The sequence below is a fragment of the Arvicola amphibius genome, chromosome 8 (assembly GCF_903992535.2).
Source record: "Arvicola amphibius chromosome 8, mArvAmp1.2, whole genome shotgun sequence".
In the NCBI taxonomy this organism is placed as follows: Eukaryota; Metazoa; Chordata; class Mammalia; order Rodentia; family Cricetidae; genus Arvicola; species Arvicola amphibius.
In genome coordinates, this window is record NC_052054.1 from 68,749,789 (window position 1) to 68,893,967 (window position 144,179).

A 144,179-nucleotide genomic window follows, 5' to 3' on the forward strand; every position below is an offset into this window, starting at 1 on the left:
GTCCTAGCTTTCCTGGAACTAGCTCTGTAGATCAGGCTTTCCTCGAACTTGCAGAGATCTGCCTGCCTCTGCCTCCCAAGTGTTGGGATTAAAGGTGTGCACCACCACTGCCTGGTGATTTCAAAAATGTTAATCACTGAGATACCAGGTTGCTTTAGGGGTCTGAATTTTATGCTGAGGGTCAGCACATTTTTGATATGAGATCATAGTCTTTGGGGGTTAAGACCTCAAGCTGTGAATCAGGGATCACAACTCAACCTAACAATTATCAGGCTTGGAAAAAGACATTCATAATGGCACACACCTTTAAACCCAACATTCAAAAGTCACAGACAAGTAGATGCAGTTTTGAAGCCAATCTTGCCTACATAGTTAGTTCCAGGACAGTAAGGACCACATAGGGAGCAAATCCTACATAATAGAGAAACAAACCAGAAGGATGCTTGAGTACCAAGGCAGATCTGGTACCCAGTTAGTAAGGAGCTATAACCCAGGTAATTATGAGCAAGGTCTTTTTTCACTACTTAGTGTTTTAGCAGACATCAAAAATTAGAAAAGAAGAGACAAAGAGACCTTTAATTCTCCTTATTTTTCTTATTTTTGACCACATATTTTAATTCCTCCCATACTACAGTCCTCATATCATATCTATCAAACATTATGTTTCCTCAAAATAAAATAAATGCCTCTCTCTCTGCTGACGGATATGAGCCTGGTTCAACCTCTGTCTTTTCAGTATTGTGCAACAGAGAGGTCCTGGCGCCTCTTGCTGACTGTCTCAATTCAATGCCAAGGTTTTCATCTTGTTCACTGCAGCATTTAAGCTCCCAAACTGTCTGGGTATCTAGATATTTTAATACATTTGGAAAAAGCACAATGTGAGGACACAGGATCAGAACACATAAATGCCAGACTTGGTACTATCTCTCAGGAATACTGTCCCTTCACTGCAATGACTGACTATCCTTGGTTAGGATGTGTTCTTCTAGGAAAGCATCAAGCATTGCATTAGAGACACAGAGCTGGGGCTGAGTTTGGATTCCATCTGTGATTCAATCAGTAGGAAAATTGTCTTTCCTTACTTATTTTTACTGCTCTAGTTAGGTAGGCATCATATATTCATATAGGCCAGGCTGACCTTGGTCTTCCTTGGCTACCTGGCTGTGCTGGGAATGGGGAACCTTCCTGCTTCTACTTAAGAGTAATGGGGAAAAAGTTGTGAATTACCACACCCACTCACAGGAGGTCTGATTCAATCTCATTCCCAAATTGATTAGCATCACAGATTGGCTTACTGAAGCCAGGCACTGTAAAAGGGAGACAATTTGGACAGAACCTCAGATGGAGCAGAGCACGCACCACTTCCTAATGCTTCCTGAAATGAAGCTTAAAATTCTGAGAAAGAGTTCAAGTTGGAGAACAGACCCATTTACTGCCTTTGTACTTGATTAGATAAGTGAGTGTGTGCTGTGTGTTGTGTGTGTGTGTGCGCGCATGTGTACATGCATTTGTGTGTACGTATAATTTCTGTGGGGTTCAGGAGAATCTGAATCACATTTTTGGGAAGATATCAATGGTGGAGTGTAGTCTTTTGGACAACCTCTCTGATCAAGGCTTTGACATTTTAAATTCTGAATACTACTCAAGAATGGGAACGAGCAATATTTATGTTCATGCATATTTCTTTGTTGCCCTGTGAATTTAATGTTTCTGATCATTGACTTTTAATGGTTTTTTTTTTCATGGTAGGATTGTTCTATGGCATTTTAGAATGGAAACCAAGGATGAAATTTAAAACTTGAGGATCAGCTACAGTATAACTTCCCATTTTGCAAGACAAACACAAAACCTTGAGCTACTGCACATCTTGCTGTAATATTGTTATGATTTAAAAGCAGCATGCATCCCGAGCAGGCCAGCAGCAGGTGGGAGACCACGGCTGGCCACTGCAGGGGAAGGCTGGTCCCACTAGTGGCAGCTGCCCGTGAGAGACAGATAGACATGCCATGCAGACAGAGTTAAGGTATAGTTTATTTAGTGGATTATGGAAGGGAGGGGAAAAGGGAAGAGAAAGGAAGAGGGATGGAGAGGGAGAGAGGTGGGGGATAAGAGAAAAGGGGAGAGAGAGACAGCAGCCCCCACTTGAGAAGAGGAACAGAGAGAGAGAGCCCATGCAGGTTGGAGGAAATGAAAGATCTGCTTGCCCTGGCTGGAAGTTGGGGAGTAAGTGGGGTTTGTCTCTTGAAGGGACAGGATACCCAGGTGACAGGACAGACCATAACATTCCCATCTCTTTCTTATAATAAAAAAGCAGGGAGTGGGGCACCACAGGTTAAAGGAATTGGGACTGCGGATTTTCAAGGCTGCTTTCTGCTTTCTTTGTGGGCATTATCTTGGGGGTGGGACCTGAGGAACTGGTCACATCCTGGGGTAGCTGGTCTCTTTACTCCTGTCCAGGGTTTGTGGTATGGAAATGTCCCGTGTATATGACTTGTTTAAGGTATCCTTCTATTCGGCTCCATACCACCTTGAGCATGCCCCATCTTGTCTGATCTTGGAAACTAAGCAGAGCTGGTCCTGGTCAGTACTTGGATGGAAGACCACCAGGGAATACCGGGCACTGGTCACACCCTGTCCTGTGCCTCTTAGATCTGACAAAGTTAAGTTTAGGAAGAAAAAAATTTTTAGAACCAAGGAATTGAGAGGGGTGTATCTGACCTGTTTAAGGTGGATCCCTCGATTCAGCTCCCTGAAACTCACAAGTATTTTGGGGGTTTGTGAAAAAGTAAGTTTTAAACAGAAGCATATTTATACCAGAATGACTGTGGCAGATACTTTTGCATAATGAAAAGTATCTTTAAGACTATGAAAAGCAGCAAAAGAGAGAATTTTATCTTCACATCTTTGTAACTTGCAGGTACACCTTAATAACTTTTATTTTGCATTTTGTATTTTACTGAAAATTTTTTTGGTGAGGTTGTCCTTTTAAACTGACAAAACCTCTCAGCTGTCAAACTGCCTCAGAGATCTTTGAGAAAGATAAATTTTTACTTGAGTTATTGATTTAAAAACGACAGAGAACTTACTTGGTTGGCTACTCAGACTTACTCCTCAGGGTCCTCCATGGTCGTTGAGGGTCGTATTTGCCTTTTTCTGTTTAGCACAGGGCCTGCCAGGCTTGAGAAGATCCTGTGGGTTAGAAATCTGTAGGAATACAATCCCTACCTTGACCTGAGTAGCTAGACTGTCAATTCCAGTGATTCTATCTAGAGATCTTCAGTTTAGCTGAAAGGCAGTTTTCCCCAGTGGTCAGTGCTTGGCAGTTGATGAAGCAAATTGCAGTGGGCGTTGTTCTGTGCCCATCTGTCTTCTGTCTTCTTTGAAGGAAATAGAATGCTGCTGCTAGGAGCCAACCTGTCTCTTTTTCTTACAAAAAGTCTTTTAATAGTTAAATATTTAAATGCCATATTTCCCAGATCTCTGAACAGTTGAGGGCTGTTTACCAGGTATAGACGAGTTATAACTACAGTATAGAATCTGCCTGGAGAGCTGGTGTAATGGTCTGCTATGTCCCATTTAAGAGACAAGCCACGCCCACTCCCTCCCCCCCCCCAATCCACTGAGGCAAGCTGATCTTCACCTTCCAGCCTGAGTCCTTTCCTTTCCATCTCCCTCTTGAAGCAGCTTCTGTCTCTCCCTTAACCCCACTTCTTCTCTCCCCCTCTGTTCTCTCTCTCTGCCTCTCTCTCTGCTCTTTCCCCCTTCTCGCCTTTTTCCTCCATAACCCACTAAATAAATATCCAAGCTCACTCTGCATGGCGTTCCTATCCATGTCTCTGTCTCTCACCCAATGTGTGGCTCCCTGCCCGGGACCAGCCACCTTCAGAGACCTGTGACGTGGTCTTGTGGTGTGCCCATCTGTCTGTCTCTCCTCATGGGACTGGCTGCCCCATTGAGGTCCTACTGCAGCCACTCAGGGAACTGTGCCGTCCCTGCCTTGGACTGGCTGCATTCGGCATCCACTGCCCGCTGCAGCCACTTGGGGATTCACAGCATTTTACTTTTGTTATAACAGTGGTGCCATGCTTCAGCCAGGCTCTCCACGTTCCCTCTGGCCCACAGGCAGACAGGCTGGACTCAGGAGCCAGGTTTCTTTACAACAGCTCTCCATGCATCCTGAGTGTGACTTCTGTGCACACCACCGGCTTCAGCTGGTGAGTCTCCCCATTCTGGTCAGTTTAACCATTTCTCCGGACCTGAGGAATTGACCATTGAGCTCCTGGCAATCTTCCGGTGCTCCTAGAAACGGGGGAACAGCCCCCAACCACACTCTTTATGGCTATGGTTGAGCCCTTCACTGACATTCATCTCTGGATTGCTTCCCTTAGCTAAAATCATGTTTGGACAATCCAGGGTCAGTCCACCCACAACTGGGGGCACACCCAGAAAATTCTGTCGTACCTACATCAGCTCTTTCATCCTAATAGCAAAGCTCTGTTTCATTTTGTCAAGCTCACCTCCAACCCATCCCTGAGGACTTAAGAGTTCTTAAAAGCTATCACTGCCTCTTGTAAAATCTGTTAAAAGTCCGATCCCAAGACCAATTATTGTAGCTTCCCTCTTCCCACTCACCAGGTCAGGGGATCCCTTCCAGGAACTGACTGGCAGCTTGATTTTACTCATATGCATGCCCACAGTCAGAAGAGTTAAATATCTCCTGGTTTGGGTGGATACCATGTCTGGGTGGACTGAAGACGGCCCAGACAGTTTCTGATGTTCTTCTCTGAGAAATTATCCCCCAGTTTGGAATCCCAACCTCTCTTCAGTCAGATAATGGCCCAGAGTTTACCTCCCAGATCTCTGAAACTTTATCTAAGGTTCTTAACATTCCTTGGGATTTTATATCCCATATCATCCTCAGTCATCAGGGAAGGTAGAACAAACTAAGAGTTCCTTTAAAATGTTATTGTTAAGAAGTCACAGGAGCTTCACCTTGACTGGGTAAAACTTTTGCCTTGGGCCCTTAATAGGCTTAGGGCTCTCCCCAAAAGCCCCCTTTCCATCTTGCCCTTTGAACTCATGTATGGAAAACTGGTTTTAACTACTGGCCTCTCACCTAAAACCTCTCCCCTTCCTGGTTACCTGCTTACTCCACTGTTATCCCATCTTTGTTCCCTATTATGGGATTTTACTGGCTTCTCATTACCTCAACCATGTGCCAATTCATGCCCACCATTGATTAAAATATGAGATCAGGTACTATTCTCTCCCCAGACCAACACCCCTCACCCCTTTCCACTAAATGACAGGGTCCCTTTAAAGTAATTCGTAATTCCCACAGCTGCCAAGCTCAAGAGACTCTCTCATTGGGTCCACCTGTCTCACCTTAAACCTTTTACTCTTCCAGCTCAAGATACCCCCTTGTACACAGTAACTCAAACAGGACCCTCTTACCTTAAGTTCCAGAGGACACCAAGATCAGCCACTTTTTCTCTAGTTCCAGAAAAATAAAAGTTTCATCACAATACTCAACTCTCCTGTGCCCAAACTCCATATATTCTCCTTCTTCCTCTTTTTCCTATCTGCCTTACCAACTTCTCTGTATCTCCAATGTCATACGTAAATTTCCAGTCAACCACTCAGCTATTAGTACAGGGACAATCATTAAACATAGAGCTGGAGGAACAAGGATGCCAAAAGCCCAGGTGGTAAGAAACAATAATGAGTTTGGGTACATTCATAGCCCCAGACTCCAAAAACTCACAGAACAGACTTTAACATAACAGGTTTATCACTGACTGTAGCAGTGTCTCCTGGATGTTAAGGTAATACCATTAATGCTAAAGAGAACAAGTGCCTTAAGATTTGCTTCAGGTAAAACATTGAGAGGGTCTAATAATTCCCCTTTCTAATAATTCCCCCTTCTTTAGGGGTCAAGTGACACTTTTATAAGTGTCGCATATCGGATATCCAGCATATCAGTTACTTATGTTGCTTTTCATAAAAATAGAACAATTACAATTCTGAAGAAGCAATAGAAATAATTTTATGGGAGGTCACCACAACATGAAGATCGATATATAAATGGTCGTAGCATTCTGAAGGTTGAGAATCACTATTCAAGAGGTTGAAGCAGATGGTTCCAAAGTACAATGCTAATAATGAGCCATGCCCTAACCCTGTCTAACCAAACCACCAGCTATGTGTGTAAAGAAATACAGTTGGCAACAAAGTGTCTCACTCAGAAAGGCCTTTTCAGGAATCATAAGCAAACTCATGTTAATCTGACCATAGTTTTCTTCCAGAAGTGCATGTGCTCATAAGAACATTTAAAGGGAATCCTGTAAATTTTTTTGAGGGTAAATCAAACAAGAACTTCTTTAAAACATGTACCATCTCAGGGAGACTGTTGAGTTTTCTGACAAAGTCAAACCTTCTAGGTATATGCTTTTATCATCCTCCAAACTCGACCCAATAACATTTGCATAATTTAAAATTATATCATAATGTTTACAAATGCATCCTTGAAACTCAGAATGCTAGTCAATATTGTACATATTGTGTACAATGAGAGAAAGAATGAGAAAAAGAAATTCAAAGGACAGAACATGACTGCTCCTATGTATGGTTGAGGAGAAAGTTTATTGTATGTAAAAGGGTGAGCCTAGGTAGAGACAGGGACATCTTGGAGAGTGACCATGATCAGACTGAGCTAGGTCATGTGGGGAGGGGGGAAGGGAGAGAGGGAACCAGGTGCTGCAACAAAGAGACCAAAGATACAAAAGGGCAGGTAACCAAAATGTCTAGATTATATAGGGAAGAACCCCAAGGAGAAGGGAGAGGGTGGGGTATACCAACCATACCCTGTAACAGCTAGGGACTGAGGGATGCTGGGAGAATCTGGAAGCCAGGTCTAATCCGATATGTTAAATATGCAACTCAGCCATTTGTCTAGGGTTTGAAATTTAACATCTTCAAGACAATTCCAAAAGTAGAGTTCCATGAGAAGGTAGCTTAAAGATCATTTTACTGGACCCAGGCATCAGTATTGTAAAAGAGTTACTTTTAGATCATTAACATTCTTAGATACTTGGCAATTTCTTTGGTTTTCACTTATCCCCTTCAATTGGAGTACTATGCGCTAGTATATCTATGGTCGTAGCACCCTGAACGTGCTTGATCAGATCTAAAGTACAAGGACTAAAGTTGGGCTTGTGTATGCAGTAAAACATGAACCTCAACTTCCGTTTGTCCAACTGTAAAATGAAAATGCTATTCTGTTATAGATACATGAGAACATCAGCATTTTAAAGGTGAAGGCAAAGGAGCATCTTAATGTCATGCAATATGACCCTTCGATAAAAGCCAGGATGACTGGGTCTGTTGGATGCATGATGTCACTGAATTGCCTAATATGTTGGGTTTACAATGAGGATTAGCTTCGAAGAAACATGTAAATGAATCACAGATTATGCATCACCAGAAACTGGGACAAATTCAGAGAAAATTATCTTTTCCCCCAGCAGGCAAAATATAACCAGGGGGCGGGATTGTTATTATTGATGATGACAAAGGGCCTTAATATAGGGAAACATGTTTGCAGAAATATAGATGTATTAGCCAGAGTTTAGGATTGTCAAAAAAACTCTTGGGGAATATTATTTTAAGGTGTGTTACTTTTGTTTATGTTGCATTTGTTTAACTCCGTAAAACTGTGTTACTGTGTCTGTCTACTGTGATGTCTATTAGATCATCACTCACCTGATGATCTAATAAGAGCTCAATGGTCAATAGTAAGACAGGAGAAAGGACAGGCAGGGTTGGCAGGCAGAGAGGATAAATATGAAAAGAAATCTGGGAGAAAAAAAAAAGATCAGGTAATGAGAGAGAAAAGGAGGATATCAGGGGCCAGCTGCCCAGTCACCCAGCTACATAGCCAGACATGGCATAAGAAGGAAAGAAATGGGATACAGGAATAGAGAAAGATAAAAGCCCCAAGGCAAAAAAAAAAAAAAAAAAAAAAAAAAAAAAAAAAAAAAAAAGCTAAGCTAAGCCTGGGCATTCGTGACTAAGAATAAGCCTCTATGTGAGATTTATTTGGGAGCTGTGTGGTGGCACCTTCCAAAAAGTGAAAAGACTCAAGAGCTAAAAGAGTAAAACAGCACACAATAAAGAATGCTGTATAGAGTATCAAAATGGAAGACATGGAGTAGAACAATGAAAATGTGCACACTAGGATAAGGATGGATTGGGTGGCTCTGGCCTCAGGGGAGACTCCAGATGCACATAGGGAACTGTGAAGATACTGCACCTGACTCTTGTGCCTGTAGAAGATGCTTACCATGGAACCACTAGCTCAAGCCTTGAGATCCAAACACAGACCTTCAGTGAAGCAGAGAACAAACATACACAGTGGAGTTACAATGGTGCCCGAAACAAAGCCAGCCCATTATCTAAACTGAATCTGTTAGTCCATTCCTGCCTTTAGAATCAGCCACTCTCATGGGAATCATGTTTAGAGACCAACAGAGGGAGCGGGAGAGGCCAACGTATTTGAGGGCTCTGTGTTTAAGCTTCGACCACCTGCAGTTTCTGGAGCTAATTGTGATAGATTGGAAGCAGCTGAGGAGGCAAGTGGTGTACAGGGAAATACCCCAGGTATGTGACTAACATAGACTACATATTCACAAACAGGGTTATTAATAGGTCATTAGGAAATGTTTTAACCCAAACTCTGCCATAGTGCGAGGAATTCCTCTTGAAATAATAGCTAGGCAATAGGCAAATGTTAAATTGCTTATGATCAAGTTTTTAGACATCAGATTTTTCCCAGTGGATTTAGAGATAAAATGATGAGTCCGGGTAACCAGTTGACAGGATTCTCGCGGCTGTGTGGGAGAAGAACAAGATCCCCACTGCCAAATTCTCAGGAATCGTTTTCTTTTTTCTTTTTCCCCCCTTTGGTTTTTCGAGACAGGGTTTCTTTGTAGTTTTGCAGCCTGTCCTGTACCTTGCTCTTGTAGACCAGACTGGCTTCGAACTCAGAGATCCACCTGCCTCTGCTTCTGCCTCCTGAGTGCTGGTATTAAAGGTATGCGCCACCACCGCCTGGCAGGAATCATTTTCTTTATGTCTAAAGGAAGATAAATTCACTGACATCAACAGTTTTAGGGTGTAAATGGTAAAGCGAGCATTGCTTTCATTAAATTAAATTAAACAGGGTTTGGAGTGATAGTTCAGTGGTTAAGAGCACATGTTGCTCTTTCAAAGAACCTGAGTTGGGTCTCCACACAAACATGAGGAAGCTCACTACTGCCTTTAACACCAGATCCAGGAGGTCTGATGCCCCCTCCTGGCCTTCATGGGCACTGCACTAAATTGCATATACCTCCCCCCACACACACATACCCATAATTCTAAAAACTTAATTAATTTAAATCAAATAGCCACATCTTCATTGGCTTTATAAACATTTTATAAAAATAAATATTGTCTAAAAATTTGCTGATTTTATTATTAAATATTTTGTATCAATCTTGGTGGTACCTGTTATATAAAATTAATGAAGTTTAATGTTTTCAAATTTTTAACGTTCTGATCATTAATCTTATTTGTCATACATATTTTGCACTGTTTATTGTTGTGGCTATTTTGTACAGAGATATTTAAATATCTCAGGTATACTATAAACTGCAGAATTTGTTTAATAAGGCTTTTACAAAAAAAATATTCTGATAGGATGCAAAGACTGTTCTAGGGGATTACTTTGACTCAAGATTCTCATCTTTGGGCCCCTGTCCGCGCCGTCCCCAGCGGCTGCAGGTAGTGGGCTAAGCTGACGCCTGTGGCAGTGTTGGTAGAAGCAGCAGCAGCGGCGGTGGCAGCGCTGGTGGCCAGGCCTCAGCGAGGACAAGGGCGACGGGTGCGCCACCATGGGCCTAGCTGGGCTGCAGGAGAAGTGTTTGCGGGGCAGTCAAAGATCTATGCCTACAGGAGTCCAAACAAGTGCTCTGGAATGCTCTCCCCTCTTCAGGAAGAGAACTCAGTTGCAGGTCAAATACCTGGGGAAAACATTAGCTTGGAATCTACAAGAAGAGAAAAGAAATGCTGGGAATACGATCCCAAGCTCTGTGAAGTCCGATGAACAGAGAAGATCAAAGACGCCAGGAGAGGTCCCCTGGCACCTTTTCCAAACCAAAAATCTGAAGCAGCAGAGCCTCCAAAAACTCCACCTCCGTCATGTGATTCTACCAATACAGTGGTTGCCAAGCAGACCCTGAGAAAAACCTCAAGGGCAAGCAGGCCCCTCGAAAAAGTCTCAAGGGAAAACACAGCAGAATGGAAAGCTTACAGATTTCTACCCGGTGCGAAGGAGCTCCAGGAAGAGCAAGGCTGAGCTGCAGTCTGAAGAAAAGAAAAAACTGATGAGCTGATTGAGAGCGGGAAGGAAGAAGGCATGAAGATTGATCTAACTGATGGAAAAGGCCGGGGTGTAATTGCCACCAAGCAGTTCTCCCGGGGAGACTTTGTGGCCGAATACTATGGGGACCTCACTGAGATCACAGATGCCAATAAGCGGGAGGCTCTATGCACAAGACCCCTCCACAGGCTGCTCCATGTACTCTTTGCAATATCTGAGCAAAACCTACTGCGTGGATGCCACTCGAGAAACTAATCATAGTAAGTGTGGGAATTGCCAGACCAAACTGCATGACATCCATGGTGTGCCTCACCTCATCCTCATGCCTCGCGCGACATTGCAGCTGGGGAAGAGCTCCTGTATGCCTACGGTGACCGCAGCAAGGCCTCCATTGAGGCCTATCCTTGGCTGAAGCACTAACCATGTGGCCTCCCTGCCTCTCTGCCTCCTTCTTCAAAGGACAAAGTGCCCTCAAAGGGAAATGATTTTTTTCTTACACACACTTACTCTTAGCTGATTACTTCAGATGTGTTTTAAAAGTCTATTGAAGATGCCTTTTCATGTAGTATTTAAATATCTGTCACAGGTTTCCAAGGTGGACTGCTGCAGCCAGCACAGCCTGGATAGCCGAGACTGGCCATGTGTGCTGGGATTGAGACACAGAGGCTTCTTTTGTTTGGAAGAACAGCAAGCTTTAGTTTGCCCAGCTAAAGCCTTTTATACCCCTACTGCTTCTGTGGAAAAACACCGGCCAGAAAGAACACAGACATCCTTGTCAGTTACAGACCACAAGGAAGTTCCCCTGTTGGTCACGGGAGTGAGGGCAGCTAGATCACAACAGTGGACTTGAACAGATGGATGGCCTTATATTACCAAAACTTTTATATTCTCCTTGTTTTTGTACCTTTTTGCATACAATTGAGCATTTGTGCTTCCCGCGCAGTTGAGGACTCAGCAGGCACAGGTGTAGAGAATGGAGTGGAATGTGAACTAGGAAGCCAGGCTCTGCCCAAGATGAAAGCCAGGACTCCCCCACACCCCACGTCCAATGACAGACAGGTGTGAGGGTGCTGCCACCCCCCAACCACAGCCTGGGCGGGATGTCTCCAAGCTCTTGTTCCCCTCAGCGTCTTGACAGGCATACACATTGACGTGTGTGAATATTTTTTAGCAAAAGTTTCTCAGTAAGCTCATCTTCCCCTCTGCTTTCTCCAAAGCTTACTGAGCCCAGGGCTCAGAACCCCAGCCGGGCACCTCAAAGCATCACGGTGGGCAGTCAGACTAGAGGCAGGCCAGGAAAAGCGCTGTTCTCCTAACCCCGCAGGGCAGGTCTCCTGAAACTGCATCAATTTTTTTTTTTTTTTTTTTTGGTTTTTCAAGACAGGGTTATCAATTCTTTATAGAAATGTGAACACTGAATTTATTTAAAAAAAATAATAAAACCACAAAACGTTTTTAAAAAATCAAAAAAAGGGAAAAAACACAGAAAACAACTTATATGTATATAGGTTTTGAAAGTAGTGAAATGACTGTTTTCTTCTGGGTCTTTCTTTTTTTAATCTTTTTGGCTTGGCTAGATGGTTTGTGTAGAGATTTGAGATGGTACTCTTCTAATCAAAAGTAAGATTTTGTAGTGGGGCCAGAAATTACATAAGTCCATACACACCTACCTACCCCTCCACCCTCGACCTGCAAGCCTGATTCTGCTGCATGGAACGTTCTCTACCTGCTGCCAAGGCAGAACCCCTGGTATCCTGTGAAGATGCCGCAACCCAGGACCCTGGGGACATCAGAGGTGTGGCACTAGGGTGTCTGGCAGCCAGAGAATCAGCGTGATCATTCTTAACCTGTGATAGCAGAAGTAGGTGGTCTCCTTCCATCTTGGGGCTGGGGCTCTGGAGCTAGGTATGAGAACTTACCCTTATCCTCAACATCTTCCCCCATCCCCCAGCCTCTTGATGGTGCTACCTAAGAAAGTCTTCCCCACAACCCTTGCTAGTCCAGTCAGTGGTCAGACTTGGAGGAGGAACTGACAGGAGGGTGTAACTGTGAGATAAAATGTCTTGGTTGTACCTGTTTGTGGCTTAGATTTGTATTTAAATAGCAAACAAAAAAGGAAATAAACTTGAAGATTATTTGTCATCATAAAAATAAAGCAAAAAGAATTAAAATATTTATTGCCAGCCCCCCAAAAGATTCTCATCTTTGTTAAAGTCAGAAACAAAACTATTACATTCATCAAGATCATAAATATTCAAAAATAATCATGGGCTCAATATGATGGGAAATTAAAACTAAGAAAAGTTTATTTTTTAAAGATTTGTTTTTAAATTATGTGCATGGGTGTATGTGCCTGTGTTTCTGTGCATGCATGCCATATGTATGCAAAGCCCAGAAGATGTTCAGATCCCTTGAAGCTGGAGTTACAGACAGTCATGAACCATCTGATATGGGTGCAGGGAACTAAATTCAGGTCTTCTGGAAAATCAGTAAGTATTCTTACCTGCTAAGCCACCTCTCCAGCCCCAATAAAAATACTTCTAAATGCTCAATTTAAAGTCTGGCTTAACAATTTTTCTATTATGATCAATTAAACAGTACACAATAAGAATTAATGTAAAAATAATTTTCTCATAGATATTAATGGAAATAAAACATTGAACAGTGACATCAGTACATCAGCTTAAATATATGTCAGGAAACTTGAGATGGCATAAATTAATGTTGCATAAATTCAAAAATGCAACAGGACAAGCTCATTTATATTTTGATACTAATTTTAAATGTCCATTATCATTGATTCCTAAAGTAATTCAACCTCTTTATAGATCTTTGTCTCCTTGACTTAAGGACAGAGATGGATTTTCACTGGAAAGATACAATGCTAAGTGTCTAAGTATGTCCAGATTACCCAGAAGAATGATGACCAAATTCCAAATAATGTCATAAGACTTGGGATAGTTGTATGAACTGCAAATCCCTGTCTCAGCAATGCTTTAAGACATTACAAAATGTTAAGACAGATCATCAGATAAGGAACATTGGTGATGGCTCAGTGGTTATAAGCACTTGCTGTTTTTCCAGAAGTCCTGAGTTCAGTGCCCAGCACCCATGTCAGGTGGCTTACAATATCCTATAACTCCAGTTTTGGAGGATCTGATACCTCATCTAGCCTCTGTATACCCATATGTATATGGGTAGTGGAGACAGACTTAAATAAAGGCAGATGAAGAATTAAAATGTTGTTATTAATTATATTTAAAAAATGGGTTTGAAAACACTATCAAAGCTCCAAAAGTTTTATCTTTGAGTAACCAACTACATACACAAAGAAAGAAGAGGGGGAAATGAAGATAAGTTAGTGGAAAACAAAGAGGGAGACCAGACAGAAGAAGATGGAAGGTCTGGAATGAAGGACCATTACATAAATGTATCATTGCTGTGATAAAGACACATGAGGTAGATCTGTGTCTAGGAAGTCACTCAAGAATGGTGTCTCATTCTTCAGCATTTCCAGTCATGAAAGTTTAGTGCACAGTGATATACACAGTTAATAAATGTTCCATGGCTGAGTGCGATCATGGATCACAAAAGCAGTGAACAAACACGTATTGCTAAGAAGGAATGATCAGCACGGCACAACACAAAGTGAGAAAAGGCACAGGAGCAAGAGAAAATATTAAAGATGTTATATCATAGATTAAAAATGTCAGGCTATGACCCAATTCTGGGTGTGGTTTTACACACAAGAGGCACAACTGACTAGTAGTTCATGACTTAAAAAATTACACCAATAATTTCCTTAATCTGAAGGGAGTAGAAAGCAACTCATCTGAAGGATGGGGATTAGACTGCACAAGGAAAGAAAGCAAAATATATTGTGATGAAAATCTGTATTCTTAGACAGACAGCACTGTATTCAAAGTCTTCTATAATATGGGAGAAAACTTGACTTAATTCTAAACCAGATCTGTTTCTTGAGGGAGAGGAGAAGGCACATTTCTAGAAGAAAAAAAATAGATTGCTATTACTGGGGCTAGCCATGGGAAGGGTCATTAACTGCTAGAAAGAATGGCACAGAGAACTGCCCTGGTTGTACAGGAGAGGCATGGGTGAATCAGTGAGACAAGAGAGCAGATATGCCCTTTAAAGCCAGATTTTAGTTGTTGGGTAGATGTCCATTTGAGCCTGGAGAGGTGGTACCAATGACCAAGTCCCAGGAGCTGGTGAGCTGGTGTTACCTGGAGAACCCTCTGGTCTTGGCCCAGACAGCAGGAGTGGCCTGTAGAATATGCTTGAAACTGTGTGGGGTTAAAACAGGCTCTGGAGACTTTTAGTTTTTACCAGACCAGATTTCTTGATAAAGCAGCAGAACTTTTTAGGAACCTGTAGATATCTATAAGACATCCAGAACAGGAACATTTTAGAAGACAATTAAGGGGAGTTGAGAACTCTGGATCTTTGAAGATATACCTGAAACCTGTTAATCCTGGACTATGAAGCCTGTGAAAAAAGGTAATTTTAGCAGGAAACTCAACAAATGAAGGTAAGTTACCAGTACCCTAAGTCATTAAATGCCATTAGACAGATCTGAGAGAGATAAATGAGCAGAAATGAGACAGCTTTTTGCTACACAGGCAATCCCAAGTCTATTTTTAGTCTTTGGCGAACATCAGTCTTAGAAGCAGTATTTGCTGTTAGCTGCTGAGTCCAGGAGGCCCGAAGAGTTTCCTGGGGGTGGGGGTATTTAGTCTATATGTTTTGGCAGGATGAGATGATCGATCTCCTGGTGTAATGTCCAGGAAGCTGATGAAGTGGAAGGCCACTTTTTGCTGTGTGCGTGGCTTTGCCATACCCAAAGGCAAGCCTCCAGGTGGAAGGTCTTCTGTAACCATGCATCTTTTTCGGGGGGAGCTATATATATATAGGATGCTGCAGGCACTTGCATATCCCTGTCATAAGAAGCTCTTTTTTTTGAAATGTCACCCCAGACCTCTGGTATCCCTATATCCAAGGAGTCTGGAATGTTTGGGTGGAACATTCCATCCCAGACCCCTCTCCTGGGAGTTGCCTCAGTCCAGACTTCACCTCGGAAAAAGTCTGCCTATGGTGACCCCTCCCCAGAAAGGGTCAAGACTACTCCCATGGGCTATTTAAACTGCCACCAGAGAACAAACGTGATCTTTCCAGTTCTCCTTTCCCCTCTCGGTGGTTTTTCAGGTCTTCCTTCCCATCTTCTCTCTGGGGACTGGAAGGCCACCCGGGAACACTGGCATCCATTAAACCCGGGCTTTTTCTAGTTCGGTTTGATTTGGTCTGATATGGATTATTGTGTCAGTGGAGAAGTTTATCGGGATGTAAAATAAATTCATTAATAATCAGTCAGTGATCAACTTTCTCCATTAGGCTCCAAGCAAAAATTACTTTTAGGATCATGATCAACTGTGAGTGTCTAACAATAATACTCCCTCCTTCCTCACCCTGAAATGGAAGGAAATTGATAACTCCTAAAGGCTTTTTTCACGTAACTAACTGAAGTCAGTCTTTATCACAAGCATACTTTTACATGAACTCTCATGCTGCGATCACAAGCAAAGAAAATTTGGTCAGAATGGTGCTAAATCTGTAATCCTAACACTCTGAAAGCTGAAGCAGGAAGAGGAAGAGTTTGAGGCTAGCATGTACTACACAGTGAGAGCCTGTATAGAAGAAGAAGAAGAGGAGGAGGAGGAGGAGGAGGAGGAGGAGGAGGAGCAGGAGGAGGAGGAGGAGGAGGAGGAGGAGGAGGAGGAGGAGGAGGAGGAGGACGACGATGACGACAACGACGACGATGACGAAAAGTCTAGAAAGACTGGTGTTGAGGCTAATCCATGTTTCTAAGTATGTACATTTTTCTATTTAATTTAAAGTTTTTTGTGTGTTTGAGGCTTTTCATTCATGTACACAGTGAAATATAATCATATCTGTCTTCCCATTTCCACATTCTAACACTGCCCCCCTCCCACCAGAATTTTTATATTGGATCACCTTAAAAAGGATCTTCAGAGAAGGGGACACAGAAAGACTGTAAAAGTCAAAAGTGGTAAATGACTACACAAAAACTACTTTCTGGACACAGCAGGGAAGTTGAATTTAATTAAGTATATGAATTTACAGAAGTTGAGACAGCATGCACAAGTCTACAGCAAACTCAATCCAGACAAAATCTCAGCACGGAGGAGAAAGGTGAGTATGATCTCTCCCACCCTGTGCTGAGAAGATATGAGCAACAACAGCTCTGGGAGAGAAAGAGTCAAGTTTTTTTTTAAAGCTATGACCACTGGTAGGTTGACCACATGCTAGGTGATGGCCTCACATACAGGAGTATTTTGACAGCACAAATTGGACTTGACTGGGAGGGAGTAGAAAAGATATATAGGTGACAATACATACATACATACATATATATATAAAGTTGATAAAGTAGGGAGAAGGTAGAGATGTATCTGGATGGAGTTGGAAAAGGATGTAAAAATAATCAAAATGCATTGCATGAAATTCTCCAATAATTAATAGAAGTATTTTAGAAAAAAGCTGAAAATGGAGCATTTTGACAGACTTTATGTAAAATGATTGAAAATTATGATAAATGTATATACAAATAAATAATTTGTGCATATAATTTCAAGACTTTTATTTTCATCAAAAGAAATGAGAAGAAGATAAGAAAATAAGAAACCAAAAGACAATTCAGCCTGATGAAGAGTAGTATCAATAATTATCTCTGACCACCTAGGGCAGAAACTGGGTTTGGTAGGGTTCAGTGCGCTAGAGCTAGTCCATCCCACACTAGAAATAGTTGCCATTTCACATGAAAGCTTTTTAAAGATATGGCATTCAAAACTAAGTACAGGGTCCCTGTCCCCAGGTCCATCTATAGCTCCAATTTCTGATTGCCTGAGTCTTCGTATAGAAGGAAAGCATTCACATGTTTGTGCTCTGTGACACCAGGTGGTAAGACATTCAATGAGAGGCTGAATCTGTACTGCGATTAGGATGATGTCTATACCTTGGTTTAGAGGTTTGTTATTCCCGGAGTCACATGGAGATCTAGATCTGTGATATAAAATCCAACCCAACTCTGGATCTATAACATCATCTACATGAGGGATTGAGGGTGACATTTAAACACTTTTCACCAGATTATGTATCAGTGAAAAGGAAACAATTACATAAGCAAATTCAAAAAATCAATTATGAAGGGTTGGGAGGAAAACCTTTCTTTGAGTCCTTGGAGTACACATGTTGTAGGGATAAGACAGAAAGCACAGAAGTGAATTTAAAAATCAGGGATCTATCATGTGGCTTGTCTAAAGGCTTGGTCAACCTGAAGTCCTTCCCAGCAAATACTAGCCTGTGAGAATTCATAAATTTGAAGAACACCAACATTTAGGGGCTTCCAAGAAGGACAAATTGATGATCTTTGGAGTTTCCCTCCTTACAAGTAAGATTTTTAAAAATCCATTCATATGTTTTACAAAGTTGAAGTTTGTTCATCTTTATAATGTAAAAAGATTACATCCATTGCATAATATAAGACTACTTATGTGGAAAATTGGTGGTGAACTTCCTGTGTACAGTTATCTTAAATTCTGGACACTCTTGTAAATGTTCTCAGGGGCAGACATGCCATCATTTTGAAGATATAAACTTAGAAAATAGAATTGCTGCCATAGATCTAACTCAAGTGATAATGTTTGGTTAGATTACACACAGGCCTAGATTCAGTCCCCAGCCACATAAACACACACACACACACACACACACACACACACACACTACAATCCCTGAGTACTGAAGGTGTCATTTTCAAGGTTATATGATCCCAATTATACTCCCAACAGCAGCATTTATAGATTTTCATAAATTTGTATTCTTGTTGACTCTTCACAGTCATATAATTTTAACTATTGTCAATTGTGTATGGAGTTGACTTATTCCTTTTTAATATGCATTTGCCTCAAAAATATGAAGTTGTGTCAGGCAAAATAGTGTGTGCTTTTAATCCTAGTACTTACAAGGCAGTGGCAGGTAGATCGTTTTGAGTTTCAATCCCAGCACTCAAGAGGCAGAGGCTGGCAGATCTCTGTGCGTTTGGGGCCAGCCTGGTCTACAGAGTCAATTCCAGGACAGTCATGGCTACACAGAGAAATGCTTTCCTGAAAGATAGATAGATAGATAGATAGATAGATAGATAGATAGATAGATAGATAGATAGATAGATAGATAGATAGATAGGTAGATAGATAGGTAGATAGATAGATACACACATACATAGATACATAGATAGATAGGTAGATAGATAGATAGATAGATAGATAGATAGATAGATAGATAGATAGATAGATGATAGATAGATAGATAGATAGATAGATAGATAGATAGATAGATAGCTATTATTTCTCTTCACAAAAGGATGTTCTAACAAAGCTAAAAGGTAGATTAATGTGAGGAAACTGTTGATTCTTTATTCTCTTCACAAAACTTTTGATTCTGAGTCTTCAAAGGTTTTCGGTGGTGGTAGTAGTGGTGCTAGTGGTTTATTTTTTGATGTTTTGGTTTAGTTTGAATTGCTTGGGTCTCATAAGGTAGGTCGAGCTAGCCTCAAACTTTCTATCTTGTCTGGGCTCATCTCAGATTCACAGCAATCCTCCTGTCTCAGTCTGTAGAGTGGTGGAGCTATTGTACTGCAACACTGTGACAGACAGCCACAAGTTTTCAATAAATTATCTTTAAATGATATGCACCCTATGGAGAGTTCTAGTATCTGCAAAATCACGGCACTGAATAATCTCTATAATCTATTCCATTTTCATAAAGTCCAACTATTGAGACAAAAACACAGGCTTCAATTTCCCACCAGAAACATATAAATTAGTGAAAAGGAGTAGTGGATTAAGAAAAAAGTACTCTAAAAGAAAGATATGATTAGATTAGAACTACATTAAATCTTAAAAAAATGGTAGGAAAATTTTCAGTTTTATAATAGATAAAATTATTTATTACCACTAATTTAAATGAACTTAGTCCTTATTTAAATTCTTATTTCTTTTGCTTCATAGAAAGAAAAAAAAGAAATAGTTGTTGTCTTTTCTAGGTTATGCACTTTTTTCTCATATATATACAAAGCTAAAATTCTAAGTATGTCTTAATCACGTAAGTTAGAAAAATATTAACCCCATTCTACATAATGTTGTAAGCCCTGGGAGCTCAACTTGAGTTGACAGCCTCCCAAAAATTTTAGTTCTTGCCATCATCTGCCAGCAGGCATTGCAATGTTCATGTCACAACAAGGTGAAAAGCAAGAAAAAATGCCTCAGAATTTAACTTCATTTAAATATGTTATGGCCACTATAATGACTCATATGATTTTACCAATATAATTTAGGATGCTACTGAATTAGTTGTCTTAGTTAATTTCTCGATGTTTTGACAAAAAAACTTATTGTGGGAGGGGTTTATTTTAGCTTTCAGTCTGAGCACACAGTTCATCACATCAAGGAATCATGGAATCAGGAAGTTGAGGCAACTAAATACATAGCATCTGTAGTCAAAGAGAGATGCATGCCGGTTCTCAACCTGCTTCCCCATTTTATTCAGTCCAGGAATCTAATCAGAGAATTCATGGCTATGCAGAATTATATTGGGTCCTCTACCTCCATTAACCCAATTAAGAAAATGCCTCAAAGACATGTTCAGACGTTTGTTTCTTAGGTGATTCTAGATCCTGTCAAGTGAATTATCACCATTGACCATCATTCTACCTAATATTGTCTGGTCAACAATGAGACTTAGACTTGCACAAATAATAAAGGAACATAAGGATGTATTCATGAACAGAAATCAACATATTGAGAAATAAAAAGTATTATCTTTTCCATAGCAGGGGAAAGAGAGTGTGGAGACAAAGCTGGCAGCACTGATGAATACAGTGGTACAACATGTGTAGATATGTTTGCAGAAATGTAGAGTTTACCCTCCAAAGCCTTGGATGGTCATAGAATGCCAGGGTGCAAGCAACTGATTGGGAGGTGATGATGGTTCACAGTAGGATTGGGATGGCTGGGGATGTCTCTGGAAGTCTGAGAAGACAATAGGTAAATAGTCATCACTTGACTCATCTTCCCATTGAGAGACCTAAAAGTGGAGCAACAAGCCCAGACCATAAGACCATGTGCAGAACATCAGTGAAGTCAAAGTCTACATTCTCTTTGCCCTCCTGCTCTCTCATCCAGTTGCAGCAATGGGACCAGAGTCCAGGCTGTGCCTTCAGAGAAATTCATACCTCAAGAGCTGATTGGATATCTGTAAGCATAAGTTACTCATCAGTACATGATGATCCCTAATTTCATAGCTTTTAGAACAAAAACAAAAAGATATCATAATATCATAGAACTGTTTAGACAGCTTTATGACAGCAGTAACAACTGACAATCTTAGTTTTTATAGCCATTGACTTGCTAAATAACAACTGGTCATGTGTGAGTCTAATGTTCAATAACAGATGAAAGAATGTTCGAATCTATCACAACACACAAGTCACCGTGCTAAATTACCTTCTCCTACAGCAGCGAAAATGATTCTTCTGAGCAGACTTGTTATTAGAGACAAGGATGAAGGGGCACAATGTGGGGAAGCACGTGTCTAGTAATGTAAATATGCTGATTATCCACAGCCTTGGATTGTCAAATACCACAGTATAGATGACTAATATGAAGGACATTGAGTAGGAGAGGACAAAGGTGCACACAAGGATCAGGATGGTTTTTGTGGCTCTGTCTTCAGGGGAGACTCTGAGGGAATGCTGGGCACTGTGGATGTGCTGTAGCTGACTCTTGTGCCTATGGAGGGTACTCACCATGAAGACACTTGCCCGGACCATGGGACCCAAACACAGACCATCAGTGAAACACAGCAAGGACGGAGATAGTCCAGTTACAGTATTGCCAGAAACAAATGCTGAACAGTACCCCAACTTGATTTTCTTGGTGAAGTTTTTGTTAGTACCAGATCCAATCACATCTATAGCTGTTTTGGTGTTTAGAAGCAGATGAACAAGCCAGCTGAGTGAGCAGGACTGAACCATGTACTTGGAGACTGAGTGTTTCAGCTTCAGCCACCTGGAGTTGCTGGGACTGATTGTGATTGCTTGGAAACAACTCAAGAGGCAGGTGCAGTGCAGGGAAATACCCCGGGACACCCGGTTACTGTAGAGAGTGAGTTTGCATAACAGGTCATACAGGAGAAATTGCAAGCCCAGCTGTACCATTATGTGAGGAATAACTCGTGAGATGGTAACCAAGGAATTGGCTAAAGTCAGATGCCTCAAAATCTGGTCTTTGGGCATCAGACTTTTTTCAGTGAATTCAGATGCACCATAAGGAAGAAGAATCGACCAATTGCCTAAGATCCCCACAGCTGTCTGAAAAAAGAACAAAATTCCCATTGACAAATTCTCAGGAGCCATATTCTTTTCACCTGAGAGAAACAAATTTAACCACACCAGTACAACCAGGAAGAAGACATTTCAATGTGTATTAATTTTTAGTAGCTTGAATTGTATCATTGACTCATTAGGCCAAATGGCTGTCTTATCTCAATCAATAAGATATAATGCTGTGGTCATACACATTGTAGGTTATCAAATGTGGGAATAAAGAAAAGGATGGAACTATAGACTTGGAGTTGTCATAGTTCCTCAAATGATTTATAGCCTTCACAGTTCCTCAAATGTTTTTTCTAAACTAATAATATCCAATAGATATTTCCAATTCTGAATTTAGTATACTAATATCAACAACAAACTCAATTGCTTTCTGCAGTCCAGCTATTAAAACACAAAATAGAAATTAAACACTATACCCAGAGATACAAAAACCTGTAAGCAAGAAGAATTGAAAGAATGAGTACATGTCAAAAGACAGGCTGATATTTGAACAGCTGATGTGTGGATTTCAGTTTTGAGCTAGTATAAGTGAGAATTTTCTGAACTTCCTAGCAATGGATTCTACTTGTGGTGTGCATATATTTTGATGGTGTAGATTTCAGAAAGAATCATTAGATTTTGGGGGGGGTCTGTTTCTTTTGAAATATTTTTATTTATTATTATAAAACTTCCTACATATATCAAAGTAGCCTGATCATATCTACTGCCCACCCCTTCTCCAATATCTCCTCTCCAGAACATCTCCTTCTAATTTCTTTTTTATCAAAATAGTCAGTGCATTAATTTTTATTAAAACAAAGAATTAGGATTATATTTGAACATCCATCACAGTTAAAAGTAAAAAATCAATATTGTCTCTTAGGCGGCCTTACTTTTGTCATCAGTATGAGCAGTTTGACAGCTCAGTGATTCCCTTAATCACTGGCACGGCGGTGCTTTGTATCTCTCCTTAGCAGCAACACTGAGAGCTACTCTGTCTTCCTCATTCCAGGATCATTGTGCACAAATGCCTCATTTTAAAGTTGGTTACCACATCAATGTATGAAATATATGCTCTGAGCATACAAATAATTATGATGTTTCAGGTTTCTTTTTGGTGTCTTTTCTTTCTCTTTTTTTTTTCTAATTAAGGTAAATCTTTATGAATGAACTGCAGCGAATAGATAACAAAGCAAAAAAGTTTACCAAATAGTACAAAATAATACAAATTTTAGTAGAAAAAACTAGGTAGGAAAACAATTACAATGATTTGGAAAGAGCTCATTAGAAACTTGACAGAGCTTGCTGATCATGCTGCATACACACTAAAAAACTCTGAAACTGATTATTCTAGAAAGTCAAATGCAGCCAATTTTTAAAGTTCCATAGAGACAAAAGCTGATCACCACTTTCTCGAGGCCCAGATCATGGAACTGACCAGTGTGTGTTAGGCTGATCACTGGACAGTAAAGAATAAACCCAGGGTGAAGCTGAGCACCTCTCTCAGTGGTCTTTCTTTATTTTTTTAATTTTTTTACTTCTTTATTAATTAATTTAATTTTTAAAAAATAAAACAAACTATTTTTTCATTATATATACCAATCACAGTTCCCACTCCCTCCCCTCCTCCTCTTTCCTCCACCCAATCTCCCTACCCCAACCTGAATCCACTCCTCAGAGAGGATAAGGCACATTGCTTTTGGGAAAGTTCAAGGCCCTCCCTACTATATCTAGGCTGAGCAAGGTACCCATTCAAAGAGAATGGGTTTCAAAAAAGCCAGTACAAGCAATAGGATAAATCTTGATGCCACTGCCAGTGGCCCCGCAATTTGCTCCATCCATACAACTGTCATCCACATTCTGAGTGACTTGTTTGGACCTATGCTGTTTCCCTCCTTGTCTGGCTGGAGTTGGTGAGTTCCCATCAGCTCAGGTAAACTGTTTCAGTAGGTGTACCTATCATAGTCCCTTTGCTTATATTCTCACTCCTCCCACTCTTCAACTGGACTTTGGAAACTCAGTCCAGTGCTCTGATGCAGTTCTGTGTCTCTGTTTCCATCAGTTGCTGGATGAAGGTTCTATGGTGATATTTAAGATAGTCTAACTGACCATATAGGACTGTGGAGGCCCGGAAATGTGAGCCTATTTTCACGATGACCAAAGGTCAGAGGTTTGGAACTTACATCTAGTTCCTTTAAGGTTATTGTGTTTCTACTTAAACAAAAGTCCTGTCTAGGTGTGGACCAGAAAGTTCTCCTCTCTCAGGGTTATTGTCAATAGGTGTGGCTAAATAGCCAGACCTTGTACTTTAGGAATAGAGAAGTAGTCTAAGGTTCCAACTAACTTCCAGGTCCCTTTATGGAGATAACTTGGGATTCCACCCAGGGAGTGGTTGGCCTACAGAATGTTTTGGTCTAATGTGTGAGCATGGCTTATTTTGTCCTAGAAAAAGAATGTTTAACTATGGATGTAGTCCACAACCTTCAAATGAAAGGTATTTTTGTCCAGGCTGGTCACCAACACAGGGCAAGGCCAGTTCAAGTACCCTCTTCTCTATTGCTTAGGGTCTTAGCTGGAAATTTCTCTAGTGCCAGGTTTCTTGCTAGCCCCATAAGGCTCCCTTAATCAAAATATCTCTTTTCTCGCTTTGATCTCTGTCCTTCCTCCATCTTGACTGTCCCATACCCTCAAATTCTACTGTCATCTTCCCCTTCTGCCCTCCCTACTCACCCCACCCCCATGCTCCCAATTTTGTCAGGTGATCTTGTCTGTTTCCCCTTTCCAGGTGAATCTATGTATGCTTTTCTTAGGGGTTACCTTGTTACTTAGCTTATTTATGATCATGAACTATAGACTTAATATTCTTTGCTTTATAGCTAGTATCTACTTATGAGTAAATACATACCATGTTCATCTTTCTGGGTTTGGATTACCTTAGTCAGGATGGTTTTTTCTAGTTCCATCCATTTACATGCAAATTTCAAAATGTCACTTACTTCTTGGTTCTCTCTGTATAATAAAAGGCTGTGTTTCAGAGTTCCACTGAGGTTGCAGGGGAATAGGTGGGTTTGGAAGCAGGACAGGATTTGTAGCTTGCAGGGTCCAATGGTAGGAATGGAGGTAATGAAGTAGCCTACCTGCAGGAAACTCTCATACTGATTGGCTAGTGAAGCCAAAGCTGGTGGGGAAGGGGCCCAGGGTTTTGCCCCAGTATGGTAGTCTTAGAGAGTGGGGTGTCCTGCCAGGTGACAGGTCACTCACCTCTTGATTTTCTCTGTGTAGTTGCAGGCTTTGTTTCCAAAATGATTATATTTTATATTACTATGTAATATATTGCTATTCTTATGTTATTATATACACTAAATTACTATGTTTTATATCCCATCCTACCAAAAGCAATCTACAGATTCAATGCAATACCTATCAAAATACTAACACATTGCTTTACAGATCTTGGAAAAACAATTTTGAGTTTTCTATGGAAACACACGAAAAACATCCAGGCTAGCTAAAACTAATTTTAATTTGTACTACAGAGCTATAGTAACAGAAAATAACACTAAGATCAACAATAAATGAGCAAAGGTGTTCTATGGACATCCCCCAAAAAACCCAGACTATAAATTCTTTGCAAATTTATAGTCTTCTCCCCACAAACTGACTGCAAGGCCTTATTGCTGAAGACAATACCTACCCAACTCACTGAAGGTGAATAAGTCACCTTGTACCTACATAGGACCTTCACCTTTATGATCTTATGTCTTTGATACAGGAAGGTACTCTGCATCCTACCAAAATAGAAACATAACTACCAATCTAGCTACAAATGGTTGTATCTACAAAGATGTTTTTTCATACAGGATATACAAGGGCAACAGTGGCCCAAAGCTTGTGGGAGTAACCAACCAATATCTGACTTAACCTGTAAGCCCCCTCCATGTAATGGAGCCCATTACTGATACTGCTAAACCAAGAATATGAGACTAGATAGTCCAGGGACCTAGGGTACCCAAATACTAAAAAAAAAGGGAAAATGTAGCAATAAAATAACTTCTAATGACATTCTGCTATACTCATATATCAGTGATGATGGCTCAACCATCATCAGAGAAGCTTCATTATATAGCAGACAGAAATAAATACAGAGGACATTATACAGAGTGAGAGATCTTGGGACACTCTAACCTAAACAGGTTGTCTTTATCAAATCCCTCACCTCAGGGCTCAGAGAGTACCACAAAAGAGGGTGTGGAGAGAGTATAAGAGCCAGAGGGGTGGGAAGACACCAAAAAATATCAAAGCTCAAATGAAATGAGTCAGCATGCTTGGGAAGTACATGGATCAGCATCAGATGCTCTATGTATATATTTTAGCTTCCAGTTTGGTGTTTTATGAGATTTCAGTGTATGCAAATGAGTAGGTAGGCTTCTGATTCTTATACCTACTCAAGGGATCTTTTCTTTCTGTTTGTTTGTGTTATTCAGCTTTAAAGTGTTACTTTTTGTTTTATCTTATTATATTATATGTTATAGGAAGGGAATGGATCCAAATGAAAGGGGACATGATGAAAACTGAGAAGAGTAAAGAAAAGGGAAGGAAAAAAACAGTTTTCAATAAAAATGAAAAAAGAAAATAGAGTATCAAAGAAACGCCACTATATATACATTTCTGTGCTGGTATCTTTCAAAACAGCCAGTAGGTAAAAGTCATTTATGTGTTCACTAAAGAAAAGTGAATGAACATAATATGGTGTAGTAACATAATGGAATAGTATCCAGCCACAAAATACACATTCTGACACATGTTCCTATGTAAATAAGCCTTCAAGTACATGAAAGAAGCTGTAAATACTGTATCATTCCACCTTGGTGGTCAGACCCTAAACAGAAACTACACTAATGAAGCTAAAGGATTTTCTGTTTTTTTGTTTTGTTTTGGATTTTTGGTGGTGGTTACTTCTTCAAATAACTAGAGTTTTGCAGTTTGCAATGGAAAGATTCAGGTGGTTTGCCATAGAGCAATTAGATTATTCTTCATATCATTGGCCTGTACAACTAAAATTACTGCCATGATAAATGTTTGCTTGTTTGTGTGTGTGTGTGTTTGTGTGTGTGTTACAATAATTCAAAAACTACACCAGAAAAATAGAACAAAATAGTGGAGACTTAGGTGGGAGATCCAAGGAGAGTGGGAGGGGGAAATTAGTTTGGATATGAATAAGAGTCATTGAAAATATGCAGGAAATCGACAAAGAATTAAATAAAAGTATTATTTTAAATAAAATAAAAAGGGTATTTGTACAAGAAACAATGGGTATCTGCTTTATTGTGTTGATGATCGCTACCTAGAAATGGCCTTTGCTTGGGTACACAAATCAGTGGCAAAAGAGTAGAGTCCTAATGATGAACTTGCTTATTTATCTGCAGGATAAAAAAAAAAGACATATAAGTATTAGATGAGAGGAAAATGTGGAATGTTTTTATTTTAAGATTCATTTAGTGACGGCAGTGCCTGCTATTGGACTGTCATAACTATCCAGTCAGTGACTCTCAACCTGTGGGTCATAACCCCTTTGGGGGTTGAGAGACCCTTCTACAGGAGCCATCTAACGCTATTGGAAAACATAGATATTTACATTACTATTCATAACAGTAGCAAAATTATAGTCATGAAGTAGTGACAAAGATAATTTTATGGTTAGGTGTCACCATAAGAGGAACTGTAATAAAGGGTCACAGCATTAGGAGGTCTGAGAATCATTACTCTAAATTAAGACAGTTACATTAGAAGTAGAGAAAAACACAAGAAATTTATTTGTTTGGATTTCGGTTGGTTTCCTTTGTTTCAGAAATTTCAAGAAGAAAAAATATGTACAACCCTGTTGGTAACTATCTGTCTTTCGTTTTACAATTAAATTAGACTGTGTACAATAATAGTCTAAGAGTTAAGGGTTTTACTTAAAACAGGAATCATAACAGAGTGAGATAGAAGGCCTGTCTACCTAATACTACACAATGCAGTACATGCTTTGACTCAAGGTCATCAAGTTTCCTTCCAATGCTTTAATTGCTAAATTGATGCATGCAATTTGATTGATGGCAATAGTCAATGTAAAAGCTTCCTGCGATCAAACCACTCAAACAAACATAAAATGAGAAAGTAAAAGAACCCCCCAAAGAGCTCATAATTTTGTGAACTGAAAGCCCAGCATCAACTTTAACCCTAGCACTCTGGAGGCAGAAATGAGCTAGTCTCTATGCTAGGTTCCAGGCTAGTCTGATCTACATACATGTTCCAGGCCAGCTATGGTTACATAGTGAGAAACAGTAAAAGTATGTTAAGAAACTTTAGATGAGATAAATTAAATCTACATCATGTAGAAAAATCAGGATAGGAAATCTCAATATTTTAAATGGATAATAAAAATCTCTTTTACTCTCTCACTCTGCATGTGGAGAGGTGGTGGAAGAGTGTCCTAAAATTCTTTTTCCTTAAAAGGAAAAAAGTATTTGTTGTCCCTGTACTAAATGTCATTGTTTTTTTTTTTTTTTTTGGTCTTAACTAAGTTACAGACCCATGAACCACATTCCACATACTGTCTTGAAAATTACTGAGACCATCTATAAGGAACATCCCCCACACAAGGAATTACATCCATCATGTACTGGATCACCCTATGCCTGTAATGTCAATAGAAAACATGAAACAGTAAGAAAGTGCATGGACCTGGGAAGAAATACAGAAGAGTCAGTAATGGCATCATGAAAATTCAGATGTAAAACTATATTAAAGCTTGGGAAACTCTGTTACTGAGATGCCAGTGTGAGGGAGGGAAAGGAAAAGAAGGAAAGGTAGAGAGAGGGGGAACAATACAAGAGGTGGGTGAAAGAATACTTGAATACAGATATCCTACTAAATTCAATAAAGGAACATTTTAATCATCTTATGCTGTGGTCAATGTTCTTGTACACTGTAAAGATTTATCACAGTATTGTTTTAATAAAATGCTGATTGTCCAGTAGCCAGGCAGGAGGAAGTATAGGTAGGGTAACAGAACAAGAGAATTATGGGAAGAGGAAAGGCTCAGTCTGCAGTCATCACCCAGACCAAGAGGAAGCAAAATAAAAATGCATTTTTGATAAAAGGTACCAAGTTAACACAGACAAGAATCATGGGATAATTTAAGATGTAAGTGTTCGTTAATAAAAGCCTGAGATAATAGGCCAACCAGTTTATATTAATGAAGGTTTCTGTGTGTGTGTGTGTGTGTGTGTGTGTGTGTGTGTGTGTGTGTGTGTGTGTGTTTTATTTTTGGAGTGGGGACTGAATGTCTGCGGGACTGGGTGGGACAGAAACCTCTGTCAACAATCTTACCTTGATAAATCCATGTGAAAATGAATATGAGACTAGGGAAAATGCCTAGATACCGTCACAGCCTCCTTTGTTTCTCTGCCTAAAAAATTTACTACAGGGTAAGCTGTAGTTGTCCCTTTAATAACTGTTTATGATTGGGTGTAACTGTTGGGGAGAAAGACAGTGGGAAAATACATAATATAAAAGCAAAAGAGAGTAGAAATGGTGTGAGAAGGAAAAGGAAGTAAAAGACATGATGATCATGTGACTCTTGGATTAAAGATGTCAGTCAAGGCAAAGCACAGTTTGGGAAGGTGAGAGAGGGGTTTTAGTCAGGCACGGCAAGTGTGAGTGATAGTTAGAGTTGTGTTATAGCTGTGAAGAATGCTAAAAAAGTCACTCTTATGAGGAGTTGAGTAGCACAAGATGAGGAAGTCCCTTCTGATCTCATGAAGAGCCCTAGACTCGCAAGACAGATGGCCCTATACTGAGAGCCTTCAAATAATATGACTGAGAAACAGACACATCTCCAGACCAGATGTCTGCTTCCTCTCCCCTAACTGAAATAAGATGGACTTAAAGACAGTCACAGCTGAAGGCTACTAAAAGGTCGTTTTGCTTTTCCAAAAGCTGTGTCTGAGCCCTACTGTCCAGAGACCTAATGGAGGCAGTGTTGGAAAACGGTGGATTCTCAGGGAGAAGAAAGTCACTTAGAAGGAGAAACTCCAGGGCAGTCCTGGAGTCATGCTCCTTGTACAGTTCTCCGCACGTAGCCCCCAGCCTTCTCAAACTGTATGTCTGTAATTTCCTTCCCAGGCTACTTGGTATCTGCAAGGTTCTGTGGTAAGAGGGAACAATGGGTAGAGCTATACATAGACTGGAACCTTCTAGAAGCCTGCCCTCACCTTCATCCTAAAATTCTAAACTCATGTTTGAAAATTCTCCCTAGGGTCGGTGCACAACTAGAATTATTGCTGATTAATAATCAGCTTTCTTTGTTTGATTTTAACTCAACTATAACTTCTGCTTCCTCCTGCCAACTCAGTGGGAGAGGTAATTGTGCCCAAGAACATTTCTCAGTCCACAACTGTCATACATATTCACAACATGCTAGCTTTTCACATCAACTCGGATACAGAGCACAATGGTGAAGAGGGTTTGCCACACTCACACATTCTCAATGCCCCTGGACATGATCATACATGCCCCATTTATTATAGAAAGTTGTTTGATTCAAGGTAAGAAATTTTCTCTTTGATAGAACAATTTGTTTCATTTGTTTGGGAGTAGAGTAGTAGCTCACACCTGTAATCTCAGCACTTGGGGAGTTTAGCAGGAGGATTTTCACAAGTTCAAGGCCAGCTTGGGATGCAGAGAGAGAGAGGATAGAGAGAGATAGTAAGTGTGTAAGAAAGAGAGATATGAGAAAGAGAGAAACAATGAGAAAATAACAGCTCCAAGTCAGAGTGTCATAGTATCATTCTCACTTTGTCCAACCAGAATACATTTTTCCTATAGTCTTAAAGATTATACATAATTCATGATCAAATTGTACTTCCACAAGCTGTAAGACAGTGGAGCTATCTACCACGATCATCCAGTACTTCTCTAATCCAGCTGTGTCTCAAAAGAAAATCACAAAAATGTTAAGGAATGAGAATGCAAAGAATGAAGTCTCTTCAATAAATTAAAATAAGACAAGATTAAAGCAGAAAAAATTTAGGAGAAGCAAGATAAAGAAATGTATGGATTTTAGAATTCATAAAATTTATATTACCTTTAATAAATGAGATGATTTAGTCATTTTAAATTTTATTGCTTCTATTCTGGATCAAAGAAAGGATTTTCTTTTTTATAACATTTGTTTTGTTTTTTGTTTTTTTTTAAACAAGAAAACAGACTATCTTTTTTCATTATACATACCAATCACAGTTCCCACTCCCTCCCCTCCTCCCATTCGCTCCACTCACCCCATCCCCACCCCCATCCACTCATCAGAGAGGGTAAGGCACATTGTTTTGAGGAAGATCCAAGGCCCTCCCTACTATATCTAGGCTGAGCAAGGTATACATCCAAAGAGAATGAGTTCCCAAAAGGGCAGTACAAGCAATGGGGACAAATCCTGGTGCCACTGCCAGTGACCCCTCAGTCTACCCAGCCATGCAACTGTCAACCACATTAAGAGGGACTAGTTTGGTCCTATGCTTGTTTCTTCCCTGTCTGGCTGGTTGGTGAGCTCCTATTGTTGTGATCCAGCTGCTCTCACTCCCCCTGGCTGACAGCGGAACGTCCTTGTGGTCTGTAATTGACAAGGATGTTCATGTTCTTTCTGGCAGGTGGATCTCCACAGAAGGAGTAGAGGTATAAAAGGTTGCTGGGCAAAATAAAGGTTGCTGTGCTTCCACCTGAAAAGAAGCTTCCGTGTGTCAATCCCTGGACCACCACCACCACCCCTCCCCCTGCCCCGCCAGTCTTGGCTATCCAGGCTGTGCTGGCTGCAACACCTATTAGCTCAAGTAAACTGTTTCAGTGGGTGTACCCATCCTGGTCTTGAGCTCTTTGTTCATATTCTCATTCCTCCCACTATTCAACTGGACTTTGGGAGTTCCATCCATTGCTCTGATGTAGGTCTCTGTCTCTGTTTCCATCAGTTGCTGGATGAAGGTTCTATGGTGATATTTAAGATATTCATCAGTCTGACCACAGGGCAAGGCCATTTCAGACCCCTCTACTCTATTGCTTAGGGTCTTAGCTGGGGTCATCCTTCTAGATTCCTGGAATGTCTCTAGAGCCAGGTTTCTTGCTAACCCCATAATGACTCCCTCAATCAGGATATCTCTTTCCTTGCTTTCATCTCTTTCCTTCCTCTGTCTCAACTCTCTCATCCCCTCAAGTTCTCCTCACCCCTCCCCTTCTCCCCCCACCACGTTCTCCTCAGCCCTCCCCTTTTCCTCCCCTACTTCCCATGATCCTAGAGAAGCTAAGTAACAAGTTGAACCCTATGAAAAACATACATAGATCCACCTGGAGTGTTGAAATAGACAAGATTACCTGACAAAATTGGGAACATAGGGGTAGGGGGAGAAGGGAGGGTGGAAGGGGTATATCTTTTTTATTATCTCTGATTATTTTTCCTTAGGGGACAAGATCCCTCATTTCTAAGCACATTTTCCAACCAAATTAGAAAAATACAATCTGACGGTGTCATGAGATTCAGAATATCTACTTGAACTAAGATTTCCCCCCACCAACTGAGTTATTTACCATGACCTATAAACATACATTGTATTGCCAATGGTTTTCCCATGAAAACAACATGAAACTTTCAAAAGCTAAAAGACAGATATCCCATGTTCTTTAATATGTATGTTTGACTTAGTAGCATGAAAATTTTTATTTGTAGTCAGGGGCTGTTAACAAAGTACACAGAAAAGTGCTCACACCATGGTCTCTTGATGCTCTAGGATTCTTGCAGAAGAGAAGGCAGAAAAAGTCTAACAGCCAGAAGTGTTGGATGACTACAAGGAAATAAAGACTTTAGAAGGCAGCAGGGCAATTGCTCAGGTGCACTCACAGGGTTTGAGATCGCACACATAAGACTTGTGTAACCTCAAGTCAGAAAACTCCCCACATGGAGGCAGCAGTGGGCATGGGGTCCCACTTCCGTTAAGGAGCTATTGGCTATTTTATTGGCTAAGAGAGGCATTTTCTCTAAGGTGTGAATCCTTGTACACTGACCTACTCCCATAGAAGATCATGCATTCAAGAGCATTCATGAAGCACCTATTGGACTTAATGAATTAAAAGAAAATTGGTTGCATGGGTAGAAAAGAAGGGATGAACTTTGTAAGAGTTGGTGGGTGGGGTAAATATGTATTAGCATGCATTGTATGAAATTTTCAAAGAACTAATAAAAATGAGGAAAAAAGAATGAAAATTTTCTGATAGAGACTGGGAAAATTTTAAGACAAAAATTATCACATTGAATTAATAAAGTTCTAAATAGGTAGTTATGTATCATTTCTCAGTCTTTAGGCTAAGATCAAGTGAAAAAGTCATTATATAATATTCATTTACATCCTCTTTTGATTTTAAGATTAGTAACTTTTACTCAAGAGAATCAATGGGAGTAAAGAAGAAAAGGTGAGGAAAAGAGAGTTCAGCCTTAAACATAAGTGACAAGAAGGACCCCAGGACCTGTGGAAGGAGTAGGGTTGCTAAGAGTAGGGAAGGATGGGGACACTCGATCCTATGCCTAGCAGTATACAGGTCCCATTTCATATGAAAGCCTTTCCAGGCCTTCATATCATGACCAGCGCCAGACTCACCTTCCCCTTACTCCATCTGTTTCTCAAACATCTGGTTACCTAGGTCCTGGCCTAAAAGGAAGTTTTCTCACCTGTGTGCTCTGTGGAACTCCAGAAGGAAAAGAATGCTATAGTGAGGGATTGAACATGTCCTGTAATTGAGATGAATTTTGCTCACTGACTTTTATAAAGGTTTATTATTCCCTGGTCCCATTCCCCACCTGACTGTTAAGTTGGGAGCATAGCCCCCAGCCCCTGGCATCCATCCCAGCCTCCCAAGCCTGGAAGTTGCATTGCTCTGGATTCCAAATCCCAGCATGCCAGTCCCTGACCCACTCCCACAGCGTATTTAAGTGTACTCCTAGAGGAGAAACACGTGATTTTCGTATCTGCATGGGGTCCCTGCTGTCCTGTCTTATCCTGTTCCTACCACCACCACCATGACGCTCAGCCCCCTGAGAGCATCATTCTTAATAAAAATAATGGGCATTTTGATTTGGTTTGATTTGACCTAACTGGATTTCTTACGCAGGTGGAGCTGCCCTTTTCTTCTTTTTTCTTAACACTGACTACTGATTGTCAACTCAATTATAGACTCATGGCAGCATCTATGTGGGAAATGAAGAATAAGTTTTAAGCACTTTTCCTTAATTACCTGCCAGTAAAACCAAATACCAGTTAAACAAACTAATCCAGAGAAACAGTAAATAGGAATGGGTAGGAGAAGGTTTTGTGGTCCTTCAGGGTACATAAGATATCACAGAGAGGGGATTAGATGGCACAGGTGTCCAGGGCTAAGGAAGCAAAAGTCAATTGCAGAATTCAGGTCAAATCAAGAGCTTCTGCTTAAAGACTTCAAGTGGAAGGAGAGGGAAACCAATTCAGGCACATAACCTTCAACCTACAGTCTGTCCTGCCTATGGGATATACTGGGGTAAGAGTGGCCTAGATGTAGAGGGAGTGGCCAACCTATGGCTGGTCTAACTTAAAACCCATGCTGGGTGAGTAATCCCACCCTTCACATTGCCTGGAGCACCAGGACCTACAAGGTGGACAACCCAGAGAACTATGATAGAACCCAACATGACTGGAGGAAGAAAAGATGTCACTGTAACAATGTCCAATAATATTCTGCTATAGACATAGTTTGCTGCCTAGTCCAGTTGTCATCAGAGAGGTGTCATCTAGCATCTGATGGAAACAGATGCACACCCAGAACTAAATATTAGGCAGAGCATGGGGAATCCTGAAGATGATGGGGAGAAATGGTTGTAGGAGGCATGGGGTCAAGGACAGCATGAAAAACCTCACAGAATCAACTCACCTGGGCTTATAAGGGCTCATAGAAACTGAACTGACAACCAGGAAGCCTGCATGGGACTGACCTAGGCTCTCTGCATATATGTTACAGTTGTGTAGCTTGGTCCTGTGGGACTCCAAAGAGTGGGAACAGGGTCTGTCTCTGACTCTTTTGCTGACTTTTGGGACCCTACTCCTCAGACTGGGTTACCCTGACTAGTCTTAACATGGAGAGGTGCTCAGTCTTACTGAAACTTGATATGACATGTTTTGTTGATACTCACGGGAAACCTGCCCTTTCCTAAACAAAAACAGAGCAGGAAGGGATTGAGGGTGGGAACAGACAGGATTGGGGAGGGACTTGGAGGAGAGGATGGAGGCATAACTATTGCCAGATGTAAAATAAATAAATAATTTTTAAAGAGTTTTTGCCTACCATCTAATGTCCTGTGAGATTTTTTACTTCTGAGGAAAATTGGACTTAGAAGAAACAAAGATAACCTGGGTCTTGGTGCTGCTCTGCTTTTGAAAAACACTTTCATATTTACTCATGCTTTGTGTCTCACATAAGTTCATTCATGCTCATGTGCATGAGTCCTCCGTTGAATTCATACAAGCAAATGATGTGAACAACTGATGGTCTGCCACTTATTTGGAGCTACTCTGAAAGCCCTGCTATGAACTTGTTTGCAAATGAATCCTGGTGCACACAGGATGCATGTCATTTGAGAACAGAACTCTTGGATGGCAAGTTATTTTTATTCTAGGAAGGGCAATCATTTTTCTGTGTGTTTGTTTTTCTAATTATTGCAACTTACATTCACAGTATTGAGAACTTAGAATCAGGTAACATTCTACTTCTTCAAAGAGTCTCCAAACATTTTAAGTTTTACCATCATTTATACCCACTTATACATGTATACATTACAAGTACATTAAGAGTTCATATATCATAAAGAACATGAGGTCTTTGATTTTCTGAGTTTGGGTCACTTCTCTTAAGCAAAATGGAAGGTGATGGGATTGCAAGTGAGTGGCAGAAGTTGAGCATGGGGTAGAGGTGAAGAAGGGAGATCTACTAAACACATTTTGTTTAAAAAAGCTATAATGATACATAATACATTGCATGCTAATTTTAAAAATGAAAATAAATAGAGTGAAATCTTTTTCTTGGGTAAAATTACTGATAAACTTACAAGATGAATGTCCCCAAAATTGCCAATTTAAATCAGCTTGGCTCCAGGAATTTGACAGAGTCATAAGTTGTGACAGATAAGAGAAGGCTTTAAATATATATAGTGTACCTTGTATGAAATTATAGACGCCCCCAAAGCCTCTTTCTTTCTCTTTTATGAAGAGAAAGAAATACAGTGAATGACATAGAAAAACAGTCAAAATAAATGTTTCCTTGCAGAAATGCACAGGAAAAGAATTTAATCTGGGCTTTCACAGACTTCCTTAATTATGTCTACATTCTAGCACCCTCACCAAGCAAAGAAAAGTCTGACTTATGATACTAATATTCTCCGCAGGGTAAAATATCACTACCTAACCATCCATATCTCCTTACTTCTCTAGTATAGTGGTCCCGACCCACTTAAAAATCAAAGCTGGTTTTGGAATTGGACTGTGGAGCTCTCCTTCTCTAAATCCAAGCGTGTTGTTAAAAGAAAAATTCAGACTTTCTGTCTCATATCAGAAGAGTCACCTAGTGTGGGACAGAAGGAATATAAATATCTAGGAACTAAGGTTATCAAAACTCTGTTATTTCTCCCCATACCTACTTTTGTCTCCATGGTACATTTCCTTGGATCTATGTCTATCAAAATTCATACTTTCAATTTTGATATTAATAATATTTAAGTGTTCCAAAATGAAAAATAAACTTTCCTACAGTATTCTCTGAAGTCTCAAGAAAGAAGATTGGACCCCACAACAGTGATTACACCTGGCTCATTTGATGTCATTGAGCCAATAAATACCACTCAAAGATCAGTTTTGGGCTACAAATTGTTCAAGATGTTTCCAACTTGGAAACCCTCTTCCAACAGTCTGGCCACTACTTCTAATAAAAAAAATTCAGGAAAACCCTACCCACTACTCAGAGACTGTCTACAATTGTACCAGACAGTAAGTATTCTTGAGACTTAACCACCATTTTAGTTTTCACAAGATCCCGCAGACATACTTTCGCCCCTACAACAGCTGCAAGTAATCTAGAAAACAATGTCCCTTCTCCCAACAGATGTTGTCCTCAGTGTTAGAAATAATTGTCAACTGTTAAAGGTTGTTTATAAGTTGTATAAGGTAGCGGGTGGGAAATTAAGTAGACTAGAGTATCTCTTTTGGAAAAGAAAAAATGGGGAAATGATGGGAAGGGATAATGAATAGATTAGCATATCTACTTGTGAACTATTAGTTAAAGACAATTTGCATTGATATAGATTCTTACAGATTGACACATATGTAAAATTATCTTTGTATTCCTAAGATAATTTATATATTGGTACAAGTTCAAATTATATTATTATATTTTATATGTTCCTATTTTTGTTTATAATATTTGTACACATATGCAAAGTTATTTTGTCATATTGTAAGTATGTGTGTTTCTACCTCTGCTTAAGATATTTTGTATATTGATTCAACTTTAGGATATATTTATTATATTGTACTATATATTTCTACCTCTGATCAAAGTGAGCATATATATATATAGAGAGAGAGAGAGAGGGAATTTACATTTGAGGTCATTGTCTTCATTGCTGCACATCTGTTTAAAGAACTGGGTCATTGTTAAGGGCCCAGTTGTATACTGACTTCTGAAATTTCTACTCCTATAAATTCATGGATGGACCTAGAAACTCCCTTTTTATCACTTTTGCCATTCTCTCATTCTCCTCATTGTCTGACTCTTTCCATGGGTTCCAAAATTTAATATTTTTTAAATATTTAAAAATTAAATATTTAAAAATTTAGCAGAAATCCAACTTATCTTCTTTTTTTTGGCATCCCACCAACTGTAAGAAATGGCAGGTCATTGCATAACTCATGCTACCCTTTGTCCTTTGCCAGACAAGTCAATGGCTAATGCAGAGAAATAGAGTCAGCTTGTCTCTTTCCTACTGTAATTAAAATCTTTATTGTATTATAATTTCCTGTTGCAATCCCTGCCTTACAAGGCAAATTCCTTTTTGGTAGACAACTTAACCTCAATTGTCTAAAACAAAGACCATGCAATTGCTGCCAGGGCCTGCTTATGATCCTATCCCACTCCTATACTTGAATGACCATGATAAAACCTCAAGGCTTAGTTTGAAGGACATCCTCCTACTCATAACATGGGTCCATTCATCAAGAAGACTTACTTCCCCATTCAAAGTAAAGTAAAGGGACATCCCAGGGTCTCACAAAGAGTGTTTCACTCTCAGTTGAATTGGGCTTGGTTATGTGTCTTATCTGCTATCAAAGGGAACATGAAACCAGTAATACAGCAAGTAGGCACACCATCCCATACCACATAAGTAGGAGTAGCCATGCTGGGATTTCCCCCTTTTCTACTCCACTCTCACACGGATTAGCCTCAATTGCACATTTCAGGACATGTTGCAGAGGCCATACAACCATTTCTTCCCAACTCACCTTAGATTCTGCCAAACCTCTGTTCAGACACGAAATGCCTTCTGTGAGTTATCCTAGGAAGTCTTGAACAATTGTATTCATCCCCAATAAAGACATCAAAACAAATAAACAGTTGCACCTAACTTTAGTTCACTGACCCAGCAAAGCTACTGAGGCTGCCTTCAAGAGTATGGATGAGGGATTGCTTACATGCACATGGAGAACTGAAAGTTATCACCAAAATGTATACCACAGCCAAGGTCATGAAAGTCGCATCGCTAGAACTTCCTCTGTGACTTCTGGGCAGCTATGCTGGTCTCTTCTCTCCAGCAACTCCTATGATTCATGTGAGTTTCATATTTCTGAGAATTTTCTAAAACTTCTGTGTCTTATAAGCTTTGCTACTCTCTCCTAGATGGAATGTTTCCATCTGGTGGAGATCTTTACACATTTACTTTGCATCAGTAGGTAGTTCTGCCAAAAATAGTACGAGCTAAGCTGTCTTCCAAGACTGACTTATTTACCTACAAATTAATTTAGGAAACCAATCCTCATATTGTTTGTCAATTAAGTGACTGAAAAGAATTTTTATTACTAATCGATTTTAACCACAGCTCTAACACAGAGGCAAAAGGGAAAGCTGAGATAGAGCTCTCATATTCACAACATGAATTTATGAACCAATATTCATAAATACATGCACTTTACTTATGTAAATTTTCTCATACAAAGTAAAAAATCCCTTTATTTAAAATAAAACTTTATCTAATTTTATTAAGATATTTTCCAAAGTACAATTATAATGCCAATTTTTATCAATGTCTTTTTAATAATAATACTTATTCAAAAGAAGTGAGAAAAGAATGTGAGGAAGAAAGATGTGGTAGTTTGAAAGAAAATGACCTCCTTAGGAAGTGGCACTATTAGGAGGTGTGGCTTTGGTGGAGTAGGTGTGGCCTTTTTGGAAGAAATATGTCATCATCCGGATGGTCTTTGAGGTCTCCGATGTGCAAGCTATGCACACTGTGACAAGCAGTTCACCTCCTGTTGTTGTCTGTAGCTCAAAATGTAGAAATCTCATCTCTTTCTTCAGCACCATACCTGCCTGTATGCCACCAGCGATGATGATAACATACTAAACCTCTGAAACTGTTAATCCATCCCAATTAAATGCTTTCCTTTTTAAGAGTTACTGTGGACTTGGTGTCTCTTCACAGCAATAGAATTCCTAACAAAGACAGAAGACAAAGGGGGAGAATATTGCCTTAAGAATGTTTTCCAGAAGAATTCTGGCATCCTGTGGAAAAGATTGGGCATACAAAGGTATTGTGATTTGGAAACAGTTCATCCTGCATTTGAAAAGAAATAGCTGCCAAGTCAAGGAAAACAATCATCAGAAAAACATTTTTTATTTATTATTTATTTACTGTGTACAGTGTTTTGTCTGCGTGTATGCCTACATGACAGAAGAGGGCGCCAGATCTCATTATAGATGGCTGTGAACCACCATGTGGTTGCTGGGAATTGAACTCAGGTCCTCTGGAAGAGAAGCCAGTGCTCTTAACCTCTGAGCCACCTCTCCAGCCCCAGAAAAGCATTTTAAATTTAGAAATGGAAGACCTTCCTCTTTCCCCATCTACATTTTTTATTTATTTAAAAGTTGTTTTTCATTTTACATACCAACCAAACTTGCCCCTCCCTCCTTTTATCCCTCTCTCCTCCCACCGTTCCCCCAACCCCAATCCACTCCTCAGAAAGCTATCCTTATAGAATGAATTACATGCTATCCTTGTAGAATGAATTACATGCTATCCTTGTAGAATGAATTATATGCTATCCTTATAGAATGAATTACATGCTATCCTTATAGAATGAATTACATGCTATCCTTATAGAATGAATTACATGCTATCCTTGTAGAATGAATTACATGCTATCCTTGTAGAATGAATTACATGCTATCCTTGTAGAATGAATTACATGCTATCCTTGTAGAATGAATTACATGCTATCCTTATAGAATGAATTACATGCTATCCTTGTAGAATGAATTACATGCATGTGACTGGTTCTCTTGTGTGGGAAAATGAATGGACTGCAGCTACACAGAAAACATGACAGCATTTTAGAAAACATAACTTAGAATAAGTGATACACATAAGACTTTCAGCATCTCTCTTTCATATCACTAGTCACTGGTGCACCTCAGATGTGTGAGACCTCCATAGACACTAGGTGTTAGAACATAACCATCAAGTTGACTCTCATCCAGACAAAGTCATACAGTTGTGTTCCTTTCCTCAGCACTGGTTGTCCGTGACTTTTACCCCACTCCCTTAGGTGATAATGTGTATATCCCAATAGAAACTTCCATAGGAAAGTTTCTTGTCAGTTTCTCCTAATTGCTTCTCTGTTGTTTGCTCAACTAATTTGTACCTGTTTTAGTGACAGTGAAATAGTACAAATGTGTTTTAAAGTTATTCTTAATTCCTTAGGTAAATGCTCTCATGGATTTAGAGTTGACTTTAAGAAAACAGTATAGTGGGAACTGGAAAATACTATACCTATAAGTTAAGGTGTAACCTGCCCAGCAGGTCAGATATTCAGGGTCTGAAGAGGCGCTATCTGAAAAGACATGGGCGCGAGAGAGAAACGAGACCAAGCAAGATTCAATTGTCAAGGTCTCCGTTTATTGAAGCAAGCTTTTTGTCTTAAATAGTTCTCCAGCGAGGAACTCGGGCAGAAGGGAAGGGGGAAGGAAAGGAGGGACTCGGTAGCTCAGTAGCTATGGTAGACAGTTGCAAGATCAGTAGTTAGAACACCTGCGGTTAGTGATAAGTAGCCAACAAAAGGGGCACTCTGTGGTGCCCTCAGGAGCTTAAGTCTCTAAGATTAGCACTCAGTGTTTTAATTAGCTTTAAGTTTTGTCTCAAGGTTTTTACTTCAAGGCCCTGTGAGAAAGGAGAGGCCGAAATGGCCCCTGACATTAAGGCTCTGTAGGACTTCTTCCACATTACACTTCATATCCACCATTGTGGTATCATGGAGCATATGTGAGAAACTTTTGTTTTGTTTTCTCAGTCTCTCTCTTTCCATCTTTCTGTCTTCCCCACCTTCTTTTTCTTCCTCCTCCTTTCCTTATTTGTTTTTTCCTTCCTCTGTCCCTATCGTACTCCTTCTTTCTCTCTTTCCTTCATTTCCTGCTTCTTTACCACTCTTCCTTACCCATCTCTTCCTCTCTTCCCTCTACCTCCATTCTTTCCTTAGTATTTTTTCCTTTCTTCTTTTTTCTCTGGTATATTTCTTTATTCCTTTCTCCTCTCCCCCACCTGTCTTCTTTTTCCCATCTCTTCCTTTTCTTTCTCAATTGTTGTATCTTTCTATTCTTTTGCTTCATCTTCCCTTCCTCTCCCTTCCTTCTTACCCATCTTCCTTTCTCTTTCCTTTTTCCTCCTCCTCTTCCATTTCTTACTCTATCCTCCCAAATTTGTCCATGCTTCCTTCTCTCTTTTACTTTCTCTCTCCTTACATTCCCGCCTTTCTTACTACTTTCTTTAAATTCTTTCTTTTATTTCTTTGTTCCTTCATTCCTTTATTCCTTTGTTCATTTGGTCCTTCATTCCTCCCACTGAGAATTTTTTCTTTTCATACCAAGTCACATATAATTGTTCTTAAAATGTAAATGAGTTAGGTAAAGGATCTTCATTTCTTACTTTAAAGCGATGTCCTTAGAAATTTTTTTCCTTGAACTGGAATTTTGCAAATGTAGGATGAACTGTTTCCAAATCATCATACCTTTGTAAGTCTAATCTTTTCTATGGGTTGCCAGGATTCTTCTGGGATAAAACATTTTTAAGGCAAGATTCTCCCCCTTGTCTTCTTTCTTAGTTAGGATTTCTATTTCTGTGAAGAGACACCATGACCACAACAACTCTTATAAAAGAAAACATTTAATTAGAATGGCTTACAGCTTCAGAGGTTTAGTCCATTATTATCATGGCAGGTGGCAAGCAGGCAGACATGGTGCTTGAGTAGGAGCTGAGAGTTCTACATCTTTATCTACAGACAATAGAAAGTGAACTGAATGCCACACTGTAAGTAGCATGAACATAGGAGACCTCAAAGTTCACCCTCACCGTGACACACTTCCTTCAACAAGGCCACACCTACTCTAGCAAAGCCATACCTCCTAATAGTGCCATTCCACATGGGGTCCATTTTCTTTCAAACTACTGCACCATCCTTACATTCTTTCCCCACTCTTTTGAAGAAGTATTATTGTTTAAAAGGCATTTACAAAAATTAGCATTACAAATCTAGTTTGGTAAATATCTTTTAAAATTAAATAAAGCTTTCTATTAAATGAAGGGATTTTTCTTAGTTTATATGAACAAATTTATATAATTTATTGGACCCTAGCGTCCAATCACCAAGGAGGAGGAGTCGCCCCAAGAGACCATTTCTCATATCACAACTAATATAAAAGCATGAGGATTTTATTAATTCTGTTATGACAGGGTCTTCCAGCAGTTGGGAGGCTAGAAGACCCTGAATGTCTGATACAGGCTATTTTAAAGGTGAAAACCACAGAAGGAAGGGGTATCTGGGGGTTGTCCTTTAACTATTGTGGTTGGCTAATTCAAAAAGGCTATTACCAATAATTGGCTGGAAAGTGGTTGCCATATCAGATGAGATAAAGGGAAACTTCTGAGGGTCACTTTGCCCCTTCCCAGGGACTAAGTCAAAACATAAGTAACTGAGTCAACACCTGAGGGTTATCTTGCCCCTATTCAGGGAGATGGAAATTTCCCAACATCTCAGTACATGCATGCATAGCTGTTATGTCCTTGGTTCCCAGGGGAGGAGGGGAAGTACTGAGAGGGTTCAGGAATGGCTTCAGAATTGTCTTAAAGTTCTACAAATTAAATAAAGTGCATATGTTTATGGACATGGGCCATGGATTGTGAATGAGAGTTCTAGTTCATTTTCCCCTTGTCCTCTGTGCTAGAGCTGGGGTGAAAAATCAGTAAGGAAAACTCTTTTCAATCACTTAACTGATAAACAGTTTGAGGATAAGTTTCCTAAGTCATTTTGTAGGCAAATAAGTCACCCTTGGAAGATAGGTTCACTAGTCATATTTTGGGGAGAACTGCCAGTTAATGTAAGGGAAATACTCCAGGATGGAAACCATTGTGTAATGGTTTCTCTACTAAATTGAAATATTCCATCCTGGAGAGAATAAGGAAGCTTATAAGACCCAGAAATTTAAAAGAAGTGCTACAAGGCTCAGAAATCTGAAACTTACGGACTCAGGAAATTGTTGGAGAGAAGAGACTAGCATAGCTGCTCAGAAGTCACAGAGGAAATTCTAGAGATGCAACTTTCATGACCTTTGCTGTGATACAGTTATCTTTCAGTTATCCACGTGCAGGTAAGCAATTCCTCACCCATACTCTTGAAAGCAGCCTCAGTAGTTTTACTAGGTCAATGAACTAAAGTTAGGTGCAATTGTTTATTTGTTTTGATGTCTTTAGCAGGGATGGGTGTGACCGCTTAAATCTTGCTAGGATATCTTACATAAGTCATTTGGTGTCTGAACAGAGGTTTAACATAGCCTACGGTGAGTTGGGGAGAAATAGTTGTATGATCCCTACAGCATGTCCTGAAATGTACAACTGAGACTGACCTATGTGAGGGTGGAGTATAAAGATGGGAAATCCCAGCACGGCTACCCTCCTCATGTGATGTGGGATTGTGTGACTACTTGCAGTATTGGTGGTTTTATGTTCCTTTTCATAGCAGAAAGATATACCTTATCTCACACTTATGAAACACTCTTGTGAGACCCTGGGATGTCCCTTTACTTTTCTTTACTTTGAATGGAGAAGTAAGCCTTCTTTAAGAATGGATCCACCATGTGAGTATGAGGCTGTCCGCAAACTACGGATGGCCTTGAGATTATATCATGGTCATTCAAATGTATGTATTGGATAGGACCTGTAAGCAGGCTGTGACAGCAATTGCATGGTCTTGTTTTGGGCAATTAGACAAACAGTTGAGGATAAGTTGTCTACCAAGAAGGAATTCATCTTCATGGGACAAGAATTACAATAGGAAATTCCAATACAATAGAAATTTACAATTACAATAGGAAATAGACAAGCTGATTCAATTACTCTGCATTAGCCTCTGTAAAAGCCTCTATAAAAGGTAGCATGAGTTAGAAGCATCAGCCTGCCATCTCTTATGATTGGTGGCATACCAAAAAGAAATAAGATAAGTCAGATTTGTGCTAAAGAGTTGTTCTCAAATTATTAAATCTTGGAACCCATGGGAAGAATCAGACAGTGGTTGGAATGAGTACATGGTAAAAGTAATAAAAGGTAGCTCTTAGGTCCAACCATCAGTTTTGAGGAGGAGAAATTTCATTAGACAACATACAACTGGGGCCTTAGCAATGACCCAATTCAGTTATTGAATTCATTAAGCTATGAAAATCAGGGGATAGTCTGTACCTTAACTGTTTGGATTGGGAATGACCTTTAAACAAGAATCAAAGAGTCTTTCATAGAATGGTTTCTGGGTCTGTGGGACATAGGGTAGGAAGGACTAGTTTGAATGATATGGGGACAAACAAATGGTGCTGGTCAAACTGGATACCTGAATGTAAAAGAATACAAATAGATGTGCTTCTGACAACCTGCACAAAACTCAACTCCAAATGGATCAAAGACATTATCACAGGACCAGATGCCCTGAACCTAATAATTGTTGAAGTATAGATTATGCATTAACTCATTGGCATAATAAAGGTTTTCCTGAGCTGAACCCTGAAAGCATGGGTATTGAAACCTACTATTAATAAATGGGACATTTGAAGCTATAAAGCTTTTGTACAGAAAGATACCATCATTTGAGCAAAGCAACAACTCTTATCACTGCCTTCCTTGTGCTGGAATTACTAGTGAATTCTGTAGTAAGAGGAGTGGGCTGCATCCTACCTCCCAGCTAGCTTAACCCCCGAAATAACCATATGGAAATTGTAGAGCTACAGATTGGAGCGCCAATCTGTAGAAGGAAGCAGTGGGGCTGCGTCCCGCCACCCGGCCACCGGCTAGCTTTACCCAAAATAATTACACGGAAACTGTATTCTTTTAAAACACTGCCTGGCCCATAGTTTCAGCCTCTTATTGGTTAATTCTCACATCTTCCTTTAACCCATATTTAGTAATCTGTGTAGCACCACGAGGTGTGGCTTACCAGGAGAGATCTTAACCTGCGTCCATCTCGGAGAGGAGAAGCATGGAGACTCACTATGGCGACTGCCTGAAGCATCTCCCCCACTCTACTTCCTTGTTCCCACAATTCTGTTCTGTCTACTCCACCTACCTAATTTTCTGTCTCTTAAAGGGCCAAGGCAGTTTTCTTTATTAACCAATGAAAGAAACATAGACAGATAACTCTCCTCCATCAGATTTGTTCACATATACAAGAGTGGAGTCTTTAATCTTTAGAAACTTATTTTTAATTTTTTTATTGATTATATTGAGCTATACATTTTTCTCTACTTACTGCCCTTCCTCTCCTGTCCCCTTCTAACCTCTCCCATGGTGTGGGAGAATGGTCTGTATTCTGTCAATTATATTTTAAATAAACATTGATTGGCCAGTATCCAGGCAGGATGAATAGGCAGGACAACCAGACAGGAAGTAGAGGCGAGTCAAGGAGAACAAGAGAATTCTAGGAAGGAGGAAGCCTATTCCTCTGCAGTCCTGACCCGATCACAGAAGAAGCAAGATGTAACTGCCCTGTTGAATAAGGTACTGAGCCACATGGATAACACAGATAAGAATAATGGGCTAATGTGCTATATAAATTATAAGAGTTAATAAGAAGCCTGAGCTAATGGGTCAATCAGTTTATAACTAATGTAGACCTCTGTGTGATTTCTTTGGGACTTAACAACTGCAGGAACTGGGCAAGACAGAAACCCCAACAACACTCCCATGGTTTCCATGCTCCCAATTTACTCAGAAGATCTTGTCTTTTTCTACTTCCATGTAGATTAGCTCCATGTATGTCTCTTTTAGGGTCCTCATTGTTGTCTAGGTTCTCTGCGATTATAAATTGTAGGCTGGTTTTCTTTGTTTTATGTTTAAAAGATACTTATGAGTGAGTACATATGATATTTGTATTTCTGGGTCTGGGTTGATCCATTCATTTGCCTGCAAATTTCAAGTCGTCATTATTTTTTCTTCTGTGTAGTACTTTATTGTGTAAACGTACCACATTTTCCTTATCCATTCTTCGATCAAGGGACATTTAAGTTGTTTCCAGGTTCTGGCTATGACAAACAATGCTGCTATGAACATAGTCGAGCACATGTCCTTGTGGCACAATTGAACATCCTTTGGATATATGCCCAAAAGTGGTATTGCTGGATCTTGATGAAGGTTGTTTCCTAATTTTCTGAGAAATCTCCATACTGATATCCAAAGGGCTGTATCAGTTTGCACTCCCACCAGAAATGCAGGAGTGTTCCCTTTACCCCACATCCTCTCCAACATAAGTTGTCATCAGTGTTTTTGATGCTGGCCATTCTTAGAGGTGTAAGATGGAATCTTAGAGTTGTTTTGATTTGCATTTCTTTGTTGACTAAGGATGTTGAGCATTTCCTTAAGTGTCTTTCGGCCATTTTAGATTCCTTTGTTGAGAGTTCTGTTTAGATCTGTACTCCATTTTTATTGGATTATTTGACTTTTAATGACTAATTTCTTGAGTTCTTTGTATATTTTGGAGATCAGATCTCTGTCTGGTGTGGGGTTGGTGAAGATCTTTTCCCATTCTGTAGGCTGTCATTTTGTCTTGTTAATCATGTCCTTTGCTTTACAGAAGCTTTTCAGTTTTAGGAGGTCCCATTTATGAATTGTTTCTCTCAATGTCTGTGCTACTGGGGTTATATTTAGGAAGTGGTTTCCTGTGCCAAAGTGTTCAAGTGTACTTCCCACTTTCTCTTCTATGAGGTTCGGTGGGGTTGTTTTGTTTTGAGGGCTTTAATACATTTAGACTTGAGTTATATGTATGGTGATAGATATGAATCTATTTTCATTCTTCTACATGTTGATATTCAGTTATGCCAACACCATGTATTGAATATGCTTCTTTTTCCATTTTATATTTTTTGCTTCTCTGTCAAAACCCAGGTGTTCATAGGTGTGTGGATTAATATCTAGTCTTTGATTGGGTTCCATTGGTCCTCCTGTCTGCTCTTATGCTAATATCAGGCTATTTTCAGTACTATATCTCTGTAGTAGAGTTTGAAGTCAGGGATTGTGATGCCTCCAGAAGTTCCTTTATTGTACAGGACTGTTTTGACTATCCTGGGATTTTGCTTTTCCATATGAAGTTGAGTACTGTTCTTTTGAGGTCTGTGAGGAATTTTGCCAGAATTTTGATGGGCATTGCATTGAATCTGTAGATTGCTTTTGGTAAGATTGCCATTTTTACTATGTTAATTCTGCATACCCAAGAGCATGAGAGATCTTTCCACTTTCTGGTGTCTTCTTCAATTTCTTTCTTCTAAGATTTAAAGTTCTTGTCATAGAAGTCTTCCACTTGTTTGGTTAGAGTTACTCTGATATATTTTATGCCATTTGTGCTATTGTAAAGGTGTTGCTTCTCTGATTTCTTCCCCAGCACTTTTATCATCTTTGTATAGGAGGGCTACTGATTTTTTTGAGTTAATCTTGTATCCTGCCACATTACTGAAAGTGTTTATGAGTTGTAGAAAAGTTCCTTGGTAGAATTTTTAGGATCACTTATGTAAACTATCATATCATCAGCAAATAGTGAGAGTTTGACTTCTTTTTTCTGATTTGTATCCCCTGAACTCCTTTCATTAATGCTCTAGCTAGAACCTTAAGAACTATATTGAATCGATATGGAGAAAGTAGACAACTTTGTCTTGTTCCTGATTTCAGTGGGATCACTTTGAGTTTCTCTCCATTTAGTTTGATGTTGACTGTTGGCTTGCTGTATATGGTCTTTATTATTTTTAGGTATGTTTCTTATATCCCTGCTCTCTCCAAGACCTTTATCATGAAGGGATGTTGTATTTTATGGAAGGCTTTGACAGCATCTAATAAGATAATGATGTGGTTTTTTTTTATGTATTAGGTTGTTTAATTGTTTCATAGATAATGGTAACAAAAGGTGTCAATTACCCCATTCCAATTTTGAATTCTTTTTTTTTGTTTTGTTTTGTTTTCTCATTTTTTTATTCAAGATTTCCATCTCCTCCCCCTTCCCTCCCCTCCCTTCCACCCATACCCCCACTCCACCCCTCTCCAAAGACAAAGAGCCATCAGGGTTCCCTTCACTATGTTAAGTCCAAGGTCCTCCCAGCTCCCCCTAAGTCCAGGAAGGTGAGCAAGCAAACTGACAAGGCTCACAGTGAGCCTGTCCATGCTGTAGAGTTCATGTGGTTTTTATTTTTCAGTTTGTTTATATGGTGAATTATATTGACAGATTTTTCACATGTTGAAACATCTCTGCATCTCTGGGATGGACTCAACTTGATCATGGTGGATGATTTTTTCTGATGTGTTCTTGGATTCGATTTGCCAGTAGTTTATTTAGTATTTTTGCATCAACGTTCATGAGTGAGATAGGTCTGTATTCTCTTTTGTAGTAATGTCTTTATGTGGTTTGGGTATCAGGGTAATTGTAGCCTCATAAAAAGAGTTTGGCAATGTTCCTTCTGTTTCTATTGCGTGGAACAATCTGACAATTTGAAGAATATTGATAAATTCTTCTTTGAAATCTTATAGAATTTTGAGCTGAAACCATCTTGTCCGGGGCCTTTTTTTTTTTTTTTTTTGGTTGTGAGACTTTTAATGACTGTTTCTATTTCTTAGCAGTTATAGGTCTATTTAATTTGCTTATCTGGTCTTGATTTAATTTTCGTAAGTGATATTTATCCAGAAAGTTGTCCATTTCTTATAAGTTTTCTTATTTTGTGGAAGCAGGTTTTTGAAATAGGACCTAATGATTCTCTGGGTTTTGTCTGTGTCTGTTGTTATGTCTCCCTCTTCATTTCTGATTTTGTTAATTTGGTTTCTCTCTCTCTCTCTCTCTTTCTCTCTCTCTCTTTGCCTTTTGGTTAGTTTGGAATAAGGTTTGCCTATTTTATTTTTTCAAAGAACCAACTCTTTGTCTCATTGATTCTTTGTATTATTTTCTTTGTTTCTATTTTGTTGATTTCAGCTCTCAATTTGATTATTTCATGCTATCTAGTTGTCCGGGGCCACTTTGTTTCTTTTCGTTCTAGAGTTTTCAAATGTTCTATTAATTCTCTAGGGTGGGATTTTTCCAACTTCTTTATATATGCATTTAGTGCTATGAATTTTCCTCTTAACACTGTTTTCAGGGGCTGGAGAGATGGCTCATTGGTTAAGAGCACTGGCTGCTCTTCCAAAGGTCCTGAGTTCAATTCCCAGCAACCACATGGTGGCTCACAACCATCTGTAATGAGATCTGTTGCCCTATTCTGGCATGTGGGCATACATGGAGGCAGAATGTTGTATACATAATAAATAAATAAAATCTTAAAAAAAACTTTTTTCATTGTGTCTCATAAATTTAGGTATATTGTGTGTTCATTTTTGTTGAATTTTAGGAAGTCTTTAATTTCTTCCTTGACCCATTGATGCTTCAGGTGAGCATTGTTTAATTTCAATGTGTCTGTGGGATTTCTGGAATTAGTTTTGGAATTTTAATTTTCAGCTATGGTGGTCTGATAAGATACGTGGGGTTATCCCAATTTTTTTTTGTATCTGGTGACGTTTGTTTTGTTACCTAGTATGTAAATCAAAGGCTCAGATAGTTGCTCCTTGTGGTGCAGTCAGGGCCATGGTTCCAGTCACCCTGTTGGTCACTCCATGTTCCTGGAGGTTGCTCTGTGCTCCCGGGGTTCACTCTGCAGTACCAGGGGTCGTTCCGGCCTGCTCCTATGGAGATTGATTGCTTGGGACTCTTTCTGCTGAGGTTACTGCCTTGGGCCTGCTCTGGCAGAGGTCACTGGCTCAGGCCTACTCCATCAGAGATTGTTGTATTGGGCCTGCTCCAGTGGATATTGCTGGCTTAGGCCTGCTACCTCAGAGAGGCACTGATTCGTGCCACCAAGTCTGGCAGAGATCTCTAGTTCAGACCTGCTCCCTCAGCGGTGGCTCCCTTGGACCTGCTCCTGTGGAGTTCAGTGACTCAAGGTTACTCTGGCAGAGGTTGGTGGCTCAGCCTTGTTTCTGTAGATGTCCCTAACCTGGGCGCACTCCTGTGGAGGTCCCTGGTTTGGGCCTGGTCTCACAGAGGTCTCTGGCTCTGGCCTACTCCCTCCCTTGGAGGTTCCAGCAAACTCAAAAAGTTTAACCTATAAATAAATAAATAAAATTTGAATGTTTGATAATCTGTTATGTCTTTCACAAGACTGTGGCAAACGTTTTCCATAATTGTTGCAACAAACTACATTTTCAAATGCAATTTTTGAGTTTCTATGGATCTATGTCCTACTTTAACTCTCAATGATTTAATTAAGTTTCAGTTTGCCAATGTCATGGTATGTTAATATCATGTTAATATCAAGTCACATAATAGTGTATACATAATGATTGTTAAAGTATGTGTAACACACAAAATGTGTATTCCTGTATATGCAATTCTGAAAGAAAATTACTTTTATTAAATGACCAAGATCTCTTATGTGATACAGGACTCATTCACACAGGTTCTTTTTATTTTTGATTGATTACATTTCTAGACATTTTCTGGAACTTTTCCTGCTTTCAGTTTCATTACCCAATACAGTATTCAAATGATAGCCATCTCATATGAAGGCCAATTTATGTCCTAATTGTGTCATACATTTATCTAACTATCAAGTACCCTTGGGACATGGCAGCTTCACTTAAATGTGTTGAAGTCTGTATGACAGTTGGAATGACTATGTCTTTCTAATGTATGATGTTATCAAAGGACATAATGGTGTCTGGTCCACTATGAGCAGCATATACCAGCTTATACCAGCAGCAAGAAAGAAAAAACAAATTCATCAGAGAATAGGAGCCACAAGAATCTGTGATATACTCAGGAGACCATCATTCCCATGGCAAAATGTATCCAAAGAGGAAAAATATGGTCATTCTACTTCTGTAAATGTGAAGGCATTTATCATGTAAAGCCTTGAGTCATCAAAACTTTCCGGAAGCGTGCAATGATGGAAGAGACCTAATGGAAGGGGATGGACAATCACAGCAGTTCAAGATGGCTTGGAGGGCTCTGAGATACAAATTGCTTTACTTGCCTCTGGAGGTAGAAACTCACAATAGAGCCACTAACATAGCTCATCAGATTCCAAAGCAGAAGTTCAGTGAAGCAGGGCACAGGATGACTTGAGTCAGTCATAAAAACATGCTCTTGTCAAACACCTGAAATTATTCATGTATCAAATTTTTGCCTTCCTTCATTTCTCTCACTCATTGTCAGCATTAAAAATGGAGTCCAGCCTGCTCCTGTAGAGAAATTCAATCCACAATAGTTGCTTGGCCATCTGTAAGCATAGGTTGTTCTCCACTTCATGATGATGTCTAATTTCAGAGATTTTGCAATGCAAACAAAAAGATGTTTTAACTTGTGGAACTCTGTAGGCACTATTATAAAGACTAGGAAAAATGCTGGCGTCTGTCTTACAGTGCAATAGAATGGCCTAAATCATCCAGTTATTAGTGAGCCTCATTGTCCCAAATGAGTAAAAGAATACATGAATATGTCAAAATACAAAGGTGACCAGAACTTATAAAACTATCATCAGGGAAAACAGATCTTATAAAAAGAAGGTTTTTTTGGTGATGAGTAGGAATGGACAAAAGGTGGGGAAACATGATTCAAGAAAGGCAAAAATGTTTACTAACCACAGCTTTGGTCTATCAAAGAACACTGTATAAAAAATCAGGATGAAAGTCATTGAGTAGAAGGTGACATAGGTGCACACTGAGATCAGGATGACTTGGGTGGCTCTGGCTTCAGGTGATACCCTGAGGCAATGGTGGGAACTGCGGAGGTACAGTACCTGCTTCTTGTGCCTATTGAGGATACTCACCATGGAGACACTGGCCCAGGCCATGAGACTCAGATAGAAAATATCAATGAAACAGATCAAAAATAAAGATAGTGGGATGCTACTAATATTAAATGATGAGCAGTAGGCCACATTGAATTTCCTAGTGAAATTTAAGTTGGTATGGCCAACCATCATAGCAACTTTGCTGTTCAGAAGCAGGTATACAAGCCAGCTGAGTGAACAGGAGGGAACAATATACTTGATGGCTCTTTGTTTAAGTTTCCCCCACCTGGAGTTGTTGGGGCTGATTGTGATAGCTTGGAAACAACTCAAGAAGCACATGGTATGCAGGGAAACCTCTCGGGATACTCGATTACTGTAGACAATAGCTTTACATGTGATGTCATCCAGGAATGATTGAAAGCCAAACAATGCCATTGTCTGTGGAATCCCTCTTGAGATAATAGACAATGAGTTGGCTAGAGTAAGATGTTTTAAAATCTCATCTTTGGGCATCAGGTACTTTCCAGAGAATAAAGATATAAAATAATGGAACAAAACTGACGAGTTTCCCAGGATTCCCACAACTGTCTGGGACAAGGAAAACATCCCCATTGACAAGTTCTCAGGAGCCATCTTCTTGTCATCTAAAACAGACAAATGTATTTATATCAACAGAAGCAAGGAGAAAAACTAACATTTGCAATAATTTCTTACTAGCTTAAATTAAATCAGTATCTCATCATATTCTTCATAAACCTTTCCCTCTAATAAATGTTTCCAAAATATTTGTTACATTGACTTTTATGGTAACATCATTAGAATTTTCTATGGCCAGTTAGTAAACTTTCAGGATCAAGAAAAATAGTCTCATCTTAAAGTGTCTGCCCATTAATTGCGTGTTTCTTATATATGGAAAATATCATTAATTTATTCTCATTATAACAATGAAAACATTTCTTAAGAATAAACACACAACTCTTTCTTGCATATATGAATAAGTTATTTGGAACATTTGTTTAATGGTATCTCTATAAAAAGTATTTTGTAAGGGTTGGGTAGAAATCTGTCACTAAAGCATTTTCAGCACAAGTGTGAAGAGGTGAGTTCAGATCCTCATCATCCATGGAACATCTGGTCACGATGGAACTCATTAGTAATCCCACCACAAGGAAGGCACAGATGAGAGCTTTCACTTCGCTCAAATGATGGTGTCTTTTTCTGCACAAGAGCTACATACCTTCAGAGGTACCACTTATTAATGGTTGGTTTCAATACCTGTGCTATTAGGGTCCTGCTCAAAAGAGCTTTATTATGCCAGTGAGTACAAGCATATTTTATACTTTAACAATTATTAGGGACAAGTTCTCAGGAACCATCTTCTTATGGTGAGATCTTAGATCAACTTGGAGTTGAGTTTTGTGCATGGTGACAGATGCAGATCTATTTGCATTCCTCCGCATTCAGTCATCCATCACTATTTGTTAAAGATGCCGGCTCTTTTTCTCATATGTATTTTATGCTTCTTTATGAAAAATCAAATGTCCTTGGATGTGTGGCGTTACATCCAGGACTTCTATGTGTCCGTTTTTATACCAGTGTCATGCTATCTTTACTAGTGTCATTCTCTAGTACAATTTGAGATCTGGTATTGTGAAACACCCAGCCAGTCTTTTATTTAAGAGTCTTTAGTTGTTCTGGGTCTTTTGTATTTGCATGTGAAGCTTAAGATTCTTTTTTTCAATTTCTGTGAATAAATATGTTGACATTATAATGAAGATTGAACTTAATATGTAAGTTGCCTATGGTAAGATGGCCATTTTTCCTGCATGCTAGTATGCGATATTAATCCTGCTGACCCATGAACATAGCCGAACTTTGGCTTCGGGTGTTTTCTCCAATTTTTTTCTTTGATACCATAAAGATTTTATTATTCAAATCTTTCACTTATTTGGTGAGTTATTCTAACATATTTTGTTTTTTAATCTATTCTTAAAGCTGTTCTTTCTCTGATTTCTTTCTCAGTCTCTCAGTTGTGGCTAGGAAGATTACTGATTTTTCTGTGTTATTTTGTATCCTATTACTTTGCTTAAAATGTTTATCAACTGTAGAAGTTTCCTGGAGGAGTCTTTTGGGTCTTTTATGTATAAAATCATGTCATCTGAAGAGAAAGATATTTTGACTTCTTCTGTAGATGGAGCGGCGGGGCTGCGTCCTGCCACCCAGCTAGCTTTACACCCAAAATAATTACATGGAAACTGTATTCATTTAAACACTGCTTGGCCCATTAGTTTCAGCCTCTTATTGGCTAACGCTCATATCTTGACTAACCCATATTTAGTAATATATGTAGCACCACGAGGTGGTCACTTACCAGGAAAGATCTTAACCTGCATCCGACTAAGAGAGGAGAGGCATGGCGACTGCCTGAAGCGTCTGCCTGACTCTGCTTTCTTTCTCCCACACTTCTGTTCTGTCTACTCCGCCTACGTTCTGACCTATCAGGCCAAGCAGTTTTCTTTATTAATTAACCAATGAAACAACAGATATACAGATGACCCTCCTCTATCATTCTTCCTTTCAAACGTGTATCTCCTTGACTTCCTTCAATTATCTTATTGTTCTAGCTATAACTTCAGGTACTATATTGAATAGGTATGGAAAGAGTAGATAGCCTCATATTCAGGATTTTAGTGGGAATGATTTTGAGTTTCTCTCCAATTAACATGATGAATTTTCTATAAATTGCCTTTATTGTACTGAGATGGTTTTCCTCTACCCTTGTCTCTGAAGGAATTTTATCATGAAGGGATGGTGGACACCGTCAAAGGTCTTTTCTTTGTCTCATGAGATAAACATGTGGTTCCATCTTTTGGTATATTTCTGTTAAGATTGAAAGAGGAAAGCAAACAAGATATCACACAATGGAAAGAACTTCCTGCTCCTGCTTGGCAGAATTAATATTGTGAAAATGACCATGCTTCTAAAATCAGCCTACATATCAAAATTCCCATATCATATCTTTCAGACATATAAAAATCGAGGAATTTGTATGGAACTGTAAAGGACTATAAATAGCTAAAGCAATCCTAAGAATTAATAACAGAGCTGGAGGTATCATGCTAGCTGACCTTAAATAATACTGTGGAGTTAGCTGATAAGACAGCCTGATACTGGCATTAAAAACAGTTAAACAAATGGAACAGAAGCGAGGATTCAGGATTAAGCCAAGAAACCTATGGCCACATATTTTTATACAAAGGTGACAAAGATTGCAATAAATAATAGTGAGTCAATTAGCAAATGGTACTATCAAAACTGGATATTCACCTACAGATGAAGAACATTTATTGATTCCTATTTTCACTTTGTAGAAAAATCAATTTGAGAAGGATAAAAGACCTTAATTTAAATTCTAAAACTGCAGAATGAAAACATAGGGAGCAATCTTCAAGATACTGGGGTAAGCAAGAGCTTTGTGAAAAACACTTCATTAGCACAGGAATTAGCCCCAAGTATCAGCAGGTGGAACCACATGAAGTTTAAAAGTTTCTTTACATCAAAAGAAACTATGAGCAGAATGCACAAACAACCCACAGAACTGGAGAGCCATTGACCAGCTACACTCCAGACATGGGAATAATATCTGGAATTCACAAAGAAATAAAAAAAAGTATATATGAAGAAAACAAAACTGCAAACTAATAAATGGACTAATAAAGTGAGCACATATTTTTCAAAAGGAAACACGGATGAGCAGTAACTATTTTTAAAAGTTGTGGTGGAACATGATGGTAGGGTGTGCTGAAGTGGCAGGGACAGGGATGGGGTCAGTAGTTCAAGACAAGCCTGGGCAACACAGTTTATTCAGTGATGACTGATATATCTTTAATCCCAGCACTTGCAGGCTTATGGAACTCTGTGAGTTCTAGGCAAGACTGGTCTACATAGTAAGCTTCAAGTCAGTCATGGATACACTACACAGTGAGACCCTGCCTCCAAGAAAAACGGTTGTTCGATATCCTTAGTTATTAGGAAAAATAAATTAAAACTACTTTGAGATGCTATATCTCCAAAGAGAATGGCTATCATGAAAAACATCTGACAATGAATATTAAAGAAGATATGGGAAACAGGAACCTTCTTCACTTCTAGAATCTGTGGAATAAATTACTATTGCCCATGTTACAGGAAAAAGAGTACATTGCACACCCAGTAGCCAACACCTTTCCTTGCCTGTAAAAAGGTTTCATACTGTTCACTTCCAATCTCAGTGACAAAGTCCTTCATCATAGTCATTTATGTCTCATTTCCAATTACCCATGTCTTGGTATAAAAGTAAAAGTTTCTTACCTGTGTGTTTTGTGATACCACAGTAGTACGTGTTGGGGTAAAAGGTAAGTTCATCATGTGTTGGATGAAACTACAGGCCCTAATTTATAAGAGTCTTATTCCCTGTTCTCCTTTTTCACCACATGAGTGGCATTTATCTCAGCTCAGCATCCATAGCATCATCTACAAAAGGGATTTAAAAACACTTCAGCAGTTCTTCAGTTATAAATCAACAAAAATATTTCCAAATTACATCAGCATATCCAAGGCAGCAATTAAGAGTAATTGGGAAGGGAACTTGTCTTTGAGTCCCTGGAGTACACACAAAATCAAAAGTTTCCAAAGTTCAGTACTAGGAAAGTGAAGTCAGTTGTATGGCCTTGTTTGGATCTGGAACAAGCTGAGTCACTGGGGAGGATTTGTGACTCTGAAGAACATCATACTAAGGGGCTTGAAGGAGGGGAATGTAGTGGTTCTTCTGTGTTTCCTTGGCTGGAGACACATTTTCTAAAGGACTTGTTCATATCGTGTGTGTACCAGTCATTCATTTTCAAGATTTAGAGTATGCCCTTCCTCTTACGTAAAATCAGACTTACAGATCCTGGTGGCCTCTTGCTGTAGGGTTATCATTCTTTGAAGGATCTTGTAAATAGATCACAGTGCACACATGCATTTGCAGGTACAGAGTTCAAAAAAAGAAGCATTTAGTCTTGTGGTACATCTCTTTCAAAATAATGACAGCTATCTAAAGCAGTTAAGTGGTGTGGGAAGTCCTTCTGTATATGTTACTTTTATTGGTTAATTAATAAAGAAGCTGGCTTGGCCTATGATAGGGCAGAGTAGAGCTAGGTGGGGAAAAGAAAACTGAATGCTGAAAGAAAGAAGGCAGAGTCAGGAGAAGCTATGAAGCCCCACCAGAGACAGATGCCTGACAAAACCTTGCCTGTAAGCCACACTGGATAGAACCTTGCCTGTAAGCCACAGACACAGATTGATAGAAATGAGTTAAATTAAGATGTAAGAGCTAGCCAATAAGAACTTAGAGCTAGCCGGGCGGTGGTGGGGCACGCCTTTAATCCCAGCACTCGGGAGGCAGAGGCAGGCGGATCTCTGTGAGTTCGAGACCAGCCTGGTCTACAAGAGCTAGTTCCAGGACAGGCTCCAAAGCTACAGAGAAACCCTGTCTCGAAAAAACAAAAACAAAAACAAAAAAAAAAAAAAGAACTTAGAGCTAATAGACCAAGCAGTGATTTAAATAATACAGTTTCTATGTGAATATTTTGGGGCTGAGCAGCCAGGAACAAACAAGAGGCCTCATACAACAATTAAGTAACATATTCAAACTATAAAGGTTTGAAGTTTTCCAGTAATGGTAAAGATTGATAATTTCTCTAGTGGAATCTTTTGTTTTTGTCAGTTTGTGGCATGTGTATATTTATCTCCACTTGGTTAAATATGCAGTTTGCAGAAGAAAGATAAAATTGAGTAAATTTTTATTATCCTCACTATATGTAATTATTTTTATAATTAAACATTGAATTCTTGTGGGTAGAAGTGGGTTGTTTAGGTGTCATGTTGACAACTGTGGGCTTGTGGTGGATAGCCATCATTGTCAACCTGAGTGAGTTGGAGCTCTAGGCATTTCAAAGTCTGAGGCACGAAGACCCACCCTGAATATGGGCAGCACCATCTCATAGACTGTGTTTTTGGCTTAATAAAAAGGAATATGTATGGCATCTGAGTATCCTCAGTCATCTCTCTCTGGGCATGAACATAAGTTGCAGTGTGATCACCCACCATGCCTGCTGCTGCTGCTGCCAACCATGACAGATGTATCATCCACCTGTGAGCTGATATAAATATCTCATTCTTCAAGTGGCTTTTGTCAGGATTTTGTCAGACATCAAGTATCTACTACATCTATCAATCAGACACATGCTCATTTCCTAGATTTGCTTGCCTTCCTGATTTTTAGAATGTGTGTCATGAAGAAAGTGCCATGTAAGGTATGTAGGCATGATGGTGTAGTTTCAGGTAACAGTATTTTTTTTCAATCTAATATTCAGTTAATGTTTTCTCAATATTGATGGAAAATTTAACATGAGAAAAATGGCAAGTTTTATCATTTTTTTAATAATTTTTACATTTCAAGCACTATGTGAGATAATTTTATGCTCTAGAAAAATCGCAGAAATTAATTTAAAAAAATTTATAGGCCACTACTCATATTCCCAGACTTTTTGTGAATATTCTCTGGGTCTGTGGGCTCTTACCAATAACACAGTGCTTGCCAAACATATGCAAGGCACTAAGATTCATACTAGCATTAGAAATGAAGTTTTTAGTGCAACATTACACCATATAACAACAGTTAAGTTATCAAACTCAAGGCATCATTTTGGACCCATGATGCCTTCTACATGAACCTTCTACAGGTTCCTTCACATGTGACAAGAATCACAATAATGTCATAGGAAAACAAATATTCCAGTGAATAAAATTCAAAGCCAGGACCGAATGTGGCATTTATTTCCCAACCCTTTTCAGAGAAACTCACCATCTAAGTTGCATTATATGGGGGGAGGGAGAGGGAATGCTACCATAACAAATAAGATAAATATTGAACATAAGAAACAATGAAAGCATAAATAAAACCCCAGATGTTATGAAGCTGTAAGACCAAGAGGTTATTTCTGTAATATGCATAGAATTCTCACAAATAATGCATAAGACAACAAAGATAGAATTATATCCGAAAAGGTAGAAGAAAATTAGTTGTACTAAAAATAAAATTAAAAGAAAATATCATTTCTTGAAAATGGAAGTAAAACTAATAATAATGTATCAGAATGTAAAAAAAGTGTATGTGTAGATTTCCTAAATAGTTCAGAAAGTGTTAATTATGTTATAAAGTGTTAATTTCTTGCTGTCCTAGTTATTTAGAAAGGAGCATATCAATAACCATTATGGATAATATTTTGAAACACAGCCTGCTGTTACACAGAGAGGACCAAAAGGTGAGTGACCAGCAACCAGGCAGGACACCCCACTCTCTAGACCCTCCATACTGGGGCAAAACCCCAGGTCCATCCCACTTGCCTCAGCTTCTAAAGCCAGCCAGCATGTGAGCTTCTGTAAGTAGGCTACTCCAAAACCCCGAGACACAGAAGTGATAGTATAGAGCTGACCAAGAACAGTTTACAAGACACAGACAGGCACTGCAAGGATTGGACCAGGACACAAAGATACTGGCAGCATCAATTGAACAAAGAGATGGTTAGGCACCAATGCAAGAATTCTTCCAATGCCCTGAAAAGCAACATAGTAACATCAGAACTTGGTGGTAATACAACAGGAAGACTTGATCATCCTAACCCAGAGGAAGCAAAAGAAAATGATTGTAAATGTAACTTTATGAAGATGATAGAGACATTTAAAGAAAAAATGAAATACTTCCTTAAAGAAATGGAGAAAAAGAAAAACAAATAATTGGAAGAAATTAATAAATCTCTCAAAAGAATCCAAGGAAATCAAACTGGTTAAGCAAACAGATCAAGACTTGAAGGCTGAAATAGAGGCAATAAAAGAAGCACAAACCAAGGGAATTCTGGATGTGGAAATTCTGGGTAAGTGAACAGGAACTACAGAGGCAAGCATAACCAACAGAATAAAAGAGATAGAAGAGAAAATCTCAGGGGTTGAGATATAGAGGAAATCAATCCATTGGTCAAAGAAAACAAATCCAACAATTTTTTAACACAAAACATCCAGGAAATCTGGTTCACTATGAAAAGACCAAATTTAAGAATTATAGGGACAGAAGGAGAACTCCAGCTCAAAAGCACAGAAAATATATTTAACAAAATCATAGAAGAAAATTTTCCCAACCTAAAGAAGAAAATTCCTATGAAGGTATAAGAAGTTCACAGAATACCAAATAGACTGGATCAAAATAAAATTTCCCTTGCCATATAATAATCAAAATTCAAAACATACAGAATAAAGAAAGAATATTAAGAGCTGCAAAGGAAAAAGGTCAAGTAACATATAAAAAGGTAGATCTATCAGAAATACAGCTGACTTCTCAATGGAAATGATGAAAGCCAGAAGGTCCTGGATAGATGTGATGCAGACACTAAGAGACCACAGATGCAAACCCAGACTACTATACCCAGTAAAGCTTTCAATGACCATTGAGGGAAAAAACAAGATATTCCATGACAAAACCAGATTTAAATAACAGTTATCCACAAATCCAGCTATATAGAAAGTACTAGAAGGAAAACCCCAACCTAAGGAAACTAACTGCACCCAAAAAACACAGGCAACAGATAAACTCACACCAACAAAACCCAAAGAAGGAAAACACACACACTAGCACTGAAAAAATAACAGGAATTAACATCACTGGTCATTAATATCGCTTAATACCAATGGACTCAATTCACCTATATAAAGGCACAGGTTAAGTGAATGGATACAAAAACAGCATCCAACCTTATGTAGTATACAAGAAACATACCTTAACCTCAAAGACAGACACTACCTCAGAGTAAAGTGTTGGGAAAAGGTTTTCCAATCAAATGGACCTAAGAAACAAGAGGTGCAACTATTTTAATATCTAACAAAATAGACTTCAAAATAAAATCAATCCAAATAGGTGGAGAAGAACACTTTATGCTCATAACAGGAAATCCATCAAGATGAAGTCGTAATAATGAACATCTATGCCCCTAATCCAAGAGCACCCACATATGTAAAAGAAAACTTAAATCATACGTCAAACCCCACACACTTATAGCAGTAGACTTCAACAACACACTCTCTCCAATGGACAGGTCAACCATACAGAAACCTAACAGAGAAATAAGAGAACAGATATCATGACTCAAATGGAATTAACAGACATCTACAGAATATTCCACCCAAACACAAAAGAATATACCTTCTTCTCAGCACCTCATGGAAACTTTCTAAAATTGACCACATACTCAGTAACAAAGCAAATCTCCACAGTACAAAAAAAATGGAGTAAGCCCCTATATCTTATCAGATTACCATGGCTTAAAATTAGAATTCAACAGCAACATTAATTTCAGAAAGCCCACAAACACATGGAAATTAAACGTGGTCTATTGAACCACCCCTAGGTCAAGGAAGAAAGAAAGAAAGAAAGAAAGAAAGAAAGAAAGAAAGAAAGAAAGAAAGAAAGAAAGAAAGAAATTAATGATTTCTTAGAATTCAACAAAATTGAAGACACAATGTACTCAAACCTATGAGACACTATGAAAGCATTGCTAAGAGAAATTTGATAGTACTAAGTGCCTACAGAAAGAAAATGGAGAAAGTTCACACTAGTGACTTAACAGCACACCTGAAAGCTCTAGAACAAAAAGAAGCAGACTCACCCAGGAGAAGTAGATAATAGGAAATAATCAAATTAAAGTGATGAAATCAAGAAAATAGTGATGGCAGACACCTCAGACAGACGCCATAGCTCTCCTCTCTGAGATGGATACAGGTTAAGATCTTCCCAGTAAGCCACCACCGCATGGGGCTACACAGATAACTAAATATGGGTTAAAACAAGATGTAAAAATTATCCAATAAAAGGCTAAAACCAACGGGCCAGACAGTGTTTAAATACATACAGTTTCCGTGTAATTATTTCGGGTAAAGCTAGTCAGGTGGTGGGAAGCGGCCTGCCGCTCCCATCTACAAAATAGAAACAAACAATACAAACAATCAATGAACCAAATAACTGGTTCTTTGAGAAAACTGACAAGATAGACAAACCCTTAACCAAACTAATTGAAACACAGAGAGAGGATATTCAAATTAACAAAATAAGAACCTAAAATGGGGACATAACAACAGACAATGGGGAAATCCAGAGAATCATTAGGTCACACTACAAAAACCTGTACTCTAAAAAACTGGAATTTTTTTTTAAATGGACAGTTTTCTGGATAGGTATCACATGCCAAAATTGAATCAAGCCCAGGTGAACAATTTAAATAGACCTTTAACCTGCAAGGAAATAGAAGCTGTCATCAAAAGCTTCCCAACAAAAAAAAAAAAAAAAAGCAAAGCCCAGGGCCAAATGATTTCAGTGCAGAATTCTACCAGAACTTCAAAGAAGAGGTAATACCTATACTCCTCAAAGTCTTCCACATAATAGAAACAGAAGGAATATAGCCAAATAGTTTTTATAAGGCTACAGTTACCTTGATACCAAAACCACACAAAGACTCAGCCAAGAAAGAGAATTATAGATCAATCTCCCTGATGAACCTAGAAGCAAAAATACTCAATAAAATACTGTCAAACCAAATCCAAGAACACATCAAAAAAAAAAAAAAACTCATCTACCATGATCAAGTCAGCTTCAAGAGTTGCAGGGATGGTTCAACGTACAAAGATCTATCAATGTAATCCACCATATAAATAAACTGAAAGAAGAAACAATATGATCATCTCATTAGGTGCTGAAAAGGCATTTGACAAAATCCAACACCTCTTTATGATAACAGTCTTGGAGAGATAAGGGATACAAGGAATATATCTAAAAGCAATATACAGCAAGCCAACAGTTAACATTAATTTAAATGGAGAGAAACTCAAAGCAATCGCCCTAAAATCAGGAACCAGACAAGGCTGTCCATTCTCTCCATATTTTTCCAACATAGTTCTTGAAGTTCTGGCTGAGCAATAAGACAAAATAAAGAAGATCAGTGGAATTCAAATTGGAAAGAAGAAGTCAAACTTTCATTATTTGTAGATGATATGGTAGTATACATAAGTGACCCCAAAAACTCTTCTAGAAAACTTCTACAGCTGATAAATACCTTCAGTAATATGGCAGGATTCAAGATCAACTCAAAATAATCAGTAGCCCTCCTATATACAAATGATGAAGATGCTGAGAAAGAAATCAGAGAAACATCATCTTTCATAATAACAACAAATAACATAAAATATGCTGGGGTAACCCTAACCAAAGAAGTAAAAACTTTTTTGATAAAAACTTTCAAGTCTTTGAGGAAAGAACATATCAGAAAATGGAAAGATCACCCATGTTCTTGAATAGGTAGGATCAACATAATAAAAATGGAAATCCTACCAATGCAATACCCATCAAAATACTAACACAATTCTTCACTGACCTTGAAAGAACAATAATCAACTTCATATGGATAAAAACAAAAAAACAAAACAAAAAAAAAAACAAAAAAAACAGAATAGCCAAAACCATCCTATACAATAAAGGAACTTCCAGAGGCATCGGCATTCTTGACACCAAGTTCTATTATAAAGCTACAGTAATAAAAACAGCTTGTTATTGGCATAAAAACAAAGAGATTGACCAATGTAATTGAATCTAAGATGCAGATATTAATCTACACACCTATGAACATCTGATTTTTGACAAAGAAACTAAAAATATACAATGGGAGAAAAAGCATTTTCAACATATGATGCTAGCATAACTGGATGTCAACATGTAGCTGAAAGAAAATAGATCCATATCTACCTCCACGCACAAAACTCAAATCCAAATGGATTAAAGACTGCCATATAAATTTGACCACACTGAACCTGACAGAAGACAAAGTGCATGGGCACAGGAGACCACTTCCTAAATATAATCGCAGTAGCACAGACACTGGGAACAACAATAAATGAATGGGACATCCTGAAACTGAGAAGCTTATGTAAAGCAAAGGACACAGTCAATAATACAAAAAGGCAGCCTATTGAATAAAAAAAACATTCACCACCCCACATCAGAGCACTGATCTCCAAAATAAATAAAGAACTCAAAAATTAGACATCAAAATTTCAAATAATCTAATTAAAAAATGGGGTATAGAACTAAACAGAGATTTTAAGAAAATGTTCAATATCCTTAGTATTCAAGGAAATGCAAATCAAAACAACTCCTAGGTACCATCTGACACCAGTCAAAATGGCTAGGATCAAAAATACCAATGATAGCAGCTGAAGCAAACAGTTCAAACAGTTTGACTTGAAAATTGAAATAGAGTCAATAAACACACACACACACACACACACACACACACAAACCAAGAGAACACTGGTGTGGAGGCCCAAAAATGTGAGCTTATTTCTACCTTGATCAAAGGTTACAGAGTTGGAATTTACCTCTATTCCTTCAAAGTTATGTGTTTCTACCTCAAACAAAGGTCTCACCTAGTCTTTGATCAGAGAGTTCTGCTCTCTCAAGGTAATTATCAACAGTGTGGATAACATCTAGCCCTTGTATTTCAGAAATAGAGAAGTAGATATGTTTCTATGTCAAATAAAGGTCTAGGGATCCAACTAAAGTTCCAGTTCCCTTAAAGAGATAACATTGGATCCCATTCAGGGAGTGGTTTGCCTACAGAATGTTTTAGTTTAGGGTGTGAGCATGACTTGTTTTGTTCTAGCAGCAGAATATTTAACTATGAATGTAGTTCACAAACTTCAATTGGTCTGTTCATTTCCTTGTATCATGTTAATGCAGGTTTTTGTCTTGCTCCTACCATTTGGGGTCAGGGGTATTTTAAGCAACTGTAAATTAAACACGGGTGATTTCAGTATTCACTGGAACTCCTTCCCAGTAATACTCTATGATTTTTTTATGTTTCATTGTTTTATATGTATCTTGGTATCTTTACTAATATTTATAAATCCCTACACCCCTACCCTAGCAAGTAGTATTTTTGTCAAGGCTGATCACTGACATATTGAAAATAGAAAATCTGGGTAAATGAACAGGATCTACAGATACAAGCTAACCAACAGATTACAAGAGATAAAAGAGAGAATTTAAGAAGTAAAAGATAGAGTAGAGGAATTAGATTCATCGGTCAAATAAAATGTTAAATCCAACACATTCTTAATACAAAACATCCAGGAAATCTGAGACCCCATGAAAAGACCAAGCCTAAGAATAATAGGGATAGAAGAAGAAGTACTCCAACTCAAAGGCACAGAAAATATATTCAAAAAAATCATAGAAGAAAACTTTCCCAACCTAAAGAAGGAAATGCCTATGAAGTTACAAGAAGCTTGCAGAACATCAAATAGAATGGACAAGAAAAGAAAGTCCCTTTCCCATATAATAATCAAAGCACTAAACAAACGGAAACAAGAAAGAATATGAAGAGCTGCAAAGGAAAAAGGCCAAGTGACATATAAAGGCAGACCTATCAGACTTACACACAAATTCTCAATGGAAACCCCAAAAGCCAGAAGGTCCTGGACAGATTCATGGACTAAGAGACCATGAATGCAAGCCCAGACAGCTATACCCAGGAAAGGTTTCCTATACCCAGGAAACCACCATAGATGGAGAAAATAAGATATTCAATAACAAAACCAGATTTAAACAATATCTGTCCACAAACCCAGTATTACAAAAAGTATGAGAAGGAAAACTCCAACCCAAGGAAGCTAGCTGCAACTATAAAAACACATACAGCCTCACACCTGCAAATCCCAAAGAAGAGAAACACAAACACCAACACAGAAAAATGACAAGAATTGACAATCACTGGTCATTAATATCTCTTAATATAAATAAACTCAATTCACCTACAAAAAGATACAGGCTAACAGAATGGATACAAAAGCAGTATCCATCCTTCTATTGCATGCAAGAAACATACCTCAACATCAAAGACAGGTATTACCTTAGAGTAAAGGGTTCCAAAAAGATTTTCCAAACAAATGGACCTAAGAAACAAGCAGATGTAGCTATCTTGATATCTAACAAAATAGACTTAAAACTAAAATCAATCAGAAGAGATGAAGGAGGATACTTCATACTCATCACAAGAAAAATTCATTAAGATGAACTTTCAATTCTGAACATCTATGCCCCAAATACAAAAGCACCCACATATGTAAAAGAAACATTACAAAAGCTTAAATCATGAATCAAATCCCACACACTAATAGTAGGAGACTCCAATGCCCCACTCTCACCAATGGACAGGTCAACCAGACAGAAACTTACCAGAGAAACAAGAGAACAAACGTCATGACTTAAAAAATTTAACAGACATCTATAGAACATTTCACCCAAGCACAAAAGAATATACCATCTTCTCAGCACCTCATGCAACCTTCTCTAAAATTGACCACAAACTCAGTAACAAAACAAACCTTAAGAGATACAGGAAAAACTGGAATAAACACCCTGTATCTTATCAGATCACCATGGCTTAAAGTTAGAATTCAATAACACTAATTGCAGAAAGGCTACACACGCATGTAAACTGAACAGTGTCACCACTGAGTCAAGGAAGAAATAAAGAAAAAACTTAAAGACTTTCTAGAATTCAACAAAAATGAATGCACAGCATACAAAAACTTATGGAACACTTTGAAAGTGATAAGAGGAAATTTCAAAGCGGTAAGTGCCTACAAAAAGAAAAAGGAGAAAACTCACACTCATGACTTTATAGCTCACCTGAAAGCTCTAGAACAAAAGAAGCAGATTCCTCTAGGTGGAGTAGATGACAGGAAATATTTAAATTGAGGACTGAAATCAAAACAGAAACAAAAAAAATACAAAAAACATGAAAACATGAAAAAAATGAAACAAAGAGTTGGTTATTTGAGAAAATCAAAAAGATACACATACCCTTATCCAAACTAGTCAAAGGGCAGAGAGCGAACATCCAAATTAACAAAATCAGAAATGAAAAGGGTACCTAACAGACAGAGAAAATCCAGAGAATCATTAGGTCATACTTCAAAAACCTGTACTAAAAAAAAATTGGAAAAACTAAAAGAAATGGACAAATTTTTGGATACGTACCACATACCAAAATTAAATCAAGACCAGGTGTGACTCCATGGTCAGACCTTCTGATTCTGAATGACTTTATGTAAAATGGATAACCACCTGCAGAAAAATGGGATTATGTCTATATCACCCTCACCATGCACAAAAATTAATGTTACATTATTCTAAAACTGAAATATTAAAACTCCCAGAGGCAAATGTTAATAATATAAGATGTAGGTAGAGGCAACAAGACTAGTAGTACAGGAAATAAGTCAAGAATTGAAGCATAAAATTGTGTGAAATTAAAAGCTTTCTGCACATTAAAGGAAGCTATCAGCTAACTAACCTACAGAATGGGAGAACATCATTGGCTTCTATACTTCAAATCAGGAGCTGAAGCCTAAAATGTATAAAGGAAAATAAAAATTAAACAGCCTCTTCACAAATCTTGCAGTCAACAAAAAGGTTAATAAAATGGGCAGAGAGTTCTTTAAAGAGGAAACACAAATGACCAGAAAATTATTTCAGAAGTATTCAGTGTCATTAGTTATAAGAGATATGCAAATTACAAATACTTTGATACTCCATGACACCCCTTAAAATGATTAAAATCAAGAGAATAGGCACAATAAATCATGGCAAAGGTGTGGGGAAAAGGAATTCTCATTCAGTGCTGGTGGAAGGGTAGGGTATTAAGTTCATTATAGAAATAAGTACAAAGATTTGTCAGTAAATTAAAAACAGAATTACCACATAACTCAGCTATAAGTCTGGGTATACACTGGGTAGGACTTATTTCCTACCCCAGAGACACTTGTACATCTATGTAAATTGTTCACAACAGCCAGGAAAGGGAAAGGGCTTGCAGACAAGCCAACCTGGAGTGACTGGCAAAGTAACAGAAATAAAAGAGACTCTGCTTCAAGAAGGCAAGAACCAATTCCTGAATTATACTCTGACCTTCATATGTATACTGTTGTATTCATATGCCTGCACCCTCACACACATATTGCACACACATGGATGGGTGGTGACTGAAAAACATACCTGACGCAGACCTCTGTCCTCCATAATGCATGCATACATATGCCACATACATGTACCTCCAGGTGCACACCCATACACACCCCCAAAAAATATCAGTCCTTGGGGGTTAGGACATAGACAAACCTTCAACTTACAGCAGTTCTTTGAGAAAAACCATCCTAACCAGGCAATGGTGGATGGCACATGCCTTTAATCCTAGCACTCTGGAGACAGAGACAGGCAGATCTTTGTGAGTCCAAAACCGGCCTGGTCTACTGAGGGAGTTCCAGGACAATCAGGGATACACAGAGAAACCCTGTCTCAAAAAAAAAAAAAAAAAAAAAAAAAAAAAAAAAAAAAAAAAAAAAAAAAAAGGAAAAAAGAAAGAAAAGAAAAGAAAAGAAAAAAAGAAAAAAAAAGAAAAGAAGAGAAAAGAAACACCATCCTATCTTAACATGGATTTTAAGAAAAACTACAATTAAATGGAGAACTTGGAAAGAAAATAAGATAATAAGATGCATTCAAGAACATGGGCATGCCATCCAAGGAGTGTTTTCTAGTGCCTTAATAATCCTGTGCTCTGCTCACTCACCTCAGGGCTTGATGACCCCATAATGGTGCATATTGCCTCAAGATGTGAGTCTGCTGAAACTGTGATGAGACACTTGCCCCGATTTAAATGTTCACAATCTCTTGGTATTCCTTCCCAGCAGATTGGGGATTTTCAACTCAACTATAATTCCATAATGTTAGTTAGTGTCTCCACAAGGGTCTGAAGTAACTTTTAAACACCTCGATCCTGAGTTCTTGTTAAAATCTAAAACAAAACAGAAAAAAAAAGTTCAAATTACTTGAGCAGTTCCAAGGAAGCAATTAAGAATTGGGATGGGAACTTTTCTGTCAGGCCTTGGATTACAAAGGGAATGACAGAGAGTCAAGCTAAAGGAACAGAGTTCAGAGTTTCATTGCTAGTTAAGTGTAAGCAAGTCGCAAGGCCTTGCCCCAGGAGGGCCTTTTCCTATCGCCCAGCATTCAAGACCATTTCCACATCTCAGTGTTGTTTTGTCCCAAAAACACTCGGGATAAAGGACTAACTAGAGAGTCCTTTAACATATCAAAGTGGATGTTGACTGCCAGACTCTCAATCATTCCAAGTACCTCTTACAGAGTCCTGGCTCCTCTCAACAGTTCTTACCCACCCCCAGTGCCCCTGCCCCCATCCTAACCTCTCTAGTCCCTGAGTTTCACTTCCCTTCCCAGATTCTCTTTTCTATAGTCAGATAGGTTTTTTTCATGTACAAAGTTTATAAAGTAAATTTTCAATTTCATCATGTTTTAGGAACATACATTTGAAAATGTAATTTTCAAAAAATAAAGTTGAAAACCATTTAAAATGTTGCCATCAAGAGTCAACAAAGACAGACCAGAGAACAACTTTCTTGTACTTCTACTGGAAGTATTGCTACTGTTGGATTCATTTTTTTTTAAATCTTCTGTCATTATATTGAGAAATGCAGGTCACAATATATAGTGATACTTAATGAAAGCTGCTCCTTTGGAATGCATGTGCACTTGGATTCAATTATAGTAAAGCTCACAGCAGCCTCCTTCTTCATAGTTCACATTAAAAGGATCTACCCATCAACTGTCAACTAAATTATTTTATAGACACACAATAGAATTCTCTACAACATGAAAGTCAGCAAAGAATGGCATACATAACAAGGATGAATCATTTTAAAAATTTGACTTAAGGATGTGGTGCACACAGACCTGAGAACTCTACTTTCTCCCATGCTCCTTAATACTTGGACATTTTTTCAATGAAAATATGGGCATGACCACTCCAAGGTATCACTGAGTAGAAGGCTTTTCCTGTAAATATTAGGGAAAGAACAGCCACTGGCATCTGGAAGAGTCCAGAGCAGGGACAGAAAAAAAATAGACTGAATGGGCCATGAGAGCAGAGAGAGTGGGAGAGCTAGAGAAACAGAGACGGGAGATAGCAAAGGGAACCAGGAGGACAAATTGCTAGAGAAGAACTAAGATCCCAAGAGTGAATAGGGAAAATCTGGGATATTAGTCCTCTATCAGATATGAAATTGTTTGGGATTGCATTGACTCTGCAGATTGCTTTTTGTTTTATGTTGAGGTCTTTTTCATCTACTTAGACTTGAGTTTTGTGTAGGGTGATAAGGACATAACTATTTGCATTATTCTTTATGCAGACAACCAGCTCAAGCAGAACAATTTGTGGAAGATTCTCTCCTTTTTCTAGTGTGTTTTTGTGACTTCTTTGTTGAAAATCAGGTGTCTGGATTTATGTCTGGGTCATCAATTCCATTTCATTGATTATTTTGCCTGTTTTTATGCCAATACTATGCAGTTTTAATTACTATAGATTCGTAGTACAACTTGATCTTGGTAATTGTGAGACTTCCAGCAATTCTTTTACTGTTTAGGGTTGTTTTAGCTATCCTAAGTGGTTTGGCTTTTTTTTATATTAAGTTGAGAATTGTCCTTTTTAGGTCTGTAAAATAATGTGTTGGAATTTTGTTTGGGATTGCATTGACTCTGCAGACTGCTTTTGGAAGAATGGCCATTTTCTATGTGAATCCTACTGACACATGAATTTTAGAGATCTTTTCATCTTGTGATATCTTCTTCTATAACTTTATTCAGTGACTTGAACATTTTATCATTCAAATGTTTCACTTGCTTGGTTAGAGTTACCTCCAAGATATTTTATATTATTTGAGCTCTAAGAGTACCCTAATGAAATTTTATGGTCACTTATATATACTATCATATCATCTGCAAAGAATACTTTGATTTATTTCCTTTCCAACATGTATTCCTTTGATTTCTTTCATTTGTCTTATTTCTTGAGCTAAGACTTCAAGCACTCCATCGAATAAATATGGAGACAGTAGAAAACCTTGTCTTGTTTTTTTAAGTGAAATTGCATTGTGCTTCTTTCTATTTATTTTTATGTTAGCTTGCTGTAAGCTGAATTTATCATGTTGATGTACGTCTCTTGCATCCAAACCTCCAAAGGACTTTTATCATGAAAGGCTGTCGGATTTTGTCACAGGCCTTTTCTTCATCATTTCAGAAGATCATGTGGGTTTTTCCTTTCAGTTTGCTTGTACACTGGTTTTCATTTACTGGTTTTTGTGTATTGAACCATCTTTGCATTTCTGAGACGAAGCCTAATTGATCATGGTTGATGATCTTTTTTGATGTGTTCTTGGATTTAGTTTCCAAGTACTTTATTGAGTAATTTTGCATCCATATTTATAAGGTAAATTGGTCCATAATTCTCTTTTGTTGTTGAGTCCTTATGCAGGTTGGGAATAAGAGTAACTATGGCTACATAAAATTAATTTGATAATGTTTCTCTGCTTTATTTTGTGGAATAATATGAGGAGTGATGTGGGATTCCCCTCTGCATGATGTAAATATCATTGGTTAATAAAGGAACTGATTTGGACCTATAGCAGAGCTATAGGGGAACAGAGCTAGTCAGGGAAAACTAAACAGAATGCTGGGAGAAAGGAGGCAGAGTGAAGGATAAGCCATGTAGCCCCACCAGAGACCAGATGCCAGAACTTTAGCTGGTAAGCCACAGCCACATGGTAATACACAGATTAATAGAAATGGGTTAAATTAATATGTAAGAGTTAGCCAATAAGAAGCTAGAGCTAGTGGGCCAAGCAGTGATTTAATTAATATAGTTTCTGAGTGATTATTTCAAAGCTAAGTGGCCAGGAACAAACAAATGCCCTCCTTACCACAAATGGGTTAACTTAAGATATAAGAGTTAGTTAACAAAAATCCTGAGCTAATAGGCCAAGCAGAATTTTAATTAATACAGTTTCTGTGTGATTATTTTGGGCCTGGGTAGCTGGAAAATGAACAAGCAGCCTCTCATTTGTAGAGGAGCATTGGAGTTAAGTCTTCTTTGAATGTCTCATAGAATTCTGTCCTAAAACCATCTAGTCATAGACCTTATTTTGGTTGGTAAACTTTTATTGACAGTTTCTATTCCATTGGTGGTTATAGGTATGTTTAAATTTCTTGAACAATAATTGATTTAATTTTGAGAAAATAATTTCTTTTTCATTTTCCAATTTTGGTGGAATATAGGTTTTTAAAATATGTCCTTATGATTTTCTGGATTTCCTTATCAGCTGTTTTTATGTTCAATGTTTTATTTCTGATTTGGTTAATTTAGATATTCTCTCCCAACAATAAACACCCTGAAATCTCTGTTAATATATATTCTGTCTTAATTCTAATCACTACAATATCATTAAGTCCTCAATCCCATGTAAGTCTCAAGTTTACAATTATCCATGTCTGAACCTGCATGATGTGCAATGCCACACGTTCTGAGCTGAAGGGTGAGCCCATCCTACTTTGAGATAAGACTCTGGGCTCTGATTTAGAAGTCTATTATTCTCGGGTCTCCTTTTCTACTACAGGAGTGATTTTTCAGTTCAACTCTAGATCTATAACACCATCTACATAACTGGCTGAGAAAACTTTTAAATGACTTTCTGCCAATTACATGTCAGTGAAAATGTGTTCACATCACAGGAGCAAATCTAAAGAAGCAATTGGAAATAGTTAGGAAGAAAACGCCTCTGTGAGCCCTTAGTGCTACAGGAGGAATACAAAGGGTAGAAATGACTAATTCTTTAAAAATGAAGTTTGTTGAATGGCCTTGATGAATATAGGGCAAGCTGACATCCTTGGAGAGTGCTTTAAACTCTGAAGAATGACTAAATTCTTAGGCATGAAAGAAAGAGATATGGCAAATGATCTTTGTCTCCCTTCCCTCAGACTATTTTCTAAAAGATAGATTCCTTTTTACTGTTCAGTTGTCATTCATTCTTTGTAAAGTATACAGCACTCCTCTCCATGCATATAAAGTTATTTATATGGATTCTTAATTGGAGTCTCATAATTAGGCTTAGTTTGCTCTGAAAATCCTTGGACATGATATGTAGTGCAAACGGGCATAAGTTTTCCTGTATAGACTTAAGAACAGATTAGGATTATTTGTGTAATTTTAAAATACATTATTTTTATTATTTAAGAATGTCATATATGAATACAATGTACTTCAATCATATTCACCCGTTCCCCTGTTCTCCCAAGTCTTCTATATCTACCTCTATACTCCCAAACTCTCCCAGCTTCATATCCTCTATTTTTAATCACACATCCAGTCAATTTCTGCTGTTCATATACTCATTGGTATGTGAGGTCACCCACTGGAACTTAGTTAATAATGAATATACACTTAAGGAAAATTATTCTCCCTACCCAGAAGTCATGGGCTGTCCATATATTCTCAGTTAGGTTTGGCGTCTAACAAAACCTTCCCTCATGATTGAAAGTTGACTGTGTTAATTCTTTGCCTGTCTTATGAAGTCAACCACAGATGTTGAGACTTCATGAGTGCAGTGGTTGGTCATAGTTGGAAAGTATTGTTTTTCTGGAATCCTCTATGGCTTCTAGCTCTTACCATCTTTCCATTCCCGTTTCCATGACATCACCTGAACCCTGAAGGGGATGAGACAGGTGTCCCATTTGAGACTGGGCCTTACAGAGTCACTTATTCTCTGCATTGGGCTCAGTGTGACAACCACCTTCACAGCACAAAGAAACTTCTCTGATGAGTTTTGAGTGTTGGAATAATCTATGACTATAGACTTTAGAATTTAGAGGGTAGTTTGACACTATGTTCTTTCAGCAAAATAATAGCATTCATTTCATCCATGACTCTGTAAGGTCCCCTACCACGGATTTCTGGCCCAATGTGTAGCCCCAGGCTTCCTCTAGAGCAACAGTTCACAACCTGTGGTGAGCATGAAAAACACATTTTATAATGGTCTTAGGAATCTCCAACTGTAAGTTTACTTTTGTTGCTCCTTCATAACTGTAATTTTGCAACAGAGTGGAGTCTCAGTTCCTTAAACATCAGAATGCATGTCTTCTGATGGTACAAACTAATCAGCCTCTGCTGAAAGAACTTGAGAACCTCTGCCATAGAGGAAGAACCTGAATTCAACCAGAAAAAATGGTTGGTTACTCTAATAATAGTTGTGCTGACAATGAAACTATGGGAGTATCTTACTATACTGGCCATTTTGTGGTTGACAGTCTTACCACTGGATAAGACTATTGGTGACTTTTTTCCAATATCCAATATCCTGAATGCATCTAAGGTGCTATGAAATATAACCAGCAGGGATGAGACATCTTGGTCAGTAGAACTTGATTTCTCATGTTCCACATCCCAAATATGTGGTATCTTCAGCAAGAGGGTCTTGCCATAAAGATTTTGATGGTAACCAAGAGCAATGGCAATAGTGTATATTGTTTGGGGATCTCCAGGACACTCAGACCAAACAAATCAAGGGGAGGTATTTCACACCTGGCATTTTAGGTGTCACCCTATGGCCTTTGAGATGAGCATAACACTCTGTATAGTTAAACACTCATAGAGCTTTCATATATTTCCTACTTCAAATGCATACATCACAAAAAAACAGTTGTATTATCAAACTCAGATTTTATACACACACACACACACACATACATGCAGCAATATTATCTCTTAGCACCTTTGACATTTTCATCACAATGGTGCTCTTTTGATGTGGGAGGGTCTTCTGTTTTAATAAAGAAACTGCCATGGCCAGCCCTTAGGTGGGTGGAGTAGACAGAACAGGAAGAAGGAAGTGAGGTAGATGGCTCAGTCAGATGCCATGCCTCTCCTAAGTTAGTCAGACTGCCATGCCTTTCCTCAGTGAGACAGTTGCCATGAAGCCAGCCACCAGGACAGACAGGCTGGATCTTTCCTGGTAAGACACCATTTGTGGTGTTACACAGATTATTAGATATGGGTTAGTCAAGATGTGAGTAAGAGGCTGAAAATAATGGGCCAGGCAGTATTTAAAAGAATACAATTTGTGTGATGTTATTTCGGGGTATAAGCTAGCTCGGCGATCAGGAGCAGGGCTGCAGGAAAGCAGCCAACAGCCCCGCACTACACTCTTTGTGGCAGAAGAAAATTACTTATTCTCATGAAAAATCTAAGCCAACATTAACTGCAGCATTTAGCAACCTTCCTTCTTTAGAGCATGTCCACATCCAAATTGTATTTTATGGAAATAAGGATATGTAAATGAGATAAGACAAATTACTGATGAAAAGAAACAGCTAAATGAGGATAAAATTCTCAGATGTTTCACAGCTGGAGAATTAAATAATAATTTCTGAAATATACAGAGAAAACTCACAGTGAATTAGACAAAAGCCAAATATAAATCAGAGAAGTGTAGTAGGAGCAGTGGGCCTCTTCCTGCCACTCAGCTCCCAGCCACCGGCTAGCTTTACCCAAAATAATTACACAGAAACTGTATTCATTTAAATACTTCCTGGCCCGTTATCTGTAGCCTCTTATTGGCTAATTCTCACATCTTGCTTTAACCCATATTTAGTAATCTGGGTAGCACCACGAGGTGGTGGCTTACCGGGAAAGATCTTAACCTGCGTCCATCTCAGAGAGGAGAGCTATGGCGTGTGCCTGAGGTGTCTGCTTCATTGCCTTCTTCCTCCCAGCATTCTGTTCTGTCTACTCCACCCACTTATGTTCTGACCTATCAGGCCAAGCAGTTTCTTTATTAATTAACCAATAAAAGTAACAGATAGATAGAAGGCACTCCTACATCATTTCCCCCTTTTCTGTTTAAACAAAAAGGAAGGCTTTAACTTTAACATAGCAAAATTACATATAACAAAACAGTTAGCAAGCAAGAATTACAGTTACAATATTTATATCTATTTTATCTTTTACCATAACAAAGGAAAACTTTAACTATAACTAACCATTCTCCAACTCCATCAAAGACTCCAGAAGGATATAATATTACCTAAGTAAACAAGAAGTAAGCAACCTCCAAAACTCTAGAAATGACAGAGACATCTCGCTGTCTGGACAGTCACCCAAAGTTCCTCTGTACTGTTGGGGCATCCATCTTTGGCTTTCAGGCCCATAGTATCTAGCATAGTATGTTTCCATTAAGCAGGAAATTTCAGAGACAGTTCAGTCACTATCTGCTGTGTCCTGCAGAATGTCTCACAGACTCTTTCATGAAACAGGAACCCCAAAAGATCATCTCACCTTTAGGCAAGTTCAGCAGTCCTCTCTCTGCAGGTTCTCTGTGTCCAGTTCATGCATCAGTCCAGGCAAGAGCAGTTTCTTGCCCAAATGGCTAACCAACTCCATAAGGAGCCTCTTCGATGCCCATCCTCCTCTTGAAGTAGCTGGTGCTGCCAGGAGCAGACATGTCTCATTGTCACGAAAACCCTAAGTTATTAAAACATTAAATACCATATTCTGCAGTCTTTGAAAGATATGAAGAATGTCTATCTAACTGAAATATGTCTCTATATATCTAGAAAATCTAACTAACATGACTACAAACTTGATTATCCATTAACAACCTATATTTCCTAATTATACAGTACATTTTTAAAATGAACTACATAATCACAATACCTTAATCAATATCAGAAATGCATATACATATAACAAAATTGACCTTAAATTTATATCAATAGAGTAAAATTTATACCAATGTAAATTATTCACATCTTGATTAACCCATTTCTATTAATGTGTGTAGCACCATAAGGTGGTGGCTTACCAGGAAGATTCTAACCTGCATCCATCTTGGAGAGGAGAGCTATGGCGTCTGCCTCAGTGCCTTCTTCCTCCCAGCATTCTGTTTTGTCTACTCTGCCTACCTAATTTTCTGTTTTATTAAAGGGCCAAGGCAGTTTCTTTATTAACCAATGAAAGTAACACATAGACAGATAACCCTCCTCCATCAGAGAAGATCTTAAAATGGTCAGTTTTCTACAAATGCAAATAAGAAAAATTATCCTGTTTTTTTGTAATTTGCAAATGGAAATAAAACTAATCAGATACTTGAATGAAAGAAACTTAAAAGTGTAGATCCAGGTTGGCTAAGGAGACTCAGGAGGATAATCATGGTTTGGAAGTCTCAGTGTTATTTAGAAATAATATGTCAATGCTTGTTAATAATGGTGCTAATGTCAGATTGAAGGCCTCTGCACCAAGCCACATGTTAGCATGTAGCCCCCACGCCATTGAGAAGATGAAGGTCTTACCCCCTAGTACAAAGGACTTGGGTTTTGGGGGTTATACATTCTCTAGGTACCAGAGTACCTTAGGCTAGACCCATTTCCTCTTTGCAGAAAAAGAAAGAAATTTTCTCCTAGGAAAATTTATTTTAAACTAATTATGTGAGTAAGGTAACTCCTCATGAGAAAGCAGGAAGCCAGAGGTATACTTTTTGAAGAAATGAACATATGTAAAGAATAAAATTATACACAACTAAATCATTTAATGAATCTTCTAGAAAGCAGATGTTACAGAACATGGCATATAACCAATATAGTCATGTGCTTCCAAGCTTTTGTTAATTTTCATTTTATCCATGTATTAATAGTACATAGTGCACTATCACATTGTGATACTTTCATGTATGTGCATTATGTGCTCATGTCACATTTCTCCATCATCATCTCATCTATTTCCCACTCTCCTGCTCTGGTTCTTTTCCTCTTCTCAGTAGCTCATATCTTACTCTGATTCTTTTTTGTTCCCTGGTTTCACATAAAAGAAAATGTAAGATTTTTCTTTGTGGGGCTATTTTTCTTAAGGTTAATTTTGTTTCCATCCATTTTTCTACAGCATTTTCAGAGCAGTAATCACCCTTGAAGAATTGTAGTGTCTACATATGAGACACACTAAACCACATCTTGGGGTAGAAAGCTGGCAAAGTGGGCAAAGCAGGCAGTGAACTTCCAGAGGAACTGAATTCAGGTCCCAACAAACGCATCAAGTGACTGACAACTGCCTGTAACTCCAGTTGAGAGGATCCAATGTGGTGCTCTTGCCTCTTTGGGTATCAAGCATGTATATATGTGGTGCACATACATACACCATGGCACACATACCTACACAAAATAATAATTTAAGATATGATCAAGATATCTCAGGGCTCTAGGGATGGTTTGATGGTTTGATGGTTTGATGGTTAAGAGCACTGCTCCTCTAAAGGGGACAGATTTTATTTCCAGTACGCAATGCTGGCTCAAAACCATGTGTAACTCTAAGTCCTAACTGGTCAATACCCTCTTCTGATCTCTTCAGGTACTTTATCACATGGTGCATAAAATACATGTAGGCAAAATACGTATACAGATAAAATAAGAATATACCCTCCTACCCCAGCACACATAATAACACACACACAAGCAGAAGATCCTTCCCTAAGTGCTAAGACAATTTCTAGTCTCACAGATTCATTTCTTCTTTTTCACCTATACTTTGCCTTTTGTCACATAGTAATTTGTAAAATATGATGATTCTACATATTTGGAAAATTCTCACTACTCTATAGTAAATTACATAAGAAAAATGTTATAATAAAATGTCTAGTTATATGGCACATGGCACAGGGTCAGTTTTAGGGTGCTTTATATTTTATTTCTTTTTAAACATTTCTTATTTATTCTTCTCTTATAGAATACATTCCAGCAACATCAGCCAAACACAGCACAGCAAGATATAAGAAGATGAGGCACAAACTCTCACATGAAGGCTGGGCAAGGTAATTCAGCAGGTGGAAAATTGGTCCAAGAGCAGGCAACAGAGTTAGAGACATTCCCAGGCCTACAGTCAGGGGTCCCTCAAAAGTCCCAAGCCAACAACTACAGCATATCTGCAGAGGACCAAGTCCACACTCATGCAGGCTCCACAATTGCAGCTTCAGTTGACTCCTGCTTTGTTGATTCCCCCAGGTCTTCTTCAACCCTTCTGGCTCCCATTATTCTTCTTGTCGCCCTCCTTAGAACTCCGAGATCTTAGGAGAGGAACCTGATAGAGACAACCAACCTGGGTTCTCTCTCTGACTAATGTTTGGCTTTGGGTCTCTGCATCTGTTCCCAGCAGCTGTCAGAGGCAGCCTCTCTGCTGAGGACTGGACTAGGCACTAACCCGTCTCCATGATAGCTAGCCTCCATTCCTTGTCATCCAGGCAGTGTTGGACTTGGACTCCCTCTTTTAGTGCAGACCTCAAATTAAACCATTGTTTGGCCACACCCACATGTTCTGTGCAACCATTGCTCCAGCACATCTTGCAGTCAGGACAGATTGTTGGTTGAAGGTTATGTGGAGGGGTTGGGGTCCCAGTCCTATGACTGCAAGTCTTATCTAGTTCCAGAAGATGAACAGTTCAGGCTCCATAACCTCCATTAGTAGGAGTCCTCACTAGGGTCAGCCTTATAGATTCCAGGGAGTTTCCTGTGCACTAGATTTCCATATTCCTCCCAAATACCATCTAATTTCAGTCATTTTCTCCTCCATTCCTCCACTGACACCCAATCCTGACGATTACCATCCCTATCCATACCCACTCCACCTTCAAAGTCTATTCAATTTCCCCTTCCCTAGGAGATCCATGTGCCCCCTCTTGAACAATCTCTGCCACTTAGTCTCTCTGGGTCTGTGGATTGTAGCATGATTATAATTTATTTAACAGCTAATATCCACTTATAGGTGAGCAAATACTATGTTTGTCTTTCTGAAATGGGTTACAGAGATGGCATTTACTTTGGGCCGCCAACCACGGAGACTTATTATTAATCATAAATATTCAACCTTAGGTTTGTCCCACTAACACTCTTAGCTTAATTTAACCTGTATCTATTCTTTTACTTTTTGCTTTGTTGATTTTTAGATTTCTTTCATGTTATAGGTCCTACTTTCCTGTTTCCTCTGAGTCTGGCTGGTTGGCCCCTGGCATCTCCCTATTTTCTCCTCTTCTTTCTTCTCCTTTTCCTTTCTCTCTCAAGCTTAAATTCCTCCTACTTACTCTCCCTTCTTGGAAGTTACACCTATACCTCCTCCCTCACTACTGACTGTTCAGCTTGTTTTTAGACCAATCAGGTCCCATAGGCAGGCAAGGTAAAACTGCAACACATCTTTATGTAATTAAACAAATGCTACCCAGCTTTATGTAGTTAAATAAATAATCTACAACATAAACAAACAGAACACACTTTTACTTAGTGAAACAAATATTTTACAACAGGTTACTTTACACAAGATGGATTTTCAAGTTCCATTCATTTGCCTGCAAATTTCATGATGCCATTTTATAACCAATGATAGTACTACATTATGTACATGTATTATATTTTTAAGCATTCTACACTCAGGGGCCATCTAAGTCATGTATAGTTTCTGGTTATTATGAATAAAGTCACTATAAATACAGTTGATCAAGTGTCTTTGTGGTAGAATGGAACATCCTTTGGATTTATGTCCAAGAATGGTATAACTGTGTCTTGAGGTCCATTACCAGGTTTCTCAGGAATTGCAACACTGATTTCCACAGTGGCTATACCAGTTTGCATTACCAGCAGCAATAGAGGAGTGTTTCTTTTGCAGCACATCCTTACCATCATGAGCTGTCACTTGTGTTAATGTCCTTAGCCATTCTAAGAATAAGATGGAATCCCAAAGTGGTTTTGATTAATATTTCAAAGGCTAAGGAAGTTGAACAATTTAAAAGTGTTTTTTAACCATTTGAATCTCCTCTACTGAGAATTCTCTGTTTAGATAGGTACCTTATTTTTAAATTAGAGTGTTTGGTTTATCATGTCTAGTTTCTTGAGATGTTTATATATTTTGTATATTGGCACACTATCAGATGTAGAGTTGGTGAAAATCATTTCCCCTTCTGTAGGCTGCCATTTTCTTCTATTGCCAGTGTCCTTTACCTTACAGAAGATTTTCAGATTCATGAGGTCACATTTATTAATTGTTGATCTTAGTACTTGCACTATCCATGTTCTGTTCAGGAAGTTGTCCCTGTATCAAGGAGTTTAATGCTATTCCCCATTTTCTATTATATAATATTCATTGTACCTGATTTATGCTGAAGTCTTTGATCCACATGGACTTGAGTTTTATTGCCAGTTGTTATGGAATATGCAAGCAGGATTTGCTGAAGGAGGTAGAGGCAGGAAGATATCTGACATGTTCAAACTGGAGTCTTAGCATTCTACAATAAATAAAAGAATATGCAAATAAATCAGCAAAGGCATATAAGCAGGGCTCATGTCAAATTTGGAAGTTTTCTATTACCACAGCATGGTAAAAACAGACTGGAACTAGACTTGATATTGGTGAGGAGAACAAATGGGCAAATGATGGGAAAGCACATTTCTAGAAATAGGAATACACTTACTTTCCACAGCACCGAACCTTTCAAGTAAGTCGTAAAGATGACAATAACAGAAGAGAATGCATAAGAGATAACAAATATGCACACCAGGGTGAGGATAGTTTGGGCAGCTCTGTCCTCAGGTGAGACTTTCAGACAGCGTTGAGCACTGTGGATATGCTGGACTTGTCTCTTATGTCTGTAGAGGACACTCACCATGAAGACACTTGAGCAGACCATGAGACACAGACACAGGCCATCAGTGAAGCACAGTAAGAACATATACAGGGCAGTTGCCACATTGCCGGAGGCAAACCATGAGCACTACCCATAACTCAGTCACATTTTTGTTGGAAATGGGACCTGATACTCTTGCTGGAGTCAAGATGTTTAAAACCAGGTGCACAGGCCAACTGAGTGAGCAGGAGGGACCGATGTACTTGGTGGCTCTGTGTTTAAGCTTCATCCATCTGGAGTTGCTGGGACTGATTGTGATTACTTGGAAGCTACTCAGTAGGCACATGACATACAGGGATACCCCTCTCGCTATTCGGTAAATGTACACTACCAATTTACATCCAACATCATCTAGGAAATCCTTAAATCCGAAATCTGATATTGCCTGTGGAATACCTCTTGAGATGATAGATAAGCAGTTAGCTAAAGTCAAGTGCTCTATAATCAGGTCTTTGGGCATTAAATGCTTCCTATTGAATATAAAAATCAGATAATAAAGTATTATTGAAGAATTTCCAAGCACTCCCACTGTGATCTGGGAAAAGAGGAAAATTCCAATTGCCAAGTTGTCAGAAGCCATTTTCATTCCTATATAAAATGTAAATAAATTTATTATGGTCAGTAGACCCTGGAAATACATTATGGGTGTGCATTATTTCAAGATGTTAGATAAAATATTTATCACTTTACTCTATTTACACAGTTCTCTCATTGAAGAACTATATCTAAATGATATGGGAGGGTCTTCTGTTTGAGTTGATTTCATTAGTTTATAAAGAAACTGCCTTGGCCCATTTGATAGGCCAGCCCTTAGGTGGGTGGAGTAGACAGAACAGGATGCTGGGAGTGAGGCAGATGCCTCGGGCAGATGCTATGCCTCTCCTCTCTGAGACAGATGTGATGGAGCCAGCCACCAGGTCAGACATGCTGAATCTTTCCCGGTAAGACACCTCTCATGGTGTTACACAGATTATTAGATATGGGTTAGTCAAGATGTGAGTAAGGCTGAAACTAATGGGCCAGGCAGTGTTTAAATGAATACAGTCTGTGTGTTGTTATTTCAGGGCATAAGCTATCTATGTGGGAGCCGGGCGGGACGAAAGCAGGCCTGCCCGCAGCTCTTCACTACATCTAAACCTTTGTTTATATTGAAGTAAATAGTCCACATTATTTAAATGGAAAGTTTTGGGTATGTTTACTGAAGACTAATATTTTCTCTGGACGAGGAACTACATGACCTTCAAAACAGAAATCAAGTGATAAGAGGCAGAAATACCTATGATTTTGAAGCTCACCTGATCTATGGAGCCAGTTCCAGTAGAGATATGCTACACAAAGTGAAACCCTGTCTCAAAAAAAAAATCCCCAAAGAGTAATATTTTCATTGCTTTTGACTAAACACTGATTTTGAGTCAATTTTCAAAGAAAAAAATTTTAAGCATGCCATTATTTCTGAAAATCACATGACCAAAATTCAAAATTCATCAAGAAAACAACCAAAATTATGTGAAAATCATATTTAGAATGAGTGGTAAATATTCAGAACACAAAGAATATTTTATGTGAAGGTATATTTTAGTCTTAATTGTGTGTTGCTAGGGGTGGTTAGATGTGAGTGTGAGGGCCAGCAGGGGCCAGAGGCATGGATCTCCTAGAGCTGCATTTGTAGAAGGTTGTGAGTCACCTGTAGGAAGTTAGTAACTGCACTCAAAGAGCAGCATGTACTCTAAAACAATCACTTATCTATCCTAAAAAGAAAAGTTAAAACTAAGGTGTGTGTGTGTGTGTGTGTGTATAATATATATATATGTATATATATATATATATACATATATATATATCAAATGAGAGACCTGAATAAATGTCCAAAATCAGAGCAAAATGAGGCCCAGCACCACTACTAATTAAGGGAATACAATGAGATGATGCAAATCAAAGTTGCAATGAACTATCATCAGAGACAGTATAAGTGGGTATTAACCAAAACAAATTAAACAAATAAAAGCAGGAGTTAAAGTTGCTGAGCATGTGGTCAAATAAGAGCCAAGGGTCTACTCTATAGGAAAGTAGAATGTTGTAGAAGCTCTATAAGTTAGTATTGTATTTCTTCAACAAAATTTCTAAATCATTACCAAGTTCCAACTGGAGTGTTACTGCATCTCCCACGTGTTGGATCAACAACTCTTGTTATTAATAAAGACCAATGTTGTACAAGGATCAGGGAACCTGAGAGGATACAAAATAACACAGGGAATGACCAGTGTTGAGGAAGAAGAATAAATGATGGGTCTGACAGTCCCTGTCACTGCCTTGCAGAGTCTCAGCACTTCTCATGAAGAATCTCAGGAAGACACAGTCACTCTTTTCTTAAATGCTTGGTGTGACTCTATGTTCAGACAGTATGATCCCGAATGACTTTGTGTAAAATGGACATCTACCTGCATAAGTATGGCAATATCTCTATATCACCTTGCCGTGCACAAAAATTAATGTTAAATTATTCAAAAGCTGAAATGATAAAACTCTCAGAGGAAAATATTAGTAATACAACTCATAGAGGCAACAAGGCTCAATAACACAGAGAATGCAACAAAAATGAATGAGTGGATCAGCATGAAATTAATAACTTTCTGCACATTAAAGGAAACCACCAGCTTTTTAGATTTTCTACCTGGCTTTATTCTGCCCTGCCATTGGCCAAAGCAGATTCTGTATTAACAAATGATAATAAAACATATTCACAACATACAGAGGGGAATCCCACATCAGTACAGAGCTATAGAGATGACAGTCAATTAAGATGACACTTTCTTGGACTCAATTTAGTGATATAAAGTTTAGGTTTCCATTCATAAATTTGCATTTTTTTAATATAAGGAAGGGTTAGAGGTATATTAGATAAGTGTATAATATGATAGACTTTTGTTGCCATTATTTTGTTTGGAATTTACTTATTCACAGAATTCCCTGACATCGAGCAGATATATAACAGTTTCTGAAACTCTAGACAGTGACAAGACAATAGAAATAGAGAAAGTCAAACATACTTGTGTGTATTTTCTAGATGGGAACAGGCCTAACTATTCACATGACAAGAGCACTGTATTCATGTAGGTAACACATGAGCTGGAATCATAAAGCAACAGCTTGAAGGTATATTTAGTGAAATAAAAAAGTAGAATATGAAAAAAACTGTCATGTTTTAGAATTGTTGAAGTACCAAGAGATAAATCATACTCCTATTTATTTATTTCTTACTTGTAATTCATTAAAATTTTAACTCTTAATCTTCAAGCTTCCATAAAATTCATCTTTCCTAGAAGAATAATGAGCCTATAATTCTATCATTGATAAAAAATTTTAATTAATACTATAAATATGTTCATTTACCCATTCCTATAATCTATCTATCAGATACAAAAATAGAATACATTTCCCAGAAGTGTATAAATTGGTGAATAGGAGGACTGAAAAGAATATAAATAATTCAACCCATTAGGATGAGATGGGGATGTAGCTCATGGCTTGTCCAGTTGGTGAAAGGTCCTGGGAATGATTCCCAGTATCAGTAAAGAAAAAGATGAATCCAAATAGATCCTCCTTTTAAAAACTAAAACTTAGGAAGAGATGTGCAGAAAGAGGTATAGAGAGGGTGAGGAAAATGAGATGGAGACTGGGCCAGACAGAGATAGAGACAGAGCCTGACCAAGTGAAGCTAGAAAAATAAAAAGGAGATGATATCACTAAGAGATATCTTACTAAGATATTTCTACTGTTAGAGATTTAGTAGCAGCTTATGGGAGGAGTAGGGTTCACAGAGCTTAGGGAGGGCTGGAGACAGCTGACTCTGCCCTGAGTTAAAAAATAGCCCCAATGTCATCCAAAACCAAATAAAAATCCCTGTCCCTAAACCAATATCAGAGTTTTCCCTACCCTAACTATTTCTTGAATTTTCTGTCTTTTCACTTTCTTTCTTTCTTTCTTCCTTCCTTTCTTTCTTTCTTTCTTCCTTTCTTTCTTTCTTTTTCTTCCTTTCCTCCTTCTTTCCTTCCTTCCTTCTTCCCCTCCGTCCCTCCTTCCTTTCGGCAGAGCTGTTGAAAGAAATTATTAATACAGATTTTTAAAGTACAACTACAATTAAGAGAGGCACTTAGGAAGAAAATAAGATGTATCCAATAGCACAACCATGGCTTCTCCAAGGAGTGTTTTCTAATGTCTTTAGTTCTTCCTACTCTTATTCTCTGACCACTCACCTTAGTGCTCAGTGACACCATGACGGGAGGTGTTGCCATGAAAAGTGAGACTCTGCTATAACTGTGCTGGGACACTTTCCCTGATTTAAAGGTTTGGGAATCTCTTAGTATTATATCCCAGCAGACTGGTTATTTTTAACTCAGTTCTAGACCCATGATTACAGCATCTCCACAAGGGTCTGAAGTAACTTTTAAACACCTTTGGTCCTGAGTTCCTGTCACAAAACAAAAGAAAATAAGCAACTCCAAGATAGCAATTAAGAATTAGAATGGGAACTTTTCTGTCAGTCCTTTGGGCACAAAGCAGAGAGGCATACAGAAGGAACAGAACTCCAGTGCCATTAAAGTAGAGGCAAGTTGCACACATATAAAATAAAGAGAAATAAAATCAACAAAATAAAATAATTGGAAAGGTAGATACAGTAGCAGAGAAATCTGTCCTATCAGCTCCTAAAAGGTATGGAAAAAGCAGACAAGAGGAGCTCTATGAACTTCAAGACCACCTGCCAAGTGTTCAAGTTGTTTACCAAGTGAGTGTGTCTCAAATAAGGTACAAGGTTAGGCCCAACAGCCCTACAAAGAGGCACCCACTAACATATAAGACACACACACACACACACACACACACAAATATAACACATGGAAGAAACACAGAAGCATCAACATTTATTTACTAATACTAATGAGAATTAAGATAACAGCCAATATTTAGACATTTGGTAAACTTTATTGAATGAACTGTCAAATTCTTCATTGTCTTTACAAGCACATGCTAGTGGGATGGGACAACAGATGGAAGGAACAATCCAAAACTTAAGTGACAAATCTTCACTGCCCAAGATTAGCTGTCCTGGAACTTGCTCTGCAAACCAGGCTGGCCTCAAACTCACAGACCCACCAGCCTCTACCTGCCTGGTACTGGGTAAATGGCTCTAGGTTTTTTGTTTGTTTGTTTGTTTTTTGTTTTGTTTTCTTTTATTTCTTTACACAAGTTGGAAACTAATCTGGGTGGAATCTTGCCCTAAGATCACAATTCCCTTTATTCCATTTCTTAATTAGTATATCTCCTTGGACACGGGATTTAGCTCTATTCAACTTCCTGGGAGCTCCTTTTCTCCTTAAAAGTAACATTTTTAACTTACCATGTTCAGCTTTTCATTATAACCCCTTCTTATAGTTACCAGAGTCTATATTAGGCTATTTTGAGATTTCTCTGCCAACAGATTGAATAAAAAACCCTTCCCTTTAGCATCAGGTAGAATCTTTGGACAGGGGCAAAAAGCAACCGCTATCTTCACCAAAATATCACAAGGATGATTTTGGGCAACATGGTAAAAGTCTTTTCCTCCTGAGGTAGCCGCCCATAATTCATCAAATCACACTCAGCACCACTCTCCTCCACACTCCTAATAGTACAGTCTACTAAGCAGCGCTTAAAACATTCAGCTGCTTTTCTAACCCACAGTCCCAAAGACCATATTACTCCAAGCAAACACACGGTTGTACCTATCATAGCAATAGCTCAGTTCCTGGTATCAACCTCTGTCTTGGTTAGGGGTTTTCTTGCTGTGAAGAGGCACTGTGACTCTTATAAAGAAAACATCCGTGATGCTTCACTTTCAGTTTCAGAGGTTCCGTCTGTTATCATGGCAGGGAGCATGCTGGAATGCAGGCAGACTTGGTGCTGGAGCTGAGAGTGCTACATCTTGCAGGTACCAGGAAATCAAGTGACACACTGGGCAGTATCCTGTGCATAGGAAATCTCAAAGGCTGCCCACAGTGGCACACTTCCTCCAACAAGGCCATAGTCACTCTACAAAGCCACCCCTCCTAATAGTGCCACTCCCTATGAGATTATGGGTTCCAATCATATTCAAACTACCCCAGCCACTATAACTCTATTTTTTAGGTTGAATTGTGTACCCTAAAATTAATATGTTGAATTTCTAATCACAAAGACTGTGGTCTGATTTCAAAAAAAAAGGTCCTTGACCTCAGCACAAAAGACAGAACCCTAAATACCACTATCCAAAAAAGGCTGAAAGTGCAGAGATAAAAAATTCTAAAGTTTAAAGTCCTCTAAAACCACAACACTGAAAAGTTTGAGTGTTGAGACCCCTATGAGAACAGAAAAATATCATCAGGAGTCATTTGTACAGATACCTTTTTTTCTTAACCAGTGGTGTTTAGTTTTCCCTTAGGTCTCTGGCCCTTGCTTACTCAAGCAGTGTCAGGCATGGGCTTCTTCTCATAGGCTTGGGTGCCTTATATCAAATCAGGTATGCGTCGGCTACTTCAGCAACTTTGTGCCACAGTCATCCTAGCATATTTTGCAGGCAGAACAGATTATAGGTCAAAGGCTTTGTGATTTCGTTAGTCTCCACATTCCTCTTTTAGTGTCCTGCAGAGTACCATCCTGCACCAAAGAGACTGGGATGTAGGGGTGAAGGCTCCATGCAGGTACCAGCTTTCCTTCTCCATGTTCAATATGTTTGTGTACTGTCCTCAGCACTGGGGCCTCACAGTTTACACAGTTTAGAGAACAACTCCCTTTGTCAGCAAGAGTCTGGGTTGTTTGGGGAATTTCCATGGGACCCCCTTGAAAAACAACTAATAAATGCAACCCATTCCTGTCACCATAAGCCCTACCTTGTGGCAGGAGATGAGCGACTCCCCCATTACTAGGAGTCCTCAAAGGACTGCCTTCCTAAATTCCAGTATGTTTCTACTGTACTAGCTTTCCACACCACCCCCAAATGCCCAGCAATTCCAGGAGTATTTTCTTGTGCACTCTCCCTGCACCCCATCTCCCTCCCCATCTGATTCTTATTCCCACCTACCCAACCTACCTGTAAAGCCTAGTATATTTCTCCGTCCCAGGGAAATCCATGAGTTGTTCCTAGTTTCCTCCTTTTTTCCTAACATCTCTACGCATATGAATTATAGCTTGGCTATTATTTACTTAATGTCTAATATCTACTTAGAATAGACACCATATTTATCATTTTGGGTCTAGATTAGTTCATTCATGATGGTTTTTTTCTAGCTTCATCCATTTTTTTGCAAATTTCTTGATGCCAATTTTTATTGTTTTTATTGAGCTATGTATTTTTCTCTGCTCCCCTCCCTTCCTCCCCTGTCTCTTTCTACCCTCTCCCATGATCCCCACACTCCCAATTTACCCAGGAGATCTTGTCTCTTTCTACTTCCCATATAGATTTGATCTATGAATGCTCTATTAGGGTCCTCATTGTTGTCTAGGTTCTCTGAACTTGTGAATTATAGGCTGATTTTTCTTTGCTTTATATCTAAAAGCCACTTATAAGTGAGTACATATTACATTTGTCTTTCTGGGTCTGGGTTACTTCACTCAATATGGTATTTTCTAGATCCACCCACTTGCCTGCAAATTTCAAGATGTCATTATTTTTTTCTGCTGTGTAGTACTTCATTAAAAAACTGATCCTCAATACCCAGCAATACCACTTTGGGGTATATACTCAAAGGATGCTCAATCATACCACAAGGACATGTGCTCAACTATGTTCATAGCAGCATTATTTGTAATAGCCAGAATCTGCAACAACCTAAATGCCCCTTGGCTGAAGAATGGATAAAGGAAATGTGATATTTACACAATTGATGTCATTTTTAAACAGATGAGTAATATACCACTATGTAAATATACCACATTTTCTGCACCCACTCTTCTGTTGGAGAACTAGGTTGTTTCCAGTTTCTGGTTACTACGAATAAAGTCATAATGAGCATAGCAAGTGTTCTTGTTGTCAGATGAATAATCCTGTGAGAATATGCCCAAGAGTAGCATAGCTGGTGGGGCCAGGTGTGCCTGGATACTAACACATGGATCTTCAGGGAGATAGATTCCCAACTTTCCAGAAGGCTTCTCTTATAATCTTCCACAATCCCCAAATCCTTTCTAATCCTCTCCTACTCCCTAATCACTGAATTTTATTTTCCTTCTCCTTCTTAAGAACAAAGGCAAATGGAGAAAAATCATCAAAATAATACAGAGTATAATCTGTGTTAGATTATATTATAACTATAAAGCCTGCCCTTGAATGTGGTTAATATACAGCGTCACTCCACTGAAGAAAATTGGTGTGTTTTTCTCTTAGCAGGTTTCATTTGTAAATAACTTCTTGTTTAGGGGTAGAAATTCAACAAATTTCCATCACAGGTAAAATGAAACTGCAAGAAGAAAGCAATGAATAAATGGATAAAAGAAAGCATGAATATATGAAGAGAAGAATTCCAACTTAAATAAGTGAGGAAATTTTTACAAGAAGGGGTGGACAACAGGCTAGTCTGTATCCAGCAGTAAACAACCTCCAATTCTTGCCCAAGAATTCTCAAGTCTCAATTCTCAACACAGCAATACAGTCAAGTCCCCCTACCCATGTAAGTCTCAAGTTTATAATTATCCATGTCATGACATGAAAATAATTCTCATCTGCATACTATGTGATGACTCAATAGCAAGTGCCAAGCTGAAAGGCTGAGCCTGTTTGTTGAGATGAACTCTGGGCCCTGATGTATACGTTTATTATTCCCAGGTCTCCTTTTCTGGGACAGGAGTGATTTTCAGCTCAACTCCAGATCCATGTCATCATCTACATAGGGAGCTGCAAAAACTTTTAAATGACTTTCCACCAATTGCATGTCAGTATAAAGGTATCTACATCCCTAGAACAAATTCACTGAAGCAATTAGGAGTAATTTGGAAGAAAACATCACTGTGAGCCTTTAGTGTCACAAGGAGGAATGCAGAAGGCACAAAGGGCCAATGCTAAGACTGGGAAGTGGGTTGAATGGCCTTGATGAATATGGGACAAGTTGAGAGTTTTTTTTTCCAATGCCCAGACATTTTTGGAAAGTTTTTAACTCTAAGAAATGAATTAATAGGCATGAAAAGGAGACTCTGTAGATAAACTTTGTCTCCCCTCTTTAAACTACATTTTCTAACAGACAAATTTTTACTGTGATGTTGTCATACATTTTTTCCAATTATACTGTACTCCTTTCCATGTTTATAAAATAATTTATATGGATAGTTAAATGTGCAGTGTAGCCTCTCATTTAGAATTGCTTTGCTCTGAATGTCCTTATAAGTAGAATGCATGAACACATGCATATGTTTGAAATACAAACTTCAGAACAGATTATGGTTACTGGAGTAATATTTTTTAGTTCTTTGAGAATATCATATATGCATACAATGCACTTTGATTATGTTCCCCTTACCTTTATTCCTAAGCCCTCTGTATTTACCTCTATATTCCAACCTCTCCCAATTTCATGTCCTCCATGTTTTATATATAACCCATCAAATCCAATTTCTGCTCCCCATATACACATAGGTGTGTGAGGCCATCCACTGGGGCTTGCTTGATCTACTAGGGGTCACACCCTTAAGGAAAACTACTTCTGCCAGCCTAGAAGCCATGACCTGTCATAGCTCCTCAGTCAGGCTGGGCTCTCAGGAATGCCTTCCTATGGTAGAATGTTCAGTAACCTGGTTCTGTACAGGTCTCATGCAGGTAACCAAGCTGTTGTGAGCTCATGAGTGCAGTGGTCCAGTCAGAGACAACACATACTGTTTTTCTCTGATGCTCCTGACATCAGGCTCTTGCAGTCTTCCCATCCCTTTTTCCATGATGCACCTGAATCTTGCAGTGAGGATGATACAGATGTTGCCTATGTGATAGATTATTACTGAGTCATTTATTCTTTGCACTTTGCAATAACCTCCTTCACAGTACAGAAGAAACTCCTCTGATTAATTCTGAATGTTGATTTAACCTAGGGATACAGATCTATGGGTTTAGAGGGCAGTCTGACCCTATGTCCACTTAGAAAAACAATAGCAGAAACTTCATCCATAGGGCTCATGAGTTCTTGGCCAGATTTGCAGCATCAGGCATGCATTTCGTTTTGAGAAGCAAGCCCTAGATCTAACCAGAAGTTGGTAGATTACCCTGTGCTACGATCATACCTATGGGTATATCTTACTATGCCAACCAAGGATTAATTCTAAATTCTCTGTTGGGTTTTTATGTCAATTGTTGTAATATATGAATTTATCTCCTAGTGGTTAAGCATGCATTTTAAAGTTGGGTAACATTTCCTATTCTGAACATTCAAAATGTGGACTTTTATTAAATGAGTACTATAATTAAAGTCTTATTTTGGGGTGTCAAGTTGACAATATGGACTTGTGAGGTTACTGCCCTCATATCATTTCTTTTCATGTAAGGATGCAATTGTTTTCCAGAGAACATGAACAAAAGGATTACAGTATTTGTAAAATGATCCTTTGACAAAAAAAAAAAAATGCAAAAGCCAGAAATAGCCCAAATCAAAGTCCTGAAGAAAATCAATGATCTCCACTCATCAGAAACAAGATGACAACAGTTACCTAAACAACAATTGTTCAAAACAATCATCATGTCTGCCCCCAGACATCTCCATAAAGGGAGTTACCAGTGCAAACATGTCCAAGTTCAAGAACCACACCACATGCATTCAGTCTTGACAATCCCACAGAAATATTTAAGCACTCTTGAATATCTCTCACTCTAGGCTCAGGAAATATGTTTCTGGCTGTAATAATTCAACAGATATCCTGCAGGTCAAATATTAAGATCAAGAATGAAACCAAATCCCACACCCAGGTCGCAGGTCTAGCTTCAGGTACAGTTCTGGCTCTAGATAAGTCACAAAAATGATCCATGATTCCATAAAAACATCAGTGGAGAGCCTGTGCACCGACGATGTGCCCTGCCCTCAATTCTGTAAGAAACCAGTGTCTTTTATGTGATGTTTGCAAAAATAAGTGCAAGGTTTAGAAAAAAATAAAGTGCTACCATGTACCCAACGATAGAAAGTTTTAAAATAACACTTTTTTTTTTTAGTAATATCAGAGCTAGTCAGATAATTAGGCTCTAAGATTCAATTGAATAAATCAAAGTTGGAATTAATTGAGGAGTGGGACATGGATGCTGGGAACCAAACCCTAGAGCTCTGCAAGGGCAGCAAGTGCTCTTCACTGCTGAGCCATCTTGCCAGCCCTATGAGTTTGTGAGTTTTCAATGCCTTCTAAGACATGACAAGACTGCTCCACTCATGAACTCACAGAAGCTGTGGTTGCCTGAGTAAAACCTGCATGCAAGAGACCAAGCCAGAGAACCTTCCAGAGGGAGGGGAGGAGAACTTAACGGCACCCAGATGGGGAACTACCGACAGCTGATAGGCGCTAGGGAGAAAGAGGCCATTTTCTTTCAGGTTGTGGCCCACTATAGGTTTATCATGCTCCTGTGGGTAACCCCACTGGGGGGGGGGGCAGTAAGGAAAGTGACAGACACACAGAACATGAGAAAGGAAAAGTGGACAGCAGATCTGGGAAGAGTTGGAGGGGTATGGTGGGTGAATACAATCAAAACACAGGAAATGCAGTGAGGGACCCTGTCTAAAAAAACAATACAGCAAAGTGCCAGAGGAGGACATTCTATTTCCTGCTATGGCCCCTAAACACACACATACAGAGATATACATAGATACATACACAACTTATACACACACACATAGACACATAAACAACACATACACACAGACACATAGATAAAACACATACACACAGACACACAAAATCAGGGGAAGGACTAACTGGGAAAAGGGGGAACACCTGGAGGGGGCAGGATAAGAGAAAGAAATGAGGGTTTGGGGAATGTGTTTCCAGTACATTGTACAAGTAAGAAAATGTCTGATTTTTTTTAAAAAAATTTCTTTAAAAGAAAGAAATCAATAATTATATCCACTTGGGAAATTATACTAAAAGAGCGGAAAAGAAATTTGGTTTGGGGATATAAGCATGTACAAAGACATCAAAGGGCATTTTAAATGCACATAGATTTAGTAACTTTACAATTATTTTAAAAATATTTAAGATCTGCCACTCCTAATCACTATGTTTGATTAATACTATGTTCTTGGGATCATCTGCAGCTATTCAATCACTATGTTGAAAACAGAATATAAAAAGGTTGTTACTACACACTCTTCCAGACTCCCTGTGCGGTGGTATCTCTGCAGATGAAAACTGACCCTCAACGGAATCTACACAAGGAAATTGGCAAAGGCTATATTGACATATTACTGAAAGCTTAAACTTAAAAAAATGATGGTGATATGCTTAAAATGCATGGTAAACATACAAATGTATGTTCTATAAAGACATGCCATCATACATATGACAAAAGCCTTAGGGGAAAATGTCTTCTTCCATTACTTAAAAGTTGTTCTGCACAACAAGATACTGTTTATAACACTGAAGCATAAGCAAAATCTTGTGTATCTTTGTTGTTATGCTCTGTCACATCTGTTAAAATAGATTTGGGCATGGCATGGTGGCATAAACCTTTAATCCCAGCAGTCGGGAAGCAGGAAGGCAAAGTAGAGGATCTCTGTGAGTTCTAGGCCAGCCCAGTCTACATAGCAAGTTCCAAAGTAGCCGGGACTACATAGAGAGACCCTGTCTCAAAATAATAATAACAATCAAATTCACTGAAGGAAAATAAGAAAAATATGTGAAGTCATTTTATTAGTGATGTACAAGCAGCAATTAAGTACATGAAACAACTGTTTTATTTCAGAATACTTAAGGAAATGCCATGAAATATACAGTGAAATGTCACAGTACACTTAGTGAAATACACACACGAAGTAGAGGACAATCTTAGAGGGTTACCATTGTGGCGTGCACACCAGGATGGAAAGGGGCAGCCACTTTCACATACCGCTGGCAAGAACGCAAAAGGGAGTTAACACATCAGAGCTGGGATTTCGTAAATGTTTCTTAAAATATTCATCCATACCTATGGTGTCACAACTGACGATATTAACACAAGATGGTTATATGAATAGCCAAATAAAACCTGAAATACTCACAGCAGTCTTATTTGTAGTATGCAAAATCTGTAAAGAAAAATTTTTAAATTAACAGATAAGCCAACAGCTGATCTATACAAAATGTTACTCAGCAACAATAACAATGTTTCATATAAGAATCATTGTTGAATCTTCAAGTAATTATATAACATATCTACACATATTCAAGCACACGTTATGATGACAATAATTGAAAATTCCAAACAATGTAAACTAATTCATTGTTTAAAAAAAAGAATGAAGGCCTGAAGAGATGGTTCAGCAGATAAGAGCATTAGATGTTCTCCCAGAGAACCCGGGTTCAGTTTCCAGCATCCACATGGTGGCCCACAACCATCTTAATGCCAGCCCCCGAGAGCCTACTTCCCCTTCTGGTTTCCACAGGTAGTAAGCATGTATGTGGTGCACAACATACATGCAGGAAAACACACACACACACACACACACACACACACACAAAATAAGGTTTAAATTAAAAACAAAATCATTGGTTTTTTGGAGAGGTGGGAAATTTAAGATAATAAATGGGCATGCCGTAAACAAAAAGATGACAAAGAATTTGCTTTCATAACTATAATGATTTTCAAACTTTCCCAATCGGGGTTTTGTTTTTTGAGCTAGGGCCATGTTGTGTTGCGCTCACTGAGTCACAAACTCCTGGGCCCATGCAATCCTCATTCCTCAGCTTTCCTAGAAACTGGAACTGCAAGCCCACGCCACGGTGCCTTGCCATGTACTTTGTTAAGTGCCACTTACACAAATGACACATAAACGAAGCTCTAAAAAGTAACCTGAAACAATACACTTAGATGTCCCCCATTCTCAAAAGTTTTTCACAACCTAATACGGATTCCACCATCTTCTCAGAACCCGAGAGGCACAGCCTTGCCCCACTGGCAGTCCATCTTGGTAAGTAATAAAAGTTACTGCCCCTTGAATCACAAATAGGTCAGAATTATACCCCATGCATCTTTCCCCTCTTGTTTTCCTGCCTATACAGCTTCAGCCCAAAGTAGAGAAGAAAGGAAACAGGAATACACAAAAATGTCCCACTAATTTCTCTGACTAAAACCACAGTCTCGGGAAACAGTCATAAGGATCTAGAGGACTGTACTCACACAAGTCACTGGAACATCTACAGATGAATCTTTAGTAGAAGCCTGTTCCAGCGCCAGAGACATGGCTCAGCAGGTAAAAGCACGCACCGAAAGCCTGATAACCTGAACTCAATCCCTGGAGCCCACAAGGTAGGACAGAATCATGTTGCAATGCTGCCTTCTGACCTCCACACATGTGCCATGACACATGCGCACCAACACACATACATGTACAATAGGGAAAATGCAAGATTATTTCTGTACCTGTTAACCCAGTTCCTGTCCCAATCACAAACTGCTGCCCTGTGTACTAGTCAACACACTATATATAGCAAATAGCTCCAATGCAAGGCCTGCAAAGAAATTACCCTCAACAAAGCCAGGAATTGTGTGACATCCCAGCGGAAAAGAGAGTTTAATTGTTGACGTGCTTTAAAAGTTCCTGGGATTGTCGGAATTCTCCTTTTCATCAGGACTTCTTACCTCACAAAAATCACAGCACCTTCTGTAAGTCAGGAACAAAAAAATCCACCATCTTACCTGCTCTCATGGCTGAGAGCAGGAGCAGCCGCGAAAATCAGACCATTGCTCTACACAGCTGCTTCTGGCAGGTGTATCATACCCTCTGAAACAGAAAGTGAGGATCTCTATGGAACTGGCCTACCTCTTTGTGCTGACATCATGAGTCAGTTGATAAGTCATGACACAGAATGAAAAGAACCTTCAAGATTAAAGATGCATCAACAAACTATCTATTCAAAAAGATAAGTCAGAGATTATGGGCAGCAAGCATTTCCCAAGTTGGCCAATTCAAACCTGGAAATATTCATAGCGAGCACAGTATGAAAACAAACTTCCCCTGAACAAGGTACTCTTTCTTAGCAAAGCTGAAAACACAACTCAGACCACACCTTCCCAACAAGATTCCTACCCTGAAAGGAATGGGGGGTCTCCAAGGCTAAGGCCAGAGCAGAGTACAGAAGTTTGCATCTCTGAGCACACAGGAAGGATACCCATCCTCACCGTCTCAATCTTCCAAGTTGCAATGGGGACAGGGTTTCTACTACAGACGCTGCCAACGGCGTAACTCAGGATATAGCCCTGGGCAGACTAGAAACTGGAATGAAGTTCCTCAAAGTTTCCCCCTTTTGAAGCCCACATGAATTAGTTATCCTTAAACTCAGAAGACTGCTCATCTCCCCCAGTGTTACTACACCAACTCACTAAGCAGCACAATCTTACACGATAAAGAAGTTTCTCAGGTGTGAACCCTCTGGTGTCGAACAAGGTTAGACCTACGGCTAAAGGATTTCTCACAGTCACTGCACTCATAAGGCCTTTCTCCAGTGTGAACCCTTTGGTGCTGAATGAGGTCTGACTTGTGAGTGAAGAGTTTGCCACACTCACTACACTCGTAAGGCTTTTCTCCACTGTGGCTTCTCTGGTGTTGAACTAGGCTAGCACTTTGGCTAAAGGACTTCCCACATTCGTTACACTCATAAGGCTTCTCTCCAGTGTGCAGTCGCTGGTGCTGAATGAGGCTAGCACTCTGACTGAAGGCTTTCCCACACTCGACACACTCATATGGCTTCTCTCCAGTGTGAACTCTCCGGTGCTGAATGAGGCTAGAGCACTGCCTAAACGACTTGCCACACTCTTCACACTCATAAGGTCTTGTGCCAGTATGAATTCTCTGGTGTTGGATGAGGTCAGACTTCCGGGTGAAGGATGTGCCACATTCCCCACACTTATAAGGCCTTTCTCCAGTGTGAACTCTTTGGTGCTGGATGAGGATGAACTTGCGACTGAAGGATTTCTCACAGTCGCCGCACTTGTAAGGCCTGTCCCCAGTATGAACTCTCCGGTGGCGAATGAGGTTGGAGAACTGCCTGAAGAGCTTGCCACACTCGCTACACTCATAAGGCCTTTCCCCGCTGTGAATTCGCTCGTGCTGAGTGAGTTCGGCTTTGCAGCTAAAGGCTTTCCCACAGTCGCCGCACTGATGAGGCATTTCTCCCGTGTGGACTCTCCGATGTCTAATGAGATTGAAAATTTGTCTAAAGGATTTCCCACACTCATAGCATGTATACGGTCTTTCGCCAGTATGAATTCTGTGGTGTCTAAAGAGGCTAGAGTTTTGTCTGAAGGATTTCCCGCACTGATCACACTGGTAAGGCCTCTCTCCAGTGTGGATTCTCTGGTGTTCAGTGAGGTTAGATTTATAGGTGAAGGATTTCCTACATTCCACACACTCATAATGTACTCTATTAATGTGGTGCCTCTGATGATAAACGAGTTCAGATTTATAGATAAAGGCTTTTCCACATTCAGTGCATTTATATGGTCTTTCTTGAGGACACATTCTATCATGTGCAATGAGGTGACACTTTTTGCTAAAAGGCTTTTCATGCTGATTATGCTCATATGTCCTTTGTCCCGAGTGACTGTCCTGGTGCTGAGCTCGTTTGTACTTGCAGGAGAATGCTTTCTCATACTTGCTACCCTCACGAGGCCCCTTTTCAGGGGAGGCGCTGCGACACTGAACAAGAGTACGCTTGTGCCTTGAACCTTTTTGGCATTCACTGTACTTAAGTCTTTCTCCACTCAGAAGTGCTTCCCCACCCCTGCCGCTACTGTGAGGCTGCTCACTACTACAACTGGCCTGCTGCTGAAGACAGCCTGCGGAGGCAAGAGGCTTCTCCCCATTCTCCCCAAAGATGGATGGCTTCCTCAGCACATGGGGTCTGCAACTTGACATAAAGGAAGCCCTGTCAGCATCCGCTTCTGAGTGCTTTTCTCCACTGTCACTCTTCCTGTGTTGGTTAATGTCTTCATTCACACCGGAGCTTTGCACGCCTGTTCTGCCCAATGTCTGCACAGAGGGTGCACTTAGGAATTCATTCTGGTGCGAAATGTCTTCCAACGCTGGGACAGGTGTCTCAAAGTGATGAGTCTCCTGAGTGGAGGGACTTGGCTTAGACATCACCCCTTCTATAGGCACATCGTGCTCAGAGCTTACCTCTTCACGCCCCATTCCAGAACAGGACCCTGGAATCAAAGAAGCACACGTTGAAATGCTATTGAAACGGCACTGACAGCAGTGGCGAGGAGAAGCCATTATGAGGGTGAGTCAGACACAGGAAACAATGCTACAGCTAAACTCAGGTTACACCTGCACTCGAAGCACTTGGGAATCTAAGGCACGATGGTGAGGGCTTGTAAGTTTGAGGCTAGCCTGCGCTATATAACCAAGAGATTATCACCCAAAATATAAAAATAAATAAATAAAAGGAAAAGAAACAATGAAACCTGGACTCTTCTAACAACAAAAGAGCCGTAGACAAACTTAGGGAGCTATTTCAAATACTGACAGGATACTTCACACTAGACAGAGAACACAGGACTGGACGCAGGAAGGGATGCAGGAAGGGAGAAACACGGTCTCCAAGCAGTTCCTCAGCTAACAGCCTTCAGCAGGACCTTTCCTACTGGGGACGTGGCTACAATGAGCAAAAGTCCTCAAATAAAAGCAAACAGCTAGAGATCAAGGGCTAATTAGGGCTGTGTTAAGAGCCTCCTAGTACCATTTGTCAAAACTAGGACTATAACAGCATAAAGGAAGCCAAGAGCCAGAAGTCCCAGGTAAAATAACAAGTTGGTAAAGTATTAAACACGGAGAAGTAAAAGTAGAAACAAGATATGATGGGTGAGCCCTTTACTAAAACACTGTGGGCCACTCTCCTGCTTCCTGGTACGATGGGATCGTGCCTTTCCCGGGTGCCTATTACCAGGTCAGGTCTCCTCTAAGACAATCTTGTCATGTCAACCATATGAGGCAACCAAGACTCTCCCCACCCTGCAGCCCTAACCACACAGGACATGACAATTACATTAAAAAATATTAAAAAAGAAGAAAAGAAAAAGCAAGTTAGTGACCAGTAGTAACTCACAGCAACTTAACATCAAATAGTATATGAGAGGAAAACAGAACCAAACTCCTAAGAGTTCATCAAGAATAGCCCACGGTTCATTAAAAATAATCATTACAATGCTGGCAATTCCTCACAAGGCAGCTATAAAGATGACAACTAAGCCTGGTGCATGCCTTTAATTCCAGTACTTGAGAAGCAGGGGCAGGCAGATCTCTACGAGGAGTTTAAGGCCAGCCTGGTCTACATAGTGAGTTCCAGTCTATCCAGGGTTATATAAGGATCGTTTCAAAGAAAAAAGAAAAAAGAAAAAGAGACAGAGACACAGAGAGAAGAAGAAAGAGAAAGAGAGAGGGGGAGGGAGGGAGGAAGAGAAAGAGAAAGAAAAGAAAAACAGAAAGAAAGAAAGAAAGAAAGAAAGAAAGAAAGAAAGAAAGAAAGAAGGAAGGAAGGAAGGAGAGAGAAAGAAAGGAAGGAAGGAAGGAAGGAAGGAAGGAAGAAAGAAAGAAAGAAAGAAAGAAAGAAAGAAAGAAAGAAAGAAAGAAAGGAGAGAAATACTATGAATTAGGCAGGAACCAAGGCATGGGGCACTACAGATGTGGACAGTCACCCTAACAGGGAGACATTTTGAGACTTGTTATGACTCCAGAGATTGCAGTCACTCTCTGGTAAAACGTAAAGGTAGAAACCATTTAGGACACTGGGAGGGATGCAAGGACCTTACCCAGAGATGCCACAAGTGCAAGGTTCTCCAGCATCACACTGCAGTATAGGAACCTCTGGGCCTTATCAAGAAGCACCCATTCTTCCCGGGAGAAGTGAATGGCCACATCCTCAAAGGTCAGACCCTATTGCAACACAAACAATTCATCATATGATCAGCTTCCCTTCCAAACTCCAAGCCACCCTGTTGACCCAATACACATCATTTGCTTACTGTATTTTCCATCTCATATCAGAGGAGACACTCAGCCCAATGCCCACTCTCTGCTCAATGATATTGTGCGCTTCCACAGAAATGGGGGAGATAACACAGCTGAAATCTAACCTCTAGGCCTAGGATGAAGGCCACTCCCCCCTCTTATCAATGCTGTGGCTGTCAAAGATACTGATTAGGGAGAAAAATGGTCATAGAGAAGAGAGGCTAACTTGAATTTTGTCTTATCAGACAATATCCCTGAGGATCCTAAAAATCCTCCAGACACAAGGAAAATGGGCTCCCCCTTATCCTATGGCTCCTTACTGCTCCTGGGGCAATCAGTTCGTACTATATCTGTACATAACACTCTATGAGTGTATGCACATGTGTGTGTGTATACACGTGCACATATGCATACAACTATACATTCATTTGTGGAGGCAAGAGGCCAATGCTGAGTGTCACATTCAATTACTCTCTACTTTATTTTTTAAGACAAGCCTTCTCATTGAACCTGGAACCCACTGTTCAACCAGACAGGCTAGCCAGTGAACTCCAGAGATCTGCCTGCTTCTGTTTTCCACCCTCAATCCCACCCCCCACACACTTTATATGGGTGCTGGCAATCTGAATTCAGGTCCTTGTGCATTAAAAGCAAGCACCTTACCCACTGAGTCATTCCCCCAGTCCCATACCTAGCACTCTAAATCATGGGTTTTTTCTTTTGTATGACTATTTTCCCACACAGCCCTGTATGATAGGAAAAAACGTTATGATCCATTTTCTTGTGAAGACTCAAAGGTAATGCACATTCCTCACCCAATCCTATCTTGCCATGAGGATATATGAGGCCTGGGCACCACTTAATCCCAGTGTTTCTCAGTCTCAGTGATCACTGACCACCCATGCACAGCACCAATAGGTAAAAAGACAATAAGCACCGCCTAACTCTGGCCCTGATATGTAGCTGAATGCTTTACTTCCACAGAATTGACCTTCATCCTATATACAATCAAATAAAGACCCGCAACTTCATTCCTATGCCCTCAATGTGAGGGCTTTGAGGTCATCAGTTTATATTTCCATCCCAAGTGCATAGGATTCTATTCCGCATATCTCTCTATTCTTGCTGCCATCCTTGGCCCACCCACTGGTTCCTCAGCATGTGGGATCCAGAGAGTCCTTGGGAAATTCAAAGAGGGTCCAACATCCCCCTCTCCCAAACCTCTCCCAGATGCCACTCCAAAGCAGCCCCAACCCTGTTACGATGGGATCCTACCTTATTCTATTTCTTGGTTCAAACTTACCCATCAACCATCACTCATAGAAGCCAGGTATGTTGACTCGTGCCTATTATTCCAGCACTTGGGAGGCTGGGGCAGGAATGCCAGCTTGGGCTACATAGTGACATAGTACTTTCAGCCCAAGTACATACAAACAGTAAAAACTGCTGAAGAAACCAGGCCAGCTGTGATGCCTGGAAAAGACACTACAACCTGCCATGCTACCTGCAAGTTGTACAATGTACTCCAGGGTTCCTTTCATAAGCCATTAACCCATGCTGGGGGGGGGGGGGGGCTTCTGTTGATGCAGCTTAACTTTGAATCATTCCTATTCCTGAAAGGAACCCCTGACCCACATTCCAGTATGTGCCTCAGCCTGAAGCAGGGATTGAATTGGTTCAGGCAAGTGCAGATCTTCTTTCTCCTTGGGAGAAGCAACCTTCTACAGCTCCATTCATGCTGTCAACGATTTCATACAACCCTCAGCCTATACACAAAACTGTGTTGCACACCTAACATGTTCAAGACCGCAAGGCCCAGGGCTATACAGTGGGAGAACAGTCACTGCTAATTTAAAAACTGTATAGGTTAGGAGGAGGGTAATGGCAGGTTCTGCTTACCGGGCCTGGCCCCATCACTGGCTCTGAAGTCAAGAGAATCTGAAAAAGAGAAGGAGACTGTGAGACTCTGGCAGCCACAGGCAGGTCCCACATACTCCAGTGACTCAGTGCCTCTGCCCACCCTGGGGCTAGGTGGCCTAGGATGACTGCCTAGGATGACTGCAGAGTGTCTATGCTGTGGGCCACAGTGCTCAATCTCAGCTGTGAGATGTGACACCTGCGGCAAGCACTCCGTTCTCTCCTGCCTATCATGTCTCTTCCTGTTTGTTTTTCCTGAGTAACTTCTGGAAAGTTTACATTTCTATTTCTGGACATGGTCACTGTTCACAATTCTCACTGGTTCCAATGTCCTAATAATTAAAATCAAATCCCTCTGGTGCACCGGGCCTCACAACTCTTTCAGTAGACACTATGACTCTGTATCTCCTGTACCCAGCCGCCCTTCCAGGCTTTTGCACATTGACCCAGCACACAGATGTTATGAATGGGGCTCCCCGCTCCCACCCACAAGCATCTTCTGCCCGGGACACCAGCTACGTACTGCAGGGTCACGATGGGGCCCTCTCTCCGGGCTCTAGCACTAGGGTGATACCCGCAGGACGCAGCACTTGCCTGTGCCGGGTCCCGGTATGCGGCCACGGCCATTGGACTGACTCTGCAGCGGGAGCAGGGACCGGGTCGCGCAGGTTTCTTCCTCAGGCCCGGCGCTGGTCACGTGGGCGGAATCGCTGGGCCTCAGCCAGGCCTCTGTACCGCAATGCAGCTCGCTGCCCTCCGCCTGCGAGAAGGATCACCTCGGCTGGAGCCTACAGCAAGGTAAATAAACCCCCAGAAACGCCAAAACCAAGGCTAAGAGGAGAACCACGCCAGGAGTCCAGCTCCAGGAACAGACCACGCGCGCGCGTTCGGACACAGACACACAGATACACACACACACACACACACACACACACACAAAAGTAAAAATAATGCCAAGTTTTCATTGGCTCAGCTCACTCCCCAACATCTCGTGTGCTTATTGCATTCCGGGAAATGTAGTTTCCACAGCTTCCCAGGCAGGTATCCCATCCCCCATCTTGACCCCTGTAGACTTAGTTTAAAAGAAAGGGAGCATGCTGCTGGGACTACAGCTTCCAGAGGAGAGAGAGAGATGCTTAAATGAAGCTGTTTCCGGATTTCTGGGATCTGTTGTATGGCTCATCATCTCTATGTTTGGTAACTTATTTCAGAAACCACGAAGCTCCTTGACATCAAGAGGCTAAAAAGGAAACAGATTTAAATGGACATATTGCATATACTCAGGGACTCCAAGATCATCTCTTATAAGGTCAACCCATCCGTGATAGGCTAGGACTATATGGTGATTCAGATATTTATGGCACACCCATATACCTATAAGAACCCTTCACCAGTACTCTGGAAGGAAATCCGGTAAATTTATTGATATTACACACACACACACACACACACACACACACACAAACACAAACACACCATAAATGTGTGTGCACATATGTATGTGTGTACACACACACACACACTATTGGCTAGACTATAATGAACATTTTCTTATTTCTCTCTAGCTGCTTTCAATCAAAAGCATTAGTGACAAAATTTGTAACTCTGTATGTTCAGTAATGACAAGACAAAAAGAAAAACGAACAATGTCAATTGGGTAGATAATGTGGAATATAAAGAGGAATGTTTAGCCTACCCTAGAGCAGAAATTGAGGAGACATCTTTGTGTCTTGTTTTTTCAGAAAGAGGCTCTCCTGCCCATTTTCTAGTGATTGTATTCAGTGCATAGGTTCATATTGATCTTTTTTTACTTAATATTTCTTGCTCAACATCCAAAGAAACAGTTGCCTTAAGAATTTACATGCTCCTTAGGTGGATATATTTATTCTCCTGGAAAGACACAAACAAAACCCTGCCCCAACCCTAACATTGGGTGAGTTTCCCTTTTTGGCAGCTTATATCTGATCAAATAAAAGGCATTTGTTAGTCTTGTAAGTTAGTTTAGATTGATGGCCACTTTGTTGAAATATCACCTCTTCTAATCAAGAGGTCTCTCCTGTGTGAATCTAATCTTTATCAATTTTGATGGAATCCTACTGTAGAAGCAAAAGGAAAAGCTCTACTCAACTGAGACATCTGAAGTAAAAGGATGAACCAAAGAAAAAGAGTAATTGGCCTGATGGTGTAGCACATTTCCGACAGAATAAAATAAAATCATAAATCTCCCCAATTGTTTGGTTCCCCTGTTTTCTATAGACAAATAAGGCAAATGTAGACCCAGTTCAATTTAAAAAAATAAATAAATAAAGCTGGCTTTGCAGTTAAAAAAAACAAAAAGAATTTAGAAACTCACTGCGTCTACCATTTGCCCCATATACAATTATGTCAAGAAACTGAGATTTGAGGCTGGAGAGATGGCTCTTCAGTTAAGAGCACTGGCTGCTCTTGCAGAGTAACCCGTTTCAATTCCAAGTATCTACATGGTGGCTCACAACTTTCTGTAACTCCAGTAACAGAGGTTCTGACCCCCTCTTCCAGCCTCTATAGGCACCAGACCTACAAAACCATTCACAAACATAAAGGCAGGCAAAATACCCACACCCATAAAATTAAAATTTAAATAAATTGGAATTCATTGCCTGATGTGGCCTGGTGAAATGACTCATGAGGTTACACTTACACAATTTGTTTTAAAAAATATACAATGTGATAATTGTTAAAATATTTGTCTTTGGGACCTGGAGAGGTAATTCAACAGTTAAGGGCACTTGCTGTTCTGGCAGAGAACTGGGTTCAATTTCCAGCACCAAAATGACAGTTCACATCCATCTGTCACTGCAGTTCCAGGGGAGCCTACACCTTCTATGGTCTCCTCAGGCACCTGCACACACATGGTACACATACATACATATATGCAGGCAAATACTCTTTTTGCAGATTAATTTTTTACCTCTTTTAAGTTGTTATTTATTGGTTAATGCTATTGTTTTTTAATTGATTTTTATTGAACTCTACATTTTTCTCTGCTCCCTTCCCTGCCTCTCCTCTCCCCTTCAACCCTCTCCATGGTCCCCATGCTCCCAATTTACTCAGGATATCTTGTCTTTTTCTACTTCCCATGTAGATTAGATCCATGTATGTCTCTCTTGGAGTCCTCGTTGTCTGAGCTCTCTGAGATTGTGATTTGTAGGCTGGTTTTCTTTGCTTTATGTTTAAAAACCACTTATGAGTGAGTACATATGATAATTTTCTTTCTGGATCTGAGTTACCTCACTCAATATGATGTTTTCTAGCTCCACCCATTTCCCTGCAAATTTCAAGTCGTCGTTATTTTTTTCTGCTGTGTAGTACTTCATCGTGTAAATATACCACATTTTCCTTATCCATTATTCGGCCAAGGGGCATTTAGGTTGTGCCTTGGTTCTGGCTATGACAAACAATGCTGCTATGAACATATTTGAGCACATGTCCTTGTGGCATGATAGAGAATCCTTTGGGTATATACCCAAAAGTGGTATTGCTAGATCTTGAGGAAGATTGTTTTCTAATTTTCTGAGAAATCACCATACTGATATCCAAAGGGGTTGTACCAATTTGCACTCCCACCAGCAATGCAGGAGTGTTCACTTTACCCCACAACCTTTCCAGCATAAGTTATCATCAGTGTTTTTTATCTTGGCCATTCTTACAGGTGTAAGATGGAATCTCAGAGTTATTTTGATTTACATTTCTCTGATGGCTAAGAATGTTGAATATTTCCTTAAGTGTCTTTCACCCATTTTAGATTCCTCTGTTGAGAGTTCTCTGTTTAGGTCTGTACTCCATTTTTTAAATTAGATTATTTGTTCTTTTGATGACCAATTTATTGAGTTCTTTGTATATTTTGGAGATTAGACCCCCGTCTGATGTGAGGTTGGTGAAGATCTTTTCCCATTCTGTAGACTGCCTTTTGTCTTGTTGACCATGTCCTTTGATTTATAAAAGATTTTCAGTTTCAGGAGGTTCCATTTGTTAATTGTTTCTCTCAGTGTCTGTGCTACTGGGGTTATATTTAGGATGTGACTTTCTGTGCCAATGTGTTCAAGTGTACTTCCCACTTTCTCTTCTATAATGTTCAGTGTGGCTGGCTTTATGTTGAGGTCTTTGATCCATTTGGACTGGAGTTTTATGCATATGAATCTATTTTCATTTTTCTACATATTGATATCCAGTTATGCCAGCACAATTTGTTGAATATGCTTTCTTTTTTCTATTTTCTATTTTTTTCTTTTGTCAAAAATCGGGTGTTCATAGGTGTATGAATTAATATTCGGGGCTTTCCAGTTCCAATGGTCCTCCTGTCTGTTTCTATGCCAATACTAAACTGTTTTCAGTACTATGGCTCTTTAGTAGCGTTTGAATTCAGGGATTGTGATGCCTCCAGAAGTTCCCGTATTGTACAGGATTGTTCTGACTATCCTGGATTTTTTACTTTTCCATATGAAGTTGAGTACCATTCTTTCGAGATCTGTGAAGAATTTTTCTGGGAATTGCATTGAATCTGTAGATTGCTTTTGATAGGATTACCAATGTTAATTCTACCTACCCAAGAGCATGGGAGATCTTTCTGCTTTCTGGTGTCTTCTTCAATTTCTTTCCTCAAAGAATTAAAGTTCTTGTCATACAGGTCTTCCACTTGTTTGATTAGAGTTACTCTGAGATATTTTATTCTATTTATGGCTATTGTGAAGGGTGGTGTTTCTCTGATTTCTTTCTCAGCCCATTTATCATCCATATAAAGGAGAGCTACTGATTTTCTTTTAGTTTTTTTTTATTTTATTAAAAATTTCCACATCTTCCCCTCCTCCCATATCCCTCCCCCCCACTCCCTTCCCCTTCCCTCTCCAATCCAAAGAGCAGTCAGGGTTCCCAGCCCTGTGGGAAGTCCAAAGTAATCCCCCCTCCATCCAGGACTAGGAAGGTGTGCATCCAAACAAACTAGGCCCACACAAAGCCAGTAAATGCAGTAGGATCAAAACCCACTGCCATTGTCCTTGGCTTTTCAGTCAGCCCTCATTGACCACCACATTCAGAGAGTCCGGTTTTATCACATGCTCCATCAGTTCCAGTCCAGCTGTACTTGGTGAGCTCCCATTAGATCAGCCCCTCTGTCTCAGTGGGTGGGTTCACCCCTTGCAGTCCTGACTTCCCTGCTCATATTTTCCCTCCTTCTGCTCCTCATTAGAACCTTGGGGGCACAGTCCAGTGCTCCAATGTGGGTCTCTGTCTCTATCTCCATCCATTGCCCGGATGAAGGTTCAATGGTGATATGCAAGACATTCATCAGTGTGACTATTGGGTAAGGCCAGTTCAGGCACTTTCTCCTCTGCTGCCCAAGAAACTAGCTGGGGACATTTCCTTGGACACCTGGGAGCCCCTCTAGATTCAAGTCTCTTACCAACCCTAAAATGGCTCCCTTAATTAAGATATATACTTCCCTGCTCCCATATCCACCCTTCCTTCACCCCAACCATCTCATTACCCCAAGCTCTCCCCATCTTCCCCTTCTCACTTCTCTCTCCCCATCTCCCCTTATCTCCACCCCAACCCCACCCACGAGCTCCCAATTTTTTCCTGACAATCTTGTCTACTTCCATTATCTAGGAGGATAACTATATGTTTTTCTTTGGGTTCACCTTCTTATTTAGCTTCTCTAGGATCACGAATTATAGGCTGAATGTCCTTTATTTATGGCTAGAATCCACTGATGAGTGAGTACATACCATATTCATTTTGGGGGTCTGGGTTACCTCACTCAAGATGGTGTTTTCTATTTCCATCCATTTGCATGCAAAATTCAAGATGTCATTTTTTTTTTACCGCTGAGTAGTACTCTAGTGCATATATATTCTACACTTTCTTTATCCATTCTTCCATTGAGGGGCATCTAGGTAGTTTCTAGGTTCTGGCTATTACAAATAATGCTGCTATGAACATAGTGGAACAAATGCTTTTGTAGTATGATAGGGTACCTCTTGGGTATATTCCCAAGAGTGGTATTGCTGGATCCTGGGGTAGGTTGATCCTGAATTTCCTGAGAAACTGCCACACTGATTTCCAAAGTGGTTGCAAAAGTTTGCATTCCCACCAGCAATGGATGAGTGTTCCCCTTATACCACATCCTCTCCAGCAAAGGCTATCATTGGTGTTTTTGATTTTAGCTAATCTGACAGGTGTAAGATGGTATCTCAAAGTTGTTTGGATTTGCATTTCCCTGATCGCTAAGGAGGTTGAGCATGCCCTTAAGTGTCTTTTGGCCATTTGAACTTCTTCTGTTGAGAATTCTCTGTTCAGCTCAGTGCCCCATTTTTAATTGGGTTAATTAGCATTTTAAAGTCTAGTTTATTGAGTTCTTTATATATTTTGGAGATCAGACCTTTGTCTGTTGTGGGTTTGGTGAAGATCTTCTCCCATTCAGTAGGTTGCCTTTTTGTCTTAATGACAGTGTCCTTTGCTTTACAGAAGCTTCTCAGTTTTAGGAGGTCCCATTTATTCAAAGATGCCCTTATTGTCTGTGCTACTGGGGTTCTACGTAGGAAGTGGTCTCCTGTGCCCATGTGTTGTAGACTACTTCCCACTTTCTCTTCTATCAGGTTCAGTGTCTTCCAATTAATATTGAGGTCTTTAATCAATTTAGACTTGAGTTTTGTGCATGGTGATAGATATGGACCTAATTTCATTCTACAGGTTGACATCCAGTTATGCCAGCACCATTTGTTGAGGATGCTTTCTTTCTTCCATTGTATACTTTTAGCTCCTTTGTGGAGAATCAGGTGTTCATAGGTTTGTGGGTTAATATCCGGGTCTTCTATTCGATTCCATTGGTTGACTTCTCTGTTTTTATGCCAATACCAAGCTGTTTTCAATACTGTAGCTCTATAATAAAGTTTGAAGTCAAGGATGGTAATGCCTCCAGAAGTTCCTTTATTGTATAAGTTGTTTTGCCTATCCTGGGTTTTTTTTTCCATATAAAGTTGAGTATTGCCCTCTCAAGGTCTGTGAAGAATTTTGTTGGGATTTTGATTGGGATTGCATTCAATCTATAGATTGCCTTTGGTAGAATTGCCATTTTTACTATGTTGATCCTCCCAATTCAAAAGCATGGGAGATCCTTCCATTTTCTGGTATCCTCTTCAATTTCTTTCTTCAAAGACATAAGTTCTTGTCAAATAGATCTTTCACTTCCTTGGTTAGAGTTACCCCAAGATATTTTATGCTATTTGTGGCTATCGTGAAAGGTGATACTTCTCTGATTTCCATCTCTGCTTCTTTGTTCTTTGTGTATAGGAGGACGACTGATTTTTTGGAGTTGATCTTGTATCCTGCCACATTACTAAAGGTGTTTATCAGGTGTAGGAGTTCTTTGGTAGAATTTTTGGGGTCACTTATGTACACTATCATATCATCTGCAAATAATGAAAGTTTGACTTCTTCCTTTCCAATTTGAATCCCCTTGATCTCCTTATGCTGTCTTAATTCTATTGCCAGAACTTCAAGCACTATATTGAAGATGTATGGAAAGAATGGACAGCCTTGTCTTGTTCCTGATTTTAGTGGAATGGCTTTGAACAGCAAGGTCTTGGCACAGGAACAGTTTCCTGCTCCTGCACTAAGGCTATCCACCCAGAGGGGTGAGTGTCTGCCAGCCAGGCAGACCTAAAAATCCCCGCTAGGGAGTGTAGGGCACCTTCAGCTTCTGCTGCAGGGTCTTCAGTGTTTCACCCAACCCTGCCCTGCCCCCACGTTTGCCCTTTTGTCTGCTGTGTCCTTGGACTACTAGGCATCCCTGTTTCAGTGCTGTGGAGTTCCATCCAGAAGGGTGAGTGTGTGCTATCCCTGGGCAGACTGTCCTGGAAGAGAGCACAGTCCCCTGCCACACCCAGCTCCTGCTGCAGGGGCTTCTTTGTTACTCATGACACTGCCTCCCCAAGCGTGCCCTATTGTCTGCAAGGTCCAGGAACTGTTTCCTGCTCCTGCACTAAGGCTATCCACCCAGAGTGGTGAGTGTCTTCCTGCCAGGCAGGCCTGAAGGTCCCGCAAGGGAGTTCAGGGCACCTTCAGCTTATGCTGCAGGGTCTTATGTGTTCTACTTGACCCTGCCCTGGCCCCACATTTGCCCTTTGTCTGTGATGTCCTTGAATTACCAAGCATCCCTGTTTCAGTGCTGAGGAGTTCCATCCAGACAGGAACAGTTCCTGCTCCTGCACTGAGGAGATCCACCTAGAGAGTCAGTCCAGTAAAGACTGGACCAAGACACCAAGACTCTCCAGGCTCCATTTGAAGGAAGAGATGGGCAGGTGCCAATGCAAGAATTCCTCCAACCTGAAAGGCAACATGACATCACCAGAATCCAGGCATCCCGAAACAACAAGAATTGAATACCCTACTCCAGAAGAAATAGAAGAAATCAACTTTAAACGGAACTTTATGAAAATAATAGAGGACCTTAAACAGGAGGTGAAAAACTACCATAAAGAAATGGAGATGACAAACAAAAAGGTAGAGGAAATGAATAAATATCTCAAAGATACCCAAGAAAAACAAGAAAAAGCAATCAAACAGGTAAGGGAAACTGTTCAAGACTTGAAAAATGAAATGGAGGTAATGAAGAAAACACAAACGGAGGGAAGTCTGGATATGGAAAATATGGGTAAACAAACAGGAACTACAGAGACAAGCATTGCCAACAGAATACAAGAGACAGAAGAAAAAATCTCAGACACTGCAGATACTACAGAGGAAATAAACTCACTGATTAAAGAACAAAACAAATCCAACAAATTCTTAACACAAAACATCCAGGAAATCTGGGACACCGTGAAAAGACCAAACCTAAGAGTAATAGGGGTAGAAGAAGGAGAAGAATTACAGCTCAAAGGCCCAAAAAATTTATTCAACAAAATTATAGAAGAAAACTTTCACAACCTAAAGAAGGATATTCCTATGAAGGTACAAGAAGCATACAGAACACCAAATAGACTGGAAAAAAATGCATCCGCTCACCATGTAATAATCAAAACACAAAAAATACAGGAAAAAGAAAGAATATTAAGAACTGCAAGGGAAAAAGTTCAAGTAACATATAAAAGGAAACCTATCAGAATTACACCTGACTTCTCACTGGAAACCATGAAAGCCAGAAGGTCTTGGATAGATGTGCTTCAGACACTAAGATACCATGGAGGCAAGCCCAGACTACTATACCCAGCAGAGCTTTCATTCACCATCAATGGAGAAAACAAGATATTCCAGGACAAAAACAGATTTAAACAATATGTTGCCACAAACCCAGCCTTACAGAAAATACTGGAAGGAAGTTACAAACCAAGGAAGCCAACAACACCCATAATAACACAAGCATCGGAAAACCCTCTACCAGCACAACTTAAAGAAGGGAAACACACAAACACTACCACCAGAAAAAGTAACTGGAATTAACAACCACTGGTCATTAATATCACATAATATCAGTGGACTCAATTCACCTATAAAAAGGCACAAGTTAAGAGAATGGATAAGAAATCAGGGTCCAACATTCTGCTCTTTACAAGAAACACACCTCAAACTCAAAGACAGCCACTACCTCAGAGTAAAGGGTTGGGAAAAGATTTTCCAATCAAGCAGACCAAAGAAACAAGTGGGTGTGGCTATAATAATATCTAACAAAATTAATTTCAAACTAAAATCAATCAGAAGAGATGGAGATGGAAACTTTATACTCATAACAGGAACAATTCATCAGAAGGAAGTCTCTACCCTGAATATCTATTCCCCTAATCTAAAAGCACCCACATATGTAAAACAAACATTACTATAACTCAGAGCATACATCAAACCCTACACTCTAATTGTAGGAGATTTCAACACTCCGCTCTCACCAATGGACAGGTTAACCAGACAGAAACTTAACAGAGAAATAAGAGAACTATCAGATGTAATGAACCAAATAGACTTAACAAACATCTATAGAACATTCCACCCAAACAAAAAAGAATATACCTTCTTCTCAACATCGCATGGAACCTTCTCAAAAATTGATCACATAATTGGTAACAAAGCAAACATCCATAGATACAAAGAAATTGTAGTAACCACCTGTGTACTATTGGATTACCATGGAATAAAGTTAGAATTCAACAACAATTCAAACCCCAGAAAACCTACAAACTCATGGAAACTGAACAGTCAACTACTGAGCCACCTCTGGGTCAAGGAAGAAATAAAGAAAAAAAATTAAAGTCTTCCTTGAATTCAATGAAAATAAAAACACATCATACCCAAACCTATGGGACACTATGAAAGCAGTGCTAAGAGGAAAGTTCATAGCACTAAGTGCCCACATAAAGAAAATGGAGAAAGCACACATTAGAGACTTAACAGCACAGCTGAAAGCTCTAGAAAAAAAAGAAGCAGATTCACCCAGGAGGAGTAGAAGACTGGAAATAATCAAACTGAGGGCTGAAATCAACAAAATAGAAACACAGAAAACAATCCAAAGAATCAATGAAACAAAAGCTGGTTCTTGGTTTCTCAGTCCTCCTCCACCGTCAGCCACATTCAGAGAGTCCGGTTTGGTCCCCTGTTCCATCAGTCCCATTCCAACTGGACTTGGTGGTCTCCCGTTGGATCTGTCCCACCGTCTCAATGGGTAAACGTGCTCCTCATGGTCCTGACTTCCTTGCTCATGATCTCCCTCCTTTTGCTTCTCATCAGGACCTTGGGAGCTCAGTCTGGTGCTCCTATGTGGGGCTCTGTCATTTTCTCCATCCAATGCCAGGTGAAGGTTCTATGGTGATATGCAAGATATTCATGAGTATGGCAATAGGATCTGGACATTTCTGGCACCCTCTCCTCAGCTTCCCAAGGAACTAGCTGGGGGTGTCTTCCTGGACACCTGGGAACCCCTCTAGAGTCAAGTCTCTGCCAACCCTAGAATGGCTCCCTTAATTAAGATATATAATTCCTTGTTCCCATATCCACCCTTCCTATATCCCAACCATCCTATTCCCCCAAGCTCTTCCCATCCTCCAGTTCACACTTTTCTCTCCCCTTCCCCCATCCCCCATCCCACCCCACCCCCAAGTTCCCATTTTTTGTCCGGCAATCTTGTCTACTTCCAATATCCAGGAGGATAAGTATATGTTTTTCTTTGGATTCACCTTCTTATTTTGCTTCTCTAGGATTTTTTTACGAATTATAGGCTCGATGTCCTTTATTTATGGCTAGAAACCAATTATGAGTGAGTACATCCCATGTTCATCTTTTTGGGCCTGGGTTACCTCACTCAGGATGGTGTTTTCTATTTCCATCCATTTGCATGCAAAATTCAAGATGTCATTTTTTTTTTACCACCGAGTAGTACTCTAATATGTATATATTCCACACTTTCTTCATCCATTCTTCCACTGAAGGGCATCTAGGTTGTTTCCAGGTTCTGGCTATTACAAATAATGCTGCTATAAATATAGTTGAACAAATGCTTTTGTAATATGATTGGGCATCTCTTGGGTAAATTTCCAACAGTGGGATTGCTGGGTCCTGGGGTAGGTTGATCCCAAATTTCCTGAGAAACCTCCACACTGCTTTCCAAAGCAGTTGCACAAGTTTGCATTCCCACCAGCAATGGATGAGTGTACCCCTTACTCCACATCCTCTCCAGCAAAATGAGCTTGAACTCTATAGCATGGACGGCTCACTGTGAGCCTTGTCAGTTTGGTTGCTCACCTTCCTGGACTTAGGGGGAGCTGGGAGGACCTTGGACTTAACATAGTGAAGGGAACCCTGATGGCTCTTTGGCTTGGAGAGGGAGGGAGTGGGGGTATGGGTGGAAGGGAGGAGAGGGAAGGGGGAGGAGGAGGGGAGGAGATGGAAATTTTTTATAAAAAATAAAGAATTTAAAAAAAGCTGGTTCTTGGAGAAAATCAACAAGATTGACACACCCCTATCCATACTAATCAATGGCAGAGAGAGAACACTCAAACTAACAAGACCAAAAATGAAAAGGGGGACATAACCACAGACACAGAGGAAATTCAGAGAATCATTAGATCTTACTACAAAAGCCTGTATGCCACAAAATTGGAAAATGTGAAAAAAACAGACACTTTTTTAGATAAGTACATATACCAAAATTAAATCAATCCAGGTGAACAGTTTAAATAGACCTGTAAGTCACAAGGAATTAGAAGCTGTCATCAGAAACCTCCCTACCAAAAAAAAGCCCTGGACCAGATGATTTCAATGCAGAATTCTTCCAGAACTTTCAAGAGGAGCTAATACCTATACTCCTTAATGTGTTTCACAAAATAGAAACAGAAGAGTGATTGCCAAACTCTTTTATGAAGCTACAGTCACCCTGATACCAAAACCACACAAAGACTTAACCAAGAAAGAGAATTACAGACCATTCTCACTCATGAACATCAATGCAAAAATTCTTAATAAAATTCTAGCAAACTGAATCCAAGAACACATCCAAAAAATTATCCACTACGATCAAGTAGGCTTCATCCCAGAGATGCAGGGCTGGTTCAACATATGAAAATCTAGCAATGTAATCCATCATATAAATAAACTTAAGGAAAAAAACCATATGATCATTTCATTAGATGATGAAAAAGCATTTGACAAAATTCAACACTTCTTTATGATAAAGGTCTTGGAGAGATTAGGGATACAAGGTTCCTAAGTATAATAAAAGCAATATACAGCAAGCCGACAGTTAACATTAAATTAAATGGAGAGAAACTCAAAGCCATCCCACTAAAATCAGGAACAAGACAAGGCTGTCCACTCTTTTGGCCATTTGAACTTCTGTTGAGAATTCTCTGTTCAGTTCACTACCCCATTTTTTTAATTGGGTTAATTAGAGTTTTAATGTCTAGTTTCTTGAGTTCTTTATATATTTTGGAGATCAGGCCTTTATCTGATGTGGGGTTGGTGAAGATCTTCTCCCAGTCAGTAGGTTGCCTTTTTGTCTTAATGACAGTGTCCTTTGTATTACAGAAGCTTCTCCATTTTAGGAGGTCCCATTTATTCATTGTTGCTCTTATTGTCCAATGAAGAGCAGAAGGAGGGAGAACATGAGCAAGGAAGTCAGGACCGTGAGGGGTGCATCCACCCATGGAGACGGTGGGATTGATCTAATGGTAGCTCACCAAGGCCAGCTAGACTGGGAATGAACGAGCATGAAATCAAACTGGATTCTCTGAATGTGGCTGACAATGAGGGCAGACTTAGAAGCCAATGATAATGACACCAGGTTTTGATTCTATTGCATGTACTGGCTTTTTGGGAACCTAGTCTGTTTGGATGCACAACTTCCTAGACCTGGATGGAGTGGGGAGGGCCTTGAACTTCCCACAGGGAAGGGCACTCTGACTTCTCTTAGGACTGGAGAGCAAGGGAGAGAGGGGAAGTAAGAGGGAAATGGGATGATGGGAGGAGGTGGAAATTTTTAGTAAATGAATAAATAAATAAATAAAATGTCAGTTCCAAATGGCTTAAAGACTATAAGATAAAACAGGACACATTGAATCTGATAGAAGAGAAAGTGAGGAATATCCTAGAACACAGTGGTGCAAGACAGAAGGTTTTCTGAACACAGCAGTGTTAACACAGGCTCTAAAATCAACAATTAATAAATGAGACCTAATGATTCTGAAAAGGACACCATTATTCAGAAAAAGTGGCAGCCTGAAGAATGGGCAAAGTTTTTTTCTTTTTTTCCAACTCCACATATGAACGAAGGCTAATATCAAAATATATAAAGACAACATAAGAAACTAGACGTCAAAACACAAATACCCAATTAAAATATGGGGTATAGGTCTAAATAGAAAATTCTCAATAAAAGAATTTTAAATGGCTAAGAAACGCTTAAAGAAACATTCAACATCCTTAGCTATAAAAAAGGGGAACTCAGAACTAATTTGAGATTTCATTCTACACATAACAAAAAAGCTATGATCAATAACATAAGGGGCATCTCATGCTGAAGAGGATGTGGAATAAGGGAAACACTTCTCCATTTCTGATGGGAGTGAAAATATGTACATCCACTATGGAAATCAATAGGAGAGTTCTTTCTCAGAAACATGAAAATTTATTTACCTCAAGAAACAGTTATATCACACATGTGTATATACCCAAAGGACACTCCATCCAGCATAAGGACATTTGCTCAACTATGTTCTTTGAGACTTTATTCATAATAGACAGAAATTAGAAAAATAGATGTCCCTCAACTGAATAATAGATAAAGAATATGTGATACATCTATACAATGGAGTATTACCCAACACGTACAAACAGTAATGACATTTGCAGACAAATGCATGGAACTAGAAAAAAAGCTATCTGGAGTGAGGCAATGAGACCCAGAAAAACAACTGTAGCATGTATTAACTTATGAGTGGATATTGACCATTAAGTCCATTATAGCCAAGCTACAATCTGTAGACCCACAGAGGTTAGGTAAATGATGTGGGAGGAGATTCTTAATGGGGGAGGGGACACATAGATCTCTGTGCAAGTGGGGAATAGAATTGATTGTTCAGGCAGACTAGGAAAGGGTGGAACAAGAGTAAGGGGTACCAGTCTGGAGGCAGCATGAAGTATAGTGAAAGAGTGTGGACAGACAGCTGGAATGAGGAGTGTTTGGGGAGTGGTGGAAACCTAGTGCAGTGGAACTTTCTAGACTCTTCGAAGGTGATCCTAATAAGGACTCCTATTAATGGGTGATAAGGAGTCTCAAAAGGCCATCTCTCACATCCAGAGAGGCTTCAGGTGGCAGAACTGAGTAAAATTCAGCTGAGTTGTTGGCCAAGGGGATCCCATGGAAATTCCTGAACAACCCAAGCTGTTGTTAAGATAAAGAGTTGTAGCTCTTCAAACACTGACAGTGGGGCCTCATTGCTAAGGACAACACCCACACAGCTCATTGAATATGCAGAGGCATTCTGGTGCCTACATGTAATTTTCAGCCCTACATTATAGTCCCTTTGGGTGGGGAGGTAATCTGCAGCACACCAAAACAGAACCGTGTATGCCAACTAAGCCAATAAATATTTGACCTGCAATCCATGACACCTGCAAAATAAACTAGGGCAATGGTGGCACAGACCTTCTGGGAATAGCCAATCAATGTTTGATATGACCTAAGTCCCACTTCATCAGAAGGAACCCATACCTGACCCTGCTGGAGAAACCAAGAACCAAAGACTTGATAGCCCAGAGTCCTACGGTAAAACTAAATACTATGGGTCTTAATAACTCAATAAAATGATTATTCATTATATTCTGTTATGCTTTTAGATTAGTGCCTTATCCATTCATTATCAGAGAGGCTTCTTTCATTAGTAGATGGGAAAGATGTAGAAACTCACACCCAAACATTATGTTGAGGGAGAGTCTAAATGGAGGTCTCCATCAAATCCTTCCTCATTCAGAGATCAAGAAACCCTGTGGAAGAAGAAACAGAAATATTGTAAGATCCAGAGATGATGAAATACTCCAGGAGAACAAGGCCCTCTGAATCAACTAAGTAAGGGACATTTGAACTTAGAGACTAAAGCAACAAGCACAGTGTCTGCATGGTGTACACCCTCTGTGTTTTTCTTATAACTATTACCATAGTACTTTATGGGCCTCCTGAATATGTAAATGAGTGGGTCTGATTCTTGTACCTTCTCTTGGAGCTCTTTTAGTTATCTAGTAACTTTAGTTATCAACTTTTATAGGGTGATTTTTATTTTATCTTTTTATATTTTATCTTGTTATGTTTTGTTTTTATCTTTTAAAATTCTGTTCTTTTCTAATAAAAGACAGAAAGAGAATTTATCTGAATGTGGAGCAACTGCGAGAGTTATAGGGAGGGGAACTATAATCAGGATATATTGTATGAGAAAGAATCTATTTTTAATAAAAAATACTTTAAAAAGTGAGATACAAAAGATCTGTGGAATCTCCAATTTTAATACTCCTGAATGCTAGTTACTAACTTTGGAAATCTCCCAAGAAAATAGATGTTAAAGAAAAGCTGCCATGTCTATATAATCTCAGACAGAACCTTGTGCCCCATCTCACCCATTCCCTCCCTCAGAGTTGGACTCTTGTGGCTCTCCTTGTAAAACCCAGTATACTCTAAGGACTCACAGAAAAAGTTTTTCCCAACTCTTTATAATTGCTTCTGCGGATATGCTGTCTTAATCTGGGTTGTTTTCATTTACAGCTAAGTGGAACATGGTTGTTGAAAAGGTATTCTTAATCCCCCATGCAGATGCTGTTATGGATCTAGAGCTGAAAGTTACAGGTCCTGTGGGGAAGAAGACCAAGGAATTATAAACCTGTAAGTGAGGGACTTGAGTCTCATCTCATCAAGACAGACTCAATTGCTCACTACAATACTCTTCTACTATGGTTTCACAGAGCACACTGTAAGTACATTTTCTCTTTTTACTAAGTCACAAGTGAACAGAGTATCTATAGTTAAAAAGGAATAAGGGAAAGTCACAATTGCTAAGTATTATTGCTAAGTAAGATCCTGAAAATGTTTTCACATGAAATGGGAACTATTTCTTGCTGGCAAAGGAGGGACTGTCCTCTGTCTTTCTTACTCTGTGCAAACTGATGCCTCCAAGGGACCCCTTCCTATCATGTGATAGCAACACCACTAGTTTCTATATAAAATATAAATATACATGCAAATGAAAATGTCCAGACATGCATATATGATAAATAGATGCACAATATATGTATGGGTGGATCAATGATATGTAGATAAAAAATAGGAAAAGAAAGATACATACATACATGATAGATATATAGATGAAAGATAGATGATAGATATATGGTAGATAGATGATAGATAGATGGTAGATAGATGATAGATAGAGAGAGAGAGAGATAGATGATAGATAGATAGATGATAGCTCGCTCGCTCGATCGATCTCGCTCGCTCCTCGCTCGCTCGCGCTCGGTCGGTCGGTCGGTCGTCGGTCGTCGGTCGGTCGGTCGCTCGCTCGCGCTCGCTCGCTCGCTCGCTCGCTCGCTCGCTCGCTCGCTCGCTCGCTCGCTCGCTCGCTCGCTCGCTCTCGCTCGCTCGCTCGCTCGCTCCGCTAGCTCGCTCGCTCGCTCGCTCGCTCGCTCGTCGCTCGCTCGCTGCTCTCGCTGCTCGCCCCTCGCCCGCGCTCGCTGCTCCCCCTCGCTGCCCTCGGGCCTCTCTTGTCTGTTTGTGTCTCTGTGCCTGTCTGCATCCTGGCCCGGGGAGTCGTTGCCTGTTCTTCTGTCTCCCTCTCTTCTTTCTTTCCCCCCTCCTCTGTCTGCCTCCGCGTTTGTGTTCTTCCCTATGCCGGTGGGCAACAATGCAGCAATGTCATGCAAGCCCTGTGATCTGAACTCTGGTCCTCCTGACTCATGTGGTAAACACTTTTACTCATTGTGCCATCTACCCTGCCCCCATATCATCCATATTGAATTCTGCTCTTTTTCTTCTTTTCTTTTTTTTAAAATATTTATTTATTTATTATGTATACAATATTCTGTCTGTGTGTATGCCTGCAGGCCAGAAGAGGACACCAGACCCCATTACAGATGGATGTGAGCCACCATGTGGTTGCTGGGAATTGAACTCTGGACCTTTGGAAGAGCAGGCAATGCTCTTAACCTCTGAGCCATCTCTCCAGCCCCTCTTCTCTTCTTTATTAAAAGCTATTAACACTCCTTTCAGATTTATTATTATTATTTTTAATTATATATATTCATGGATTGACAAGTGCACAAGTGTGTGGGGGAATCCATCAGAGCCCAGAGGAACCAGATTTTTCTAGGATCTTGAGTTCCTGGTAGTTGTGAGTCACCCAGTGCAGGTGCTAGAAAAAAGAAGCCAGATTCTCTTTAAGATCAGCAAGTGCTCTTAACTACTGACCCTGTCTCCAGCCCCCAAAGTTACTAAGCTTAAAATCCCAGGAGGGTATATCAATACTGCCTTACTAAAATCCTTTAGGTAACCCTAAGGGATATCTTTTCATGAGTAAAGAAACTGCACTAAAACAGAAGCTTTTGTGTGACTGGATAGACAGTGTACATATTGAACAGCATGCCTCACACACAGTGGGACTGGCTCTTTCTTCCATTGCAAACTGAAACTGAATTCCTGTGTAAAGTAACACAGTAACAGAGAATTCTTCCAGTTAGTTTTGCAAAACTTTGAGACAAGAAATACCTCTGGCAGTGGTTTAAGGGACACAGAGAAGGCTGTTTCTATTGTCCTCAGCTACTCATAGTGAGAGCTGTGTAAGTAGACCTGGCTGAAAACTGAAGGGGAAAGCTAACTTTTGACTGGTGTGTATTTGACCATTGCTGGTGTCATCTGAAACTCGGGGGTCTTGTAGGACATGAACTTGGGTTCAAAAAGGTGATAGAGAGTCCAGTCACTTCTAGAATCCCAAAAAGAGCATACTGGACTGAACCATGCTCAAGCAAGGAGCACTGCAAGTGGAGCAGGGAAGGAAGGCATTCTGGGAACTGCTGCTTCTGAGTACTTCCCTCTGTATCTGAATCCACTATAATTACAGACGCAGCTTCTCCAGCTCCCTTGATGCCCAAGCTGAAAGACACTTTTCTGGTTTTGCATAATAAATTTATGAAGAAATCTCCTTGTAAGTATGTCAGGTAGACAACTCACGTTCAATATCTGGGCTGGGTCTTTTATCAAATTTCCTCCATGTTGTTGAAGACATTTTGTGTGGAGTCATCTGTCTACTGATGAACTTTGGTTTTCATTTTCTCTTTATGTATTCCATTTCTCATTTTTTAAATGAATTTCCTATTATAGACTGGTGAAATGACTAAACCCAAATATGGTGCTTATCACAAAATCTGACTCATTAGAACTGTTTTTGTTTGAATATGGTGTCTATTACCTTATTGGATTTTCCCACATTGCTCAATAGCCTTACAGTTGTTGCCCTGTGGAGCAATATATTCTGTCTTTTTCCCTTCTCCTTGTCTAATTTCATGCTAGTGTACTGTGTTAAGCCTCTTGCTCTAAAAAAATGCATTTTATTGCTTTCTTGTTACCTCATAAAAGCTCTTTAGAACAGAAGTCTATTAAGCAAGTGTGTGACTTAGAATAAACTTTTGTGGTGACAAGAAAGAAGAACCACTAGGACTGTCTTCTGATACCAGGAGCATCTTTTTATACCAAAATCTTCTTCATTTGCATGTATTCATGACATTATGATGAGGAAATGTATTGAAAGCTAGACTGAGTCAAGACTTCTCCAGAGCCCCACTGAAAGGGTAAAAGAAACCTAGTTCTGTGCAAATGAGCACACTTGGCAAGGCCAATCTGCAGCTGAGACCATGGCCTAGAGGAGTTAAAGTTGTGGTTCCTGGGAACTTGGCTTATGTTCCTGGAAAAAAACTCTAGGGATTACTCTAGGGAAACTATGTGCTTGATATATGATGTTTTTGAGATAGTCTATGCTCCCCTTTTACAACTCTGCCTGATTTTCTTCTGATTTCATCTCCATTCTCCCCTGAATTATCATATAAGATGTTGTACTTTACTTTTTAAGAAGCTTGCTTGGCACAAGACATAACTTGCACAAGACCTCCTAAGCCTATCTATTCTATCTTCTTATCTCTGATCCCCTGGACTTTCCTTCTCAGAACCTTGTCAAGGAACAGCACCTGCTGGCTCAGGGCAGAGATGTTCTTTAGTTGGTTAGGGAGATGGTCTTGGATTGGCCTTTCAAATATGTTACCTTGACACAACCTGACTCTCATAGTCTTGCTCTAGTCCTCTCCCTCCCTCCTTTATTCCCTTCTTTCTCTGTTATATTTTTAAGTTGGATCCTCAAAGGCAGATTTGTTCAAGCATCGACACAGTATTAACCCTAGTCCTTGCAATACAGTTACTGACTCTTTCTTTTTAACTGAATGTTAGATTTGTCTTGCTAACATTTCATGTTATATTTTCATGTTGCATAGACAGAGATTATAATGTGCACCAGCAGGTCATTGTAATAACTCCCCACATGGGAGGCTCTGGATTCAGACAGACACCAACATCTGATGACATCGTGTGGAATATGATAATGCTTTCCAGCTGGGTGACAACAACTTACTTATAAACTTCATATTGTATATCTGCTGGGAAAACATCAGAGACCTATAAGAAGGAAAATCTTTTCCACCCTTACTATATTAATGAAATATGAACATAAAGGACTATATTCCTTTAAAAAGCATTAAAAGTAAGCCTTTTTGTCAAATTCAACTTTTTTCTTCACTCTCACAACTGGTTGACCACAACATGTTGGAACATGGTATGTATCTTGATGGATTAGGTAACTTGAGATAAGACAGACATTTGGTTTTACTGATTTATTTTTCTGGTAAAAATTCCACCTACGCTTGCACAGATATATGTGTTCATTTGTTATGTGTGGGACACACAAACAGTAACTGTGGGTGAACACTTGTGTTCTCCACTTTTTAAAAGAATATAGGAGTATGTTTGGAAGCCTCCATTCCTATCATCATTGCCACAATACAGGGTTTCAGCCACTCTCAAAATCTCCTAACCGGAACTGCTATTACTAACAGACCTTCAGACTACACACACACCACCGTGAACATCAACATACTAAGCTTTAATATGATCTTTATGGTTTTCGCCGACAGGAAGAAGACTACTTGATCTGTGACTCTCAGTCACTTACCATTCACTGCCAGAAGCTTGTATCCTTTCCATGTGATTATCATCCCTGTAGCACTCCACTGCTACAGCATGAAAGCTTCCTTCATGAACTAACCAGCATGCACTTGTGATGCTTTACAAAACTGTCATTAGCTTTGGATGGTTCTTGTCTCCCTCTGCATTCCCATCCTGTACTCTTCTACCTTCAGAGGCTGCTTTTCTGCTTTGACTTTACAGGTATGTTCTGCTGACCAACCTCCACATCTACAACTCCTCTTTCTTTCTCCTGAGATTATCTGTCTAATTTCAAGCCTTTTATCCACACTATCACAAACACACACACACACACACAGACAGACACATACCTATATACATACACATATATTATATATTAATATAATATGTTAAAGCTGAGACCTGGTAATGAGAGAGATCATGTGGTATTTGTCTTCCTGAATCTGGGTCACATTGTATAATATAATAAATTCCAAATCCAATAATTTCTTTACAAATTTCATAATATAATTTTTATTAACAGGTGAATAAAATTCTATTCTATATAAGTGCTACCTTTTGCTTTTTATGCATTTATTTATTTAATTTTGTGTGTATTGATGTTTTGCCAGAATGTGTCTGCGTATCAGGTTCATTCTTTATGCACTCAGAGATCAGAAGAGGGCACCAGATGCCCTGGAATTGGAGTTCCAGGCAGCTATAAAGCGTTATGTCATTTCTGGGAACCAAACTGGAGTCCTCCACAGTAGCAGCAAATGATCTTAACTGTCGAGCCATCTCTCCAGGTCTGATGTATTACATTTTTAATATCCATTGATCTATTGATCAGCATCTAAGCTAACACAATCTCATTGATATTGTAATGAATGTACAGATATCTCTTCTGATAATAATCTTTAAAATGAGACATGCAAAGACACCAATAATGAACTATACATATGTGACACAGTTTTATTTGTGGAGAAGTTTGAAAACACAAAGTATCTGTTATAAATTTTGCTCTCTATCCATCAAAAGTGTGACTGATCTCATTATAAATATGTATCAATGTATGAGCATGAGATAATGATACAATTTGAACTATTAAAGTTTAATACATATTTGAATATTCTATTTCTGAATGTATTGATGACGTTAAATATTTTTATCTTGGATGGAGAGAACATGGTTCCAGAGAATTTACCAATGGGGATTTTGTTTTTTTCTCAGACAGCTGTAGGGATCTTAGGCAATTGGTCGATTCTTCTTCCTTATGTTATGTCTGAATTCACTGGAAAAAGTCTGATGCCCAAAGACCAGATTTTGAGGCATCTGACTTTAGCCAATTCCTTGGTTATCATCTCAAGAGTTATTCCTCACATAATGGTACAGCTGGACTTGCAATTTCTCCTGGATGACCTGTTATGCAAACTCACTCTCTACAGTAACCGGGTGTCCCGGGGCATTTCCCTGCACTGCACCTGCCTCTTGAGCTGTTTCCAAGCAATCACAATCAGTCCCAGCAACTCCAGGTGGCTGAAGCTGAAACACTCAGTCTCCAAGTACATGGTTCAGTCCTGCTCACTCAGCTGGCTTGTTCATCTGCTTCTAAACACCAAAACAGCTATAGATGTGATTGGATCTGGTACTAACAAAAACTTCACCAAGAAAATCAAGTTGGGGTACTGCTCAGCATTTGTTTCTGACAATACTGTAACTGGACTATCTCTGTCCTTGCTGTGTTTCACTGATGGTCTGTGTTTGGTTCTCATGGTCCGGGCCAGTGTCTTCATGGTGAGTACCCTCCATAGGCACAAGAGTCAGCTACAGCACATCCACAGTGCCCAGCATTCCCTCAGAGTCTCCCCTGAAGACAGAGCCACAAAAACCATCCTGATCCTTGTGTGCACCTTTGTCCTCTCCTACTCAATGTCCTTCATATTAGTCATCTATACTGTGGTATTTGACAATCCAAGGCTGTGGATAATCAGCATATTTACATTACTAGACACGTGCTTCCCCACATTTTGTCCCTTCATCCTTGTCTCTAATAACAAGTCTGCTCCCAAGAATCATTTTCGGTGCTGTAGGAGATGGTAATTTAACGTGGTGACTTGTGTGTTATGATCAATTCAAATACTCTTTTATCCATTATTAAATTTAGACTCACCCATGTCTAAGTGTTATTAAGCAAGTCAGTGACGGTTGACATTGAAAGTTGTGACAACTTCTGTCTAAACAGTTCCATGAGATTAAGATACCTTTGTATTTTCATTACAAAAGCTATGAAATCAGGGATCCCCATGTACTGAAGAGCATCTTAATCTTTTTTTCCTTTTTTTATTAAAAATTTCTGCCTCCTCCCCACCTCCTATTTACCTCCCCCTCCCCCCTCCACTCCCCTTCCCTCTCCTGTCGAAGAGCAATAAGGGTTCCTTGCCCTGTGGGAAGTCCAAGGTTCCTCCCCGTCCATCCAGGTCTAGGAAGGTGAGCATCCAAACAGGTTACCCCCCCCCCAAAGCTAGTATATGTAGTAGGATCCTTACAGATATCCAATTATCTGTTGAGATATAAATTTTTCAGCAGGAATAGCCTGGACTCTTGTCCCACTGCTGCAACTTAATGAGAGAACAGATGGGCAAAGAAAAATCTAAGATCTGTGCCATATTGAGAATAAGACGTTTGTGTGACCAACGATGCTGTGTTTATTCATGTTTTTGCTTCACTGCTGTTCTGCATCAGATTTTATGGTCTGGGCTTTTCACTCCTCTTTCAGGTCCTCTATGGGAAGAAAAATTAAGTGACGCCTATTTACTGTGTCCTTTGTTTCTTCAGTTGTCACTGGAAACTAGAGACATACCTAGCCACCCCAAACTTACCATTGTCACCTCCTATTCAGTTGCTTGTACCCTGGTATTCTGCATGATGGGCTATGACAGCCCAAGCCTATGGACATTAACCTGTACATTTCTGCAAACATGTCTCCATAGGCTGTCTCATTGTACTCATTAATGTTGCTGACTTTGTCTCCACACTCTATTTTTCTATCCATAATAAAATATATTTTATCTATGTCACTAATTCTATTTATTCTTGTTCATTAATATATTAATATGTTCTTCTATTCTTTGTTCAAATCTAAGTCTCATTATTGACCAGACGGTATTAGGTAACACGATGGTCAACTGTGATGGTTCACTTGACAAGATCTAAAATCATCCAGGAAACAAACATCTGGACTCATTTTGGAGGGAGTTCCTAAGTTGGGTTGATGGAGGAAGAGGACCCAATCTAATTCTGCATAGCCATCAATCCTCTGATTAGATTCCTGGACTAAATTAAATAAGGAAAGCAAGTTGAGAACTGGTATGCATCTCTCTTTGCTATCTGAACACAAATGCTGTGTGTTCAGCTGCGTCAGCCTCATGATTGCATGATTTCTTCCCACAGTGGACTGTGTGCTCCAACTGCAAGTTAAAATAAACCCTTCCCATCTTAAGTGGTTTTGTCATTTTTTGCACAATACTGAGGAAACTACAAGTAATTCAATAGCATCCGAAATTATAATGATATATATCACAAGGACCATCATAGAGGAGCTGGCATATTTAAATAGGGCAAAATACTGAGGACATTTTTTTCTCTTAACATTTTTGTGACATAAAGATTACAATGCTTCGTGGCAGATGATGTAAATAATGCAATTTGTGGGAGGCTTTCAACTCAGGCTGATCCCCCAGGGCTTACAACATTAGGTGTCATGTCAGAAAAGCAGCAGGCAGCATTTGAGCTGCACTAGAAAGCAAAGCACTGATGGGAAAATCTTGGATAGGCAAGGCCCCAAGGGCTTCAGCTCCAGAATGTCCCTTGTTACTGCTATGCCTTTACATGTTTACCACTGCCATTTGGTAATCCCTTGCTTTACATCCAATATCCAGTTATGAATGAATACAAACTGTGTTTGTCTTTCTTGGTCTGGGTTACCTCATTAAGTATACTTTTTTCTAATTTCATCCATTTCCCTGCAAATTTCTTGAGGTCATTGCTTTTTATCACTGAGTAACATTCTAACTGTGAAAATGTGCTACATTTTCTTTATCTATTCTTTGATTGAAGAGCATCTAGGTTGTTTCTAGGTTCTGGCTATTACAAATAAAGCTGCTATGAACATAATTGAACAAATGTCCTTGTGGTACCATTGAACATCCTTTCAGTATATGCTCAAGAGTGGTGTTGCTGGATCTTGAGTTAGATTGATACTCAATTTTCTGAGATGATTTCCAGGGTGGTTGTTTAAGTTTGCATTCCCACCAGCAATGGATGAGTGTTCTCCTTATTCCACATCCTCTCCAGCATAAACTATCATCAGTGTTTTTGATCTTAGCTATTCTTACAAGTGTAAGATGGTATCTCAGAGTTGTTTTGATTTGTATTTACCTGATGGCTAAGGATGTTGAGCAATTCCTTAAATGTCTTTCTGCCACTTGAGATTCTTCTGCTGAGAATTCTCTGTTTATACCTGTACCCCATTTTAATTGAATTTTTAATATTTTGGTTTATTGAGGTCTTTATGTACATTGAAGATAATTGATATGAGAGATTCTAGGACACTGTGTGAATTGCTTCCACTGAGCTTGTTTTTCTAAGTGCTATAATAAAGCAAACTTAACAAGTCATGAGAGAAAGACAATAACAAGCACTCATCCATGGCCTCTGCATCAGCTCTTGTCTCTATATTTCTGACCTGCTTGAGTTTCCAACCCTGCCCTCACACTGTGATGGACAGTGATATTGAGTGTAAGTTTAATTAAATTTTTTTCACCCACCACACCAGACAAAGGAACTTGTTGTAAAACTTAAATAAATGACTATTCACTTTTAATCCTCCAGTTATCATCTAAGCCTCTAATATTTCCACTCTGAAGAGTAAGGTCATTGGACTGAAGTTCAAGTACATTCACAGCTACCTAATCAGCTCATCTCAGTCTGGGATATATGAAATGGTGTTTTTTAAAACATTGTCATTTAGGCCTGGCAGTGGTGGCACTCACCCAGCACTTGGGAGGCAGAGGCAGGTGGATCTTTGTGAGTTTGAGGCCACCCTGGTCTATAAGAGCTAGTTCCAGGACAGGCTCCAAAACTACAGAGAAACTCTATCTTGAAAAACCAAATAAAAGCACTGTTATTCAAGTCAGTAATTCCATGCTATGATTGCATCCATCTGGAATTCTAGATTTCAAGAGAAAAAAGTAATAACATCAGGATTTCAAAGTCATTCTAAGTCATATACTGAATTCAAGCCCAATTTAAGATATAGGAAACACTGTATCAATGGTGTGGGAGGGTCTTCTGTTTTAATAAAGAAACTGCCTTGGCCAGCCCTTAGGTGGGTGGAGTAAACAGAACAGGAAGAAGGAAGTGAGGTAGATGGCTCAGACAGATGCTACGCCTCTCCTAAGTTAGACAGACTGCCATGCCTCTGCTCAGGGAGAGAGATGCGATGGAGCCAGCCGTTCAGACATGCTGAATCTTTCCCGGTAAGAAACCACTTTGTGGTGCTACACAGATTATTAGATATGGGTAAGTCAAGATGTGAGTAAGAGGCTGAAAATAATGGGCCAGGCAGTATTTAAAAGAATACAATTTGTGTGTTGTTATTTCGCGTGTTAAGCTAGCCATGCTGGAGCCAGGCAGGATGAAAAGCAGGCCTGCCCGCAGCACCTCACTACAGTATCAAGAAAGAAGCAGTTGCACTCCCTACGCAGTCCCAGTGCCCTTTTTCGACTAAGCTGGAGATGTTATGAACCCAAAGAGGGGAGGTAGAAGGGACGGTTTTTCTGGGTGCAAGCTGGGTGGGGTCGGAAGATGGAGGCAGTAGCTAGTGAGACTAGCCCCAGCCAGAAGACTAGAAAGTGTAGCTGGTCAGGGAGTGGCTGTGATCCCTCTCCCAGGCTGCTGCCGAGGGGGCAGGAAGTCACTCACCTCCCAGATGTGTTTTCTGGTCCTAATATCCAAGTAGACACGATCGCCGGGCAGAAATTGGGAACTTGAGGGTGGGGCGAGACGGGGCCAAGGGAAGATGGGGAGAGATAAGCGTGAAGGGGAGAATGGGGGTAGCTAGGAGGAATGGGATGCTTGGGATACAGGAAGGGTGGATATGGGAGCAGGGAAGCATATATCTTAATTAAGGGAGCCATCTGAGGGTTGTCAAGAGACTTGACTCTAGAGGGGTTCCCGGGTTTCCAGGGAGATGCCCCCAGCTAGTTCCTTGGGCAGCTGAGGAGAGGGAGCCCGAAAAGGCCAGTTCCTATAGCCACACTGATGAATTTCTTGCATATCACCATAGAACCTCCACCTGGCCATAGATGAAGAAAATGACTGAGCCCCACATTGGAGCACTGGACTGAGCGCCCAAGGTCCTGATGAGGAGCAGAAGGAGGGAGAACATGGGAAAGAAAGTCAGGACTGTGAGGGGTGCGTTCACCCATGGAAATGGTGGGACAGAACTAACGGGAGATCACCAAGTCCAGTTGTAATGGGACTGATGGAACATGCGACCAAACCGGACTCTCTGAATGTGGCCAATGGTGGGGGTTGACTGAGAAGCCAAGGACAATGGCACTGGGCTTTGATTCTTCTGCATAGACGGGCTCTGTGGGAGCCTTCTCAGCTTGGTTGATCACCTTCCTGGACCTGGGTGGAGTTGGGAGGACCTTGGTCTAAACATAGAGTAGGGAACCCTGATGGCTCCTTGGTCTGGAGAGGGAGGGAGGGGGGTATGGGTGGAGGGGAGGGGAGAGACAGGGGAGGAGGAGGGGAGGAGATGGAAATTTTTAAATATAAAAAATAAACCATATAAAAGAAAGAAAGAAGCAAAACAAACAAAAATAGCCAAATTCAGCCATGCCACTATAATCCAGAGAATTGAAAGAAAGGGCCTAAGAAGAATTCAAAGGATTGTCCCAGTAGTCAGGAGTTGGAAACAACAGAAATGCAAAGGATAGAAGAATAGAATAACAAGTTGGTATTCATGTAGAATGAATGGACTATTAATAAACTAAGGGTAATAAAATAACTACATAACTCTATGTCTTCACAGTACATTAAAACAATGTGGTGAATACAGAAAAATGAGTAAATAAAGCAGTGATTTTCAAAAGCAGAGAAGATTCAGGCAGTGGTAGCACTCACATTTAATTCCAGCATACGGGAGGCAGAGGCATGCAGATTTCTGTGAGTTTGAGACCAATGTGGCCTATCAAGTGAGTTCCAGGACAACCAAAGCTATACAGAGAAATCCTATTTTGAAAACAAACAAACAAAAAAGGCAGGAAAGAATAGGGATCAGAACATAGACGATTAATGGAGACAGCACTTTTTCTGCATGATGGAAAATTTCAGGGCTGGAGGGCCGTGAATACCCCACAGTAAAAAGAATGTGCTTAAAACAACTCAATTTGAATGAAATTGGCAAAGTATTACATTTTATGTTATCTATAGTTTATACAGCAAAAAAATGCCACCAATTAGTAATAATTAACCAAAAGGTGACCGTAATCATCTTTTGGAGGGGGGCTTATCTCCTATTGACAGCACTATAGTGAGGAGCTTGGGAAGACCTTTCAATGCAAATGAAATCATTGTTACAACTCCATTATTGCAGAAACTGCTGCTGGTTTTTGGTCACTCAATTTATTGTTCAAAGCACCATTCATTCTATGTCTTTGATGAAGAAGGACACTGGAGAGGAGATAGAAGTCTCATTCTTTCCTTTGACTTTAATATTAAAAGGTCAGGACTCCTTCAATGTAGATGTGATCAGGATCTGTGATGATGCAAATCTGCTAATCTCCATTTCTCTTTATCCTGTCACCAATTTTCTATCATGTTTTAGTCTTCAATTTTGTTTATTGATCATTGATCTATATCTCAGCTTTTGTGCCAGCACCATGCAGTTTTTCTGTTTTGTTTTTTGACTTTTTTACTATAGTTCTGTTATATTGCTTGGCATCTTTAGTGGTAATCCCTCCATCATTGTTCTTTTTGCTCAGGATTTTGGCTCTTCAGGGATTTTGTGGTTCCATATGAATTTTGAACCTTTTTTTGTTTCTGTAAAGAATGTTGGAGAAATTTTAATTAGAATTTCATTGAAACTGTAACTTTATGATGGTTGTAAGATTATTTTCACAATGCTTTTCTCTTAATCCATGATCATGGGAGGATTTACAGAAACAGGTCAAAGCCGGTAACCTAGGTCAAAGTAGGCCTGAAGCAAGGAACTCACCTTGGGCAACAAATTCCACAGGAGTGGGATTGAAACAGCTACCTAGGACAGAGAGGGCCTGAGGAAGCAAGCTCCACCAGGAGCAGAAGCCAGGAGCAAATCCAGTCCCAGGAACCAACCAGTCCCAGGACACAGGTGGATTAGGATTGAGCTAACAACCAGATCTAGAGTTAGCGTTCTCCACCAGAACTGGTACAGGGGAGTAACTGCTGAGCTAGTGAGCCAGAGCCAGAGACCACCGAGGGTCCAGACATGAATCTGGCAGCTTTAAGAGGGTAGACTTAAGCCAGGAACCCTGTGAGTCTGGGCGTGAGTCTAGGACCTCCTAGGAATTAGGCCTGAGCCAGGACATCTGCCAGTCTCGGCATGAGTGAACCTAGGACCTCCGAGGGAACAGGTGAAACCAGAGATCTCTGAGGGGCCAAGTGTGAGTTTGGGACCTCAGAGAGAGAGAGTAGGCCTGATCCAGGACCTCTGTGGGTCTGGGCATTGGTCTGGGACATCATAAGGAATAGGCAGAAATCTGGAACCTCTGCAGGTCTGAGCATGAGTTTGGGACCTCTGAGGGAGTAAGCCTGAGCCAGGTCCTCTGTGGTTCTAGGTGCATCCAAGCCTGGAAACTTCAAGGCAGTAAAGAAGAGCCAGAAACCTTTGCAGGACCAACTCCAAGCAAGGGACTTCTGTAGAAGGGCATCCAGACCAAGATTTACAGAAACAGGGCAAAGCTGGCAACCTAGGCCAAAGTAGGCCTGAGACAGCAAACTCCAAAGGAGCAGAGAAAAGCACAGGAGCACTGAGCTATCTCCAGGAACACAGAGTAACCAATGGGGTAACTAGAACTGTGATACTGACTATACCATCTGAGCTTTGAATTCACTGACACCTAGAAGATTATTCAACAGAATCTCATCAGCCCCAACCACTTGTATTAGAGGAAAAGATGAGTAGAAAAGGAAAGAACATGCAACACTACAAAGAGCAACACAGCACCAGTAAAACGTAAGGACCCTACAACAGCAAGACCTGAACAACCAAACATGGATGATGCAGAAGAGAATGACCTAAAAATAACTTAAAGAGATGGTTTGAAATTCTTAAAGAGGAAACGAGAAATTCCCTTAAAGAAATGGAGGAAAATAAAAACAAAAAAATGGAAGACATCAGCAAATCACTTAAAGAAAACCAAGAAAAAGAAATCAAACATATGAAAAAAATCTATTCAGAACTCGAAAACTGAAATAAAGACAATAAAGAAAACACAAGCCGCGTGAATTATAGAAACAGAAATCATGAGAAAATGATCAGGAGCCACAAATGCAAGCTTAAACCACAGAATACAAGAGATAGAAGAGAGAATCTCAAGCACTGAAGATACAATAGAGGAAATAGACTCATCAGTTAAATAAGACATTAAATCTAACAAAAGCTTAACCCAAAATATCCAGGATATATGGGACACCATAAAAAGGCCAAATCTAAGAAAATAGGTATAGAAGAAGGAGAAGTTTAACTCAAAAGCACAGAAAATATATTTAACAAAATCATAGAAGAAAAGTTTCCCAACCTAAAGAAAGATGTGCCTATAAAGATACAAGAAGCTTACATAACACCAAATAGACTGGACCCAAAAAAAGTCCTCTTGCCACATAATAATCAAAACACTAAACATACAGAGCAAAGAAAGAATATTAAGAGCTGCAAAGGAAAAAAACCCAAGTAACATAAAAAGGTAGATCTATCAGAATTATACGTGATTTCTCATTGGAGACAATGAAAGCCAGAAGGTCATGGTCAAGCATTATATAGACATTAAGAGACCACGGATGCCAGCCCAGACTACTATACCCAGCAAGATTTTCAATCACCATAAAAGAACAAAACAAGAAATTCCATGACAAAACCAGATTTCACCAATACCTAGCCACAAACCCAGCCCTACACAAAATACTAGAAGGAAAACTCCAACCCAAGGAAGTTGGAGCAAAACCAGCAAAAACACAGACAATTAATGGTCTCATAGCTGCAAATCCTAAAGAAGGGGGAAATGCACGAATTAATATCACCAACAATGAAAACTTAATTAACAGGAGATAGCAACCACTGATCACTAATATCCCTTAGTGTATATGTACAGAACTCACCTATAAAAAGGCACAGGCTAACAGATTGAATACAAAAATAGAGTTCATCCTTCTTCTGCATACAAGAAACATCTCAACCTCAAAGACAGACATCTTCTCAGAGTAAAGGGTTGGGAAAAAATATATCAATCAAATGGACTTAAGAAACAAGCAGGTGTAGCTATCCTAATATCTAACAAAATAGACTTCAAGCTAAAACAAATCAAAAGAGACAAAGAAGGTCATTTCATATTAGTCACAGGAAAAATCCATCAAGAGGAAATCTCAATACTGAACATCTATGCCCCAAATACAAGGGTACCCTCATATGTAGAAGAAACACTTCTAAAACTTAAATCATACATTAAATCCCACATTATAATAGTGGGAGACTTAAACACTCCCTTCTCACCACTGGACAGGTCAGTCAAACAAAAAATGAACAGAGAAATAAGAGAACTAACGGATGTTATGACTCAAATGGACTTAACAAACATCTATAGAATATTCCATCCAAACAGAAAAAAATATATACCTTCTTCTCAACACCTTATGGAACCTTCTCAAAAATTGACCACATACTTGGTAACAAAACAAACCTCAACGAATACAAAAAATATTGGAATAACCCAATGTGCATTATCAGATCACCATGGTTTAAAATTGGAAGTCAACAGCAATACTAATTCCAGAAAACCCACAAACACATGGAAAATAAACAATGCTTACCTGAATCATCAATTGGTCAAAGAAAAAATAAAGGGAAAAATTAAAGACCTCCTAAAATTCAATGAAAATGACCACACAACATACACAAATTTATGGGACACAATGAAAGTAGTGTTAAGAGGAAAGTTCATGGCACTAAACACCTACATAAAGAAACTGGAAAACTCCCACACTAGTGAATTAAACAGAACTTTAGAACAAAAAGAAGCAAACTCACTTAAGAGAACTAGATGGCATGAAATAATCAAATTTAAAGCTGAAATGAACAAAATAGAAACTAAGAAAAAATACAAAAAAATCAATGAGGCAGAGAGTTGGTTCTTCAAGAAAATCAACAAAATAGACAAACCTTTACCCAAACTAACCAAAAGGCAAAGAGAGAATATCCAAATTAATAAAATCAGAAATTAAAAGGGGGACATAACAACAGACATGGATGAAATCCAGAGACTCATCAGGTCATATTTCAAAAACCTGTATACCAAAAAAATGGAAAACTTAAAGGAAATGGTCAACTTTCTGGATAAATATCACTTACCAAAATTAAATCAAGACCAGAAAAGCAAATTAAATAGACCTATAACTGCTGAAGAAATAGAAACAGTCATCAAAAGTCTCCCAAACAAAAAAGCCCAGAGCCAAATGGTTTCAGCTAAAAATTCTACAAGACCTTCAAATAAGAACTAATACCCATACTCCTCAAATTATTCCACACAATAGAAACAGAAGGAACATTGCCAAACTCTTTTTATGAGGCTACAATTACACTGATATCCAAACCATAGAAAGACATTACTAAGAAAGAGAATTACAGACCAATCTCACTCATGAACATTGATGCAAAAATACTAAATAAAATACTAGCAAATCGAATCCAAAAACACATCAGACCCATCATCCACCATGATCAAGTTGGCTTCATCCCAAAGATACAGGGATGATTCAACATACAAAACTCTTGTCAACATAATCCATCATATAAAACAAGCTGAAAAATAAAAACCACATGATCCTATCATTAGATGCCAAAAAAGCTTTTGAACAAATACAGGATCCCTTTATGATAAAGGTCTTGGAGAGAGCAGGGATACAAGGAACATACCTAAACATAATAAAGGCAATATACAGCAAGCCAACAGCCAACATCAGACTAAATGGATATAAACTCCCAGTGATTCCACTGAAATCAGGAACAAGACAAGGTTGTCCACTCTCTCCATATCTATTCAATATAGTTCTTGTGGTCCTAGCACTAGAGCAATAAGACACCAAAAGGAGATCAAGGGGATAAAAATTGGAAAAGAAGATGTCTAAATCTCACTGTTTGCTAATGATATGATAGTTTACATAAGTGATCCTAAAAATTCTACCAAGGAACTTCTACAACTCATAAACACTTTCAGTAATGTAGCAGGATGCAAAATTAACTCAAAAAAATCAGTAGCCCTCCTGTACATAGATGATAAAAGAGCTAAGGAAAAGATCAGAGAAACATCACCCTTCACAATAGCCACAAATAGCATAAAATATCTCAGAGTAACTCTAATCAAACAAGTGGAAGACTTGTATGACAAGAACTTTAAATCTTTAAAGAAAGAAATTGGAGAAGACACCAGAAAGTGGAAAGAGCTCTCATGCTCTTAGGTAGGCAGAATTAACATAGTAAAATGTCAATCTTACAAAAGTAATCTACAGATTCAATGCAATGCCCATCAAAATCCCAGCTAAATTCTTCAAAGACCTCGAAAGAACAGGACTCAACTTCATATGGAAAAGCAAAAACCCAGGATAGCCAAAACACTCCTGTACAATAAAGGAACTTCTGGAGGCATCATAATCCCTGACATCAAACTCTACTACAGAGCTACAGTACTGAAAATAGCCTGGTATTGGCAAAAGAATTTGAGGAGGACCAATGGAACCAAATAGAAGACCTGGATATTTATCTACACACCTTCGAACACCTGATTTTTGACAATGAAGCAAAAAATATCAAATGGAAAAAAGAAAGCATATTTAACAAACGGTGCTGGCATAACTGGTTATTGACATGGAGAAGAATGAAAATAGACCCATATCTATCACCATGCACAAAACTCAAGTACAAATGGATCAAAGACCTCAACATAAAGCCAGCCACACTGAACCTCATAGAAGAGATAGTGGGAAGTACACTTAAACACATTGGCACAGGAGACCACTTCCTAAATATAACCCCAGCAGCATAGACACCGAGAAAAACAATTAATAAATGGGACCTCCTGAAACTGAAAAGCTTCTGTAAAGCAAAGGACACAGGCAACAAGACAAAATAACAGCCTACAGAATATGAAAAGGTATTCACTAACCACATATCAGACAGAGATTTAGTCTCCAAAATATACAAAGAACTAAGAAATTGGTCACCAAAAAGCACATAATGCAATTGAAAAAATGGAGTACAGACCCAAACAGAGAACTTTAAACAGAGGAATTTAAAATGGCTGAAAGACATTTAAGGAAATGTTCAACATCCTTAGCCATCAGAGAAATACAAATCAAAACAACTCTGAGATTCCATCTTACACCTGTAAGAATGACCAAGATCAAAAACAATGATGACAACTTATGCTGGAGAGGCTGTGGACAAAAGGGGACACTTCAGCATTGTTGGTAGGAATGCAAGATGGTACAACCCCTTTGGATGTCAGTGTGGCTATTTCCCAGAAAATTAGTAAACAACCTTCCATTGGCATGGTCTCAGAGTACTTTCTTTCCAATCCCAAGCAGGCACACAAACATCCAGTCCTATAAAAGCCATTGAAATGCTTTAAAGCCAGAGTTTGCACTGGTGACACAGCACCAGGAAGCCACATTTTAAAATGAATCAGCTTTTCTTTTTCTGCCGCTATTGCCGAAACAGGAAATCTCTCTACGGCATGTCCTAGCAAACAGCAAAAAGCTGTGTTAAACTCTCTCTCTCTCTCTCTCTCTCTCTCTCTCTCTCTCTCTCTCTCTCTCTCTCTCTCTCTCTCTCTCTCTCTCTCTCCTTTATTTAAAGCCCTTTCAGGTTTTTAAGTGGATTTAGTCCATCACGTTGGAGCACCAATCTGTAGATGGGGCAGCGGGATGCAGCCCATGCACTCCATCTACATTTGCATATATATCCAAGGGATGCTCAATTGTGCCACAAGGACATGTGCTCAACTATGTTCATAACAGCATTGTTTCTCATAGCCAGAACCTGGAAAAAACATAAAAGCCCCTTGACCAAAGAATGGATAAGGAAAATGTGGTACATTTACACAATGGAGTACTACACAGCAGACAAAAATAATGACATCTTGAATTTTGCAGGAAAATGGATAGAACTAGAAAACATTATTTTGAGTGAGGTGACCCAGACACAGAAAGACAGTTATCACATGTCCTCACTCATAGGTAGTTTTTAAACATAAAGTAAAAAAAAACCAGCCTGCAAACCACAATCCCAGAGAACTTAGACAATGAAGACACGAAGAGAGACTTAAATAGATCTAATCTACATGGGAAATAGAAAAAGACAAGATCTTCTGAGTAGATTGTGAGCATGGGAACCTTGGGGGAGGATTGAAGGGGAGAGGAAAGGCAAGGAGGAATGTAGAGCTCAATATAAAATCAATTAAAAAAGAAAATAGCATTCAACCATTTTTGAAGATGCGACCCCCTAGAATGTTGTCATGGGTACATACATATAGCTTGATTTGGTTGTGTTTAGGAGCCTCAGGGGTTCCTTTAACTGCTCAGGCTGACCGGAGATTTTTGGTGGTAGGGCTGAAAGGAATTTTTGGGCAGGTTAATATCATAGAGACAACTTTTATGTAAGCATGGGAACTAGAAGGAAAAATGCTGCTCAAAACTGTGATAGATACTTCAGAGATAAGGAAGCAAAGGTGAGAGAAGGAGAAGAGTTAGAAATCACTTTAGGAGTCATCTTTAGCTTTGACATAAGTGTCCACCTGGTCAGCCATCTTCCCACACTAGAGTTTTCTTGATGCATCCCATACACCACAAAGATCATGCAACACTCATTAGAGTCTGTGACTGACAATTCCTCCAAGTTCACTTCTGACAATCAAAGCATCACTTCTTGTCCTTTTAACTAAGACCAAACATCATGACCAGCTGCTCACTCCTACCCCTCCTCCTCTTCTTTCTTCTAGTTATCCATGGTACAAATTTCTCAGGATGTAAAAGTAACCACCCAAGAAGTAAAGCCCTCAAATTAGCAAGATACACAGCCAAAGTTATTTTCACACTCTTACCTCAGTGCCCTCGTCTCCCTTGCCATTTCTACCTGGTGTTTTTCAGCCATCTCTGATGGTGTTTGCCTTTGTAATCCCCCTACCCCACTCTGGTCTGTCACTAATAACTCTAATCCCTTTCAGGGATTTGAACACAGTGCAGATGTTTCTCTGAGATGATTTCTAATCTTCATGCTGACACTCACTGCACTAAAGGGTGAAATGATAATCACCTCCCAGCAGGATGACATCACTGTGTGCCAAGTCTTTATCTCAGGAATGAAATGTCTTCCTGTGCACATGCTCTGAGTGTGACCAAGGTGTCTGCCACCCCAGTGGATATACTTGGTAAGTTGTTCCTTTCTTTTCTGATAGTTTGTTTTTCATATGGAAATGTCTTCAGAAATATGGCATAGATACACAAATTTTTGAGACATGTTCTAGGAATGTTGCTCCGAACTAACCAGAAACCACAGAGCTAATATGATTCATTTGTTTTAGCCTATGTGTGTGCATGACTATCCAGGATAACTAAAACATTTGTGGTAACATGCTGTCCTCAGTTGGTTCTGTGAACATGCCTCTGAGTGTTTTCTGGAGCACCTCACTACTAACTATACAGTCTCCCTTTATTACTGGTCTTTAGCAGCAGGATGAATCATATTATTTCATTAATTTTATTTTATGTACCCTTTCACAAATGTGATTAAAAAAACAGTAAAAAAAATCTTACCAAAACATTTCCAAGATTCTGGGGCAGGAAGAATTAAGGTCCTCAGGTACATTACCTGTGACTCTAACATGTCACCAGAGTGACGGTGCCTTCATAGCTCTCCATCCACTAAATCCGTCTCCTGTCCAGTGGGTTTCCACGGCTGCCACCCAATCCAGTGTCCAGGCAGTGGAAACAGAGTCTGCTCCCGACCAGTAGACCTGAGAAGGAGCATTTTCCTGTTCTTATTCTAGAAGATGTGTCCAGTTTATTCCTGGCTTGTGTCTCCACCGGGAATATTTTAACACAGAAAAGGAGGGATGTATTTGTGGTTCCAGGAGTGACTACAGTTATTAAATGACACAGGGATCTGGGATCTTAGCAGGTCCCGGATTGAAATGCTCTTTGGTTTGGTGTGTTGTTCTAATGCCCATACTTCATGACATCATGACAACATTGTTTTGTTGTGTTATTTTAGTGCCCAGACTTTGTTCCTTGGGATATTGTGCTAAGATATTTGTACACATACTGAAGTGTTCTTTTCTTTCTCATACTCCCCTTTTACCCCAACATCTGTAACACTGGAAATAATCTGCTGTTTAGGTTATGGGAAGTAGTTTTTTTGACAATACCAGAAATTGATCTTGGAGCCTCATGTAGGCTGGATAAGCATCCTATCATCGAGCTACATGCCTAGTCCTTTAAGAAATTCTGTCACAAACAAATTTTATTTTCAGAATATTCTGTTTTATCTCCTCTATCCTTTATACAGATTGTAGCATTTTCTAAAACCTAATGATTGTTATGTAGGTTATTAGTATAATACTAGCAATTTTTAAACACATAAAAAATTTTACAAAATATTGTTTTTAAAAGTTTTGGATTTTTTATTTTATTTACTATGTGTGAATGTTTTGCCTGTGTAAGTGTCTGAGTACTTTGTATGTGCTGGGTGTCCATATATATCATATGAGATAACTGGAGTCTCTCTAACTAGAGCCTTGGATGGTTGTGACCCCACTGTTTGGGATCTGAAGTTGCAGCCCCTGAAGAGACAGCAGAGCTTTTAACTGCTGGACTATCTCCTTGATTTCTAACTACAGTTCTTTCTTTTTGAAAAAGATGTTACTTTTCAAATTTTAGTTTAATTATAACATTTCTTCCTTCCCTTTCCTCCTTCCCAACCCTCCTATGTGTCCTCAACACTCTCCTTCAACTCAAGAACTCTTTCAGTCTTGTTTTGATGAATGTGAACTTAGGGAAAAAATTCATTTTAGATTATTTTTCTATCATTTTTTCTTTTGTGGGGGGTGTATGTTGCTTTGATTGTTCATTTGAGACATGGGTTCACTGTATAATCTTGGATAGCCAGAAGCTGCTGTGTATCATAGGCTAGCCTTCATCTCAAAGATTTACTTGCCTCTGCCTCCTGAGTGCTGGATTAAAGGTGCTCCTTTTTATGCCTGGCTCATTACTTTTTTAAAGTAGTCCTTTAAGTTTATAAGTTAGATTCCATACAAAGTTTAGTATTGTGGGTTTAAGAAAAATCTACATTTTGCATTTTAATGTTCTTATTTCTTAAAATTTGTTTGTGTACACTCCTGTGTATCTTTGTGTGGATTTGAAGCTGAAAGTTCATTGCCAATGAAACCCAGAAGAGTGCATTGGATCCGTGGGAGCTGGAGTCACAGGAGGTTGTGAACTGCATAAGGTGGGTACTGGAAACCGAACCTGGATCCTCTGGTTGAGGATCCACTGAGCAATCCCTCCAGCCCCATTTAAACATTTTAAGTTTATTTGTGTTCATGTGTGTATGTATGAAGTTGACATGTTTTGAATGTGGAGACCAGAAGAAAACTTGGAAGTATTTGTCATCTTTTGCCACTATATGGGTCCCATAGAATAAACAGTCCTCCCAAATATGCTTCTAATCTAAACAAGAAGTAAGATAGGCTGTGGTGATCTGGCTTTGTGTTGGCTCCTTTGCATGGTTTACAGATTCACACAGGGGTTATTTTATTTAAGTTTATTTATTTATTTTTATTTGTGCGATGCATGTTTACCTGCATGAGGTTGTGCGCACCACGTGCATTCAGAAATCCATAGAGGTCAGAAGAGGAAGTTGGATCTCCTGGAACTGGAGTTCAGGCAGTCGTGAGACACCATGTGGGTACTGGACATCAAACCCAGATCCTCTGCTTGAGCGGACATTTCTCTTAGCCTCCTCTCAAGGCCCCAACAAGAACTAATTTTACAGGTTATGGTTTATTTTGACTTTTGAAAGATACACAAACAGAGGGGCCTACTTGAAATCTGTGGTTTCTTGCATGAGTCAATAATGGTGTTTCTTCAAAGGGAGGCAGCAAACAGGATTTCCTCATCGGGCAATGCAACTGAATGCAGTTCCCTCAGTCTTTCCGTGACTGAGGTGAAGAACTGCCAGTTTTCCTGGCTATAAATAATGCTGTAAGAAGTCCCTTCAGATTTACAAATGACGTGTTCATAATTCACATCTAAGATGTGTTTTATGAGAAAAGACGTTTCTAGTAGTCTTAAAACAGCATATCAGTAACTTTTCTGTTTCTGTGATAAAATACCATGATTAGATGCAATTTAGAGGAGAAAAGTGTTTAGTTTGAATTATAGGTCCAGAGGAATAGAGTCTCTCATGGGATGGAGGGTAGAATCATGGTAAAGTCAGGGAAAGCATGCACGTAGGAAGAGGAAAATGATTGATCACATGTTCATACACACAGGAAAAAGAGAGAGAACAGCAAGTGGGACCAGCTTATTCACAGTCAGTGTTGGCTCTCGCCCTCCCAATGATGGACTTCATCTAGTAAGGCTCCACCTCCTAAATGTTCCATAAGCTCCCCAAACAGCACCACCAATTGGGATGAACTATACAAATACCATAATCTACAGAGGACATTTCTCATTCAAACAACCACAAGTAACAATCCATTTCTGAATTGCTCTGGTTCAAATAAAGCAAACAAATAGTGCCTCTTAGAAATGGATGCATTAGTTTCCATTAACTCAAACTGGGGAATGATGTTCCTCATTCAGACCACAACTGGAATCCTAGCCAATTCTTTCCTCTTTCATCTGTATAACTTTCCATTGTTCACTGCACAAGTGGTGAGACCCAAAAACTTGATTCTCAATCAGCTGGTCATATCAAACACTCTAGTTCTCTTCTCCAAAGGGATCCCTCAGACAGTGGCCACTTTTGGGTTGACATCTTTCCTGGGGGAGACTGGGTGCATATTTCTCCTCTATTTGCACAGAGTGGCCAGAGGGGTCTCCCTCAGCACCACCTCCCTCCTCAGTGGCTTTCAGGCCACTAAACTTCAACCCAAATTGTCTGGGTGGCTGAAACTCAGAACTAGATCCTCAAAGTGCATTGTCACCTGCTGTTTCCTTTGCTGGATCCCACAGCTTCTGCTCAATATCCCTGTTTCTGTGATCAAATCTGGTCCAAAGAATAGCAAAAACCTGAGCGCTAGAGGAATACATAGATACTGTTCCTCAACTATGCCTGAGAGATTAACTTTCTTAATAAAGGCAGTGGTTCTATCCCTAAGTGATATTATGTGTCTGGTCCTCATGGCCTGGGCCAGTGGCTGCATGGTCCTTGTCCTGCATAAGCACAAGCATCGAGTCCAGCACATCCATAGCCACAGCCTCTCCCAAAGGCCCTCCCGCGAGGACAGAGCCACGCGAACCATCTTGATCCTGGTGACCATGTTTCTGTCCTTTTACTCTCTAGCTTCCATCTTATCATTCTTTATAACCCAGACTGTGAACCCGAGCCCTTGGTTGCTGAATACCTCTGTGCTGCTGTCATTGAGCTTCCCAACACTCAGTCCCCTTGTGTTCAATTTCAGTAATATATGTGCCCCTCATTTCTGCTGTGTCTTTTGGATAAAG

At 39.5% G+C, this 144,179-nt stretch overlaps 5 protein-coding genes and 1 pseudogene across 5 annotated transcripts; 2 read left to right on the top strand and 4 right to left on the bottom strand.

Moving 5' to 3' along the window:
- Positions 1–9,932: 9,932 nt before the first annotated feature.
- On the top strand, positions 9,933–10,840 carry LOC119820380 (annotated as a pseudogene).
- A 10,171-nt stretch (positions 10,841–21,011) lies between these two features.
- On the bottom strand, positions 21,012–21,980 carry LOC119821806 (vomeronasal type-1 receptor 2-like; the record flags this gene model as incomplete). The annotated part of the gene is made up of 1 exon (XM_038340921.2): positions 21,012–21,980. A coding segment is annotated over one exon (969 nt), but the record flags the coding sequence as incomplete, so codon positions are not given.
- Positions 21,981–52,340: 30,360 nt separating this feature from the next.
- LOC119821807 (vomeronasal type-1 receptor 4-like) lies at positions 52,341–81,808 on the bottom strand. The gene is made up of 4 exons (XM_042055590.1): positions 81,779–81,808; positions 74,885–75,148; positions 74,273–74,396; positions 52,341–53,224 (listed from the first exon to the last, which is right to left on the bottom strand). Exons 1-4 carry the CDS (start codon positions 81,806–81,808, stop codon positions 52,341–52,343), a joined length of 1,302 nt encoding a protein of 433 aa, XP_041911524.1.
- A 160-nt stretch (positions 81,809–81,968) lies between these two features.
- Positions 81,969–82,899, bottom strand: LOC119821809 (vomeronasal type-1 receptor 4-like). Its single transcript, XM_038340923.2, is given in 2 exon segments — positions 81,969–82,416; positions 82,418–82,899. Coding segments are annotated over 2 exon segments (930 nt in total).
- A 14,143-nt stretch (positions 82,900–97,042) lies between these two features.
- Positions 97,043–103,414, bottom strand: LOC119820378 (zinc finger protein 551). The gene is made up of 5 exons (XM_038338624.1): positions 103,382–103,414; positions 101,284–101,407; positions 99,245–99,459; positions 98,640–98,911; positions 97,043–98,555 (listed from the first exon to the last, which is right to left on the bottom strand). The coding sequence occupies exons 1-5, from the start codon at positions 103,394–103,396 to the stop codon at positions 97,889–97,891; spliced, it is 1,293 nt and encodes a 430-aa protein (XP_038194552.1). The 5' UTR covers positions 103,397–103,414; the 3' UTR covers positions 97,043–97,888.
- A 21,874-nt stretch (positions 103,415–125,288) lies between these two features.
- Positions 125,289–126,239, top strand: LOC119820379 (vomeronasal type-1 receptor 2-like). Its single transcript, XM_038338626.1, has one exon. It carries the CDS (start codon positions 125,289–125,291, stop codon positions 126,237–126,239), a length of 951 nt encoding a protein of 316 aa, XP_038194554.1.
- Positions 126,240–144,179: the final 17,940 nt, after the last annotated feature.

Bases quoted from the DNA above. Each gene is read 5' to 3' on its own strand.
- LOC119821807 (XM_042055590.1), bottom strand. From the start codon at position 81,808: ATGTGGATCAAAGACTTCAGCATAAATCAG. The intron at 75,149-81,778 runs GTACAATGAATA...GTTTGGTCTGAG, and splicing joins AAGACTTCAGCATAAATCAG to TGTCCTGGAGATCCCCAAAC. The intron at 53,225-74,272 runs GTAAGAGCTAGA...TGTCTGTTTTAG, and splicing joins GAAACGGGAATGGAAAGATG to ATGACAAGAAGATGGCTCCT.
- LOC119820378 (XM_038338624.1), bottom strand. The intron at 99,460-101,283 runs GTAAGGTCCTTG...GTGTGAATGAAG, and splicing joins TGCACTTGTGGCATCTCTGG to ACATTAACCAACACAGGAAG. The intron at 98,912-99,244 runs GCACTTCTGAGT...GTTTATCATCAG, and splicing joins GTAGCGGCAGGGGTGGGGAA to AGGCACCACATTAATAGAGT.
- LOC119820379 (XM_038338626.1), top strand. From the start codon at position 125,289: ATGACGTTAAATATTTTTATCTTGGATGGAGAGAACATGGTTCCAGAG.